This window comes from Pteronotus mesoamericanus, unplaced genomic scaffold (genome assembly GCF_021234165.1).
Source record: "Pteronotus mesoamericanus isolate MK-2021 breed Mesoamerican mustached bat unplaced genomic scaffold, CSHL_Meso_final scaffold_125, whole genome shotgun sequence".
In the NCBI taxonomy this organism is placed as follows: Eukaryota; Metazoa; Chordata; class Mammalia; order Chiroptera; family Mormoopidae; genus Pteronotus; species Pteronotus mesoamericanus.
In genome coordinates, this window is record NW_026555304.1 from 12,743,989 (window position 1) to 12,888,167 (window position 144,179).

Here is a 144,179-nt window from a genome sequence, read left to right on the forward strand (position 1 = left end):
TGCCTTTCTGCTAGAATCCAATGGGTAACATTGCGTGCTGTAATGAGATCTGGGTGAGTTTTGGCAGTGAAAATGGTTTTGAGGAGCAGGGAGGAGGGTGGTGATGTTGCATCCAGTTAGGCTGCTTCAGTACAATTGAAAATTAAGGACAGAAGCAAAGAAAGAGTAGAGTTAGATGTCTGTGTGTTTGAATTGCTTTCCACCTCAGCTTAAGCACCGTTTCATATTTTGATTATCTTTGGCATATTTTGATTTTGGGCAGGGATTCAGCCTGTCCATCATACCAGAAGCTATGTATGTAATAGAGGCATCACATGCAATGACAGGCTTGTAGAAAAGGCAGTCTGCACTGAAACAGATCAAACAGGAGCATTTCTATTAAAAAGTACAGCAGGGGCTATTTTTTTGCATCCTCCTGCCCAGGGTCATGTTCAGCAGCTGTCCAGGTGTGTACAACAGTTGGACCCCACCTCCCATGGTAGTCTGGTTCTTAGGTGAATAGGCAGCCTGTATTGGGAAGCTTCCTGAGCAAGGGGACCAAGACTGTGGATACAGAATCGTGAATACTGGCACCTCAATTGTTTAAGCCTTGGGCATGACTCTGATCTTTTGTCAGAAACTGACAGTGCATGGCAACTGAGAGCTGAGGAGAGGGATTATTCACTCCCTTTATTCCTCATTCTTCTTCTGGCTATTGCCAGCTTGTTATCAAGGCTCCTGGGAGGCAGAAGGAGGAGGGAAAGTCTGGGCATGGTTTCCTTCCTTCTTCATTAGTGGTTCTGTTAAAAGGTATTATGGCGATAGGGAAACCAATGGTAGGTATAAACAGATGTTGGATAATTTTGGTATTAACTTATCTCTCTGCCTTCATTTCCTCTATGACTCATTGCAAGTACCAATGAACACCTTTCCATACATGAAGGTAACAGCCTATAGACTTGAATTATACATTTAATGTCAAATATTTACATTTGTGTGTCCATTGAGATTGATGAGCAGTGTGGCCACTCAGTGTATTTTCACTTTGATTTTTTCTGAGGCTCTCTAAGTGTACTCTGTGTTGTTTGATAGATAAATCTATATAAAACATTCACTGCATGCCTACTATTCACCAAACCCTAGGCCTGGCCAAGTGCAATTCTGTCTTCATGGAATTTAATTTCTCTCTTTGATGAAAGAATTGATGTGCCTCTATGATACTGCAATATAATGAGAAATATATGTTTGGTCTTTGCTCCCAGCTCCTAGCATAGAGTTGCTACAACTTGTAATTTTCTGAGTTATAGGGTTGATAAGAGCATCTTTTGGTATGTTAACCTGAAGTTAAAAAGCTAATAGGGGAAAAATGGGGACAATTGTAATTGAACAACAATACAATTTTTTTTAAGCTAAAATGAGAAGGAACAATATTTATTTGGGATCAAAAAACTGCAATTAGGGGAACACAGATTCAGGAAGAAACCTAAATAGTGTCCTGATTACAGGGTGAAAGCCAGGGTTTTTTATGAGAGAGAGAATAGAAATAATTATGTAAAAATTCCTAGTGGTGTTTATAAGTTGACTGCACCCTGCAACCAACTTATGCTTAATCAGTCAAAGTAGAATGCATTCATTTGTTCAACAAATAATAGTGCCACCTCTCTGATTCAGAACAGGGTGATAATAAGACAAGTGTGAACACCGCAAAAAGCACCCTTTTTACTGATACTCAGTTACTTTTCTTGAATAAATACTTCTTGGGTCATTGTACCTTTAGTTAATTTATAAAGCTCTGAAAAACTTCATATTGACTTTACTTATTTATTTATTTTTTGCCAATGTTCTCATTGCTTTTATGGAAGAATAGATTTTTCGAGGTTCTTATTCCACCATCCTCCAAGTGCTTCACTCCAGTCTCTTCATTTATACTTTGTGCAGTTATTAGTATTAAAAGTCAATAAAATTAAATGGGCTTCTATGGTCCCACACAACTCTGCATAAATGGGACAATGACACTGTTAGTTGACTAGCATGAATGACCTACAGCAGTGAGTGTCTGAGCACTGGCTGTTTTAGCTGGGATTTTTCTTAACCTGGAGAGGAGTGAACAGTTAACACCTGGAAGGAGATCCAAGGGAACACCATTAGCCAATGGCAATGGTTATATGCATACGATTTCGGGGTAAGTGTTGAATGCAAATCACTGCATAGCTATAGTTCACTTTTGTTTCATTTCACAGTATAAAAATATATCAGATCATTAAAGTCCTTGTCGAGACTTTTTAAAAAAATGTAAACTTGGATGTTTATGCTTAGTGATACACCATCCATTTATGTTTCCTCAAGTTTTCTCTCAAGACCCATTTTCTTCTTTGCCTTTCTCTTCTGTGACAGTGTCTGAAACTCCACCAGTGACCTCGTCTCCATCTCGCTCCTTCAAGGCCCAGAGTCCAGAGTACGGAAGTCAGACAGTATTATGTGAACTGGGAAATACTTGTATAGATGACTAGTTTTACATTTATTAACTTCAAAGGATCAAATGAGAGAGCCTAGAGCAAAGGATAATAAGTAGTTGTGTAAGAAGGCCAATTTGAGTTCAAAATAAGGACTGACTTCTCACAACAAAAGCTTTAAATCTAATTCACTTGTCATCTCCTGTTTTCCTCATTTTCCCTGGTAGAGTGACTTTTTCTTTCTGTAGCACATAATATGTTTCTGCCTTCCACCACCTTCTCATTTCATTATAGATATCTATTTACATTTACATTGCAGGCATTTATTTATATTATTTAACCCAGTGGTTCTCAACGAGAGGTAATTTTGTCCCCCAAGGGACATTTGGTAATGTTTGGAAGTATTTTTTTAAAAAATTTCCTTTATTTATTTTTTGAGAGGGAAAGGGAGGGAGAAATAGAGGGAGAGAAACATCAATATGTGGTCCCATCCCACGCGCCCACCGGGGGACCTGACCTACAACCCAGGCATGTACCCTGCACTGTGAACCGATCCAGCGACCCCGTGGTTTTCAGGCCAGCACTCAGTCCACTGAGCCACACCAGCCAGGGTGTGGAAATGTTTTTAATTGGACTGCAGTGGGGTGTGCTACTGGCATTCTGGGAGTAGAGGCTATGGGTATTACCAGAATTGTACAATGGACAGGACAGTTCCTATAACAAAAAATTATCTCTCCCCAAATGACAGTACTGCTGATGTTGAGAAAACCTAGTCTAGTCCATGATATTTGAGGCAGAGAGCTTGCAGTTAGGCATATAAGACATAATAAATGGTAAACATGTTTGTTGGTTAAAGAATATAACCTGTTCATTTCTTCTCTTTCTTAGTTGCAGCCAATAGTTTGAGAGCTTGAAATTAGGTACTTAATTTTTTCCTTTCCCTGGTTAGCCACTGAAAGGGAAATCCAGAAATATCAAACAATTTATTTATTCCTATGAATAAACGTCAGAAACACATGAAAAGACCAACTGGAGAGGTACTGGGGGCAAGCCGGGAAATGAAATCCATATACCGTTTCTTTCTAAAGGCATCAATCAGTCTTACTGTAGCTGATGGGGCTGGCAGTCATAGGTACAGTTTCTTGTCTGAGTTTCTTTTACTTTTCCATGTGGCTTTGGAGGTGGACTTGATTAGCTGCTCTCTGTTCTGGACAGAGTCTCAAGATAGCACAATATGGAGAGACACAGAGAGCCGGGCAGCCAATGCATGATGGCAGAGGGATGGGAGAAAAGCTGTGAATGGAAGAGAAACTTTCTGCATCCCATTAATTCCCATGTGTAAAGAATCCATGCTTTTGCTGTTTGGAGAAAAAAGATAAGAGCATGAAGAAAGAGATAGCTGACTCCCCAGATCCCTAAACAGTGGATGCTTCTGTTGGGTGCTGCAGTTCCCAAACTTCCAGACACTGCTTTTGAAAAGAAAGTGAACACAGTCCTGATAACATGTACATACCTCCTGCATCTGTCCGTGTTCTGCTGAATATGAGTGTACATAAAACAAGAGCACAGACCTCAGAATTGTTTGATGAAGCAACTTGTGTAAAAGGAATTAATGAATACATGATTTATGAAGAGATGTGGGCTTTTGTAACAATCCAAGTAGTAAACTGTGTTATATAGCTAGCATTTTCAGTTAAACCTTTTAATATATTTTTTGGGGGTTCCCTTTTCTGTGGTGTTGGTCATAAAATATCTTTGGTTCTCAAATATTTTAAGCACAAGTTGAAAATGTAAATTCCTGATCTTTACTACCAGAGACTGATTCAGGAGATCTGGCAAAGGCAAAAATAATTTTTACCAAGATTTCAGGTACCTTGGAGATAGGTGGTCCACAAAGTGCTGGAGCAACCTCTTATATTTGAGGGATTAATTAATTTTTAAAGGTTATCAAAATGTACATGACAGATAATGTATATTGTTTCTGTGTTGCTCTTCAGATGAGTTTTGGGAGGTTTTTTTTTTTTGTAGATTGAGAACTGGCACTGCTGAGATAGAGTGAATTACTCCTCACTCTGTGGAACCCTTGTGGGTTCCACAAACTCTTATTAGATGCTTCATTGCATGATATAGCTACACTCTTCCTTTATCTTGAGCTACAGAGTAATCCAAGTTTGAGATGATTTCTGTCCACCTCTGCTATCAATGGGGAGCACATGAGATTGAATGAAACCTGAACTCTTATGCCCATGGGGAAAATCAAACTCAAAAGACAGATTTCATGGAAGCAATATTTAATTCTATCTCTGCATCAAACAAAATCAGTTAGGGCTCCTATTTGCAAATAAGCGAAGCCACTCTATTCAGTCAATGCACAAAAGTAATTTATTAAAGAATGTAAAAGTGTTCACAGAACCTCCAGGGGGGGCAGGACTTCCTGAGGTCAGGAATGATGTTCCTACTGGCACTCCTATGGGAACGTATACGGTGCTGCTGGTGCTAGGACTGAACACTACAACCATCATGTCTTTCACCCTCCAAACAGGACACTTCCTCTGCCACTTTGCAATAAAGGGTGCATGCGGAGCTTGCTTCCTCATATTTCTCTTTTCTCTCTTCAGAGCTTGTTTCATGCAGGTGCATCTGATTATGGAATGTAAGTCACATGCCTGCCCAGTTATATGTTGAAGCTGGCTCAAATCAGGTTCTGAAAGCTGACTGTCCAATTTCAATGATTTTATAGTCCAGTTTTAAAACTGTTGGTAACTTGCAATAATAAGAGCATTTATACCATAGAAATTGGCAGATGCTACAAATCAGGGCTTTTTACCCTCTTGGAAAGCTGATTGTGAAACATTTACCATCACATCATTACAAAGGATGCAGCATAGTTTGGTCTCACATCTCCTTTGTGATGTATAAAATTCTGTAGACACACAGGAATGCTCTTTTAAATATACTGTACAGAGACTAAAATAGCAAAACATTGGTGTCAAGTTTTCCTTCAAATGCCTCTCATCAAACTATCTTTTGATGTCTGATAATATAGAGTGAGAAGAACAGCAACTATTCTTCAGGTTATAGCCAGAATTTACAGTCTTGTCTCTTCCATTGGGCATTCTGCCAAGCAACTCTGTTTTCCCTGAAATAGCTCTGACTGTTCATAGTAAAGGACAAAAGAGAGCCATGTGGCCTTTCAAAACGTTAATGTGAAGCACTGGGCCATGATCATTCTGAGTATAGTACTCTTCTAATTTTGGGTCTCCAGGAATTATTCCCCAAAGAAAAGTAGGGAGAATAGACTCCAAAGATAAAGTGATGATGGAAATGGCCACACAGCAATTATGAGAGAGATGTAGCAGGGGCACCGTTAGCCCTAAAAGAACCACAATGAAGGGAGGGACTTACTGGCAGACCCAGAAGTGGGAAATTCTGCTGATGTAAGAATCTCTTCATTGAGAGTGAAGAAAATTGGGCAGGATAGAGTGTGAAAATAGAGCTACTAATGGAGGTATTAGTAAATGTTGAAATGATGTAGATCCCATGCCCATTTCCTCCCCCACATTCTCATCTTCTCTAGGTACCAGGAAGACACTGGGGCATTCAGGGAACGCAGGAGTTCTAGCCTCACCCAGCACAGAATGCTCATCTTTACAGGCTAGACCTGCACCGGGGGTGCCCCCAGCTAAGTCCTTGAACACAAACATTCCAGAGATGTTAGCCTTGCTGTGGACACAGAGAGCAGTGGCCTGGCTTTCTTGATGCCCAGCTTGGCATGGCAGAGACATCGCTGGAGGCTAGGAGCAGAGATATAGTTCTAGGTTCCAAGCACAGTGTTTTGGAAGAGACTTTGTGAGGACACACAGCCTTCTTTTAGCCATAAATGACACTTCCTCAGTGACAACAGTGACAGCAGCTGCTGTGATGGGTACAGGATGGGACAGACTACCCAGCTTGGTGCTGGAGGATGATCTGGGGCATCAGTGCAAAGCCCCTGGTGGGTAACTGTCACTTCACTTACTGCTTATTAAACTAACATAATAATGTCCTGATCATAAAATAAATATGTGTTGTTGTAAAAAAATATTGATAAGTATAAAGAAAAAGTTTTAATTTAGCATTATCTTGCCACTCTAACATTTTTGCTTTATCCTATCAGTCTTTTTTTTCTATGTATTTATATTTGGTTTGCTGTTAAGCTTATACTGTATGTTCTATAAGCTATATTTTTTCTTAACCTCATATTATAAATATTTCTATATTTTTTATAGTCATCACTTTAAATAATTGCATGATTTTCCATTATATATACATAGACATATATTTATAAATATTTATATATCTATCTATCTAATCTATCTACTTTATCCATTATAAATAAGACTGGGATAAATATCAGTCTGTGCACATTTCTGATTATTTCCTTAAGTTAGATTTCTAGGATAAAAATAGCATTAATGGTATCTTAAAGTCTGTTGATATGGCTTTCTCAACTGACTTTATGAGTTACCATCTAGTTTAATGTGTTGGGTACAGCCTAATATTGTGGTTAAGATTGGGCTGTGAAGCCAGAAAGAAGTTGACTTGAGTTCTGTCTCTGCCACTTTCTAGTTGTCTCACTTTGGGCCTCTAACCCTCATTTTCTCATCCATAAGTGGGGATAGTAATACCTGCCTTAGAGGATTGTTGTATGGAGTAAATAAAAGAATACATGCAAAACCCTCAGCTCAAGACCTGGCCCATTGAAAGTGTACTGGACATTTCGCATACCAGCACATATGCTTCGGCCTCACCTCTGATGCTGACACATGGTCCAGGTGCAACCTAAAAGCTCCTTACCATTCTCATGATCTTCCCAGGGCTTCTCTGATAGCTGCAGAGGACATACCTGCGCATGCAACTCAGAAGTGCAAGAGATTAACATCCAATGGGTCAGCTCTTGATCACTAGGAGAAAGTGGTCCACAGTTGAACTCTGCCCTCTTCCTTCCCTGGGGGGATAGTTCTGAGAAGTGTTTCACAAACTACCAGTTGATCCTATGGGGTAGAGTGAGCAGTGGTCAGTTTTGTCCAGCATCCTGGGATTGGCTTTTACCACTCTCAAGCCATTCCCCACTTGTGCACTCCTGCTTTCTTGGGTCCCATTTCTGAACCAAGCAGTATGTGAGCTTTTGTCTCAGGTTCTGCTTCTGATCTAACCCAGACCAAGACAGTAACCATCAATAAGTATTAACTTTTATTAAAGTCACTGCTAATATTTTATATTTCCCTCATCTACCATATTCTACAGAAAATTCAATCGCCTACTGAATATTTCTCAGGCTTCCTAGAAATCCTCATTCCATTCCTTGAAGTTGCACCAACTTTTGGTATTTCCACCACTCTTTCCTTCTCTGCATCACTAGTCTCTGCTACCCCAGCCTTCCCTGGTCTGCTTTAGCCCAAACTATGATCACACAGATTCCTCCCAGCCCTACCACTTTCATTTCCCAGGCACCCTTAACCCCAGCCTCTGTACATGACAGAGATGTGTGTGGAAGACCCATGGGGCACTCTTGAGTGCTTCCCTTTCTCTTGGAAAAAAAGAATGAACAAACTATAGCTCTTCAGTAAATGATACTAAAATCTTTGTGTCCTTTCCCAGAAGATACATCATGTATATTTAATAAGAGATGAGAACAAATAAAAATTTCTAAAAGCAAAGGGGAAAACTGATTCATTTTCTCCCTTTGAGAAGATAGCTCAAGAGACCAGGCTTTTGGTCTCGTTTTCACATGAGAAACCTCAGATCAATCCTCAACATTCCCATCATTCCCCAGGGCTTTTGTTCTAATTTCACCATTTCCTGAGTGGCTGACTAGAACCATGTTACAATGACACTTTCCCTCTACACTTCCACCAGAGCTGCCTTCTCAAAACATAAATATGATTATTGCACCGTGTGGCTTAAAACCTGTCTATGGGTCATTACTGTCCAGATAGTGAGTCCCTTAGGATCCAGGGCCTGCCTATTTCCTAGCATATCTTATCCCACCCTGCACCTGAGCTCTCAGTTCTCAGCATCAGAAGCACTTGTGAACTTTTTAGAAATCAAAATTCATGGGCCCACTTCAGACTGTTCAGCCAGAAATTCTGGAGTGAGGCCCAGCAGTCTGTGCTTTAATGAGCTCTCCATGACTTTATGCATGCCCCTCACCTTAGCAGGGCCGGAATGACCTTAATCCCCTAAACTATATGGAAATTCCTACCCATCCTTCAGGAGTCAATTTGCTATCATCTCTTCCATGAAGCTTTCTCTGCCTTCACCTGACAGCATTTCCCACACCCTCCTCAGTGCCCACAAAACACTGTTGCTATGAAGTATAATATACTGTTTTGCAATTACTGCAATTTACTCATTCATCTCCCTGGAGATGCTTGAGGAACAGAGACTCTTTAAAAGCTTGTATTAGTTTCTCTCCTCTGTCTGTTTATATACACACAGAACTCACATACAACTCACACACACTATAGCTTCTATGAAGGAGACCAAAAGATAAAATAGGAAGCCACTCTTCTAAGTCCATTGGCCATTTCCACCAACTAGGAATCTCCTGTCTCTTCCTGTGCCCCACCATGAGGTGATGTATCCAGTTTTGCCCCAGATATCAAAAGAAGAGATTCATCCTTGGCTTTTGAGAAAAGGAGGGCAGTTGCCAGAAAATGATCAGTTCCTGGCACTATAGACAAGGAATTCCCTGTTTTCTTTACGACCCAGACTCTTTTTAAAATAGATTAGTTGAAACTGTAGTTGATTGTGTTTTCCTTTCAGTCTTAACAGCTATGAAGACTCTACTCAGTAAAACCTAAGCCACTTAAAGAAACTTTGAAGTTGCCTGTTCAGGGACACTAGTCTGTGAATATTCTAGGAACAGATCTGTGACTCTCTTCTCTCTGCCTGTTCTCTAAGAGTCAGTCTTGGACCAGAGAGGACTTTACTGTGGACTCAGAGAAGGGAGGTCCAAGGAGAACCAGGGCAGATGAAGGAGCTAAGACCCTACCTTGATTTCACTCTCCCCTCAATGTCCTCACAGCTGTAAAGAAATTGCTGGGTAGTGGCCTCTAGTGTTGGCAACCTGGAGGGAGGTTTGCTGTTTCTGTGTGGTGAGAGAAATTGTAAAGACTTTCCAAGTCTCACTGTATTTCCTTTATCTGGTATCCTCAGAGGCTAAGACAGTGCCCAATATTCAAGCATACCTTGGAGATGCTGGGTTCCAGACCACCACAATAAAGTGACTATCGCAAAATGAAAGTGAGTCATATATTTTTGGTTTCCCAGTGCATATAAAAGTTATGTTTATGCTATACTGTAATGTATTAAGTTTATAATAGCATTATGTCTAAAAGAACAAGGTACATACCTTAATTAAAAATACTTTATTTCTAAAATATGTTAACCATCATCTGAGCCATCAGTGAGTCGTAATATTTTTCCTAGTCAAGGGTGGTATAAGAACACAACATGTGTGAAGCAAAACAAAGCAAGCATCATCAAACGAGGTATGCCTGTACAGCAAATTCAAAGTAAATCACAGTCGAACATTTACACTTGTGGATTCCAAGGTTTGTGGGCACTGTACTACATAAAGTCATTTACCTTTTTCCTGAATTTTGGATTGGATCCTAGACTTTTTCGAAGTCTCAATTTAAAAACTGAGAAGCAAGCAGCCTGCAGTTGCATTACCATTTTTTCTCCAGGCTGGAAGCTGTCCTATCAACCATTTGATGAAGTAGCAGATGGCAAAGTTACAACCTTTGTAGCTCTAAGACTCAACAGAAACCATCATCAACTACAGTAATGGACTATCTTGTAACACAAATTGATGCTTTCATTATGCTCTGATGGGCTAGGCACTTGTTCTGTCTCTTCATTAATTATGACAAAAATCACTATAATTGTATGTATTGAACAATAAATTTTTGGCCAATATCCTTTTGATATAATTTGTATAACTGAATATCCTCTTTTGAATATCACTTCAAGAACTAAAAGGGAAAAAGAAGTGACTCTGTCCAACCCAGGGCATTCAAATAAGCATGAATTGGATTACAATAGGCTGCAGTGAAAGAGCTAGAATATGGTGTAATACTTTATATTCAGCAGAGCTCATCTGAGTCCTGGCAGTCAGGAATTCTGCAACAGATTCTTTCTGGTAAAATTCTTAATTTATACCTGTAATAGGCTGATTGAGGATGTGGCAGTGGAGTGGTATGATTATCAGCTCAGCTTCTTCAGGCTGAAGTTATAGATCCCAAGAGCCACATACTCTGTTTCTGTGTGATACTGCCTGGATGTGGGCTGTGCACATGTACGATAGGTCAGTGAGTGAATGAATTCTTCCCTCCCCTCCCCACTCCTCAGGGAAGGTACCTGAGATTAATAGAAAAGCCTGCCTTTTGTCAGGTATTACAATCAGGAAGATGAAATTTTGGTCTGTAATACAGTTTTCATTTTCACTTCCAGGATGCTTCAATTAAATGCCTGGACAGAGGATGGGGCCATGAATAATGGTGGCTCCCAGAATTAGCACAACACTCCATTCATCACTGCTGAAGGCCAAGTGCATGGCCCTCAAAGCCATCCTGGGAAGAGGAAAGGGGAGAGGAAGTGCAGCCCTGTGGAATCATGACTTACTGCTCAGCAAAGAATCTGAGAGTCTCCACGTTAGAAGGGACCACATTTAAAAAATTTTTAACATATGTAATGATATTTATAATGTGACCTTTATGTGGAGCTGATTAATCACAGAATTGACATGCTGCTATTTCCTAGGCAAGCATTTGATTTAATGTGTATGTGCTGCCTATTCACCGAGGGCTGTCTATTCCACCAATACTGAATAAAAACCAGCTCAGACTTTTCATTCACAGTAAACTGATTTCTTGTTACATGTACCATTTAATGATTACATCACATCATTGATTTGAGGCTTGTAGAGAATCTGATTTTTATTGTTTCCCATTCAGTGCAGAATATTCTGAAGAAGAATAGAGGGTTGGCGACCTCTGGTTCAGGTCAGAATAAATGTAAAAGGCTTGACTTTAGGGAGGGCAAAACCAATGCTATTTAAGTGAGGTCTCCAGCCAAGGGGAGGGGTTTGAAATAGTACCCAGTCTCCCAGAAGAGACTGTCATGACCTTTGTGCCTTAGACAGGCTTCCTTGGGCTCAGGTGGTCCTAGGGAACAGAGGACTCATGCCATGTCTCTATAAGGCAAGACATGATGGAGGAAGTCATGTCCCAGAGTCTTGATCAACACTGCAGGACAGGAAATGAGTAGGGACAGAAAAGGAAGCTGTGAATAGAGGTGTCCCTAAGCTCCCATAGTGTCTCTGGCCATCTTTTGTAACCAACTCAGTCAGGATATTGTAGATGGGAGTTACCAAACAGGCAATTTTGGGATTTACTTGTCTGACTGTCTTAATGATTTCCAGTTTCTTCTTATTTTGGTTTCCTTGAGCTAAGAAGATTAAAATGGTTAGAAAGCTCAGAATGGCAACATTCTGAAGGTAAACTGGGGATAGAAAGAACCTTGTTTTTTTGTTTCTGAGAGGTACTCTTTTCTCTTTGTTGCCCACACTGACCTGAAAGCTACTTGTCCCAGTGAGAATGAAACCCTTTGCTTCTGTTGGTTCTGTGTTGTGCAATTCAGCCCTGGTTGGAGCGGAAACTTGCTATAAACCCACAATGAGCTGAATTGTACATGCTGTTTCTTAGGCCACCTCTGATAGTACCTTGTTTGGAGAGAATTATAACTGAAAAGGAAACATATTCCCTCTGGCCAGAGACTTGGCTTAGAAATGATCATTTGGGGAACCTATTTTTTTGTTTGCTGTTTAAATAAATCTACTGATAGAAATCAATATTTGTGAGTATTAGGGCACTCCAAGTAAACAAAAAAGCCCTACTTTTATGAAAATCAAAACACCCTTGAGAATCTTTATGGGAATGGAGGAGTGGTAGAGGGGTCGTTATCTCCTGCACAAAAAAAATTAACTTTCATTAGTTTAGATACAAGCATATTTTTCTTTAAAAACAGTTGTCACTGAAATCTTGCCACATTTGTGCCTCTTATTGTGCATCGAGAATATTAGGTACAAATAATAGCATTAGCATTAATTCTCACCCTACCATCTGGATAAAACTACTAAGAAGGAGGAAAGCAGCTCCTGAGAAAGTGTTCTGTTGGACATAAATGATCTCACAGAACCTGGACATCAGAGCAGGGCATTCTGTGACTGTGGTGAAATGAGAGAAAAAAGAGAAAACTTGTTATTTTTTTTAGCACAGACTAAAACAAAACCCAAGAATACCCAACATTCTCCCATCTTGGCTAAAATGAATGGCTATCACAACTCCAGCCTTGATTCATACCTTTGGACTTATAGATAAGACTTATTAAGATATCCAGTCTGGAATTGTTTCTTGACAGCATACAATCTATAACAAAGTCCTGCTTTCTTTAACCTACTCCCAACCCCTTAACCCATGCCCAACTTTACAATGAATCCTTTCTCACTTTATGTTCCTGAGATGCCCCAGTTCCCCCATGCTGTGTGTTCTGTACTGCAGTGAGTGCTAAACCCAAATCCATCAACTATAGCAGTCTTTGGCTGGAGGACATTGACACTATTTGCCAGTTTCCTTCTATCCTTTCTTTCCTGAAGATAGAATCCTAGTGTTGTGGGTAATCATTCTTCAAGAGAATCAGCTTCACTCCCAACCCAGGATGACTCATAATTGTTCTTTGTGAATGTTAGTTTTAGGGTTGGGTGTGGCAACCAACACAGGTCCATGTGACTTGAGGTGAAATAGATTTATTGTGCCACCTTTAACCAGAAAAACACATTTTTAATGATTATATAACAGTTGTATGAAAGTCTTCAATTTTTGGAAACTTAAAACATTTTACTTATGACAGAGAGTAAAAGCTGAGAAACTTCATGTGCTTTCATGTTCTTACTCTCATAACATTAATTACAACCTAACATATTAAAACATAATTTTAGATGTTTATTTTTATTATGATTATGTAATTCTTAAATTTCATATAGTCTTTTTCAGGGATTATTGATGACACATATCCTTTTTCATTAAATATATTCAAAGTAATATGTCTCTTTCTTCCCTTCCTGTCTCCCATGCATAGCCTCCTCTTTCTTCCTTCGTTCCTTGCTCTCCTTTTTCCATGTCTTTTCTCCTTCTCCTCCTCCCGCCACGTCCTTTTCCCCCTCCTCTTCCTTCTTTTTTATGTGTCTCACCAGCATTTCTTTAATGCTTTATTTCCTTTAACATGAACAGTAATTCTGGGTCACAGTATTCTTTCCTTGAAACTCTGTTCATGTTGCTTCCTTTTCTTCTGATACTGTTTTGGGAAAGAAGTCTCAAGCTATTCCAATATTTTTTGCCTTTGAATATCAGCCATAAAATAATTTAAATCTTAAAAGACATATAGAAGTTTTCTTGGAAAATCCATCAGTTTGCTTCTTCAATAAATTGTCAAGTTAGTTGAACTGTTGATGAAACTTCTAAGATAACAAATATGTTATTTCAATGCTCCATAATTAAAAGTCTAATTCTTGTCTACACTTGGTATTATCAGTATTTCAAATTTTAACCATTCTAATGGGTACATAGTGGTATGTCATTGTGACTTTTAACTTTTGTGTTCTTCTGACTGCTAATGATGTTGAGTATCTTTTCATATGCTCATTGGCCATTCCTAGAACTTCTTTTGTGAAATGTTCATTTAACTCTTGCCTGTTTTTGTTGGCTTGCCTTTCTTCTTCTTGAGTTATAAGGGTTGCTTTTACATCTGAATACAGTATTTTAGCAGACATCTGCTTCCGTTTAAAAAATTGAACTGGAAATGGTAGCCTAATATATGGGTGCAATTTAATTAAAAGGACTTTATATACCTCCATTCTGTGATATACATTCAAATTAAAAGGTTTTGGGATCACATGAAAAGACTGGCAGGTGAATAAGGAATGACGTTTTAATTTGAAATGTTTTTATATGTACACATATATATATTTCCTATTGCTGCTGTGACAAAGTACACAGCATAGTTACTTAAAACGGCACAGATTTATTGTCTTACAAAGTCTGTAGATCACAAGAACCCATTTCCTTTCCTTTTCCATCTTTCAGAGCACTCCTATACCCCTTGACTTGTGGCTCCATTCATACTTCTTCAAAAACAGCCAAAATCAGGCTGAATTCTTCTCATGCTTTCATCTCTCTGTTTGTTCCCCTTTTGTTTCTCTTATGATTACATTGGGCTTCTAGTATAATTAAGGATAATATTCCTATGTTAGGATCATCTGATTTATAACCTTAATTACATCTGTAATCTTAATTCCCCTTTGTCATATAACATAACATATTCACAAGTTCTGGGAATTAGGATATGGATATCTTTGGGAGACCATTGCTTTGCTTATCATAGTATGTACTATTAATTCAGAACGTTTCTCCATATTTCTGGTTTTCCTGAGTAATCCATGAATTTTCAGTCCTAATTATATCAGATTAGAGGACTTCTATACTGTCTGAGGGAATTTGACAATGTAACAGACAAAACTGACAACAAGCTTTGATGGAGATAATTACTTCAATAGGTAAGCACCTTGGGATGGAGAGAAATTATTGCCCAATATCATTCACCTGGAAAGTGGCAGGGCCAGGCATGAACCCAGCTTCTGTGATTTCACTGCCCAAACTTTTTGAACGCCTTTACTCAAAGGAATTAGAATACTAACATATGAAAGGCAGGCGGGACACTAAATCTAAAAAGATACAAACCTAGAATGAAAAGTATCATGTCAGGAAGATGTATTAGAGGGTGGTTTTAAAGTAGATGAAGCAGAACACAGTGAACCATGGTAGGGACAAGGTACAGAGAACATTGGTCACTTTAACTCAACTTCGGTGGAAAAGACGTGCCATGACTGTCATCAATACTCCCTGAGCACCAAAGGCAGGCGAGGATTCAGGGAGGTGGTCAGGAGGAGCACTGTTCTTGAACACGTGGGAGACAACTATAACTTCACTCATTAAGAAGGGACAAATGGTATCGGCCAGGCAGTGTTTCTGCTGGGGTGGCTGAGCCTGAGAATATCTTGCCAGGTCTCATTGTCCTCATTGAATGTTCAGATTGATGAGGCCTGGGAGTGCTGGTTATAATAGTGTTTGGGATTATATTGATATGTTATATACGAGTGATATAAATGACAAAACAGAATTAGAGCAGCAAGTCCATGGCCACAAACTTCTGATTGCTCACTAAGGCAGCCAAGATACACTACAAGTGCCATCAATGGGCATAAGTGCAGTGTACATGCATTCTATAGAGAGCTCTGATGGAGAACCAAGCAGAGTCTGCCTTCATGATGTCCAATTGTCTTCTCTCTTGCTTCACTTTGTTCTTAAAAGTCTTTGATGCCTTTATTCCAAACTTACCTCCTATGAAAGGAAGGAATCATATCCAGGAACTCCTGGTTCCTGCATCAGAAGGGTTGAGCCACCTGATCAGACTGTAGGTTGCAGTAAAGTGTCCACATTCTCTGAGGGCCCAGGAGGCTGAACGTCATGACCTTGTGCTCCACTTTTGATCAGTTTATCTACTGAGTATCTAAAGGATATGGGTGTTAGGTCAGTGCCAGAGGCCTGAAAAGGCCCAGAAAAGGAAGTGAGTGCATTCATCTGAGGAGTAGTGTTCCACACTAAAAGCAGCATGTGCACTATTATAGTTATGAAGAAGTTAATTGTATAAAAAATCATGTAGCATAGTATTAATATTAAAAAAAATGAAGGTAAATGGAAGAAACAAAAAAATAAGGATCTTTTCATGAAGACTAACTGCAAAAAAAGTACTTCAAAAATTTAATTTTTTAGCTATTACTGTGTCTTTCTCTCACTTTCCCTCTCTCTCCTTTCTTCTTTCATTTTCTCCACTCTGGTGATTGGCTATTATTATGAGGAAATGCAGACTTCAAAGAATCTCCTCAAATGTTGAAGAAGTTATTGTAGTGTTCAGTTAGTAATGCTGAGCTGTTTACTTGTTTTTCACATTGAAGTCTATTGTCTAGGATCACTGAACCAGAGCAAATAGACCAGCCACATATTTAAAGTATTAGTGTAGCAGCAACAAAAACTATTGAACACAATTTCTAATTGCAAGGGAGACTGTATATTTCAAGGTTTCATTCTGTCTCTTGGAATGAAAGCCAGTCTTTCTGCTCTGATATTTCCCAGAACCTCACAGGCAGCTCTGCTTGTGCTCCTGAGTCCAGCGGCAAAGGGGAGGTGCCTGCACTATCTTCCCTAGTCCGTTTCTTGGATTTTTTAAGGTGCCATGCAAAAAACCCCTCCTTTCTCCTCTCAAAACCAAAACCAACCAACCAAAAACTCACTTGCAAGCTGATTCATGCAAATTACTTTCCTTTCGGCTTTCCATTGTTTTATCAGACATTTGCAGATAGATGGATGTGTTTGGATCTGTTTGGACCATTTGTCATTAATCAAACATTTGTCAGGGCCACATGCATATGGATTTCTGATCATTTTGGCTTAATATTGAGACAAAGGCTGCCCTTGAATTAGAGGTTTCTTCTGAAATATTAAAGCTGTGCTAATGACTTTTCACTTAATCACTGTTCACTTGGGCCAGGTTTGGTTTATGGTTGGGTAAATATCAAGGGAACTAGTTACAGTGATTTTGAATGGTCATGCATGGTTCTCTGAATTTGGGCTGGACCCATCTGGCCATTCGAAGATTTCCAGCATATGGGTCATTTCATTGCATATCCAGTAATCACTTGATAGATTCAAACTGTATCTAGCATTTGCACCACTCAAAGGCCCTAGTGTTCCATTAGTTCTTTGTAGTTGGCATTAATCTCAGAGCAGATGTTTTTTCTTTGGCCTTGATGCATGTGAGGTAGGAGGGTCTGGGTAAATCTGGCTTTCTGTGTGAATTTATGCCAGAGGAAAAAGGTGAAGTGCTTATAGAAAGAATTGCAGAATCCTCATAGAGTTAAGTTCATTTAAGTAAATGAATGAACTTAATGAAAAATGAATATGTAGGCTATTACATCAAAACTACAATAAAAAAGGATGAAGTTATTTCAGCAGAGGAAAGTTGATGTTTGGGAAACTTTTGGTTTTGTTTCAATATATGAGTAATCGATGCATGCATAGGAAGGAGTGCAGTACTCACAGGACTTTATTCTTGGTGTTTGGTATCTCTTGAGAATAAAACCACAGGGAATGCTTTTAAGATAGAACTTAAAAAAAGACCTTTAATTATCAAAGGAGTACTGTATTTTGAGAGTCTCTCAATGCTATTGGACAAGGTTCCCCTTATGGTCTGCAGTCACTTGTGTTATACTAGTCTCTCCTCTTACATAAAAGTGGGTAAGCTGTTTCAATAGTTCTGTGAGGGAGGTAGGGCAGGTGGTACTATTCTTCTATAGTAAATGAGAATATCCTGAAGGCTCTGAGATTTTACCCCATGTACAAGCTGACAAGCTGGCCTGTTAATTGTTCTCCGGATATGCACACAAGACAAAGCTCCTAGGTTAGAGACACAGGCAGCGCAGCATGCCGCATGAGCATGATGTTGGCTCCATGTCCCCAGGGCCTTCAGCTCCTGAGAGGTGACATAAGGTAGACTTAGATGTGGCACATGCAGTGGGTTGTATTAAAGAAGAATTTAGTGTTTTTATAGTCAGCATTAAGCAAATCTGTTGTTTGTCTGGCTGGAGATGTTACCATATCCTTCAAGGGTGCTTGCAGCAAAAACAACCCTGAGAAATGGCTCCCATAATGAGCCGTCAGGACCCTACATTTTTGGCATAGCCTGCAAGTGCATGCAGGGTGTTTGGAGCCCATGGGATTGCCTCTCCCAAGAGAGTCAGGGGAGGTCAAGTGATATTTTCAGGCTTACAAGTTCAGTAAGTGGCATAGCTAAAGTTCAAATCCAGGTTTTCTGATGCTAGCTTCAGTACTTTTTCATTAATGTTAATGTTAATGTCACTAACGTTAATGTTTATGCTAACAACAAAATGAAAGCTAAATACCCATACCAATAATTTCTGGAGTATTAACCCTACACCAGAGGCTTTGGGTGCTAATTTATGTACATTTTCATTTTTTCTTGCCACAGCCCTGGAAACCAGGCACTGTATTCTCTTTTAAAACTTAAAAAAGAGGCCCAATTAATTACATTTTCTATGTTCACACAGCTAGAAAATGGTAGACACCAAAGCTTATGGCATTTTCAGAAGCCCAATGTCTTTTGTGGATATAATTTTAGTGGTACCAGAAATTCTGTATATTCAAACTATCTCCTCCTTTACATCCCTGTCAATCCTTGACATTAAGCAAATTTGCAAAAACAACCCTGAGAAACCCTCACTGCTAGAGATTTTATCTTTTGATTTAAGAATCTGTTTCTTGTTAAAACTCAAATTCTTAGGAGAGGGTAAGAATGTCACATCAGCCATTTTATACTTGAGAATGAACAAGTTAGCAAGGTCCTTTTTATGTCTGTAAGTGCTATTGGAGTGGAGGCGAGAGAGCACATGAGGATATCTGTGTTGTTTTGGGAAGGGAAGGCTACAACCACAAGAGAGGTTAAGGACTGAAAGAAGATAGGACAGAAATGGCAACATTGGTCATCTCAGAGTTTGGTCAGCGTGGCTCATGCTTCAATTTGTTGAACCTAGTGGTTGAATGTTGAACCTGAAGAAGTCAGATTGTGCTTAAAAAATCAGAACATAGCTGATTCTGATGGTCTCGAATCTCTACTGCTGTAGAGGCAGTTTTGTACACTGAGAGTGTGGGCTTTGGAGTCAGATGGTCTGAGTTTAATCCTAATTCATCCATCTATTAGGTGTGTGATGGTGTATATTTTAGTAAACACTCTACTTCAATTTATTCATCTGTGAAACTGGAATAATAATAAATTTGCTATGAAGATTAAATAACAAAATGCTTAAAGCATTTAGAAGAAAATCTGGCATTTAGCTAGTATTTGATAAATATTAAACTACTATTATTGCATCTTATTTAGACCACCTAAAGTTCTTTTGGGAGCAAGAGCTAATATACAAAATAAGAATACATAAAAAACCTCTCTTTTAATTTAGTATAATGTAATGTTATTAGTATCACCCTCTTTTATGATTTTCAACTTATATGAAATTCCAGAAAAAACTGAAAAATGCTAAATTAGGTTAAATCAATTATAACTTCATTTGCATAAAATAATTATTCCCTGAATAAATTATAACTAAATTAAGAATAAAATTCATTTCATTTTTTTTTGGTTACGAAAACAATTCCTTTATTTTGGGAGTTCCTATTTTGTATTGGTACTGTGGTGGTTTCTGAGGGAAGGTACCACTATGAAGATAATACAGCCTCTCCACAAGGGGCTCACAGTTTAGTAGAAACTATCGAGGAGTGACAGGTTAACATTTTTTTAAAATGTAAAAACTGTAAGAGATATAAAAACATAAAGAAGGAAGGGAAATCTTATCTCTCAGAAGTAACTTACTCTTCCCAATTTTGAAATTTTCTTCCAGTCTTTCCTTAAGTATGTATTTTTAATATATTTTCTAAATGATTTATATCCAGCATTTTAAAACATTATATTGTTTTCATTTACTCATATTATTAAATAATTTTAGAAAACATTATTTTAATGACTGTTATTGTGTCATATGCACACATCATAATTCATTTCACCATCTCTCTCCTTTTTGTAAATGTAGGTTTCTAGTTTTTCATTAGACAATAGCTAAAACAAGGTAAATATCTTTGATGTAAATTTTTGTGTGAATTTCTGCTGCTTTTTGCAGTATAATAACTCTTTCAAGTAAGTAAGAATAATATATAAATATCAAAAAGGGGGATTACTTCAGTAAGTTTTGTGTGTTGCCAAATTTCTTGTAGAACATTTGTATTGATTTATACTATCAATAGTATAAGCAAATATAAATTATGCTGCATGCTTAATATTAGTTTCATTTTAAGTTTACCAATTTTATAAGTAAAATGGCATAATAGTTTTAATTTTCATTTATTTGGTCACTAGGGTGAAATTTTTTAAATCCATTTATATTTTTATTTTAGTTATTTAAATAAAATTGAGATTCTTATACCTTTCTGGTCCTTTGGCTGTGCTCTTCTGTGAATTGCCTGTTAATGTCCTTTGTCAATATTTTTATTGTGATATTCATTGTTTTCTAATTGAAATTTATGTAAGAATATTAAAAATGCCATATATGTAGAAAAGTTTCATGTCATTTTTTTTTGGTCTGGAGAAGAAAGAAAAGAACAAATGTAGAGAGAAACAGATGTGAGAGACTGTGCAGTCCCTGAGAATGATAAAAAGAATGCCTATAATGTAGCTGCTATTCTTATCCCTATTATACAGACGAGGGAAAGAAGGCTTAGAGAATCTGAGAACTGTAAATCTCAGAGGTAACTGGTAAATATCAGGAGTGGGACTTCAGTCCAGGTAGATAGGATGCTGAGGTCTCTACTCTTGATCAATATGCTATACTGACTCCCTTATTCTCTCTTTACTCCTATAGAGGCTGCCAAGACTATTCATTTTTTCCCCCCATGGTTTGCCAATCTTCATAACCACAATAACAATGTGGGTTGGAACTGTAGAGGAGTGGGTCTGACATGACTAGATTTATCTTTATGTATCATTTTATTGTTTTATTTCACTGGTTACAATTAATAAGTATTTACTACTCTGAAAAATGTCAAATAAAGTGTAGTATATACAGTAGACGCTTTAGAGTATATATGTATCCTCATTTACATGAAAAAATATGTATTCTGCTATTGGTGTGCAAAGTGTTTTATAAATGTCAATTAGACTCTGCTGGTTGATAGTGCTAAGTTCTATGTCCTTGCTGATTGTTTAGTAGTCCTATCAATTGTCGAGAGGAGTCTTGAAGTCTCCAACTATAACTGTGGATTTCTTTATTTCTTCCTTTAGTTTTACTTGTTCTTGTTTCACTTATTTTGCAGCTCTGATTTTTTGGTGCATACATATTTAGAATTGTTGTCTCTCTTTGGTGGATTGACCCGTTCATCATTATGTAATGTACTCTCTTTCTCTGGTAATTTTCTTTGCTCTGAAGTCTACTTTATCTGAGGTTAATATAGGCACTCTTTTTTTTTTTTTTAATGAATGCTTGGTGTATCTTCATTATTTTATGTTCAATCAGTTATAATTAAAGTGAGTTTTTTTTTAAGATAGCATAGAGTAGGGTCATTTTGTTTTTATCATTACTGTTAATCTTTGTCTTTTAATTATACATTTAGACTATTTACATTTAATGCAATTTTTGATATGTTGATGTTTCAGCCTGCCATTTAATTGCTTTCTGTTTTTCCCTGTTTTTTTTAATATCTCTGTTATTTTCCTGCCTTTTAGTGAGTTACCTGAACATATTTTATACTTTTTAATTTTGATTCAGGCATAGTCTTTTTAGTGTATCTGTCTGTATAGATTTTTTAGTGATTGCAGCTATGCATACATGAATTATCAGTGTCTAAATGTGTCAAACATTTTAGTAGTTCAGTTTGAAGTGTAGGCACCTTTACGTATGTCTCATCTTCCCTTTCTATAAAATGCAATATGATATATAACATTTTATATTACAATATACTATAGTTCTCTTAAAAATAAGAAAAAAGACACTGAAAGGTGGAGGGAGAAAGGCAGGCTGATTAGTGGTGCACTCCCTGAGAATCCTTTTTGCCTCCCATATAGTTCAGGTTAGGTGCTGGAGAAGACTGTACCCATGAAAGATCAATGCAGAGAGATTGAAAGCCCAAAGAAAAACCTGCTCTCTCTAGCTAAAGAACTGGGAAAAAAGCAATTTAGCAAGACAGAAAACTTTTCAACAATAACCACCTCACTTTAACCAAACATGGAAAAACATAGGTCCCATGCTCTCCCTAGTTAGCAAGACTGATTGGGGAGTGAAATTTCCACTCTCATTTGGTAATAATAAATAATTTCTATTCTCCTAAATTTGAAGTTTGGTTATGGCTCAGAATATGATCTGTCTTGGTGTATGTTACATGTGTACCTGAAAAGAATGTATATTTTGCTGTTGTTGGGTGGAGTGTTCTATATATTAAGTTTAGTTGATTGATAATGTTATTCAGTTCTTTCATTCCTTCATGATTTTGTGTCTTGATCTGTCAATCTTTAGGGAGATATTGAAGTTTTCAGCTGTAATTGTGGATTGAATTTCCTCTTTTAGTTTCATCAGCATGGGACTCATATTTAAAGTTCTGTTGTTTGGTGCATACATAAATTGTTATCTGTTCTTAGAGGAGTGACCTTATCATATAGTGTCCTTTTGTAACCTCAGTATTTTTTTTTGAAGTTTGCTTGGTATGATATGAATATACTTACTCCAGCTTTCATTTGTATAATGTTTGCATGGTATATTTTTCTCCATTTTATTCTTTTTTATCTATGTACATCTTTATTTTATTTTTTATATATTAATGATTATGCTATTACAGTTTCCCATTTTTTTTCTCTCCTTTATTCCCCTCCACCCTGCGCACCCTCTCCCACTAGTGTATCCCACCCCTCTTAGATCATGTCCATGGATCGTACATATAAATTCTTTGGCTTCTTCATTTCCTATACTATTCTTAACCACCCCCTGTCTATTTTGTACCTACTATTTATGCTTCATATTCCCTGTACATTTTCCCCCATTGGTCCTACTTTCCCTCCCCTCTGATCTCCATTTCTGTGATTCTGTTCCTGTTCTAGTTGTTTGCTTAGGGTTTGTTTTATTTTTTTAGGTTCAGTTGTTGATAGTTGTGAGTTTATTGTCATTTTATTGTTCATAGTTTTTGATCCTCTTTTCCTTAGATAAGTCCCTTTAACATTTCATATAATAAGGTCTTGGTGATGATGAACTCCTTTAACTTTACCTTATCTGGAAAGCACTTTATCTTCCCTTCCATTCTACATGATAGCTTTGCTGAATAGAAAAATCTTGCATATAGGTTCTTGCCTTTCATGACTTTGAATACTTCTTTCCAGCCCCTTCTTGCCTGTGAGGTTTCTTTTGAGAAATCAGCTGATAGTCTTATGAGAACTCCTTTGTAAGTAAATGTCTCCTTCTCTCTTGCTGCTTTTAATATTCTTTCCTTATCTTTAATCTTGGGTAATGTAATTATAATGTGCCTTGGTGTGTGCCTCCTTGGGTCCAGCTTCTTTGGGACTCTCTGAACTTCCTGAATCTCCTGGAAGTCTATTTCCTTCACCAGATTGGGGAAGTTCTCCATTATTTTTTCAAATAAGTTTTCAATCTCTTCCTCTTCCTCTTCTCCTTCTAGCACTCCTATGCTTCAGATGTTGGAAAGTTTAGAGTTGTCCCAGAGGTTCCTAAGCCTCTCCTCATTTTTTAAAATTCTTGTTTCTTCATTCTGTTCCAGTGGAATGTTTCTCTCTTCCTTCTGCTCTCAAATGTTGATTTGAGTCCTGGTTTCCTTTCCTTTACTGTTGATTCCCTGTATATTTTTCTTTATTTCACTTAGTGTAGCCTTTACTTTTTCCTCCATCTTGTGACCATACTCAACCAATTCAGTGAGCATCCAGATTACCAGTGTTTTGAACTCTCTATCTGATGAGTTGCTTATCTGTTCATCACTTAGTTCTATTTTTGGAGCTTTGATCTGTTCTTTCATTTGGGCCATATTTCTTTGTCTCAGGGCACCTGTTACATTGGAAGGGGTGGAGCCTTAGGTATTCATCAGTGCTGGGCAACCCTGGTTGCTGTGTTGTAATGCTGTGTGGGGGAGGGGTCCAAGAGGGAACAAAGCCACTTGCTCAGCTCTTGGCAAACTTTCAGTTACTTTCCCTGCTACACACAAGCAGATTGGGCCCTTCTAGTGCTGATTCTGGGGTGGGTGGGTTTGTGTACATTCTAGGACCCCATGGGTCTCTCCTGTAAGGGTGTGAGTTTTTACTGCCCTATGCAATCCCCACAGGTTTTTACCTCCAGAGGTTTTGAGGCTTTCTTTTCCCTCACAGGAACCCTGGGTTGGGAAGTCTATCTTACTCCCCAGCTGTTCCTCATGGTTTATCCACACACAAATATGGGTCCTCCAGCTGCCACCTTGCTGCATGTCCTCTCCACCCTGGCTGCCTGTCTCCACCCTTCCTACTGGTCTGGATGAATGTTTCTTCTTTAGCTCCTTGGTTGTCAGGCTTCCATACAGTTCAATTTTCTGGCAGTTCTGCTTATTTTTTGTTTTTAAATTTGTTGTCCTTCTTTTTTTTGTTCGACGAGGCAAAGTGTATCTACCTATGCCTCCCTCTTGGCTGGAAGTCTAAAACAATCTGTATGCACTTCTTTAAATTTGGAGTAGATTTCTTATACATAGATTATGTTTGGGTCTTGACTTTTCATTTCATCTGAAAATTATTGTATTTTAAAAATATTCCTTATATCAGTTCCATTAATGTGATTGTTGATATAATTGAATCAGAATTTAAATATTTCTATTTTTCATTTTTTCCATCTGTTCTTTGCTTCCCCTTTTTCTTTTTGCTTAGAACACTTTTATGATTCTACTTTATCTCCTCTATTGAGTTACTATTTATACCTCTTAAAAATTTTTTTAATAGGATCAATCATTTGGTTCTTTGGTTATAACAGGATAACATTTGAGAATTGAAATTTCAGGATGGCAGAGGAGTGAATGGAAGTCACACTGACCTCCTACCAGGCCCAACCTGGAATTACAACTAAACTATGGAGAAATCACCTGGAACAAACAACTGAACAATAGAGAGAGAGGAGCCTTAAAACCTCAGACAGACAGAGGAATCAGCTTTAGCACAATCCAACTGGTAAGGAGCGCAGTAGAGATTTGAGAAGGCAGGCTGGGCACCCATGGTGGCAGCACTAGAGGGATATTTAAATGGCCAATTGGATCCCCCTGAGAAGAGTGGGGTCTGAACCATATGCAGAGATCTCCAGCCTACAGCACCAGAACCCAAAAAATACACAAATAACAGCCAGCTGCGAAAAGTGGCAGGGTTGCTCTCTGCCAGAGACAGGCAGCAAGAGATGCAAAGGGCCTTTTAAAGGGCCAATGCATACATTTTTATTTGCAGTCACTTACCCTGGTTTTTGGCAAAGGTGGGAGCAGAGTGGGCTAGAGGTGCCTGAGAAGAGACTGGGGAAGGAGGCTTTGGGGAGAAAACTGAGAGAGTAGCTTGTGGATCCTGGTGCTGACCCCTCCCCCATATGGCAACAGCCATCTCGCTGAGGCAAACCACTACCCTGAGTAGAAACAGTGTGAAGAGATGCAATAGCCCCGCCACCGGGAGGCTCAGGCCTGGCCTGGTGTAGTGAAATCCCAACTGCTGGGTACAGAGCAGAAGTCACGGATCCCTGGCTAAAAGGGACATAGAGTGGTTTAGAGATGTTTGAGGAGAGTCTGGAGATGGAGGCTTTGGGGAAAGAACTAAGAGAGTAGCCTGCAGGATTGCAGTGCTGACTCTTCCCCCTTACAGCAGCAGCCATCTACCTCAGGCAGACCAATCCCCTGATCAGCAGCAGTGTGAGAGGATGCAATAGCCCCACTCCAAGGAGGCTTTCCTCTGCCCTGTACTGCCTAAGCCTGACTGCTGAGTGCAGAGTGACTAGATTAACAGCTGAAAGAGACAGCCACAGACAGTAGATTCCTGGAAGTCTTTAAAGACTGCCAAAGGTCCTATGGGGTCAACAGCTGACATTTCAGAGGCAGATCCAGGAAGGAAAAAAGAAGAGCAGTCTCCTACCATAGAAGCTCACACCACATATCAGGAAGTAAAGAGAGATCAATTTAAGAAGCAGAATCAAAAAAAGAAGAGTCTCACAAATAATGGGAAGACAAAGAAATACCCCCTAGTCAAAGGGAAAGGAGGAATCCCCACAAAGAGAACTAAATGAAATAGAGGCAAGTAAACTATCAGATATTGAGTTCCAAACAATGGTTCTAAGGAAGCTCAATGAGCTCAGTGAGCTCAGAAAGAATTACTAAAAACTACAGGGAGCCTATGGGGAACTTACTGAAAACTATATCAGCATGAAAAAAGATATAGAAACTATCAATAAAAGATAAGAGGAAATGAAGAATACAATTTCTGAATTTAAGAACACAAAAGAAGGAATCAATAGCAGGCTAGATGAAGCATAGGGTCAAATCAGTGATCTGAAGGACAAGGTAGAAAAAACTCCCAGAAAGAGCAAGAAAATGAAAAAAAGACTCAAAGGAATAGAGAGTCATTTGGGTAAATACAACCTGAAAAGTAATAATATCTGTATAATAGGGATACAAGAAGGAGAAGAAGAGGGGCAAGGGATAGAGAATCTGTTTGAAAAAGTAATAATGTAAAACTTCCCTATTTGGAGGAGAGAAAAAGCCACACAATTCCAGGAAGCACAGAGAGTCCCATTCAAGAGGAACCCAATGAGGTCCACTCCAAGACACATCATCATTAAAATGGCAAATATCAAAGAAATACAGAGAATCCTAAAGGCAGCAAGAGAGAAACAGGTAGTAACATATAAAGGAGCCCGGATATGGCTAGCAGATGACTTCTCAACAGAATCACTATAAGCCAGAGGGAAATGACAAGAAATATTCCAAATAATGAAAAGCAATGGCCAGCAACCAAGACTGCTCTACCCAGCAAGGTTCTCAATTAAAATGGAAGGTGAAATAAGGAGTTTCCCAGGCAAAAGAAGGCTAAAAGGATACACCTCCAGCAAACCAACACTACAAGATATGCTAAAGGGACTGCTTTAAGAAGATGAAGAATAAGAATGAGAAAGAAAGGACCATAGGTACAAAGGGAAAAAAAATGAATAAGTACCTATCAATAATAAATTTACATGTAAATGGATTAAGTGCCCCAATCCAAAGACAGGATAGCTGAATGGATAAGAAAACATGACCTGCACATATGTTGCCTACCAGCCTCACAAAAACCACCTCATAAAAAAAGACCTACACAAATAACCAAGATCAGCCTCATAAAAAAGGCTGAAAGTAAGTGTATAGAAAAAATATTCCAAGAAAATGGAAAGGATAAAAAAGCCATGGCAACAATACATATATCAAACAAAATAGATTTCATAAAAAAGCCATATAAAGAGATCCAGAAGGACACTTCAGAATACTCAAAGGAAGAATCCATCAAGAACACAAACATTGTAAACCTATATGCACCCAACATAGGAACTCCCAAACATATAGGGAAAAGCTTGGAGGACTTCCAGAAAGACATAGACAGTAACACACTGATAGTAGGGGATTTTAACACCCTACTCTCAAAAATGGATAGATCTTTCAAACAAAACATCAACAAGAATATTGTGGAACTGAATGACGTATTAGATTAAATGGACTTTATTGACATATACAGAACCATTTATCCCAAAGAAGCAAAATACACAGTCTTTTCAAATGCACATGGAACATTTTCAAAGATAGACCATATGAACAGACACAAAATAAGCCTCAAAAAATTCAGGAAAATCAAAATCATAACAAGTATTTTCTTGGATCACAGGGCTTGAAACTAGAAACCAAACTCAAGGAAAAAACTCAAAAACATTCAAGTTTATTGAGACTGAATAGCATGCTATTAAACAATGAATAAGTCAATAACAAGATCAAAGAAGATATCAAAAAGTTTCTGGAAAGAAATGAAAATGAACACACAACAGCCCAAAACCAATGGGACACAATGAAGGCAGTGCTGAGAGGGAAGTTCATGGCAATACAGGCCTACCTAAAAAAGGTAGAAACCTTTCAAATAAATGACCTAACCCTACAGCTTCAAGAACTGAAGAAACAACAACAAACAAAGCCCAGAGTGAGTAGAAGGAATGAAATAATCAAGATCAGAGCAGGATTGAATGACATAGACCAAAAAAAAAAAAAAAAAAAAAAGAAAGAAAGAAAAGAAAAGTTCAAAGGACAAATAAATCCAGGAGCTGGTTCTGTGAAATGATAAACAAAATAAACTATTCTTTAAGTAAACTCATTAAAAAAAAAAAGGGAGAGGACCCAAATAAATAATATGAAAAATGGAAGAGAAGAAATTACAATTGATACCACAGAAAAAACAAAGGATTCTAAGAAACTACTATGAACAAATTATATGCCTATGAGTATGAAAACCTGGATGAAATGGACAAATTTCTAGAAAAGTATAATCTTCTAACACTGAAAGAAGAAGAAGCAGAAAACCTGAACAGATATATAACAGCTGGTGAAATTGAAGCAGTTATCAAAAAACTCCTGGCACACAAAAACCATGGACCAGATGGTTTCACAGGAGAATTTTACAAAACATTTAAGAAAGACCTAACCTCTGTCCTTCTCAAGCTATTCCAAAATATCCAAGAAGAGGGAAGACTCCCAAACTCTTCTTTATGAGGCCAGCATCATCCTAATCCCAAAATCAGTTAAAGACACAAGAATGAAAGAAAACTACAGGCCAATATCGCTGATGAACATAGATGCTAAAATCTTCAACAAAATATTAGCAAACTGCATGCAGCAATACATTAAAAATTTCATCCACCATGATCAAGTGGGTTTTGTCCCACATATGCAGGGATGGTTCAATATTCGCAAACAATAAATGTAATACATCACATAAACAAAAGGAAAGACAAAAACCACATGATCATCTCGATAGATGCAGAAAAAGCATTTGATAAGGTACAGCACCCATTTATGATAAAAACTCTCAGAAAGGTGTGAGTAAAGGAGGCATACCTCAATGCAATAAAGGCCATATATGAAAAAACCACAGGTAACATCATACTAAAAGGGCAAAAACTAAAAGCTCTCCCACTGAGATTGGGAACAACACAAGGATGTCAGCTTTCACCACTTCTATTCAACATAGTATTGGAAGTCCTAGCCACAGCATTCAGACAAGAAAAAGAAATAAAAGGCATCCAAATTGGAAAGGAGGAAGTAAAACTGTCATTGTTTGCAGATGACTGATAGCATACATAGAAAACCCCATAGACGCCACAAAAAACTACTTGACTTAATAAGTGAATTTGGCAAAGCAGCATGATACAAAGTCAATATTCAGAAATTGAAGGCATTTTTGTACAACAACAATGAAATATCAGAATCAGAAATCAGGAAAAAAATCCCTTCTAGAGCAACAAGAAAAATAAAATACCTAGGAATAAACTTAACCAAGGAGGTAAAAGACCTGTACTCAGAAAACAACACTGATGAGAGAAATTAAGGAAGACACAAAGAAATGGAATCATATATCATGTTCATGGATTGGAAGAAGTAACATCATCAAAATGTCCATATTACCCAAAACAATTTATAGATTTAACACAATCCCTATTAAAATACCAGTGATGTATTTCACAGACATAGAACAAACACTTCAAAAATGTATATGGAACCATAAACTTCCCTGAATAGCCACAGCCATTTTGAGAAAGAACAAAGTAGGAGGGATCACAATACTTGACATAAAACTATATTATAAGGCCACTGTAATCAAAACAGTCTGGTATTGGAATAAGAACAGACATATATCAATGGAACAGAATAGAGGCCCAGAAATAAACCCATTTATATATGGTCAATTAATATTTAATCAAGGGTACAGAATCATAAAATGGAGTAAACGTAACATATTCAACAAATGGTGTTAGAGAGCTGGACTACATGCAAAAAAGTGAAATTTGACCACCAACTTACACTATACACTCAAAATAAATAAATCGTGAGTTAAAAATAAACTCAAGATGAATAAAAGATTTAAATATTAGTCACTACACCATAGAAGTCCTGGGGGGGGGGAACAGAGGCAGGAAATTCTCAGATATCCCATGCAGTAATATTTTCACCGATATGTCCTGTAGAACAAGGGACATAAAGGAAAGAATAAACAAATTGGACTTCATCCAAATAAGAAGCTTCTGAACAGCTAAGGAAAACATCAGCAAAATGAAAAGGGAACCAACCATATGGAAAAATGTATTTGCCATGATACCTTGGACAGGGGATTGATTTCCAAAATATATGAAGAACTCATATGATTCCACTCCAGGAAGGCAAACAATTCAATTTAAAAATGGGCGAAGGACCTGATCCAATGAACTTCTCCAGGGAGCGCATACACAGGACCCAGAGACATATGAAAGGATTTTCATCATTACTAGCCATCAGAGAAATGCAAATTAAGACCACAATGAGATATTACTTCACACCAGTCAGAATGGCCATGATAAACAAATCAACAAACAATGGGTGATGGTAAAGTTGTGGAGAAAAGGGAACCCTAGTACACTGTTGGTGGGAATGCAGACTGGTACAGCCACTGTGGAAAACAGTTTGGAATTTCCTCAAAAAGCTAAAACTGGAACTACCTTTTGACCCAGCAATTCCACTTGTGGGGTTATACCCTGGGAATCCCAAAACACCAATTCAAAAGAACCTATGCACCCCACTTGTGGGCAGGGCAGGGGACAGTGGTGGCGGGAAAATGGAGACAAATGTATTTGAAGAATTAAAAAAAAAAGAAAAGAATTGTTTTAATAGCTAACCTAAGGCTTATACTATAAATGTTTATTAATAATATCTTCAAATGATAGTGTTCTATTTCATGTGTAGTATAAAGGGCTTGCAGCTGAGTCTCACAAGACCTCCTTCCCTTCCTTTGTGCTGTTGTCCTACTTTTCATTTTTTCATATGCTATCAAAATATGATGCATCGCTATTATTATCTGGTTTAGGTAATTAAAATAAGAAAAGATTGTTTACTTTCATTTATTCTATTTCCTTTACTCTTGTTTCTTTTTTTTGGATATTGAATTTTCAGTCTGATATATTATTTTTACTTGAAGAATTCTGATATATTTTTGTAAAGTTGGTATGCTGACAATAAATTTGTGCAATTCTTGTCTGTATTTATTTTTCCTCTCTTTTGAATGATATTTTTGCTAACATAGAATCCTAGGTTGACAGTCTTTTTTTCACCACTTTAATATCATTGTCTTATAGCTTGGATGTTTTTGATAAGTTTACTGCAATTTTTGTGTTTCTCTGTATATAATATTTCTTTTATATCTGGAATTTCTGTTTCTGTTCTTAGCAATTTGAATATAATAGGACTTGATATTTTTAAATTTTAATTAATTTATTTTTTCAAATACATTTATCTCCGCATTCCCCCCAGCACTTTCCCCTGCCCTCTCCCCGCTCTCCTTCCCTCAATCCTTCCCCACTTTGGTTTTGTCCATGAGTCCTTGCTACATGTTTCTTGACTTGCCCCTTCTCTTCCTTTCCCCCTGCCCACCCCTCCCTCCTTTCCTCTTGTCTCTGTTGGTTTCTTTTTTCTTTCAGTGTTGCTGGTCTCATTTTCCTTACATCTTTGTATTGTTGGTTAGCTTCTGCTTACAGGTGAGATCATATGGTATTTGTCTTTCACCCTCTGGCTTATTTTGCTTAGCATAATGCTCTCTAGTTCCATCCATGCTGTTGCGAAGTGTAGTAGTTCTTTTTTTCTTTTGGCTGCGTAGTATTCCATTGTGTAAATGTACCATAATTTTTTGACCCAGTCATCTACTGATGGGCATTTAGGTTGCTTCCAACACTTGGCTATTGTAAATTGTGCTGCTATAAACATTGGGGTGCATAAGTTCTTTTGAATTGGTGTTTTGGGATTCTTAGGGTATAGTCCAAGCAGGGGAAACACTGGATGATTTTTTTTTTGTATTTATTCTGCTTGCTGTTATTTGGGATTCTTGGATCTGTTGTTTCATGACTATTATTAATTTTGAAAACTGTTGGCCCTTAAATAAATCTTCCACTTTATTCTTCTGCCTCTCTTTTTTAAACCTTTCTTGTCCGCTGGATATTGTTTCATAATTCTTGGATGTTCTATTTTTTAAAATTTTCTATTTTTTTTTGTTGGGTTTCACTTTGTATAATTACTCTTCATATTTCTTCAAGTCTACTTATTTTTCCTTGGCTGTGTTGATCTACTAATGAGCAATTGAAACCATTCATTTTCTCTGTTACTGTCTTACTTCTTTCTGTCATCTCCCTGATGCAATTACTCCTCTGATCTTGGATGTTTTCTACCTTATAAATGAAAACTTTTAACATATTAATCAGAGTTAGTTTGAATTCTCTGTTAAATAGTTCATATCTGGGCCACAAGCTGTGATTTGCATCGTTTTTAAGTTGTGCTCAGAATTGCTTACACTATGTGAGTTTATAGAGAAACATGACAGACCAGCAAGCTCACTTGCCCAACTTGCTAGGAGTAAATTGAAATAATAAAACAGAAGAAACACTATGGCATTCTGTTAGAATATTATTCTCACTAGGATACTCAAATGTGCTAAACCTAATTCCACAAGTCTAAATTCATAATCTCCTCATCGCAAGCACTTTATCTCTCCTCTGCTCTTATATAAATGTACTGAGCAATAATTTGTATCATTTTGAGTGTCATTTTTAAGTAGGATATTATAGATTATTTTTGACTACATTTGTTTAAAATGTTTCTTTTTTTCTTTTGTTATAATCTTCCGTCATTAATTTCTACTGCTAATATTTCTTTAGAAAATGCTCTTAAGGCCTCAGAACATGCTTTGACAACTAACATCAAGATTTTAAAAATACAGTGGTGTTTTTAATTTCTAAAACAGTCAGCTACACAAATTATGTGGGTGGCTTTGCAAGATAAACACACCCCCCCCGCCCCAAATATTGTGATAGTTCTTTAAAAAAAGATTTAGACTATTCTGCTTATCTCGGTATTAGGGGGCATGTTCTTATCAGGTATTATTTTTTTGACATGTGAATAATATAAGCTTTATTTCACAATGATTCACCCTCCACCTATCTACTACCCGTTTATCCAATCATATGAATAAATGGATGCATTTATTCAACAAACATCTTCTGAATGCTTATCTGTCAAATATTTCATAAATACTAAAGAGATGCTTCTTGGAGGAAGTTTATGGTTTACTGAAGAAGATAAGATGTAATAATAAATGACAATAATATGCAATAAAATATGACATTCTTACTTCTCCCTAGAAGTAGAGTTTGGGTGGAACACCTTTCAATTGCTAGCTAATTTTCTGCAAGCATTCTCTCCTGTGCTCATTTGCACAACTCAAACTCACTGAGAATAATATTGCTGGTGTTTCTTTCATGTTCTTTGGGATTAAAATTCTCTCCCTGAAATACATGCACAATTCCAGTAATATTTATGAGAGTTATGAGCTCCGAAGTGAGGCTCTGCTCCAGAAGCTGTTAGAAGGCATTTGAACAGCTTTTCAGTGAAGATTAATGGTTACAGACAAGAAAAAAAATCTAGGTCTGTCTGCTGGAAGTTAACTGGAAGGGATATAACAGAAGAAAGCCAGCAAGGATACTTCAAAAGTGAGGTGTGTTCAAAGAATTTATGTTGGAATTGGCTTTGATGAATTACATGTATAATGTTACTGGCAGGAAGGTGTCAAAGTTTGTGGATAACAACAGAAAATATACTGAGGGTTACTATTCTAGAGAATAGTAAGCAAATGCATTTGTTTGAATTAAATTCATTTGCCAAGACAGACTTAGAAAGAAAGCTGCCCCAAGTGGAGCTGTGTTACTATAAGGAGACACAGGCTGTACTTCCAATAAGGACTCAGTCTTTCAGATTTCCAGTGAGCATTTGATCCTGGAATTAAACAGTTACACGCTGTCTTTCTGGTCTTCCCTTGTCTTTCTGGCTCAAGAATCAAGGTGGAAAAACAGAGTGAAAATGAAGTAAGTAGAGGTTTGCTCCAGGAATTTTAGTTATTCAAATATGTATTGCATTTTGATCATTCTTAAAACACAATTGAGACAGATTTCACTATTTGATTTCTTTTGGAATCTTGCCTCTTTCTCATTGTGGATGAGAAGCTTATGACTTCTTAGATATAAGTTCCTACAAGTTCTTCTGTAAACTTTGATTCACCATTTGGTGCTTTATCCAAGAGTCCCTCATTCCCTCACTCATTTTAGGGGTCTAGGGTCTCAGACATTCTGCTACATTCCACGATATTAAAAGAGGCAGGGAAGAACCAACAGGGTGTCATTTCTTTATGATTAAAACAGAGTTCTCTGTAGAGGGGATAAATGGTGATGGAAGGAGATTTAACTTGGGGTGGTGAATACACAATACAATATACAGATGATGTATTACAAAATTGTACACCTGAAACCTATATCATTTTATTAGCCAGTATCACCCCAATAAATTCAATGAAAAAAAATTAGATGAAAAAATAATTGGAAAAAACCCCAGAGTTTTCTGTCACTTGCCCACCTGTCAATATAGTCTGCCTAGAAAAGCCATCACTGAGTCAGTATCTGCAGCCAAGGGTCCTCATCCTTCCAGAACAAGCTGTCCTACTCTACTGTCTTGAGGCAAGGCAGTGTCATTTGGGTCTGAGGAGATGGTTACCCTAACCCTCAGAGGTTCTCTAGTCTGTGCTATATTTGGCACATCTCTAAAAATTTCATCAGAACAAAAAAAATTCTTTCTGAGTAATAATTTTGAATGTATGTATTTCTGAAATCTATAGATCCATATGTTCTTCACTTGCATTTCATGAACCTCAGTGAGGTTAATATACTTAAGAAGAGGAATAAAATATATTAGGCAGGCTTAGAACATTATGTGCTATTAGAAACTAATTGCAGGCAAGGTGAAAATTTTATTTTTCAAGCTTTGGATCTGGGCAAGGCAAACTCTGAATGATTACATAATTTCTTGAATGTTTAAATGAGTTGCTGTGAAATATAAGTGCATTAGGAATTGTTTTTTAAGCATAATACTTAAATAATCATAATGATAATGATGATTATATTATACTGCTAATATTCTGCTATATGCTATGATATTTTATATGCATTATCTCATTTAATTTTCACAAATCTTGAGATTAAGCTTTGTTTTGGTAATACATGTTTTGTAAGTTTAAGAAAGTTTAAGTAATTTACTAAAATCACACAATGTTGAAACTTAAAGACATATCATCTTATAGTCTCATCCTTTAATATATTGATTTTGCTACTTGTTCTTGAAAAATACCCCAAGGCAGGATTATTCACACACAAGTACTTTGAGATATTGAGAGTGATTGCAGAGAGTGCCAGGCATGCATTGTTTTAAGTTTAGTGACTTTTTAAAATGTATATCTTTTGTTGAATTTATTTGGGATATATTGGTTAATAAAATTATATAGGTTTCAAGTGCACAGTTCTATAATATATCATCTGTAAACTGTATTTTGTGTTCATCACCCAAAGTGTATCCTTCAATCACCATTTATCCCCCCTTTACCTTTTTCTACCTCCCCCACCCTACTTTCCCTCTGGTAATCCCCACACTGTTGCCTGTGTCTATGAGTTTTTTTCTTAATCCCTTTACCTCTTTCACCTAGTCCTTCAACCTCCACTCTCTCTGACAGCTGTCAGTCTATTCCCTGTATATATGAGTCTGTTACTGTTGGGAAATGCCCTGCCTGGTTTCTGGGACTGTAGCCTCTCCAACAGGCAAGAGGGCCCTAAGGCTGGAAATAATCAAGGAGGCCTTAGGAAAACAGGCCACTGAGGAGACGAAACATGTCCCCTTGGCAGCGGCTGCCTCCTTCACATCACCCTGCTTGATCCTGTGATGGTCAGTGATCCATGATGGATAAGTTCTCTCGCGAGGAGAGGTGACCTAAGACAGACATCAGCTGGTATTGGCAGCAGACAAGGACTTGGGGGACATGGAGAAAGGGCAAAAATGCCCACACCCCTCATCTTGGTTTGGACATGGTTGGAGTCCTCATTCTGTCTGTTGGCACCTCTGCCCTGCCCGCCTGGCTCAGGCTTGAAACAATACTAAGGGTAGGTACGGCCCTAAACTGGATTGGGTGGTTCCCAGGGGGAAATCAGGCCTAGAAGTAAGTTCCTAGAAGTAAGTTCTCTCAAAAGCTATGATATCCGGCTCATACTGGGAAGGAGATTTACATTATTCATAGACCTTGACCTGAGGCAGATCTCTTGTGTTTCTCTAATTGTTATCTATGATCTCTATTTGTTTTCTGTAAACATAGCCTTTTGACATTGATTGACGAGCTTTGCATCCATACCCCTGTGCATTTGGTTCTCAATAAAAGCCTTTGGACACAGGGACTTGGGGCCTTCTCTGCTAGAGGGAAGAGCCATGTCCCCTCCCCTGGCAAACAGAGAACTGTTTGTGATGACTCGTGTTTATTCCCCCATCTGTGATAACCCCGGGACGGGCTCTGTGAGATTCAGAGCCCTGCTCCCTCCTCAGCTGGCTCTGGACAGTAACCCTCAGATCCAGGAGTGCCCTGCACTCCCCACAATGTGTCGCTCCCTGCGACATTTTATTATTTTGTTTGTTTGTTTATTTTGTTCATTAGATTCCACATATATGTGAAATCATATAATATTTGTCTTTCCCTGACTGGCTTATTTCAGTTAGCATACTCCCCTCAATGTACATCCATGCTGTTACAAAAAGTAAAATTTTCTTCTTTTTTATGGCTAATTAGTATTTCATTAAATAAATGTACTACAGCTTTTTTATTCATTCATCTAGTGATGAGTACTTGGGCTGCTTCCAAACTTGGCTATTATAAATAATGCTGCAATGAAAGTAAGGGTGCATATATATGTGTCTTGGGTATCTGTGGATATATACCAAGAAGTGGAATCACTGGGTCATAAGGCAGTTCCATTTTTAATTTTTTGAGGGAACTCCATGCTATTTTCCACAGTGGCTGCACCAGTCTGCATTCCTACCAATGGTTCATGAAGGTTCACTTTTATCCATATCCTTACCAATACTTGTTGTTTGTTTATTTATTGATGAGAGTGGATTTTTTTTTAATACTCTGGAGGTCACTTAAGAAGGTCATATCTGTATCTATATCTATGTCTATCTAAATCTACATATATAGGAGAGTATGTTAAAAAACAAGTATAATTCTGATAGTAAAATTGATGAAAAATAATAAGTCAAAGGAGTAATGGGATAAATTAACTGCAAAATAAGAAAAAAAAGCTTAATTTTGCATTTTGGGAGTTTTAAAAAGCTTTTTATTCAGTTTAGTTTTACTTGTGTTTTCCTTGAACATTTTTGGCCACATGTACTGCTCTATACTTGATAGGCCTGCTCATTTCAACTTCATGCCTTTCCTCAACTTACACCAAAGTTTTGTAGTAAAATGCCTAAGGTACATTAAAATTTTAGATATTCATATACCTGTATTATTTCCAAGTTAAATAAGTTTTTCCTGATTTTAGAAGTCTTACAAAAATCTTAGTATTTTTAATTTAAAAAATGCTCAGCAAGTCCTCTTACACTGCTGAAAGGCTACCTCTGAAAAGCAGACAGTGCTCCACTGGGTCATATTTGAATTTGCTATCCCCAAACTCATCACAATGTTTGGAACTTGCCCAATGTGTTAAGATTCTTTTCCTTAGTTGGTGCAAAGTGTTGATTGAAGTTGTTTGGCTTCCACTTAGGGGCTGACCAACTTTTGGAAGCTGTTTTCCTGTGTTTATCATTCATCTGTATATGAGATTTAAAATATTGTGTACCAGAAATACATTTTAATATCTTAAAACTCTTTTAAAGAAAGAAGGTCTTCCCAGCTGATCTATACAACCACTTGCTACAACATAGGGTTTTTTCCTTCTCAGCCAGTTGACTCACTTTTCCTTAGCAAGAGCTCATTCTATATACCTTAATACATTATATGTTACTATAATACATTATACTTATTCACTGTTTATCAATTCTTTCTCTCATTTGTGGTTTCGTTTATTCCATTAAGCTGCATTTCTTGAGGGATCTTGGCCCATTGTAGCTGTACAATAAATATCAACTGAATGATAAAAATATTTTCCTCAACTTTATTGAAGAATAATTGAGAAATATAATTCCATATGTTTAAAGTGTTCAACATGATTATTTAATATACATGTATATTTTGGAATGATTGCTAAAATCAAGATGATTAACACATCCATCACCTCACATAGTTAACTCTTTTCTTTGTGTGTGTACTAAGAACATTTAAGATCTACTTTCATCAACTTTCAAGTAAACTATACCACATTATCAACTGTAGTCACCAAAGTTTGAACCTTTTGACTTACATCTCCCCATTTCCTCCTCACTCCAGCCACTGGCAACGACTATTTTGTTCTATTTCTATGAAATTAGCTTTTTTTTTTTTTTTTTTTTTTTAAAGATTCCACACATAAGTGGTACCTGTCTTTCTCTGTCTGGTTTATTTCACATAGCATAATACCCTCCTGGTTCATCCATGTTTTTGCAGATGTCAGGACTTCCTTTTCACAAATGGCTGAAAATATCACATTGTATACCACATTTCTTTATTCATTCATCCCTTAAAGGACATGGTGTTGTTTCCATATCTTGGCTATTGTGAATAATGCCACAGTGAACATGAGGGTTTAATAACCTCTTTGAATATAGAATTTGATAGAAATATTTTTAAATATCCATTGTTGGCAAAAATATGATAGAATGAGTGCTTTTAGCTTTTCTGGTGAGAATGCATTTTGGCATGAACTTTATGGAGGAAAACTGACAATGCGTGACAAAATTCTTAACATATTTCTAGTCCTATAAAAATCAGGAGATATTTGATCAAAGATTTATGTAAAAGACATCATTACACAATTTATAATAGTTAAAAGCAACCAAACATCTGATAATATGTTAATATGCAATCATTAAAAGTGTTATTTTGGCCTTGGCTGGTGTGGCTCAGTGGACAGAGCACTGGGCTTCAGACCAAAGCGTCGCTGGTTTGGTTCCCAATCAAGGCACATGCCTGGGTTGCAGGCCAGGTGTCCATTTGGGGGTGCATGAGATGCAACCGCACACTGATATTTCTGTCTCTTTCTCCCTTCCTTATTTCTCTAAAAATAAATAAATAAAAATCTATAAAAATGGTAAAAAAAGTATTCTTTTGAAGGTATTTTTAGGAACATTATTGATATTGTTAAAATTAAAATTATGTATATAACTGGAAAATTTTAAATTTGTAGAAAAAATTATATATACACGAGTATACCATTTGACAAAAAGTTGGAAACAAATACAGCAAAATGTATAAAGAGGTTATCTCTGGGTGGTAATAGTATATGTGATTGTGTGATTTTAATAGTCTTTTTTTATTTGCTTACTTTTCCTTCCAGAATTGTTAGCAATTTCTATTTTATATATTATGGTTAGTTAAATGTTCTATATTTAAAATACTATGTAAGAAAAGTGATTTAATATTACTTTGCAGAAAATATTTCTTTTAGGTCCATTGAACTTTGAATGATATATGTAATTTAGAAAGCAAATGTGGGACTTTAAAATTGCTTTGGACTATTTTCATTTGTCATTCAACAATAAAACAGCTAACAGAACAAATGTTTTTTTCAGACCATAATAAAGTCCATGCATCATTCTCATTGTCTCTTTTAACAGTGAAAATAATTATGATTACAAACAATTGTTTCATTAAAATATCAGGCAATCATACATTCTTAATTAAATCAAACTCTTCAACGTGAAGAGGTTGGTTTAACCAAGCCACATATCATACAGACATTGATCCTGCAGGGACTGAAACTCTATCTATATATTCCAGGTTCAGGTAGTTTTCACGAAGAACAGGTTCATTTCCAGCAATATGTGATTCATTGAATAAAATGTGGCATTTTTAGAAATGTCCTTGTAGTCTATATGCATGATGTTTCTAAGGCTGCCAGTGCATAACCAGTGTATAACCACACACAGCAGCCCTGAATGCTCTGGAAGTTTATTGTCAAGCCTGAAATGGCCAACAAAATTAAGTTCATGTGCATAGGTTTTGGAAAAGAAAAATGCTTAACAGAATATGGCTGCAAATCAATTAGAAACTCTTTAGATTCTCAATTAAAGATGGCTTCACTTAAATTTTTGTTATGATACCAAAAAATAGAGTGATGTATAATTGTATAAACAAGTGTATACTCTTAAAGGTCAGTGATTTTTTTATTCACATTAAATTCACTGTTACTACATTAAAATATAATTGCATTTTAAGATAAAGAATATGGTAATATCTGGCATTTAATCATTGGAAAACTATTTCCTCATTTTGTAAGTGAGAAAACTGAGCTTCAGAAATGTTGACTAACTTGCTGGAGGTCACACAGCTCTGAAGTAAAAAGAGTCCAGATTCTAATTTCAGCTTGGTCTGAAAGCCACAAAGTCTACCCTATACACCACTTCAACCTTTTGAGGTAATGTGACTCTTTCAAGGACTCAGAATTGGCTCTTCAACCTACCCAAGGAGGCCTGCCTCTCCAAGGAGGAGTTCAAGTTTAAGGTCACACAGCCTGGAGAAAGGAGACCCTGGGTAACATAAGAAGTCCAGGGATGTGTAGTTCAAGAGGAAAGCCAGCGAGAGATCTTCCATGCAGCAGGGCCAAATTCCCTGACCAGAGCCCGAGGCCTGCGTTGATCTCACTTAAGAGTAAAAATTACACTGAAAAGAGGTGTTGGTGGTTCTTCCTCTACCTCCTTACCAATTAGATTCATTAGCAGGGCATGAAAGGTGCTAGTTGAAAATTACCATTTTGGGTGACACCAGGAGTATTTTCTCTTAATTTATAAAACTCAAATTTCCAGAAACAAAGCATGTTTCAGAGTCAGTGATACTTGGAAAGAGCTGGATGAATCAGAACCTTATTGTTTCTTCCATTTTATAAAGCTTACCTTGGCAATGACCAGTGTGATTATGACCACAGTGGTGCAGAGGAAAATCAACAACTATTTTACCTTGAAGGAGCCCTGACATATAGGTTCTGCCATATTATTTGGTTCTCATTGCTAAGAGAGATAAAAAATTCATGAGTTATTTGTGGATTATTTCTTGGCTGATAAAAAACTATCTTGGAGGCATTTTTAAAAATAATAGATTCAGGGGAAAAATCTGGCTCTTGTATACTATCTACTAATAAAAAAAGAATGATGGATTAAACAAAAGTTACTTTCCCAGGGAAACCATTAAATATTTATGTAGGACGCAGCAAATAAGCAGAATAAAAATGAGTTTTGGCAAGTTACAACACAATTTATCTTTAAAGTATTTTACAAAAATAAGCTGATTAATCCTCCCACCCTCTCCATGATAAAGTGAAAAAATTGTTAGCCTCCTTTTCTTAATTTGGTTTATCTGGTTAGTTTTATTTAACTAACTTTTAGTTTGAATGTGTTTTTGTTCTTACTTGATGTCTTCCCCAGTGACAGATTCATTGGTGTTCCCTTGGAGACCCATCTGATGTAGTGATACTCCCAAAGAAGAGATAAAGTCAAATAGAGCAGGCCAATCACAGTTTGGGAACTCATTTATGAACCTTCTGAAGTTGTAAATGATTTGGAAATACCCAGAGGTCCATGACAAGTAAGTACTTGCTACCAAGCATTTTTCACTGCGAGGAAAGTTAAAATTTAAATTCAGTAAAAGTAACTTTCATGATTTCACTAAATCATCCTGTGTCTCCCTGCAGACTGCCTGGATTGCCTGCCTTATATTTACATAAATTGACTTCATGGTTAGTTTATCCATTTACCAGCTTTATCAACATTTTTTCTCACAGTTTTATTGAAATATAACTGACATAGAACCATATAAGAGTTTATTAGTTTAAAATGTATAACATAATAATTTGATATTGGTATATATTACAAGATAATTACCACAATAAGTTTAGTTAAATCTGTCACTTCACATAATTACATTTTTTTTCTTGTGATGAGAACTTTAAGGGTTTTCTTCTTTAATAACTTTGAAATATGCAATAATACATTACTGTTAACTATAGTCACCATGCTTCACACTACATCCCTGGAACTTATTTATCTTACTACTGAAAGTTTGTACCTTTTAACCACCTTTATCCATTTTCCCCTCTGCCTTTGGCAGCCATCAATCTCTTCTGTTTCTACGATTCTATTTTTTTAGATTCTACATATAAATGAGACCATATAGTATTTGTTTTTATCTGTTTTATTTTACCTAACATAATGACCTCAAGGTTCATCCATATTATTGCAAATGGCAAGATTTCCTTTTTCAAAGCTGCATAATGATCCACTGTGTGCGTGGGTGCATGCGTGCATGTGTGTGTGTGTCTATGGGTGTGCATGTGCATGTGCATTTGTGAATTTCACATTATCTTCATTCATTAATGGGCACTTTTGTTGTTCTTATATTTTGGCTATTGTAAATAATGCTGCAATGAACATGAAAGTACAAATACCTCTTCAAAATAGTGATTTCATTTCCTTTGGATGTATGTCCAGAAGTGGAATTGTTGAATGCCATGGTAGTTCTGTTTTTAAATATCATCATTTTTTGAGTAACTTTGATTTTGATATAGCTTTAACTATATTCTCAAAAGTTGCAAGAATAATACAGATAGCTCCTGACTTACAATGGTTCACCTTATGATTTTTTGACTTTATGATGGTGGGTTGTATAGAAACTGTACCCTGAATTTTTATCTTTTCCTGGACTAACCATATGCAGTGTGATACTGTCTCCTTATGCTGGGTAGTGGAAGCAAGCTGCAGCTCCAGCCAGGCATGTGATAATGAAGTCAAACCCTAATACTCTGGAGTTCAGTGTTGAATCATTTTCAACTTACAATATATTCAACTTATGATGGGTTCATTAATGATTTATCAGGACATAACACCATCATAAACTGAGAATTATGTGTATAAAGAACTCTCCTAGGCTCCTGTATCTGATTTTGCCAATTGTTTACATTTTGCTCCATTTGCTTTATCATATTCTCTTTCCTTCTCCTCTCTCTCATGCTCTTTCTTTTTTTTTTTTTCTGGATCCGAACAATGGATAATATATAATCTGATTTTCTCAGAATAATTCTGAGTATTTAAATGCTCACTATTTAAAAGATTGGCATAGTCTTAGAAGAATTTTATTGGTTTGTTTTAAATACAAGACTTTAAATATCACTAATATTTAATAGAGCCAAATAACTCAGCAATAAAAAAAATACATTTTGCATTTCAAGTAAATCTCTTAAAATTAGAGCCAGCTCTGCCACATAGTAGACATTCAAGTATTCAGTGAATAAATGATTATAAATTATTTAAATATTTTATTTTGATTGTAGAGAAAGGGAAAGGGAGGGAGAAAAAGAGGGTGAAAAACATTAATGTGAAAAATAAACATTGATTTGTTGCCTTCCTTACATGCCCCAACCAGGAATCAAACCAATGACCTTTCAGTTAGTAAGACGATGCCCGATCAACCGAGCCACACCAGCCAGGGTGGATTATACATTATTTAAAAGTATAAGTATTCTGAAATTGTTTATATTTGTTCTTCTTAATATATTTCCTTTCTGCAACAAGGAGATTAAGGAGGGGAACCTTTATTCTATAAATTGGAACATGAGTGTTTAACCTTTCAAACTTGCTTAATAATGCAAACAGCAAACTAATAGGTTATCTTCACATTAGTGAATTAAAAAATTGTGTTTTTAATTCTGTTTAAATTTAGTACTGCAAAAAGTCATCACATTCACAACTGTGCTAAGTCTTAATTTCTATCAGTTTGGATTTGGAATCAGGACACACATATATCTTTAAGTAAGAAGACTATGATGTCAAAAAAGTCTAAAATCTTCAAATAAACCTGAAAATATCTGAATCTAAGGAATTCCCTTGTCATCACTTCATCATCCTTGGTAAGGAAATGGACAGTTACTTAGGCTGATGTCTTTTTTGAGAGGAATCTGTGATCCTTTGGACTCTAGAAATACTGTTAGGTAAAAGCATCTGTTTGTCATCCCACTTTCTTTCCAAGTAGATAGCAATTAGTGTTATATTAACAGAAGTTTATCATTGACATTATTTATATTGTTGTAAGAAATTAAAATATAGAATGAATATTCTAATTATACAGATAAGGTCAGATTCCATAATAGACTGTGTTGTTTGAGGTGGAGAACACCTGTGAAGATTAATTTAATGTGCCAACTGACTGGACCATGGGGTTCCCAGACATTTGGCCAAGCACTATTCTGAGTGTGTCTCTGAGCACTGTTTCTGGATGAGATTAACATTTGAATTGGTAGACTGAGTAAAGCAGATTGCATTCCCTAATGTGGATGGGGCCCCTCGAATCAGTTGAAGTCCTGAATAGAACAAAAAGCTGAATAAGAGGAAACTTTACCTGTTTGACTGTTGAGCTGGGACATTAGTCTTTTCTTGCCCTTGGACAGGAACTTATACCATCCAGACTTGGACTGTAACTAAATCATTGATTCTTCTGGGTCTCCAGTTTGCTGACTACAGAACTTGGGACTTCTCAGCTTTAGTAATTTTGTGAGCCAATTCTTTGTTATCTACCTATTATCTATGTATTTACCTACCTATGTATCTTTCTATCTATCTATCTATCTATCTATCTATCTATCTATCTATCTATCTATCATCTATCTATCTATCTATCTGGAGACAATAGCCTAATGCTTCTGTTTCTCTGCAGAACTCAGACTCACAAAATATCCTTTAAGGCACCTGCCCATTAACACAATTACTCCCTGTTTTTTGGCATCTGATTTCCAACCTGCACTCATGGGTCCTATAATCATTTTTTTCGTATTTGACCTCATTTCCCAGTCACAGTTGAATAGTCCACAGGTGGACATCTGATTCCAATTGGCCCTTCCCATGATTATTTTTGAGTATTTGAAACTGGCCCTGAGAAAGGGGGAGAAAGCATAGTTTTCTCTTTGAGGAACTATGAGTGACCATTTTCTGTCACGTGGGTGAGAAGCAGAAAGCTGGTCTGCGGGGTAGAAAGTATCACAGATGAAAATGAAGAAGGGGGTCCTGGACCCACATCTTATTCCTGTTCCCCTGATTTCCTCAAGCCTGGATGTTCCCTGCCTTTGGTTTCTTGTAATGTCCTATATCATACTACTTACACTTCACCATGTATTTTATTTTTTACTTTTGTTGACTGAAGTTGGTTTCTCTACTTGCATCAATAGTTCAGCTAATGCATTAGCCTAGCACATATTTTTTTTATTTCTTCTACTTGTTTTATTTCTTCTACAAGGAGAAAGTCAAAGAAAAAGGCAGGATAGGATCCTGTTCAGGTGTAGCTTGCTGAGAAACAGCCACATAGTATTATTTTTTGAAGCTTCTTTTAGTCAGTTCTAGTTTAAAGCCAATATTTGCATGAAGTAGCCTCAAGTGAAGCATCAGTTCTTACATTAAGAAAATAATGCCCAAGCCAGTATGTATTTCTTCACTTATTTTTTAAATGTTTACTTGATACTGTCAGAAGAGACCACAACTGTGCTGCAAAAATTAGTAAAGTTGCTCACTAATTGTGAACATGTGTAGAAATCCTCCTAAGGCAATATAAACCAATGAAAACTTCATTGGGAGAGTAGCTGTAGTATTTACCTTGGGATTAAATTAGATATGTGCCCAGTAACTGGCACACAATAAGGTCTCCTTAAATGTTAGTTATTATTTTCACATTTAGAAGTAAATAGCTTGAGATATTTTTTGAAATCTCTTGTGATTCTCTCCACACAATTTAAGCATTATTATTTTTATTTTTCTCTGCACCCATCTGCATGGAAAAGTATTGTAATAGACATGGAGAAATAAAGCACTAGGTCTTTTTGTCAACATCTAAACAAAGGCATCCCTGATGCAGAATCTTCAGAGCAAGGCTTTTGAAGACAAGGACATAGAATAATTCCTTTTAATAGCAAAATGAGTATAGAATTTTGGTGGTCCATCTCCAACTATCACCTAGAACAACAGAGTCCTCACCTGCTGCACATAACCAGTCCTTGCCAATTGCTCCTGCTGCCCATTTGTTATAGATGGTTGTGAATGAAACTGTTAAGAGAGGAGGGAAGGGAAAAATCAGGCAGAATTCTTTTTAAGGTATTTCTATTTCCGGCAAATCACATCCTAGTAATATAGAGGAACACATTTATCTGGAGGCCTTTTTTAAAAAAAGTGAACATTGCCTTATAATGAATACTAAATAAAACTGATAGAGTCCAGATTAATTTTTAATGAGTAGCAGTTGTGCGCTGCATGTAATAATATTGAAATTAATACATAATTAAAGTAAATTTGTATGGAACAGTTCACTTGAGTAGTGGAGATCAAAATTGAACATCTCCAAATGTGGCCCACAGCTCTGTATCCAGATTTTTCAGATACAGAGAGAGATCAGTGTTTCCTTGAGGCAAAGTCACTCTCCCCGGAGGCATTAGAGATCGATGGAAACTTTGACCAAAGCTAAAATCTATCATGTGAGTTCATAGATGGTAGGATTGGATACTGATTGGGACAAAATGCACTAATGCTATAGCTTTGCCCAGGCCTCAGTCACCGCTGCAATGACTTTTCTTCTATACTTTCAGTGGCTAATGATTTTCACCTTTCTTAAATCATTAGGTAGTTGGATCAAACCTTCTCACTCTGAAAAAGTAAACAAGCAGTGCTACCAACTGACATAGTTTTAAATGTATTTTGAATTTATTATATTGTAGATATTATAATGGAACAGTGAACACCCTCAAAATGACAAGAAAAATACACTTTGCCTTGAAGATTTACCATGATTACTTTAATGAATGGCCATGCTGTTGGCTTCTGGGGAGAGAGCAGTTGTAGCTTCCAGGTGAAATGTGCCTTATTAAACAGTTGCTGTTTTCCCTTTTTTCAAAAACTCAGAATCGACCTTCCCTTCCTCTGCCATCAGCTGCGCAATTTTCCTTGGGAGTAGAACCTCACCCATACTTTCAGTCCATGTACTTCAGATGGACTTGACCTTGTCCTTGGTTCTAAGAGGAGGCTGTGACTAAGATAGTCACATCCACTGGTCCACTGCGATTGGTTCAGGAATGAGCATGTGACCCAAACTGGAAAAAACAGTCAAGGAAATTCAATTCTAGAACTTTGGGAAACTGCTGAGAGAGAAGGCTTTTCTTGTTCTGTGGACTTAGAGCTGAGAAGAGGTAGACCTAGAACTGGGAGCTGTGCTAAGGCCCAAGTCTTTCAGAGAACGAAGCCAACAGAGAAGAAAACAGATATTGAAAAGGAGAGTGCAGCTTTCTATAACATTGCTTAAATATATGGACCCAGCTGTGCCTAGGTTTGATCTACACAGGACTTTTTAGTTCCATGATCTGATAAGTTCCCTTATTTGAATGATTTAGTTTGAGTTGGATTTTTTGCTACTACAACTCAGGTTCTTGACTAATAGGAAACTCTAAGAAGTCTGTGCCTTTTCTCTAATATTAGCTTAATAGAATTCAGGACTTCTCCTACCTCTGCCAAGTTTGTGTGTTTGCAGCTAGAATTTGGGCTCACAGCACTTAATTTGGTCTTTGGAATCGCCCCAGCCCCTACCTTGATGGGCAATCCCGATAGCCCAGGAAAGTCAGGAGGAGAAGCAACTAGGAGGATGCAAAGCTGGAGAGATTAATGATCCCACTGTCCCACTTTCCTATAACACCCAGTTAGAGAAGATCCCTCCAGGGTAGACCTCTCAAACACTGAGGATATTGTTAAAAGTCAGATTATGACTCATAAAGTCTAGGGTGGTTATGTGATGCTGCATTTCTAACAAGCTTTAAGAAGTCACGGGTCCAAGGAACTGCACACTGAGTTGCAGAACGCTTGGTTTTGCTTCAGCATGGTCTCTGTCAGGGCCTTTCATCTTGGCTTCAATCTAGAGTCAAGACTGAGACCCCAGACTCATAAAGTTCTTCAAGAAATTCTAAATGACAGATTTTCCTTGAATCTTTTACTCACCTCTTGGCAAAGCTATTGAACTATAGAAGGTTTTCCTTTGATTTCGTGGGTTATAGTTATGGATAAAATGCCCAGAAATACCTCCAGTTTCTTAGTACAAATCATTTTTATTCTTAAGTAATTCTTATAACTTATCTTTCTCTAAAATAAAAAGTCCTACATTGTTGCTGTTAATCTTTAAGTTCTCCCAGAAGACAGAGAACTTATTACTGATGATTAAAACCAGTTTTGTGCTGACTGAACTGAGACATACTATGTCTTTCCCTCTTTCGGCAAGACAACTTTGAACATCAATATAGTTTCCAGACAAACTGCTAAGTGCTCCTGGAGGAACCCAAAACCTACATTACAGTCTTAGAATAGTGAGCCAGATGTCAGCCCTTAATTTAATAAACATATCAACTCTTATTTATTATTATTAATTTATTGACAATAAACATTTATTAGTTCTTGTAGGTTTTTTCCTGAACTCACATTTTTGTTTTTAATTTTTCTTTGTACATGACAGGAGGAGCATAACAATAGGGAAAATGTCATGTCAGTACTGAAAGAGAGGGAAGAGTGACATGGAAGATTCAAAGAATTTCTGGAACACATAAAGCAGATGGAAGAGGGCTGAAGAAACACAAAGATCCTCTGCTACAGCACAAAGGAGGGGCCACTGCAGAAGCGACTGGCTGATTCTATTTCAGGCTCAGGAGTGACTAGGGGAGTTAAGCCAGTTTGTTGTGGGCATTGGACTGCAAGCTAGAATGTAGGCTGTTTTTGTCCATCTACAGAGATATTTTAGAAAACTGGGAGCAAATATGTTAAAATGGAAGTCTAGTGCAAGTTAAGACTAAAAAATATGGTAGATGTTTGTATATATTTTAATGGAACCAGAATTGGGAAAGTGACTGAAGAACCATTGGAGAGGAAGGGAAGGACAGTGAGGTAGACAACTGGGTAAACATGGAGCGGTGAAATGGGATGTGTCGGGGAGGTGTGGTGTGTGCATATGTATATGATTTTAAGTAGTGAGTATTTAAAATCAGTAACAATTTCTTAGAAGGAAGGTTAAAAGGAAGCAATGCCATAATAATTAGACATCAGGAATCTGTCTCTTAGAGTTATTAGAATAAGATACAAGCTTGATTAATATTCCTGCTGGGTCTTTGCTTAACTTCCAGCTAAGGGTTTTATGTCCTTGAAATATGATTCCAATATGATGATCATAAGCTTGGTTAATTTTAAGGCATTTCTCTTCACTTATGAAAAAAGGCTCATCAGCAGTCCCTGCCCAAAACTCATTAAAATACCTTTTAAGTTTTATTTTAAGGTCATTTTTAGTATTTGTTGCACTGTTAATTAGAAAACTGCCGTTTCCTTTATTCTTACTGGAAACCTTCTGCAGTAGCATCTTTGACTCTGGCATTTTGCTGACTGTCCTGTTTGCCTGAATTTAACTCTAATAGAATAAATGGCTCAATTTTTGCTTTGCTATATTTTCTTTAGCTATTAGTTTTGCAGCTTTGGTTGCTGATAAACCTAAAGCTGCCATTTATTAATTTATTGAGATGCTCTTCACATACTCCAGAGTCAGAGAAGATGCCAATTAAATTTGTTCCTACAAAAGCAAGATCACAGAAAATGAATTTATCTGTTGAGTACTAACTTACATCAAGTTAAATCTCTGTTCCCTAAAAGTACAAAGTGTCTTATATGTAAATTCAGTATATACTCATTACTGCATTTTTGCAGACATTCAGCAAATATCATTCAAGAAAATGTGTAGAGGAAAAATGTAAACTTTGTGTTGCATGTGTGAGAGAGACCTGAGGAAGACACAGGAAGTGTAACTTCTGGTTCCAGCCATGGGCCTTGTTTCCACAGCAAGTCAGGGACAAACACTAAGCCAGAGTTTATAAAACCTGACCATGCCTCAGAATTGTCTGGGAGTTCTTTAAAAATACAGTTTCCTGGACCCCACCTCACCTACTGACTTAGCTTCTCTAGTGCTGGGGCTCAGGGATCTGTATGTCCGTCCCAATGGATTCATTATCTGTCTGAACACTGTGACAATTCGTATCATTTGCTTGGAGTATACAGGGATAGTAAAGTGGGAAATTTTGGTCTATATTGTTTAATGCTGGCAAAGGTGCAGGTCTATCCAGGACCAATCCACTGAGCCTGAGGTGGATGGAAAAGGAGTTCTTCGTCAGTGGAGGACGGATGTGAAGTCAGTAGACAGAGAATGGGGGTACTATTTGGGAAAGTGGTTAACTGGAATAAGAAGTCCAAAGATAGTAATAGAAAGGCAGTGAAGGTGGGAACAGCGCTACCATGCTGCATAACTCCAGGAAGCATTCACATTATAGTTGCATTAGTTATCTATTGCTGTGTAACAAATCTACCCAAACTTAGCTGCTTAAGGCAATAAATATTTAGCACTAAATACATATTTAGTACGTCACAGTTCCTGTGGGTCAGACCTATGAGTCTCTCAAGTGATTTCATTCCAGCTGTTGATCAGCGCTGAAGTCATCTCAAGGCTTGACGGGGGGGAGGATCGGCTTCCATGCTCACCCACATGGTTGCTGGTGGCCTTGGTGCTGTGCCCTGTGGGCGTGTCCACATGGTGCTGTGTCCTCATAATGTGGCATCTGTCTTGCCCAGAGTCAGTGATAAAAAAGGCGGGGGGGAGAGGGAGAGAGAGCCCCTCCAACAGAAGCTGCAGCCTTTTTATAACCTAATATCACAAGTGACATCCTATCAATTCTGCACATTCTATTACCACAGTGCAAACACCAGTCTGTACTCAGAAGCAGGGGAATTAAGCCCTTTGAGGAGAGGAGCATCAGTTAATTTGTAACCCTGTCTTTAAGCCTCCCGTGTCCCTTACCTCCCCTAGTTTTGCAGTGCACAACTTAAGCACCTGCATGTGGCAGTCCTGGTAGAAAAATAAAAGGTCAGGGACCAGCAGTAGAAGATGAGACAAACCTGAGGCCACCTGGAGAAATTCTGAATAAGGAGTAGTAATGTGTGTAAAACACTGATATGGTTAAGGGCTTCAAACTGAGCAAACCTGTTGTAATTCTCAGTGCTTCTACTCTCTTGTTCTTGCCAGTAGTTTCCCCTTTGGTTTTATTGAGATATGATTGACAATAATTTAACATCTTAAGTTCCAGGATTTTAAAATCTGTGTAAAGGTGTAATAAATGGTCAATAAACTTGCCAACCAACCCCATTAGATCAATTCCCACATTACATTCTTCTGTGAGCTCTGTTGGTTCCACCACCACAGATACCTCAGATTTATCCCCTTTTCTCCATACCCAGTGCCACCTCCCTGGCCAAGCCTCCACCCTCTCTGATCTAGATGGCAGTGATGTCCTCCTCACTAGTCTCCCCACTTCCACTTTTACTCATCTCAGGCTCATTTCCCACACAGCAACCAGAATCATCTTTAAAAAGGACATATCAGATCATACCATACCTCTGCTTAAAACATTCTGTGTTTTCATATGGCTTTAAAATAGAATGAAAATTCCTTGCCATGAACCATAAGGCCCTGTATCATCTAACTCCCATCTACATTTCTCACTTTGGACCATCTTACTTCTGATGCCTTTTCTGCTCTATCAAGTCAGACCATTTTCCACCTATTCCTCTAGGTCTTTCCATGACTGTTTCCTTCATGTTCTTCAGGTATTAGTTTGGACGTCACCACCCCAGGGTGCCTTCCCTGATCACGCTTTCTAACATGGGTTGTAGACATCCTCCTTTCAAAGCATTTTATCTTCTTATTTAATTGTTTTCTTTCGGAGTACTATCATAATCTGTCATTACCTTGTAACTTTTTGTTTCCTTGTTTGTTGTGGCCTCCACCCACCTGGAAAGCAAGCACCATGGGGACAGTGCCTTGCCTATTTGGTTTGCTTGCTCTTACATACTCACAGGTTAACATAGTCCCTGGACTATAATAAGCTCTCAATACATAGTTATTGAATGACTGAGTAAATGAGAAAAGCTATCTTACATGTTAGCACAGTGCCTGGCATATAATGGGTGCCAAATATATGTTAGGTAATTACATATTGGATATATGAACATCTATTTCACAGGGCTGGTGAAGCAATTAGAGACACAATATGCAGAAGGCACCAACTGCAGCACCTGGTTCATTAAACTGTCAACCGCCATTTGTTAAATGCATAGTGTTGCCTCCATGTAATGGGGGTGGTGTAGGTTGACATGTGGCTACTTAACATCTGTATATTTGGGAGCCTCTGGATATTTAAATGAAATATCAAACTTTCATGCTGGTATTATTCAGATTTTAAAATTTCAGGCTACCAAGTGTTGTGCTCCATGTAGGGAAGTATGAGGCAAACCAGCATATTTTCTGGAGCACAATTTGTACCATGAAGTAAGATACTAAATAGGCTGTACTGTTGAAATCATCATTTATTCAAGTATTCCATTAGCTTTCCCTTCCTACACTTGACAAGATCAATTTTGTTTGTGCTAGAATATTTCTTCTCTTACAACAGGGATATGAATGGAAAACTTTTTAGATAACAACAGAAAAACTATCAGTTGAAAAAAAAACTCTCAAATATAAGGCTTGCTTCTGGCAGGAAATTCATTCTGGGTGCTGGATCCTCCACTGCAGCACCCCGGAGCCCCATCTCCTGGTGTCTTTCTTGGCAAGGAGCCTCTTGGCACATGGGCAATGCTCATAAATGCCCATTAAAAGAAAGGAAAAGTGAATTAAAGTCTAAGTCAACACCTTATGCACAGTCTAAGAGGAAAGAATATGGGATGGAAGCCTGTGAGTACTGTCTTTAAGTCACTATCCTAGCATTTACTAGCTGTTGAACCAAAGACAAATTAGTTAATTCCCTGAAGCTTGGATTCTGAAACCAGAACACGGGAAATGCTTTTAAATTTGCAGCATAGGATTGCTGTGGTAACAACTGGGAGATAAGCTAGCTACATGAATGAAGTTGATTATTTTTACTTTCCTCCCTTGCAGCTGGCCTCAGAAAATTAGCTCTCTTTTCCATCTTTTCTAATTTTTCCTGCCTCTCTACAGCTACAGGAGACCCATAAGCAAGAGTGGCCCTTAGTCTCTACACATTCTGCTTCTTAGAAGACAAATCCAGGGGCTTTTGACTTCATGCATTTTAATATTATTTGAAACAGAAGATAGTGTATACAATAAACACAGTCACTGATATTTTATAATTCCCTTCTGAAATAGCTACAATCCCTGTAGATTACCAGCTAATGCTCTTCTTCTTGGGGAAGGACTTGTCAAGCCTGGTTTTCCCCCCAGTTCCTGAACTTCTTCCTTCTAGAAAGGATATCCTTCAAGCAGTCATGAAGAGACATGCTTCTTCCGTGTCCCAAGTGGGTAATTTGTATCTCTGCGAGTGTTTAGACTGAGCAATTTCCATTCTGTAAAAAAAGATTTTAGTTATTTATTTTTAAAGAGAGGGGAAGGGAGGGAGAACAAAAGGAAGAGAAGCATTGATATGCAAGAGAAACATCAATCGGTTGCCTCTCACATGCCCCCAACCAGGGACCTGGCCTGCAACCCAGGCATGTGCCCTGACTGGAAATTGAACCCATGACCTTTTGGTTTGCAGGGCGACACCCAACCCACTGAACCACACCAGTCAGGGAGAGATTTCCATTTCAACTGACTCTCTGCTTTACCCAGAAAAAATAACCTCAAATATCTCTCACATTGGATAATGATGTGGCAAGCAAGGGTTGTCTTTGAATAAAAAAGAAACCTCTAATGGGGTTTTTTGCTACCCTGTTAATTTCCAGTACAATCCCATATACTTGAAAGAAAACAAATTTGATTTGGAAATTTTGTTTTAAATTTCAGTTCCGAAACTAGATTGTTATTTAATTCATTCAATTTCTCTGTTCAAAAACATTTACTGAGTCCTTCCATGTGCCAAGCTTTGTGCCAGGATTTTAGGATTAAAAAGATGGAAAGACACATTCTCAATCTCAAACAGCTTCAAGCAGAGCAGGAAAGATGAAGCTGCTGACAATACATGCATGAAAATAATGTGACAGAGGCAGAGGAGGGCACGGTAGTTTAGAAAGGAGAGAAGAGTTAATTCTCTGTAGACCAATACTAGGAACTGAGTGTTAAGAGATGCTGTATTAATTATTTACAGCTTCAAACAACATTTACCAGAGTTTCTGTGCTTTAGGAGTCTGGGCGTAGTGTAAGTGGATGGTCCCTGCACAGTTTTTCACAAAGCTGAAATTGGCATGTCAGCAGGGGCTGCAGTCATCTTTCATCTTGACTGCTTGCCTGGGAAGGATCTGCTCCCAAGCTGTTGGACTGAGGACTTCAGCAAGGCAAACTTGAGCTGATGGAAGATGAGAGGCTTGCTGATGGAAGAGGACCACAAAGGAGCAAAGTCATAAAAGCATGAGCAAGGCGAGGCCTGAGAATTTAAAATATTTGCTTAGAGTTCAGGGTAGGGTGGACGGGGGTGATGGTGATGGTAGTGGTGATGGAAAATCAGTCTATAAAGATAGGAAGGGATAGGTTATGAATGGGATTGTAAAGAGAAATAGAGAAAATTGAACTTTATCCCAAGATGCTGGGAAGCAATTAATAATCTTTAAGGAGAGTCTTGATTACACAGTTACTGCTGAAAGATCGCTCTTATGGCATTGTTAGTAAAGAGGTCATTTATACCACTTCACAATTGACCTCTTGGATTCTTATAACCAACAAGCATGTCAGTTTTTCTGGTCTACGTAATAAGGAGTTTAAAGGCTATTTGACCAGCCATCAACCTGCCACTAGATTCTGAGGCCCGTGTGTGGTGCTGGTTGTGAAATGGTAGGAGGATGGACAGCTGGTCTCTTTTTCTTGCTCAGGAAAACTAGAAAAACCTAGATCAGGAGCAGTTGCTGGGTCATCCCTTAGTGGGATAAAATGTAATCCACTTTTACAGATTGCTCACTTTAGTTCCACTGATTAAGAAACACCCCTGTCTCTGTCTTGAAGCCTTATTGTTCCACAGTGGGAAAGTTTTGAAAAGCCATTAGCAAAGTACTAAAATACACAATAAATATAGGTGCACTCTAGTGACCTTTTAGAGATGGAGAACATTTTTGAAATGGAACACGGGAGAGTAATTGTGCCTCAGTTCCTTGTTTGTAAAGTGCACGTCTTGAACACAGTGGAATCTGAGGCCCTGGAGTTTCACATTTCTGTAAGAGGCCTAATTACTTAGAAATCTGCCTATTTATTTTACTTACAGGAATTAATCTGAGGGCAGGGTATATTTTTTCCAAGTCAGCCTTTTATTGCAAAATGTGTAGAAGATAAATTACTAAGATAACTCTGGAACTTGTAAATGCATTTACTTTCCTCTGTACTGCTCACAGGCTGAACTTTTTTTCCAGGACAGAATTTGCCAGTTCTGAAGGGGAGTATATAATGCATGAAAGGGACAGCCTAGAGTAATTAAGTGGGAGAGCCTGTCCCACTGTTACTATTCAGCTGGGAAGTAGAAAGGGGCTGCACATGCACCTGAGCGCTCAGTCACCTCTCCCTGACTCACTGCTTACAGAGAAGAGCGATGCTGAGCCTGTGCAGCTAATCTAAACACATTCTTGTTGAGTGGAGGGGAGGCCTGTGTGGTTAGACAAAGGGACTCTCTATTTACCACTAACCACAGGGGTTATTGAATTTGACATGACATGAAGATGGCAAAAGAATTTGTGGGAAATGACTTAAACGCTTATTCTGCAATAAAAATATACATATAATTTGTGGCACATATTTATTCATCAAAGGAAAATGTGGAATTTTGAGATACCAGTAGGTCTTCCTCAATAAAAAAAATGATGAGATCCTCTAACTAAGGCAAAAGTTGTGTTTAGGGGGCTGGAGCTATTTTTTTTTTTTAAATTTCTTATGAAGCTTTTTAGATTGGGCACACAAATGAAAAATTTACTGTTAATTGTTTTTATTTTTATTGGGTTGGCCAAAAAGTTCGTTGTTTTTTTTTTCTGTAAGATGGTTCTAGTAGCATTGAGTAGTCTTTAACTTCATTTGAAACAATTTTGTTAGATTGTCTTGTACAGCTGTCAAATCAAATAAAATAAACTTTTCCAAATTGGTGAATTTTTGTGTAGCTATTTTAATATTGAAGATGGAAAAAATGCACAACATTTTCAGCATACTATGCTTTTATTTCAGGAGAAGTAAAAATGCAACTGAAACTATACAGTAAAATATTTGTGTAGTGTATGGAGAAGGTGCTGTGAGTGACTGAATGTGTCAAAAGTGGTTCGCGAAGTTTTGTGCTGGAGATTTCTTGCTGGACAATGCTCCATGGTTGGGTAGACCAGTTGAAGTTGATAGTGATCAAATTGAGACATAATTGATAACAATCAACATTATACCACGTAGTAGCCAACATACTCAAAAATCAATGAAGTTTTTGGTCAAAACGAAAAATGTCTTTTATTTTACAGAAAAACAACCACACAGGCTTTTTGGCCAACCCAACATTTAAGTGGGTCATATGTTCTAGCTTTATTCAAATAACTTTTTACTTAATATCAACAGGAGAGAAAGTATCCCCTTGGATCTGTTTCCCTATTCTCTGTGCAAGAATCTGGATGGTTATTAAATGTGTGTACTAAAATACGTGAATTCAGAGTATTCAACATAGAACAGATACATGGTGCTCTGCTTAAAAAAAATTATGCAAACTTTAGAAATCTATAAATAAGAATTGAATTTGGAGCCTAGAGGTAGAAAATGTGATTAAAGTAAACATGAGAGTTTTTAATTTTTTTTCCTGGGCAGGAGTAAAAAATAATAGACAAATCTTACTTGCTTTTTTCTCTATCACATAAAAAGACAATACAAAGACTTAGAAGTACAAAGTTGCTCTTGCTATTTATATAGATTTTTGGCATATAATACAGTAACCTTTATTTAAATCAACAAAGTAGTATGGAGGCATGAAGTTAATAAGTTCTTTATACATATGATTTGACTGTTATATTTGATAAAATAGAAAGAAAACATTAAATATGAACATATTTTTATATCCACCAATATTATCTTTTTTTACTGGATTGAATTAACCTCTTAAAAATGTAGTCTAATTTAAACCTCTTTGGTCATTTGAAAACATATCAACTCATTTCATTCAAAAATTTCAAATATATAGATACTCTTTTTTGGAGGAAATTATTTAAAGGGATTGATAAAAGGCCCATGAAGCCATAGCAGGATAAGGCTATAGTGTTTATATTTATTCTTCATTTTACTGCAAGAGGTTTTTGTTTCCTTTCATTTGCTCACATGAAATATAGCTGGTTTATGCCCCATAAATAGCATTAACCTTCTGCAACTGAGAAAAGAGTGGCAGCATGCTTGACTAATGGCAGTTTAAAGTCTCTGATGCACAGTGATCAAATTAAATAAGGCTTCTGTGTTGTCAAGATTTAGAATCCACTGATGCACCAACATTTATTCATCTGCTTTTTATTTTGCTTTGAAGGCTTTCAGGTCAGCTGCTCTGACTGCTCTGGCTGCCTTCCAGGGCATGCTGAGGCCAAAGGTACAGGCACAGTTACAATTCCACTAGGTGGCAGTCTGTGTCGGATAAACCCCCTCTCTCATTAGCAACCTTTGGTTGCTATTTCTCTCCTCTTCCCTCTCTCCCTCCCTCTCTCACTTTCTCTCCCACCCTCCTTTTTTTTTCTCTTTCATGTTAATTCTTTGCCTTTTATTCCCAAGAAATATTTTATTTATGTATTTATGAACATATTTATTATTTACTTTCTCACTGTCAGAACCTTCATTCGCATCTCTGGGTTAATGAGTTTCTGAATGCTTTATAGCAACAAAAGGGAGCATTCCCTTACACTTAAATGTGCATAAAATACATAAAAAGTGACCATATTTTAAAAATCAAACATAAAGCTCTCACTAAAAAGAAAACTACATAAAATAACCAAAGACCAAATGTGAGTAGTGTAATCATTCTGCTCTCAGAGAAAAGCCACTGGCAAAACCAACTGCATTTGCTTCACTCATTGGTCAAGAAGGTTTGTTCCTGGTTGTTGGCGCAGACAGCTCAGACTGAGATCTGAAAACTTCCTCATGTCTATTTTGCTTTTAACCTTGGAAGGAGTCTGCCATTTTCAGTCTTGTTGACAGTGTCATTGATGAGGAGTGAGAATGAAGGAGGCCTGATCTGCTTTTCCTGGACTGGATGACCAACAGCAGGAGGGAGAGTTGCATTAATCAGGAAAAACAGTTTTACTAAACCTTGAGGCTGGTGCAGGGGGGATGGAGTCTAAACAGCCATATGTATTTTTTTGTTCAATCCTTACAACTGTACTTTAAGTTGTAGATGAAGAAACTAAGAATAATAAAAGGCAGTAACTTTTCAAGGCTGTGTAAGGTGTGACATCAGAGAAAAGATTCAGACGTAGGCCTATTTCAGGCCGTTTAGGGGGTCCACAGTTCAGTTAGGCCAGACTTTCTCCCTGATTCCTTTTCTTTCCCTGTTGATCCTAGTCTCCACATTTTCCATCTTATTTTCTTATTCTTGAATCCAGTTTCTCATCTCCCAGATCTTTACCAGATTCACATTTCACCATTAACATGACCCTGAATGCTACCAATATCAATATTGCTTTAATATCTATGACTTTGGTTATTAGTGAGGTAAGCATTTAAAAAAGAACCACACCTTACTTCTTTAGTGGGTAGCTGGTTTATGTGTTCTTCCTGTATTCTTTCCCATTGGGAAGTGTTTTAATTTATATAAGTTTAAATATATTAAGTACATTATCTTTTTGTCACATTTATTCAAATATTTTTAAAATATTTTTTCTTTTTCAGTTGATTTATGGAAACTATTTTTCCATGTAGAAGGTTTAAATCTTAATAAATTTAAATCTGTTAGTTATTTCTGCCATGATTCCTAGTTTTGTTGTCCTGCTTACACAAACTTCTCAAGATTGTAAAATACAACATATTTTCTTTATCCTTTTTAAAAGCACTTTTTTGAGATATAGTTGATATAGAAAAAGCCATACATACTTAATGTGTAAGACTTATTGAGTTTAGAGATAAGTACATATACACACATGAAGCTGTCACAATTTGTGCCATAAACATATCCTTCCTCTCCAAAAGTTTCCTCTCGTCTTCTTTATTTTTTTATCTTTATCACTTTTTTTATGTGATAAAAACACAATAAAGTCTACCCTTTTAGCAGATTTTATGTATATAAAACAGCATTGTTTACCATACTGTGCTGTGCAGTAAATCTCTAGGACTTATTCTTGTGTGACAGAAACTTTGTACCCTTTGATAGCAATTTTTTATTGTTAACTTTCACATCTTTAATCCAACTATTATTTTTTGATATGGTATAAGGTAGAAATCTGCTTTCAGATTTTGAGAATAGTATCTTTTGAAATAACAACAAAAATGCATTAAGTACCAGGCACATAGTAAACTTACTCTAGGAGGTAGATACTATTTTTATTCCCATCTTCACCAGAAGAAATTGAAGCACAAAAAGTTTCCATTATCTACCCAAGTCTAAAGAAGAATATTTGACTTCAGGGATCATGAAAGGCAGTATCTTTCAGCAGGTAGTCTGACTTCTGAGAGTGGCCAAAGACTTAAAAGTTTATTTTAAGAAATTTAAGTAGGATAACATTTTCCTCATAATCATATTTTTATCTTTAGTTTTCCATTTTAAACATTTTAACCATCTAAAGGACAAAACTTAATGCACTTTCAGACTGAATTATGAACAAATTAAGGGCATTAATGGCAAATATAGTGTCTAATAAAGAGACTGTAATATAAATATAAATATGTGTCTTCCAAATCCACTTAATACATCAGAAAATGCTTCATCCCTTTCCATGAAGTATATATCTGTGCTATCTTTTAAACACTCTACCAATTCATTTTTAGTTGCCTTTCCTGCAAAGATAATGGCAGTTACTGACTACTGACTCTCTTGCTCCTGCTCCTTCTTGTGACAAATGGCCTAGATTTGCTGGTGTTTGGGATGCAGTCTGTTGCTTTGGAGCCTGCCCAAACTCACTTCCCTAAACTAATCTCACATGTTTCAGGCTCATTAACTCTCTGCTCTAACAAGTTAAGTTCATTTGAGTTACATTTGTTAATTTACTCTGCTAGGGAATTACTCACACTGTGTGTGTGGCTATGCCCTGGTGGCCTGAGAGAATGATCATTGTTAATTACGGGAGAGTCATTTCAGTGAGGGAAAAGATTTGACTTCATCAACTTTACCCATAACACCAGAGTTCATCTTTTTATACTTGACTTCCTGCATCCAGAAACAACTTGTGAATAAAATAAAACCATCAAAGCAGAAGAGAAAACCAGTGTGCTGGAGACCTGGTGTTAAGATATGGATATTACAATGTATAAATTATGAAGCAATTGTTTTGAACAAAAATAATAGTGAAGTCAGCATCGCTTCTGATTCAAGCAGAATTGGATTTCAACTTTTGTAGTCATGTTTTAAGAATCAGATATTTAATTAAAAAAAAACTGAAACGCATATAAAGTGAAAGAATATTTCACAAGCAATTTAAGAGTACACATCTTACTGGAGCGAGTTCTGACAGTGGTCTGGCTTTTGTCTGAAGACCAAAATCTAAATTCCATTTTAAAATCTTGCCTTGAATTTGGGTTCTGATCCAGTGGGTAATATTGAGCATGGCCTGAGGTTAACCAGACTCTAATTTGAGCTGTAGAATTTAGTAGTTATCTCTTAGTAGCTTTTTCTGTGCTTGGGTCTCTCTCTTTCCCCTTCTTTCTCATCTTGCACACACATGCACACCCACAGACCACAGAAAGAGCCACAGAGTGGAATGAGAGAAGCCATTTCTGAATAACCATCTTGGTTATCTGCTTTTGCAGAAGAAACCTGCACTGGAGGAAATTAAACCTCCTTTAGTTTCAGTCTTGCCTGAATCTGAATCGTAGTTTTGAGGAAGAGTAAGAAATGTAGTAGATAGAAGATATTTAAAGTCTGATCTTTTGGCAGTTGTAGTCAAGTACTGAAGACTTTATAAACCTGCATATATGAAAGAGCCATCTCTATGTATAAGCTGGGAAATGGAACAATATAAACTCAGGGATTCATCAAATCAGGGAGAGTTGCAGAATCAGTAAGGGGAAGGCAAAAAAGAGGATCTGGAGCAGATCAGGACAGTGCTATTCTTTTAATTTGTTTTTAACTAAGGATTTTCCCATTTTTTTAAAGTGAGGAAGTGTAAGCTTCCTTGAAGGGACACACCAAAACCACATTGCATATTACATGTAGTTCATTGTATACATAATTAGGCTTAAGTTAATTCTGGTAAATTGTCCAGTTTAATCTCTTGTGCAGTCACGTAACACCTGTACTTTCTTTTGTTACTGTACATTTTAGTATAATAATTTCTTTATGTATCATTGAAGAGAAATGGCAGAACTTGCTGGAATCACTGATAATTTTATTTAAGATTCTAGAGCACAGAGCAGGTCAGTAGCATCTTCTAGAGGATGGTGTCTACTTAAGGCCTACTGCTTGGGTTAATTTAGAAGAAAGAATTGTATGACATCATAGGTAATGAAGAGACTTTATATCTCATATGTAGCCAAACAATCTTAAGGAATCTGAGGTCAGGTCAGTAAATGACGTGTTCAGGGCTACCAAAAGCATAGCAGGACCTGGACTGGAAGGTAGGTTTCTAGTTACTACTTGGTTCTTCACCTTCTGCTTCCTGACTTCATTGAATTTGCTTGTCCTGGCAAGGGAGAAAGTCTGTTTTTATTCTGCTTTGGACTAGAATTTCCACTACCATTTACAACACTCCAGAGAAGAGAAACATAACAACATCATTGTTTTGCATTAATACTTCCATTTCCAGCCATCTCAGCAATCAATCAGAACTTTTATCTTCTTGCCTGAAGAGACAAGGACATTTAATTCACAACAGTATCCTTTTTCCTTTCTCTCAGTGACTATATTAAATACAACATGATGGATCACACTCCACATTTGCATGCCAACAAAAACAAGGCCAAGGCTCTGGTAGATTGGAGAAGATTCTGCCCTGTCCTAAACAACAAATGTCAAATGGAGGTTAGCTCTAGGAAATACTCAAATTCTGCACAAGTGAGCATTTTTAACTTAAGGAAAGGTTCCCAATTAAGAGCAGGAATGAAAACTGGAAGCTATGCTAAAAATTAATAAATTAACTCCAATCAATAAAAATTGCAGTCCTGCCTAATTAAAGTTAGTGTTTAATAACACTTGATTCTTAAAGGGCTCTGCTGTGGTATATAATCTGGCCAAATATTCATGTTTCTTTACTGGTCCTTTCAGTTTATTCCCTCCTTCCCATAACAATTAGAGAAGAGATTTTTTGAATCTCTGCATTTATTGAGACTGTTCATATTTCCTTTTCAGAGTTCCCCGGGGTGCTTGTCTTTTATGTATTTTAGAGCATCCCAATGTACCTTGCAATTTTTTGCATATGGAGCGATTGATTGCAGTGTTTTGACAGGACCATCAGGGCATTGTGCAGGCCAACCACCTGGTTTTGTGCAGACTGAAGATTACATTTCTACTTCTACATTCTCTTCTACAGGGAGTTCATAGTTGCTTGAAAAATCAAGGTTAAATAGTGAAGGTGGACTTGAAGGCAGGTTTCCTGCCTCTTGGTGACAATACTGTTTCCATACATTTATTTAGTCACTCAAGAGATCCTATTGCTGGGAATGTAAAGATAAATAAGATACAGTATCTTTCCACAAGAAATTTACAGACTGGTGAGGGGTTATGGATAAATTAGCAGTAATAATACCTCATGATATGTACCATGGAATGACAATGATATTCTGTGGAAGCACATTGGAGAGGTTTAAATGCAATATGAGGGTTAAGGAAAGTGTCCAGAGAAAGTAAACTCTAAGTGCAACCTGAAGGATGGAGAGGAGTTAGCTTAGTGAAGGGCTAGGGGAACTAGGCAGAGGGAATAATCAGAGATGAGGAAATCTGGCTCATTCAAAGAAAAATGTGCCATTTATGTACAGGATGGCTTTATATTGATAATGATGAGAGAAGAAACTGGAAACAGAAACTGTTTAGGCTTCATAAGCCATGTTAAAGATTCTGAATTTGCTATTAATTACAATAAGAAATCACTGAGTGTCAGAACAAGAATGACAAAAATACATTTATGCTACAGAACAATTATGCAGATTAGGGTATGGGTGATAGATTAGATGAAATAAAGAGAACAGACACAACTCCTATCACAGCTGAAATCTTTATTTACAAAATCTTTAGCTACAGTTGATTAGAAGGAGGAAACTTATTTAGGAAATGAGTAAATGTTCAAATTTCTACTGACTTGGTTACCAAATTTCAGTCTTTCTCAGTTCCAAAAGTGGGGTTCTCCCGTCACATTACCTAGTGAGGCAAAGGTGTGTCAATTGGCATGGTCTATTTATTATAGCTAGACTTGCAGAGGTCTCACTTCTTATGACAAGGACTCTGAAGCTTTTCCTAAGTTTTAAGTTCCTCCTGTGTGCTGGCTGGTGATTATAGTTCTGGTAGCAATGCTCACACCTTTAGCAATACACTTCCTCATCCAAGGTCCCTAAGAGGACTCTATCTCTACTGGTCTTAGTTTTTAAGGTCTTGAATATTCAGAGATCCATCTAATAGAACAGTCCTTTTTCTCCTTTTTTGACATTCCCCATTATTTGACCATTGACTCATAGTTTATGACTTTAATTCTGTCTTCTTAGAGGAGAAGGCTATACATGATTCTAAACCTGTGGACCCTTTAATGAATTGTCAAAGAAGGTTGGTCATCATTGTCCAAAGGTGCATGACCATGGACCATGGGGTCTGCCAATTCATTTTAGGGATCAGTACACTGACTCAATCGTATACATATGAGAATTAAATAGTTTCCATTCATTTCTATGCATACCTAAGGAAAAATAGACTACATCCTGCCTAGGCCATTTGCTCATCACTGCTCATGACAGGCCCACCATTTTGCTAAATCTAGTTCAGTCATCCCATTAATAGTGAACAATATTGAACTCAGAGGAGAATCAAGATGGAGGAGTGACTGAAAGTCACACTGACCTCCTCCCAAGACCAACCTGGAATTACAACTAAATTGTGGAGAAATCACCTGGAACAAACAACTGAACAATAGTGAGAGAGGAGCCTTGTAACCTCAGATAGACAGGAAAATCAGCTTTAGCACAACCTAACTGGTGAAGAGTGCAGTACAGACCTGAGAATGTGGACGGGGCACCCACGGGCAGCAGCACCAGAAGGATATTGAAACGGCCAGTTGGATCCCCCTGAGAAGAGTGGGGTCTAAACCATAAGTGGGGATCTGCAGCCTACAGCACCAGAGCCCAGAAAGTACACAGATAACAAGCTGCGAAAAGCAGCAGGGTTGCTCTGTGATAGAGACGGGCAGCTGGAGATGCAAAGAGCCATTTAATGGGCCAAGACATAAATTTTTGTTTGCAGCCACTTACCCTGGGCTCCAGCAAAGGCGGGGACATAGTGGGCTGGAGATGCCTGAGGAGAGACTGGGGAAGGAGGCTATGGGGAGAGAACCAAGAGAGTAGCCAGCGGGATCCCAGTACTGACTCATCCTCCATGTAGCAACAGTGATATTGCTCAGGCAGGCCACTCTCTGAGCCGCAACAGTGTGAGAGGACCAAATAACCCTGCCCCGAGGAAAGATGCTACCTGCCCTGTGGTGTCTCTAAGCTGGCTTTCTGAGTGCAGAGTGACTAGATTAAGAGCTGAAGGAGACAGCCACAGACAGTAGATTCCTGGAAGTCTCGAATAGACTGCCTAAGGTCAGACAGGGACAACATCTGACATCATGAGAGGCAGATCCAGAAAGTAAAAACAGCAGTCTCTTACCATAGAAGTTCACACCCCAAAGTCAGGAAATCAAGAAAGATCAATTTAAGAAGCAGAAGCAAAAAAAGAGTAGTCTCACAAATAATGGGAAGACAGAGAAACACCCCTTAATCAAAGGGAAAAGAGGAATCCCCAAAAAGAGAAGTAAATGAAATAGAGGTAAGTAAACTATCAGATACTGAGTTCAAAAAAATAGTTCTAAGGAAGTTCAATGAGCTCAGTGAGATCAGAGAGAATTACAAAAAACTACAGGGAAACTGAGAGGAACTTACTGCAAACTATGTCAGCATGAAAGGGGACATATAAATTATCAATAAGAGACAAGAGAAATGAAGAATACAATTTCTGAATTGAAGAACACCGTAGAAGGAACCAAAAGCAGGATAGATGAAGCAGAGGATTAAGTCAGCGAGCTTACTTAAGGACAAGATCAAAAACAAAAACTCCCAGAAAGATCAAGAAAATGAAAAAAGACTCAGAAAGAATGAAGAGGTGCTTAGGGAAATGTAGGACAGCCTGAAAAATAATAATATCTGTATAATAAGGATACCAGAAGGAGAACAAAAAGAGCAAGAGGTAGAGAACCTGTTTGAAAAAGTAATGATGGAAAAATTCCCTAATCGGAGAGAAAAAGTCACAAAAGTACAGGAAGCACACGAGGAAGCACAGTTGAGAGGAATCAATTAAGCCCACCCCAAGGCACAACATAATTAAAATGGCAAATATCAAAGACAAACAGAGAATCCTAAAGGAAGCAGGGGAGAAAGAGGTAGTAATATATAAGGGAGCCCCGATACAGCCAGCAGCTGACTTCTCAATAGAAACACTACAAGTTAGAAGGGAATGACAAGAAATATTCCAATAATGAAAAGCAAAGGCCTACAACCAAGACTGCTCTACCCAGCAAGGCTCTCAATTAAAATGGAAGGCGAAATAAGGAGCTTCTCAGACAAAAGAAGGCTAAAAGAATACATGTCCACCAAACTAGCATTGCAAAACATGTTAAAGGGACTGCTTTAAGAAGATGAAGAAAAAGAGTCTATGAATACCTAGTTCCTTTCATGGTCACCAATACTTGATATTACTAATATTTTTAATACTTATTAATCTGATTGTGACAATGTGTTATTTTGTTACTTTATTATTTGTTGAAACTAAACCTGTTTTTGTATATTTCTTGCCTATTTCTATTTTTGTAAAAAGCTTTAAATGACTTTTTGGTATTCTTTATGCATGTTTTGATTAAGTGTTTGTAGAATTTTTTCCCCTAAAAATCCCTCCCCAAAACTACTGACTCTTTTATAGATGTGTTGCAAATACTTTCCTATTCTATTACCTGTCCTTTAACTTTTTTTACATGAATACTACTGTATAGTCTTCAATATTTAATATAGTCATATTGTCAATATTTTACTTTATAGTTTCTGGGTTTCAATATGTTACTTCAGGGTAAGGAAAATATTATTTTGCGTATTCTCCTAAAATGTAGATTTTCCATATTGGTTTTTAACTCACCTGAATATTTGTTGTATAATGTGTGAAATAGGGCTCTATATTTGTTTTATATCTAGTAATAGTGATCCATGCACCTTATATGTTGAATGAGCTCTATTTTCCTAATTGATTTGAAATATCAATTTAGAGAACATGCAATGAACACAAAACCATGAACAGGCAAAGAAAGAACTATAGCCACTGGATACAAAAGCCAAGTGGGACACCTGACCCAGGGGACTCTTCAAAGCAAAGCTCTTGCAGCAAACAAGGGAAAAGGACAAGTGAGTGTCAAGAATGAAGTTCGTGGCGCACACTTATGCCGAGTGATCGGCGAAGGTTGGCGAGTGTGTGTGTGACCTGCGCAGGCTGGCGAACGCTTGCACCGGCCGGCAAGGCCTCCCACAGATTGGCACCTATAGGGCCTGTGAGGGAGTACGCAGAGCGACAAGGACAGGCATAAATTGACCCTCCCACCCACGATTGTGGAGCGGCCCACAAAATTAGTAGATCCCTGAAGGGAATGCCAGGCCGAAGGAGTCACAGAGCTGCCCAGAGTGCCTGGAGGAGAGACCGGAGACAGGATTAACCAGAGAGTCCTGGAGCTGACTTCCTCCCATTTCCGTAGTCTCCATTTGGTGAGGTCAAGCAACGCACCCAAAGAGCCAAAAGCGGGGAAAACACACAATAGAAGACCCTAAACTGACCAGTGCCACGGAGCTCGCCGGCCAGGGGGGCCAGATGAGTATGTGAGGTCTCAAATAAGCCCCCTGGTCTGGGGCAAGCACATGCGAGCCCAGGCAGGCGGGGGATCCTGCCCTGCGGGGAGCGCGCTCAAGGAGCTGGCGTGAGAGCGCAGAGCGATCCCAAAAAATAGCCCAGCCCTGACCGAAGGGGTCACAGAGCTCCCCAAGCAGGAGTCAGACACAGACAGTAGACTCCTGGGAGGCTCAAACAAACAACCCAAGGTCATATAGGGTCAACAACTAACATCGTCAGAGGCAGGCACAGAAAGAAAAGTAAAGGACAAAAATACGTAACAGACTCTCACAAAAATGGGAAGAAAAAGAAGTTCCCCCCGAATGAGTGGAAAAGGGGACTCCCCACAGAGAGGGCTAAATGAAATAGAGGCAAGGGAACTATCAGATACTGAATTCAAAACAATGGTTCTAAGGAAGCTCAATGAGCTCAGCCAGCTCAAAGAGAACTATGAGAAACTGCAGAGAAACTATCAGGATCTTACAGCAAACTATATCAGCCTGGAAAAGGACATAGAAACTATCAAGAAGACACAAGAGGATATGAAGAATACCATTTCTGAATTGAAGAACACAAGAAAGAATCGAAAGCAGGCTGGATGAAGCCGAGGATCGAATCAGTGAGATGGAGGATAAAGTAGAAAGAAGCTCCCAGAAAGAACAAGAAATGGAAAAAATACTCCAAAAGAATGAAGAGGCATTTAGGGAAATGCAGGACAACCTGAAATGCAATAATATCCGTATAACAGGGATACCAGAAGGAGAAGAAGAGAAGCAAGGGATAGAGAACCTCCTTGAAAGAATAATGATGGAAAATTTCCCTAATTTGAGAAGAGAAAGGCTCTCATGGATCGAGGAGGCACAGAGGGGACTCAAGAGGGACTCAAGGAGGTCCACTCCAAGACACATCATCATTAAAATGGCAACTATCAAAGACAAAGAGAGAATCCTCAAGGCAACAAGGGAGAAGGAGAAAGTAACATACATGGGGGCCCCGAAACGCCTAGGAGCTGACTTCTCAACAGAAACACTACAAGCCAGAAGGGAATGGCAACCAATATTCCAAGTCATGAAAAGCAAGGGCCTACAGCCAAGGCTGCTCTACCCAGCTAGGCTCTCAGTTAAAATACAAGGGGAAATACGGAGTTTCCCAGACAAAAGAAGGCTAAAAGAATACATCTCAACCAAACCAGCACTCCAAGATATGCTAAGGGGACTGGTTTAAGCAGATGAAGGAAAAGAATGAGAGAGAGAGGAACACAAGTACAAAGAGAAAAGATAAGTAAGTTTCTATCAGTAATATCTCTCAGTGTGAATGGACTAAATGCCCCAATCAAAAGACACAGGGTAGCTGAATGGATAAGAAAACATGATCCACACATATGCTGCCTACAAGAGACCCACCTTAGAGCAAGAGACCTACACAGATTGAAAGTAAAGGGATGGAAAAAATATTCTAAGCAAATGGGCATGAGAAAAAGGCCGGCGTTGCCATACTTGTATCAGACAAAGTAGATTTCAAAACAAAGGCCATAAAAAGAGACCCAGAGCAGCACTTTATAATGCTTAAAGGAAGACTCTATCAAGAAGACATCAACATTGTAAACTTATATGCTCCCAATATAGGAGCCCCCAAGTTTATAAGGAAATTGTTGGATGACTTCAAAAAAGATATAGACAGCAACACACTGATAGTAGGGGATTTCAACACCTCACTGTCAAAAATGGACAGATCTTCCAAACAAAACATTAATAAACATATTGTAGCACTGAATGACGCACTGAATCAAAGAGACTTAACTGACATATATAGAACCTTACATCCCAAAGAAGAAAAATACACATTCTTTTCAAATGCTCATGGCAGTTTTTCAAAGATAGACCACATGATAGGACACAAAGCAAACATCAGCAAATTCAGGAAAATTGAAATAATACCAAACTTTTTCTCGGACCACAAGGGCTTGAAACTGGAAACCAACCTCAAAGAGAAACTTCAAAAACTTGCAAACTCATGGAGACTGAACAGCACACTGTTAAACAATGAATGGGTCAATAATGAGATAAGAGAAGAAATCAAAAACTTTCTGCAAACAAATGAAAATGAACAGACAACAGTCCAAATCCTATGGGACACAGCAAGGGCAGTTCTGAGAGGGAAGTTCATAGCAATACAGGCTTACCTAAAAAAGATAGAAACATTTCAAATCAAAGACCTAACACTACAACTTCAAGAACTGGAGAAACAACAACAAGTAAATCCTAGAGCAAGTAGAAGGAAGGAAATAGTCAAGATTAGAGCAGAACTGAATGACATAGAGACAAAAAGAACAATTCAGAGGATCAACCAATCCAGAAGCTGGTTCTTTGAAAAGATAAATAAAATCGACAAGCCTTTGAGCTGACTCATCAAGAAAAAAAGGGAGAGGACCCAAATTAATAATATCAGAAATGAAAGAGGAGAAATAACAACTGATACCACAGAAATACAAAGGATCGTCAGAAACTACTATGAAAAATTATATGCCAAGAAATTTTAAAATCTGGACGAAATGGACAAATTTTTAGAAAAGTATAATCTTCCAACACTGAAGGAGGAAGAAACAGAAAGCTTGAACAGACTGATAACAGCTGGGGAAATTGAAGCAGTCATCAAGAAACTCCCAGCACACAAAAGCCCAGGGCCAGACGGTTTCCCAGGAGAATTTTACAAAACATTTAAGGAAGAGCTAACCCCTGTCCTTCTTAGACTATTCCAAAAAATCCAAGGGAAGGGAAGATTCCCACTCTTTTTATGAGGCCAGCATCACCCTGATCCCAAAACCAGATAAAGACCGTACAAAGAAAGAAAGCTACAGGCTAATTTCGCTGATGAACATAGATGCTAAAATCCTCAATAAAATATTGGCAAACCGCATCCAGCAATACATTCAAAAGATTATCCACCATGATCAAGTGGGATTTATCCCTGGCATGCAGGGATGGTTGAATATATGCAAATCAGTAAACGTGATACATCACATAAATAAAAGAAAAGACAAAAACCACATGATCATCTCGATAGATGCAGAAAAAGCATTTGACAAGGTACAGCACCCATTTATGATCAAAACACTCAGCAAAATGGGAATAAATGGGGCATTCCTCAACGTAATAAAGGCCATATATGAAAAACCTACAGCCAATATCATACTCAACGGGTAAAAACTGAAAGCTTTCCCACTAAGATCGGGAACACGACAAGGATGTCCGCTCTCACCGCTTCTTTTCAACATCGTATTGGAAGTCCTAGCCACAGCGGTCAGACAAGAGAAAGAGATAAAATGCATCCAAATAGGAAAGGAGGAAGTAAAGCTATCATTGTTTGCAGATGACATGATAGTGTACATAGAGAACCCTGTAGACTCTACCAAAAAACTCCTCAACCTAATAAGTGAATTTGGCAAAACAGCAGGATACAAAGTCAACATTCAGAAATCAAAGGCATTTTTGTACACCAGCAATGCAATACAAGAAAAAGAAATCAGAAAAAAAATACCATTCGATATAGCAAGAAGAAAAATAAAGTACCTGGGAATAAATTTAACCAAAGACACAAAAGACCAGTACGCAGAAAACTATACAACATTGAAAAAAGAAATTAAGGAAGACACAAATAAATGGAAGCATATACCGTGCTCATGGATTGGAAGAATTAATATCCTCAAAATGTCCATACTACCCAAAGCAATTTATAGATTCAACGCGATCCCTATTAAGATACCAGTGACGTATTTCACAGAAATAGACCAGATGTTCAAAAATTTATATGGAACCATAAATGACCCCGTATAGCCGCAGCAATTTTGAGGAAGAAAAACAAAAGTAGGAGGGATCACAATACTGGACATCAAACTTTACTACAAAGCCACTATACTCAAAACAATCTGGTCCTGGCACAAGAACAGACCCATAGACCAGTGGAACAGAATAGAAAGCCCAGAAATAAGCCCAGGTCTCTATAGGCATCTAATATTTGACAAAGGGGGCAGAAGCATAAAATGGAGCAATAACAGCCTCTTCAACAAATGGTGTTGGGAGAGCTGGACGGCTACATGCAAAACATTGAAATTGGATCATCAGCTGACACCATACACAAAAATTAACTCAAGATGGATTAAAGACTTAAATATAAGTAGCAACACCATCAAAGTCCTAGAGGAGAACATTGGCAGGAAACTCTCAGATATCCCACGCAGAAATTTTTTCACTGATATGTCTCTGAAGCAAGGGACATAAAGGAAAGAATAAACAACTGGGACCTCATCAAAATAAGAAGCTTTTGCACGGCTAAAGAAAACATCAGCAAAATGAAAGGGAGCCAACCGTATGGGAAAATATATTTGCTAATGATACATCAGATAGAGGTTTGATCTCCAAGATATATAAAGAACTCACTCGACTCCACTCAAAGAAGACAAATGATCCAAATCAAAAATGGGCAAAGGACCTGGGCAGATGCTTTTCCAAGGAGGAGATACAGATGGCCCAGAGGCATTTGAAAGGATGCTCAGCATCACTAGCCATCAGAGAAATGCAGATCAAAACCACCATGAGGTACCACCTCACACTGGTCAGAATGGGCACCATAAACAGATCCACAAACAACAGGTGCTGGCGAGGCTGTGGAGAAAAGGGAACCCTAGTCCACTGTTGGTGGGAATGCAGACTGGTGCAGCCACTGTGGAAAGTAGTGTGGAATTTCCTCAAAAAGCTGAAAATGGAACTGCCTTTTGATCCAGGGATTCCCCTGGTGGGACTATACCCTAAGAATACCAAAATGCCAATACAAAAGAACCTATGCACCCCAATGTTCATAGCAGCACAATTGACAATAGCCAAGTGTTGGAAGCAACCTAAATGCCCATCAGTAGATGACTGGATCAAAAAGTCATGGTACATATACGCAATGGAATACTACGCAGCAAAAAGAAAAAAAGAACTACTAATCTTCACGACAGCATGGATGGAACTGAAGAGCATTATACTAAGCAAATAAGCCAGGGGGCGAAAGACAAATACCATATGATCTCACCTATAAGTGGAACCTAACCAACAATACAAAGATGCAAGGTAAATAAGACTAGCAACACTGAAAGGAAAAGAAATCAACAAAGACAAGAGGGAAGGAGGGACAGGGTGGGGCAGGGAAAAGGAAGGGAAGGGGAAAGTTAAGGAACATATAGCAAGGACTCATGGACAAAATATAAGGGGAAGAGCTGAGGGAGGGAAGGAGGGAGAGGGCAAAGGAAAGTGGTGGCGGGTAGGCAGAGACAAATGTATTTGAAAAAATAAATTAAAATAAAATAAAAAAAATATCAATTTAATCATATATTACATTGTTAGGCAGGTATATACATTTGTTTCTACAATGCTTATTTTATTTCATTGATCTATTTTAGTATTTCTGTGCTAGTGTCATGTTATTTTAATTGCTGAGACTTTATAATGGATTTAAATTTTTTTAATAGTTTATAATGGATCTTGACATTTAAAAAAATAAATAAATAAAATCTCCTTTAAAAAAAAAAGAAAGAAGGAAAGAAAGAACTCCCACCTTTTGCGACAACATGGATGGAACTGGAGAACATTATGCTAAGTGAAATAAGTGAGTCAATGAAAGACAAATACCATATGATCTCACCTAGAAGTGGATTCTATTCAACAAAATGAACGAATGAACAAAATAAACCACAGGCATGGAAACATGGAACAGACTGAAAGTGACCAGGGGGGATGGGATAGGAGGACAATGGTGGAAAGAAGAAGGAAATAAACAAAGAACATGTATGAATGACCCATGGACATGGACAACAGAGTGGGAACTGACTGTGGGAGAAGGGGACGGTGTGGGGTGGGTGGAGGAGGGCAAAGGGGGAAAACTTGAGACAACTGTAATAGAATACACATGATTTAAAAGTAAAAATAAACAAAAACAAACAAAAAAATAATGCTCACCCAAATCATATCAGGGGGTGGTTTGTAGGCCCTATTCACTTTTTAAAAAATTAATTAATTATTTTTTACCTATTCATTTTTGAATCCCAGTGTGAGTTTCAATTTAGAAGTCTGGGTAGATTACTTCTAGAGTCAAGAAAGAGCAGTTCACACACATTCCAGGAGAAGCATAAAGAAAACCTTGCAAGGAAGGAGATGATAGAAGGGGCGACCCTGTGACTTCTCTCTCCCACTACTGGCCCCTCTACTTTTGTTTCAGGCAGTTTTCTATATTGAACAAAATGTGTGAACTCCCTCCTTCCTACGAAATTGTTCAGGCTGAACCTAGCGTTTATCAGTTCTCAAGAACTCTTATGGTTCCCTACTCCTGCATCACTTGCTGTGGTTTATTACCTCACAGAAACCTTGATCTGACATTGTATCATCCTAGATATCGGAAACTACCCCAGAACATGCCCAGTTGTCTCCAAGGAAACCTTATAGGCAAAGTCATCTTAGGATCCTATGCCTGTTTTCCCAGAATCTATATTTGTTTAATTAACATTTCCTGAATTGAATTGAGCTTTTAAAAAAGAAAATGGCTCAAAATCTCCACATGCATTTTGCCCTTTTCAAGCAGTATCCCAGTGCAGATGGTGCAGTGTTGCAGGGTGAGTAGGTGGAAGGGAGGCCTATCATTTGGGATCCAGAGATGTCACCGGACACGAGGCTGACTGGCCATCAGTGTGAAGGTAATAGATGGATTTGGATGGAAGAGGCAGTTTTTTCAATCAGGATTATCTGAGTTAGCTCAGAATAACCAGCTGCCTGTCTCCACAGGGAGCACCATTTGACATAAGTGAAGACAAGGACAATGATCAAGTCTGAAACAGAGTTAATTGAAAAGGAGTAGCTGCTCTGATCTGCAGATTGAGCTTCTTAGGAGGATTGGGGAAGTCAGAGCAAGTCAAATGATTTTACATGCCCAGGTTTTCCCTGAGAGACACAACGCTATAACTTTATTGACCTTAAATCAGGAAGAGGCCAACGTCACAGCAGTTCAAAGGATGTTAGTTTCCAAGGGATGCATGTCTTAATTGTAATGTTCATTAAAATGCCCTTTTTCCCCCTTTTAGATCTAGGCAAGCTTTTAAAAAATATCAAAGGAAAGGAAAATGAGTCAAGCACTTAGTATTTGACACACCCCCCTGCTTTTTTTTTTTTAAATAACCAAATTCCTCAGCCTTTGGATTGAAAGACATAGAAATTTTCTTGAGCACTTATTTTTTTTATTAAATATTCTGGGCATCAATAATTAATAAGTGTCTGTCTTAGAAGAGTCAGTATTTGTTTTGTCTCAATAATTATTAACTCTATACTCTTAATTCTCTATCAGGTACTTCAAATCTTTGCTCAACTGTCATCTTTTCAGACAACCTGTCTAAGACCACTACCCAACTACATGTGTCCCCATTATTTTTTATCAAAATTACCCAGATGTATTTTCTTTATGGTATTTAGTAGTATTTACATGATATTATATTACATACTAATTTGTCTGTTTATCTTTTCAGTCTGGTTGACTATGACCTCCAAGAAGCAGGAATGTTGTTTAATTTGCTCTTGTATTTTCAGTACCTATAATAGGGCCTCTCACTGTTAAAATAAATAATGAAATACTCTGGGCAAGAATTTTCGTGTTTATTTCTAGTAGGTTATTTTACTGTTTTCTCTCTTTGGAAAGCTATATTCTTACATATTTAAAATTGTTATGATAAAACAATAACAAAGAGATAAAAGTACAACTAGGAGTAAAGAACAAATATGTTAATCATACTGGTGGGAGAAACACCACAAATTAAGAGCTAAAGAAATGAAGAAAAGGTTACATAAATAAACAGCCTAAATATAAATACAGTTGACCCTTGAACAATTCAGGTTTGAACTGCTTAGATCCACTCATACATGGATTTTTAAAAATTGACCCGCACAGTTCAGCTGATCTCAAAGTTACTCCACTTGTGCAGTTGCAACCCGAGCTGTTTAAGGGTCAACTAATGATTGGGAATCTGTGTATGTGGGGGACTGGATTAAGTTACATGCAGATTTTGACTACACAGGATGTTGGTCCCCAACCCCCAGTTGTTAAAGAGTTAACTGCATACTACAAAAATAAGTTAAATGGAGTGAACTGTGTAAGATCTGTAGCATAAATTTCATCTACAACTGATATATATGATACTCTTAGTGTGACCAACTTTGATGAAAGAACTCTGTGACTAGCCATGCACTTTTAATTGAAGTTTTTGTTGTGATAAATATCAATTCACTTGAAGTTGTAAGAATTAATAATGAAACATCATGGAAGCCCTATGCCAGCACAGTTGGTCAAGTACCACCTCTCTTTAAGATCAGAGATTTACCCTATTGATTTTAAGAAATGAAAAGAGAAGACTCCCAGTCCAACATGGCAAAATAGGAGACCCCTGGACTTCTCTCCTTCCTAGGGCACACGAAATCTACACCTACATATGGAACAATTCTTTCTAAAAGGAAGCTAGAAACTAGTGAGCAACTCCTACACATTGAGTATACGAGAAAAACACCCACATCAAAATGGGTAAGGAAGACTGAGATCTACTCTCATCATAAACGCCACCTGGCACAGGATTCAGAATTGGGAAAGAAATTCACAAATGCCAGCTTTTCCCTTAGTGCGGAAGGGTTTTGGACCCAACAGCTAGTGTTCCAAATTTTAAGACTTACACCTGAAAAATGGGTTCCCCAAACAGCTGACTCAAGAGACACACAAGACTATAACAAACAAAGACCTTGTTCTATTGTTTAAAAAATTAAATTGATCAGAGTAACACTGGTTAATAGTATGATTTTCAGGTGTACAACTTTATAATTCAACATCTTTATATGCCATTGTGTGCTCACTACCCAAAGTCTGGTCTCCTTCTGTCACCATGTGTTCCACCACCCTTTACCCTCTTCTTCCTCCACCAAAACCTCCTCCCATGTGGTGAAAGCCCTTTTGTTTCCTATGTCTGTGAGTTTGAAGAAACAGTTCTTAATGGGTTCATGAAGACTCTTGGACACTATCTCCCAGGGCTTAGCATAGAGGGAGTAGACCAATATGCCCATCTCTCAATCTTTCCCTGAAAGAGGCCTATGCATTCTTCAAAAGCTGCCATCTGAGGGTCAGTCTTCCAACTGAGCACACATCTAGGGGCTGACTCCATCCTCCCCGAGACTGGGGAGGTTGATGAATGCAGAGTTCTCCTTCTGGTTTTCTTTAGGTTGTAGAGGTCTCCCTGGAAGAGATTATTATTTCCATAGAGATGTCAAATTGCTCTTCAGAAAAGTTTAGAAAATTATTTTATTCTCTCTTCAGGTGTGCATGAGAATGGAGGCTTCTCCTCATTCTTGCCAATATTGGTGCTATTTTAAAAAAATCTGTGCATATTGGTCATTTTTTTAAAAGTTAAGGAACATATAGCAAAGACTCTTGGACAAAACCAAAGGGGAAGAGTTGAGTGAGGGATGGAGGGAGGGAGGGAGGAAGGGGGCAAGGAAAAGTGGTGAGGGGTAGGCAGAGAAAAATGTATATGAAAAAAATAATAAATTTAAAAAAAGAAAAAAAATGTGATGGTTTGTCTGTTTTGGACAGTGATTCTTCTCAACTCTGGCTGCTTGTGGATCTCCTGGTGAGCTTCTAAATAGTGCTTGAGTCACAGCCGGAATCCTAGTCCCTCCCTGCTCAGGGTCAAGAGTTTAATGAGCATCTGATTTACTAGGGATAGAGACATGGCTTTTTGGCAAACTGTGCATATTGTGTCTGTGTGTTAATTAAACCTTTCATTCTGAGATAATTTGTAGATTTCCATGTAGTTGTAAGATACAGTGCAAAGAGATCCTGTATAACCTTTACCGCAAATTATAGGACAATAGCATAACCAAGATATGGACAGTGATACAGTCAAGATACAGAACATTTCCATCACTACAAGGAATCTCGTATGTTGCCTTTTTTAGCCACACTCCCTTCCTTCCTCAGCAATTGCTTCCTTAACTCTTGACAACAGCTAGAGTTGTTCACCATTTCTATAATTTTTTTTCAATTCAACAATGTTATTATATAAATGGAATCATATAGCATGCAACCTTTTTCCACTCAGCATAATTCTCTGGTTATTCGTCTATAATATGTATCAATAGTTTTTTTTTTCTTTTTTATTGCTGGATAGTATTCCAGGATACAGATGTATTGTATTACAGTTTATTTAATCATTTACCCAATGACGGACATCTGAGTTGTTTCCAGTTTTTGGTGTTATGAACAAAGCTGCAATGTATTCATGAACATGGTGTGTATGTGTGTGTGTCTGTGTGCGCATGTGTGCATAAATCTTCATTTATCTGAGATTGGAAGAGTCTTGTTGCTGAATTAGTTGAAAGTTACATATTTAGCTTTTGATAAAATTTCCAAAGTGTTTTCCAAAGAGGTTTTATCATTTTATATTCATACCAGCAATGAATGAGTCATCCAGTTTCTCTACATCCTCACTTGCATTTGATGTTGTCACTATTTATTTTAGCTATTCTGATAGACATGTAATGATAACTCATCATGGTTTTAATTTCATTTCCCTAATGGCTAGTGATGTTGAACATCTCATGTGCTGATCTGCCATCTGTATATCTTCTTTGGTGAAATGTCTGTTTATGTCATTTTTCCATTTTCTAATTGGGCTGTTGTGTGTTTGTTTATTTTTTTTTTTGGTGATTTTTGAGAGTTTATTATCCTTATGTGTTTGTCACATACGCGGTTTGCAAACATTTTCTTCTGGGCAGTCTTTTCATTCTCTTAACAGTGTCTTTTGTAGAGAAATTTTTTAAATTAAACCCAACTCATCAAGTTCTTCTTTTATAAATCATGCTTTGCCTAGACCTACATTTCAAAGATTTTCTGTTATAAACTTTTTTCCTAAAAGTTTTACAGTTTACATTTAAGTCTGTGACCCCTTTTGAGTTAATATTTGTATGTTCCTTTTCTTACTTTTTCCTACAGATGTTGAATTGTTTGAGCACCATTTATTGCAAAGGCAATCTTTTCTCCAATGAACTGTTTTGTACCTTTGTCAAAAATCAGTTGGACATATTTGTATGAAGCTGTTTTGGGTTCTCTGTTTTGTTCAATTGTCTATGAGTTTATTCCTCTGCTAATACTACCATCTTGATTACTATAGCTAAAACATAAATCTTGAAAAACATAGACTAGTTCTATCTATTTTATTTTTTTCACAATTGTTTTGGTTTTCCAGTTGCTTTGCCTTTCCATATAAATTTTTTGAATGTTTTTGTCTATATCTACAAAAATATTGCTAGAATTTTGATAGGAATTGTGTTAAAACTATACATCAGTTTGGGGAGAATTGACATCTTTATTTAAGCTTCCAATTCATGAATACAATATTTCTCTCCATTTATTGATTTTCTTTCTTTGTTTCATCAGCGTTTTACTTTTTCAGCATACATATCCTGCACATATTTTGTTAGATTTATATAAGTATTTAATTTTTTTAGCAACTAGAAATAGTATTGAATTTTTTTAGTGTCTGTATACTCATTGCTAGTATACAGAAGTATAATTGATTTTTGTTTTCCTTGTACTTTGTGACCTTGCTGAACTCATTTATTTATTATGTGATTTTGTTTTGCATAGATTCCTTGGCATTTTCCATTAGACAATTATGTCATCTGCAAACAATTTTTAATTTTAATTTTTCTTATTGTTTTTTATGCATGAATTTTATTTCTTTTTCTTTCCTTGTTGCACTGGCTAGAACATTCAGCACTACGTTGAATAACAGTGGTAAGAGTAGACATCTTTGCATTGCTCTTGATCTTAGGGGGAAAACATTCAGTCTTTTATCATTAAATATAATGTTAGCTGCAGTTTTTTTTATTGGTACACTTTATCAAGTTTCGAAAGTTCTCTATTTGTATTTTTCTGAAAGTTTTTTAAAAATCACGAATGGTTGTTGAATTTTCTCGATTGTTTTTTCTGGATCATTGTTAAGATCATGTGATTTTTTTCTGGTAATATGGTGGATTACATTGATGGAGTTTCAAATATTAAAGCTCATAGCTGGGGGTGAGAATGAGGATCTTGTTCTCCTTACCAGACAGAGGGGATAAAAATCCTAGTTTCCCTCTTGGCCTCTTCTAACATCACCCTGATGGGGTGCTGGGACCCCTTATTGGTTCCTCCAAAGGGTGGAAGTGTCACCTCTCTACTCAGTCTTTGCTGGTATGACTGGGAGTGGGACCACTGTTTTTCTCTGGTGTTTGGCTACAATAGAACAATTATTATCTAAAAGTCATCTTAAGCTTTGCCTGATTTAGTGATTTAGTCCTTTGGCTAAGAGAACAGGCTTATTTTTGGAAGGTTTTTTTTTTCTATTCTACCTTTTGATGTTGCATTGCCAGTTATTCATCTGGGGATATTTGAGACAAAGAGAAAACCCAGGGAAGTCACCATCATGTTTTTTCTCCAGTTCTGTTGTCCCTAATTGTTTTTTTCTCTCCATCATTCAGAAACTTTTTGTGTTTTCCATTATTCAGACACTTCTTGTGTTTGTTGTAGAAACTGTCTATAAGCCAATGTTCAGGGGTTTTAGTAGTACTTAGCAGGAGGAATAGGGAAAAGTGTCTACTCCATCTTCTCAGAAGTGAATGTTCCCTATACATGTATTTTTAGATGTAGCTACATTGGATGCATTATATTGAACAAGTCAGGAGAAATCATGTATTTACTTACATCAATTCCCCTTCTTTATTGTTCTGAATGATTGCAGTATTATTTGCCTGCTTTAGCAAACAAAATTTTGATTAAATGTTTTTCATCACTAAATAAGTTGATATTTTTGTTTGATATTATGTTTCAAATAAAACAAATATCTGTCTCTATATAATTTTCTCTTGTTTCTTGTTATTTTGTTACTTCTCAATGGGACTCTCAATTTGTCCTCTTGGGTAGAAAGAGTGCAGATTTTAGGAGAGGCATAGCTGCCATCGTGGGTGTTACTCTTGGGGACAGTCTCTTAAGGAAATACTAGGGAAGAAACAGAAAGGGAAAAGGAGACAGACATTGTACAGAGTTTACATGTTATATGCTTCATATAGGCTATTTTATTTAATCTGACAGCAGTGCTGTTACCATCCTTATTTTTCAGCTGGGATTGTGGTTTAGAGGGGTTAAGGTTATTTAAACTGATGTGTCAATATTGATATTTAAGACTATGTCTGTATACTGATAATAACTTTAGTTATTCTTTCAGCCTGCCTTCACCAGGTCATGGGATCACATATATTTAGACTGAAGTTTTTCTCTGAGCTTATATACTGTCTATTCTGAAGGATACATTGTAGATATGACAGTATAGTAGAAATAAAATAGAGATCTCCTGCTAACTTCAGGAGATCACCTTATAAAATTACATCCAGCCAAAGAAACATGACATTTCTCTTTTGTAATATTTCAGTCTAGGTAATTAGATTCATGAAAACAAACAAACAATAAACCTTTTGAAAAGAAGTGTGGGTGAAAGATTTTGGAGAGAAAGAAAAAATTATCATGGAATCACAATGAAAGAATTCTGGATAGAAAAATTTATATCCCAAGAAAGCATTACTAGCAATGTAGCACAAGAAACATTTTAAGCATTAAAAATGAGAGTATTTTGACACAGCCAAATTTCATCTAAAGATAAATGTGGAAAATTATGTGAATGGATAATTTAGGTAATATAATTTTGGTTCAAAATAGATGTATCAATATAACATATAAAATTATATGATGTGACATTCAGAAACTAGTATATGTCAGCTAAAATACTGTAGTTTTATGACTTAATGTTAATTTTTTGAGGTATAACAATGATATGGATACATGGTAGGCCGTCCTTATTTGGGAGAAGTCTGCTGAAGTATTTTGATGTGAAATGTCATGATGTTTGCAGCTTGTCTTCAAGTGGTTAAAAAAAGAAAAACCACTTTGAATTTTGTTCTCATGTTCACTTTACTTTTTCATTATCTTCTCCCTTAGGTGCCATAGTAGGGTCTAAAATACTCTTAAGGATCCACAAACATATTTTAATTTATTTTAATATCAAAAGACAAGAAAATGAATTTCCAGGTCAAAGAAATGTTTTAATATATAATATTAATAATTCATATTTATGACAATATAGCATAAAGTGTCATTTTTAATCTATTCTATGGCGGAAAAGGCACAAAGATTGCCTAGGGCCCATGAAAGCCATAAAGCAAACTTATTTGATGCCATTAGAATTTTTTAAAAAATCCTCACCTGAGGACATTTTTATGGGGTGGAGGTGGAGAGAGAGAGAGAGAAAGAAATGTTGATGTGAGAGACATTGATTGGTTGTTCCCATAGGTGCTCTCACCACAAGGTCTCTGACTGGGAATTGATCTTGTGACCATTCAGTTTATGGGATGATCCTCCAGCCAACTGAGACATGCTGGCCAGGGCTAGAATTTAAGCTCCATGAGGGCATGGATCAATGGTATTGTTTCCTTCTGTATCACAGACTGTCAACATGGTGCCTGGTAAGGGACCTAGTATCAATTAGCATTTGTTTATTGAGTGAAAGAATCACTTTGACTTGAGTTTTATGAACATTGGATGTATTCTATTAAAGATGTATGAACCACTTTTCCAGAAGCCAAGTATACATTATTTTGGATTATCAAACATTTTTTATTGCTAATTTCTATTTCCTTCTTTATTAACTTGAAAAATTGAAAACTGACTGCATTGGAATGAAGGAATGGATCAATGATTGAGCAGTCGTTTGTTGATCACTCACTATATGATAGGCAGTGACCTACATTCCAGACACTTTTGCATGCTTTAAGTCTAATGTGTTTGCCTCTAGGAGGAAAAGACATGACAATTTAATGAATATTTTTCTGTAGATAGTTTGCATACAGAAACAGCAGCAACAATAATATAATAATAAACATTTGTTAACACTTACCATGTACCAGAAAATGTGTTTAAAAATATTTGACCTGAATGATCTAATTTATTACTTATAAAAGATCTCACATATAAAAACTAACAATATCTCACTTTAGATGAGAAAAGTGGGGGCTGAGAAGTTCAGTAACTCTCCCAATATCACACAGTGAGAAAGTGGGAGGGCCAGAACTTGAATCCAGGTCACTTGACTCAGAAGTACATCTGCTTTGCTCTGTTCTGTATCCCATGTGTCTCAGTTGTTACTGTCTTCAGTAAGCTGCCTGTGAAAGCTTGGGGGATTATTTTTGTTTTTGGAAATAGCTTGTAGTTGTGTGCATACACGTTTTTGCATTAAGTGCTACACCAATAACTGTCACTGGTAGTAATGTCTGGAAGTGAGGAATCTAAAGTCACTTTGTGATTCTAAGAGAATTGGGTGTTGAAAAGAAACTTGTAAAGATCCATTTGCTACAACCTGATGCCCTGCTGTCAATGCCCTAATGGAGAGACCAGAATGCAGTGCAGGTTATGTTACGGTATCCTGTGGAGAGTGAGCATTACCGTAAAGCCTCTCAGGTGTTGATTGTCCTGGCAGTAGTAGGCAGTTAGAGAGCCTGACTCAGGTTCTATTAAGCTTAACCTGAGTTCCAGCTTCTCTGTTTCTAAGACAGGGCAGAGCACTAAATTTAAGTCTGCTAACCTGGGGTCTGTCTGTAGGATGTCAGCTAGAGCTGCCTTAAACACCAAAGTATCTAAGGCTAAATATGGCTGTGGCTAGCCTGGCCTGAGTACTTCTTTGACTGTGAAAAAAAATGAGGAGGTTTCCAAAATCTGCAGGTTGCCCATAAGCCCTAATCTAAGAGAATGAACAGGAATAGTTATATTTTAGCCAAGGTTGACAGATAAGAGGCTGCATGGTGTCCCCATTATAAGCCCTGTGGGGAATAATCTGTTTTTGGTTTAAGAGATTGGTAAACACACAGGGCCTATATTTCGGCAATGAGCAGACACATGAATGAATGAGTGAATGAATGAACCCTTCCTGTGGAGATTGCTCTTCTTCCTTAGGTGAAACAGTGTGTGTGTGTTGGGGGGGAAACCAGTGGAAATTAACAGTAGAAAATTGTAATGGTGGGAAATTGTAACCCACCCCACCATTCTTTTGACATTGTGTCTGTAAGTGCTGACTCTGACTAATATGTAGCTGGTAGATGAATAGCATGTTTGTACAAGAATGCTAGGAACTAACCTCAAGAGATATAAACTCCAATATTTAAACCTCCCAACTCCAGGAGATTTGCTGACCTTCATCTATGAAGCTAGGATGATGTTAAGTCAGGATGACATGAATCCAGGATGACACACACACAGTGAACCATTGCTTGCCTTATTGGAATGGACTGTGCTCATCTGCATGTAAAGAACTTTTCAACTCCCTCCCTTGATCTCTTTGTTCTGTTACCCTCCACCTCCTTATAAAAACCCCTGCCTCCACTGAGATATGGAGTTGGGTTTGTGACATGAGTCCCCCATCTTCCAGGTGGCCAGCATCTGAATAAACCACTTTCCTTTAAATCAGCACCTGCCTCTTGGGTACTGGCTTTTATAGTGGCAGGTAGCCAGACCTGCATTTGGTTACATAGGGACTCTGTAACATTTAATCTTTATTTTTTCTTATGGTACCTTCTGCAATCTATTGTATTTGCTGGCTTTAATATATATATTGGAGATCCCAAGAGGGCTCACAATTCAATCAGGAAGGCAAAACAAATACACAGCTTATTAAAGTAGAATACTAGACAGAGGAAAATAGAGGCATGAAGTGAGCATTATGGGAGCAGGACTGGGATAGTAACTGATTTATCCCAGGGTGGAAGCTTAGGGTCAGTATCTTGAGAAAGATTGTTTTGAGCTGGTCTTAGAATGAGGAGGTCACCTGCCAAATGCAAGGCAGAGAGTGTCAGGAAGAAGATGCACACATGGAAAATTACTTAGTAGGGAGAAAGTGTGTCCCACTTTGAAAACTGCAAGAAAGGATGCATAGAAAGGATGGGGTCGGGGGAGTGAAAGCCGGCCAGATGAGGAAGGGTTTTATCTGATATGTAAAGGGATATGCACTAAATACCATAGGGCTGAAGAGCCGCTGAAGAATTTTTAGCAGAGTAATATTTGACTTTTGGAAAGATCTCAGGGACAGATTGGTGGGGTAAGATAGCAGGAAGGAAAATGCTGGAGACTGCTGCAACACTCCAGGATTTTAGGGCCTGAAAAACTATTGGATTGGCCAAAAGGTCCCTTTAGTTTTTTCCATAAAATAAAAGACACATTTTTCATCTTTATTAATAACTTGATTGATTTGGATATTTTGAGTATGTCGGCTATCTTCCATATGGCATAATGTTGATTGTTCTTAATTAATATATTGATTTGATTGTTATCAACTTCAGCTGGTTTACCCAGCCATGGAACATCATAGAGCAAGAGATCTCAAGCACAGAACTTTGCAAACCACTTTTGACACATTCGATCAGTCACAGCACCTTCTTTACACATTGGGAAATCTTTTTTTTTTTTTTTTTCATTTTCTTGTGTTTTTTACCTTTCTTGAAATAAAGCATAATATGCCAAAAATGTTGCATATTTTCTTCCATCTTAAATATTAAAATGCCTACACAAAAATTCACCAATTTTGATATATATTTTTAGATACACACTGATATGACAATGGCCACAATACAATCTAACAGAATTGTTTCAAATGAAGTTAAAGACAACTAAGAGCTAATAGAGCTATCTTACAGAAAAAAAAAAAAAAACAAATGAACTTTTGGCCATCCCAATACTACAGGGTGACTATTATTGTTCTGGGTTCAGATAGGGGAATAAAGACTGTCCCTAGCTGCAGAGACAGCATGATCACAGGGCCTAATCCATTCTCGGCAAAAAACCAAGGAAGATTAAACTGTCCAATTTGCAAGAGGCTCTGGGTACACCAAGCAATTAAAGGAAAAGGAGACTGGAGATGCAGGTTGGAAGGAAACCAGTGAGGTATTGAAGGCTTTCAATGCTAGGAGAATTAATGCAAGACAGTTACAGGACGGGGCAGCTTCCCAGTTAACTGTCAGCATTTCTAATGAAGGAACCATCAGAAATCTGTTTTAGAGACGATGGTGATCCAAAACATGGGGAGACTTGACAGAGGAGGGGAAGAAGGAGAGGAAGGGAAAGTGGAGTGGGGCTGGAGGAAAACTGCCGTAGTTCAGACAGGAGACGATGAGGGCCTGCGCCAATGCATGGCTGGCTGAAAGAATAATTTTCATCTCTTAGGTCAAAAACACTTATTTCTTAGAGGGCTCATACTGGGGACACCTTGTAGTAGCTTTTCTGTCAATCATGTCTAAAATATGACTGTTCCTGTACATCCTCTTAGCAGATTTGGGTTTATAGGTAACTTGCAGATCTTAGATATCTCCTAGTATTTTCCATGATCAATGGTGTTTGCTCAAGCCAGTTAGACACTTTAAGTGGCAGTATAGTACCTCATCGAAGCTTCGCAGAAGCTTTCTTCCCAGAGCCAGAGTTAATACAGAACACAGGGGTATGGATTACAGAATTAAGAGGAAATGTGCTCACCATGTATCTTTATAGTTCTGGCATCCAATGCGGAAAAATGATCTTTAGCATCAATATTCTAAAGTAAACAAGATATAAAGATCTCACACTTCATTATTTAGAAATAAGAAGCCAGTTTGTAAGTTTTAGATTTTTGTTGTAGTTATTTGTGTATTTTCTTTAAGCAGGAGGTTAGAGTGGTCCAAATTGTTGCACACTTTTAACTGAGAGGAGGTGCTGTTGAAGAAAACAAACTCTCCTTTGTTTTACTCTGTTTTGTTTGAATTTCCTTGCATGTGTACTAGTATATCAGTTGAATGGCTGGGTTGGAGTAGGCAATGTGGCGATTTATTCTGAGAAGCAAATGAGTTGATAAATGTGAATATAGAACACCCATGCTGCGTGTGCCAGAAATTCACTCTTGTTCAAAATGTATAATTTTTCTTAAAATTCCAGAAGAGATTTTAGTACAAAGTAAGTCTAATTTATGAAATGGCACAAGAGTAGTACCTATGATACCCACCTACTAGTTAGTTCTGCAAGTTTAATAATTGATTCTCATTATTCCTGAATAGAAGTAACAGCAGGAGTTAAGGTAGTCCCCAAGAGCGCACTTCTTTTTTTGTCCCTGATATGCACTATATTTATCAATACTACCTTACTTTACAAAACAAAATGTAAAATAGTGTGGTAGACTGGGTTAATGTTTCCATTTCTTTACTCCCTCCCTGTATCACCATTATACATCCACAGCCTTCATCAAGTGACTGCAGAAAATTTCACCAGAGGGTGTGGGTATCCTTCTTTATCCCATTGGTTTGTGACAATGTCCAGCTCTGAGAAGAGGCCTTAAAAGATATTGTGCTTCTGCTTCTGTCACCTATACTTCTTTCATTTTTTTGAGAGGAACATATCCCAGGTAGGTGTAGCTATAAGGAAAATGAAAAATATGTGGAGTTGACCTTAATCTGACCTGTGTCCTGAAGCAGAACTTTCCCAGGCTAGTCTCAGATCTATGAGAAAAACAAATAAATGTTGTTGTAAGCCACTACAATTTTGGTATTTTTTGTTACACAACAAACACTGACTAATATCAATAGGAATTACCGAACTTCCTCAACTGGCCTCACTGTGGATATGCACAGGCAGAACTATGCCAGGTGTTATCTCTAATCTGTGTGCCTGCACTTCAGAGTCTTACTTGTCAGTTACTCACCATGATTCTCAAATCAAATCTATCAAAGTCAATCTCAAAACAAATCAAAAACCTAATTTGGAAGTATCTAAGCCTTGAACTTTAAAAGCTATATTCAAGTCTAAAACATATAACATTTTTTGTATTTTTGAGAATCTAGTCCAATCTACTTGCTGGCACAACATGGCACTTAACTCTTTGAGTTACAACTTATCCATTAAACAGGAAAAATTGTAACTGTTCAGCAATGAAAGAGATTTTTGTTACAGTGGTCACATCTCACACCTGATGGAACTCTTTGAAAACTCTAAAGTGTAACACAAATGTCAGATACGCTGATTCTCAACATCAAACATTCTTAGAGAGGGTTTCACTGTTTTTATTTTTTTCTAATGCCTTGTCTTATTATAAGTTTTATGGCCATTATTCATCGCAAAGTACATTTCAGAGGTCTGGATCAGGAGCTAGAATGTATTAGTTCTAGCTCCCAAATATTTTCCAAGTGTTTTTTTCTCCCTTTGTTCCACTTGACAGGTTGCTTGGCTGATATTGTGGAGCTTTTATTTTCACTTTTTTTTTTAAAAATCTATTTGAGAGTGAGGATAACCAAGCTTGACTTTTCCTGCTATGGACAAAAAAGGTTTCAACCTGTCAATTGTTATTTGGTATTTAGAATGGATAGAAACATTTCTAAAGTGAAGAGTGTAGAACATTAAAATATCTTTGATTATTGGAAAGAATCTCTATATTAGAGAGTCCCATCTCAGCCTTCCTAATTTTCCAACCTGGTCATAATTTATGGGTACATGTTAATTTTCGTACTTGTCTATATATCTATGTGCTGCCTGATTATAGGGTTAGCCTTGTCCAATTTCCTCTACAGGACATACTATTCTGTATACTCTGATATCAACTTATAAGTTTGTTCTAGAAATCTCTGTCTTCCATTAATAATGGTGACAACAAAAAATGTAGTGATTAAAACTACAAGCTGTGCAATCAGATTGCTTTTGTCTAATTACAGCTTTGCTTCTTAGTAGTTGTGTGACCTTAATGTCTTGGTACTTCCATTTTACCATCTGTAAAAATTTTACTTCATAAGATTGTTTTTGGAAGTAAATGAGGTAATATATAGAACATGTGCAGAATCATTTGTTTTTTCATTAGCCATCAGTGTAGAATAATATTTTTATCATAGAATGAAAGCTGTATTGAGTAGAATTCTCAGAAAGGTATTTGCTCAGTAGTATGGCAAAATTTAGACTATAGGATCCATTGCAAGAAAATTAAAATGAACCTCAAAAGAATGAAACTGATTTCAAGTAATATAACACCACTACTGACCAAAGTCCCCAAATATTTAAAGTTATAGAAAGAACAGAGAAACAAAGAATCCAAAAAATTACAGTTCCTAATGTCGGGAGTTCAATAAAGAATTATCTGGTGTGCAAAGAAACTGAAAAAAATCATTCATAACCAGAAGAAAAATCACTTAATTGAAACATACCTATAAATAAAAAGAATGACAGAATCAGTAGATAAGGATGTTAAAACATTTATTGTAAATATATATGCTCAAAAAGAAAGATAAAAACATGAGAATGTTGAAGGGAGATACAGAAGACATGAGACAGACTCAAATTGAACTTTAAAAGATTAAATATACATTATCTAGGATGCAAACTACACTAGATGGGTTAATCACAGTTGAGACATTGCAGAAAAAAATATTGGTGAATTTGAAGATAAGGTCATAAATTATGACATAAAAAAGACATAAATTATCCAAAATGCTAAATTCCCACAGGAATTTACTACATTGATTTTCATGTTAAGAATATTGAATAATTAAGAAAATTTCTCAGTATGTGTGCTTTCAAATATTCAGAAGTAAAGGTGAAGGTGTAATAGTGACTGTAACCCAGTGAACACCTTCTTGGGGAGTTAAGGTAATATCCACGGTCTGGCAGAAATAATGCCTGCCTGGGTGTGGTTGGTAGGGTACGTGAACGTCTCACACAAGATGGACAGCAATTTGAATATTTCACCTAAAATGTCATACAGTGTACATGAGTGTGATATTATTTTGTAATAAAAGATTTTATAATAAAAAGGGTCATTATTTGCGCCAGACCCCTGTGTATTATTTTCTGGAACTCTAAACTGATAAAGTTACAGAACTTAGAACTTCTCCACGGTGAGGAGTTAGTATGTCCTGTAGGTAGACTCTTAGTTGGTCCTGGGTGTTCCCTGTAAAGTAACACTTCCTGAATAGTCTTTTAAAGTGTTGTTGGGTGACAGTTTGGCTACTCAAGATTTGTTTTATCGAGGACAAGGAAGAGGTAGTGACAGGCAAAAAGTATGTAGATCTGGCATTATTACCCAGATCAGATTATACTGTCCCACAGCTGCCCACAAAATGGATCTATTTAATAAAATAAAGAAAGCACCATTCAGACCATCAGTAGCAAGTACATTTGGCAGAACAACTGAATGTTTCATTTAAAATATTCTTTGATATGAAGAAATAATACTTTATATTATACTTAATATTTTTCTAAGAATGCTTTAGTTACTCCACTGCTGTTTTTCCAAAATTTTTTTCCTGACTGTTTTAGCAACTTTCTAAAGAAAGTTTTTGTTTTCTTAATTCAAAAAGGGCATCTTAATTCATAACCCTTTTATCACTAATAAGATCTTCCCTACAGGTAGTTTTCTTTGCAGGTATTTCTTTTTAACAATGTTGCTTCTCTCTCCTCTTTCATGTTCCTCTTTGGTCTGGAAGTCCATTTGCTTTTGATTATTCTATGTGGACCTCTTCCCTTCACTACCATTTCCTCTTATATCTTCTTCATTAGAATTTAAGTAATTTTCCCCAATTACAAAGAGAATAATCTTCATCCTCTAATCAAACTTATTAAATCCAAATGATCAATTCAGGCCAATTTCAACAAAAGATAGGAAAATATTTCTAATCCAAATGTTTATTTTGATGCATATCTTACATATCACATGTATAAGAAATAGAATTAAATTGCATGTTATTTACTGACTATCGTTATGGCTTCATGAACAAAGCGTAATCACTCAGCTGCTTTTAACCACATTTAATTTATAAACTATCATGCCAAAAAATGTACTTCCACACTTCAATTTGTGTAAAGTGGTTAAAGCCTAGAGGAAGGAAAACATAAAGCCTGTACATATGACTACAGGATTATTTACATTGTGAATCTGAGTTTCTGGTACCTTCAACTTCAAAGTTGCATAGGTTATATAACAGCATTACTCTTAATCACTCTAAGATCACTGCAGAATTGCCTTTTAGCTCAGTGCTTGTGCTAATTATCATAAATCTCTTGTGAAAAATAGAAATGATCATTATTATAATTTCTCAGGAATGTGGTGAATAGCATATAAAATTAGAAGAAAGGCATAAAAATAGCATACTTTTTATGGCTGTGGCCTGACAGAAGTGGGAAGGACCTGAGAGAGTATTAGACTGCTGCTTTTAGTCCAATTTGTTCTTTTTGTAGATAGGTAGACTGTAAAATTTCAGTCTGTGTGACTTACTAATGCTGATGCTTTCTAGTCAAAGGCCCCCAGAGACACTTTAACTCACAAGAAGTTGGGTTTATTGCCTGGTGCAACAAAAGAGACTAACCTCATAGGCAAAAGTGGGCATCAAAGCAAAAGGATATAGCAAGATTTATTATAGAGCTTGCCTTTATGTGAGGTAACTTGAGGGAAAGTTCAAGGGCACAGGAATTTGCTTTGGATGGGTACAATCAGGAAATAGGGATTTTTCTATACTGGGGATCATCGTTTGTATCCCTCATACAGGAGACACAGAGTGGGATTAAGAATGTAGTTGATAAAAAAAGTATTGGGTATTCACAATAGCTGGGAGACGGTGCTGTTTGGATATTTCTGTGGGTTGCATATAGTTATTTTTGTCTAGGATCAGATATGATTACAAAGTGGTCTTGTGTTTTTCTCACTCATCACAATTGCAGAGTGATCTTGGCTGATGTTCATGCTCTATGACATGTTTATGTTCAACAGGAGAACACTATTGTCTGTCTGTGTCAGGCCAGCTTCCCACTGACAGCTATCAAGGCTTCTTTGTTATTTCTCACTAAAATACCTAAAATGGGAAGAATGGGACTGATAGTATCTAGGCCTGAATGTAAATTTCTTGACTTCTGGGACAGAGGCCTTTTTATCAATGTGTGCCAGATCACAAAAATCCGTAATGTGAGAAAAACAGTAAAGTGGAAAGTATACAGAGTTTGGAATTTGTTAAAACTGAGTTTAAATCTTGGCTCTACTACTTGATATATCTGAAAATCTGCTTCCTTAGTGAGGCCAAGGGAAAATTTATGTGTTTCCCAATTCTGTGTTGTTAATTTTTCAGGAGTGCTCAAAATCTAGAATTTTTCTGAAGCTTCAGAAGAAAACCTGTAATAGATACCCACTTATTTTGGAAGCTTAATTTTTATTTTAATTTAAAATAGATTTAAATTTTTTAAACCTATTGTTTTTGAAATCTTAAGTCAAAACTGGTGAATAACTGATATTACCAATCCTTTGAAAGTAATGAGTTAATTTCCTGAATGTTATTTAATGTTGGGGCAAATGAGGGGGAAGCAATAGTGTATTTCAGTGTATTTTTCATCTTGCCTGATTTTAAGACAGTTATCAAAAAGTACCTTCCTGGGTTAGTAAGGTTATAATCTTTCCTGGTAGCTCAAATTGTGAGTATGTATCTGTCTCTTATAATTTTCAAGTAAAGAGTCGCAGGATAATCTACCTGTTACATGTTTAACTTCAACTCTTTCTTTGGAAATTGATCACAAGATTTATATTTCTACCAGGTTTTTATTTGACAAGGATTTTACAAATACTGCTTTGAGTTTCATGCAAAAACACAATTGTAGGAGAAGAACAACAACAAAAATAGAGAGATGAAATAAATTCTTAGAAAGCAATAATTCTAAATAAAGTGTTCATGTAAGTTAAACTTATGAACAAAACCATATACCTCACCTAGAAGCCTTGTTTTACCTTTCAATGAGAATGAAGAGTGGAAAAGGATTTTGGATTACAGAGGAAAAATAAATTATATAAATAAGGAAAATGATATTTAAACAGAGATAAAATGGACAAAAGAAATCTCTAAAAATCACACTGTTACAATAGAAAATCTTCCTTTTACTTTATGAGCAAAAGGATGGTCTTTGTGCCCAGGGTTCGGTTGTAGGGCTCAGAGAGCTCAGAGGAAGGATTTGCAAGTATTCACGGAGAAAAGGACAGCACACTCCCCAAACTCTTCCAAACACAGAAATATTGAATGGAATACACAGCAAGAGGAAACATTAATATAGAATCAACCAAAAAGGTAAGGAAGAAAAATCCCAACTTTTCAGATATTGAGAGAAACTCTAGACAGAACAGTGAGTGAAAACTAAAGGTGAATACACTATGGAACTGTAGGTAAAGGCCGAACACCCAAGGAGGATAAATATGAAACTTCCCTATGAAGTTATCTCTTATGTAGAGAAAAATGCCCAATACGATGGCAAGAAGTATCAAATTATTGAGGGAACAAGTCACATTGAGAAAGTCAGTGCAGATAATAAATGGATGTATAAACAGATCACCATTTTCCCATAATGAGCAGTCTAAACAAGACTTTAAAATTTTAAATGAATGATCAGAGATGAAAGAAGGAAAGAAACCATAAAGTAAGGACAGGACATTATATATAAAAAAGATAAGTTTATGTAAAGGAACCAAACAGGAAATACAGCAATAAAAATAAATGAATATGACTTTAAATTTAAAACAACAACAACAATGATTTATTTGGCAGTTTAAAAGCAAGATAGGATTAAAAATATAGATGCTACTAATAAGGATAATGTAGGGAAGAGCCTGAAATAAGTTCTAATATATCATAATCACAATTAAGCATAAATGCAATTAGAAACAAATTTAATAACTATCATTTAAGTGAAAGGACATATGGTGGTGTATTTATACAATGGCATACTTAAATGGTGTATTTAAAAATAAATGAGATCACTATGTAGTAATATGCATACAATTTAAAAGCATCATTAAGAATGAAAGTAAGTTGCAATGCAATGCATATTGCATGATACCATTCACATCAATTTAACAAACTCATATTATAATACAATATGCTCATGGATATATAATAAGTAGTTAAAATATTAAAAAAGAAGTTTAAACAGTGTTAACAGCTGCTTCTGAGAAGATATAGAAGAATGGAACTTGGGTCACTTTCAATTGGAATTCCAGCTGCATCTGCAATATTTTATTTAGTTTAAAAACTGAAGCAAAATAATATAGTCTTTTTATTCCTAGAAGATAAGTAAAGCTGTTTTCTATAGTACTTTCTATACTTTTTGATGCATTTAATTATTTTTACAATTAAAAATATAAAAAGTGGAACAACGTTCAGGTGAATATGGCTTTAATCAAATCTAATACTCTCTATTCCCAAACCAGACAGTGACTCTGTAACTGGAGCTACATTTTTGAAGTAGAGTAGGGTTGCCAAATAGAAATAAAAATTATTCAAGCTAATTTATGCAAGTTAAGTATGTGGAAAGAAGAGATTACATTTCAAAAGCAATGTTTTTCTGTCTCTATTTGTCCTATACCCCTTCATCTTTGTTAGTCTTACCGACAAACTTTTCCCAATATAAATAGAAGTACAAGTGAAAGAAAAAATAAAAAGCGAAATAATGCAATTTAATTCTGCAGCTGCTCTTTCCTATTTACTTTAACGAATCTTTCATGGGTCTCCAGCATTAGATTTTTCTTTAAAAAATATTTTTGATTGTGCCAAATATGTGTATATTCCTTTAAAAATATCTCATTTGTAAAACAATTAAAAGTTAGAATAGGCCCCATTAAAATTTGGGAATAAAACATTAAATGGAGTAGTCTGTGTGCCAAATACCAAAGGACTTGGCAGTTCTATCTTGATGACTCTGAGGATAAAACAAAGTAACAAAGATTTAGTGACTGAAACATGAGTTAAGCTGCAATTCTAAAAAGTCACAGGGAAATTTATTTGTATATATGAGAAATAGAGTAAGACTGTTTTTTAAAACATCTTGGGAAATTCAGGTTGATTCAATGAATATGGAAAAAGAAAAAGTGCTTGGGCCTTAGAATGAAGAATAATAGAATATATAAGTTCTGGCAGAAGTAACACCTGCTTGAGTGTGGTTGGTAGGGTAATAATATGGGTGTAAAAATTTATAGTTTTAATTTTAACATTTTACCTAAAATATCATATGATGTGCTTGAGTGTGACATTGTTCTGTTATGGAATTATATGCTTATGATTTTGTATTAAAAGATTTAATAATAAAAAGGGGTATTATTTGTGCCAGGCCCTATATGTAACAGAGAGATAACCTGGGCATTTATCACATGGTATGTTTCTATTTTATTCTGGAATGGGCATCATGTAGTGAAGGTATCTCAAGAAGGGTAAAATATAAGAGAAATTGTTGAAAGTATTCCAAGTGGGATAAAATGTAAGAGAGAATGGTAACTTCTCTGGAATTAGGCTTGGGGTAGCCTGAATTCACATACTAATGCTCTTTAATACTCTTATATAATGCCTGGAAAAATTACTTACAACTGTATCCTCAATAGGCAGAATTTAACTACACACTGGATTTTAAGGAATGTACACATTAAAAAAATCCCCTTTACTTTCTTTCATTTCTCTCACAGCTCCCATCCTTTTAAAAATGAGGCTAAGGAAGGCTCTTAGATACTATCCATGGATTTTTAGTTTCATAGTGTTATGACTCCTGTTAAAACAACTTTAAGTCATCTACATTTTAGAAAGAGAATCTGTAGTGACATCAGAGGAATGGCTGCATGAGAGATTTCCTTGGCCTCTTCCTTTGAAATTCCAACAATTTAAAAAGCTACAACTCATCAAAGGATTTCCTGCTTCACATACAGTACACCTGAGAGATCCATGCATTGAAACATCTAAAGGTGGGCTGTGGGAACAAACAGGGGAGGTGAGAAAGGAGGAGTACTCAGATGAATCAAAGACACAGCCCAGTAGCTGGGAGCTCACAACAGGGCTTAGCCTGGAGAGGGACAGAATCAGATTGTGGCTGCTGCTCCTTGCAGCCAGGAGGAGCAGAGATTTTTTTTGAGCATTTACACAGGATTGAGCAGTGTGAAATTTGGGTGATCCCAGGAACCTTGGCAGGGACACAACATGGGGGCACTGATGTGGTTGTCTAGCAGTTTTCGTTCCAGACAGAGAAAAAAAACCACAGAGCCCTGCCACTCTGAAGACTCCCAGAACTCACCTCCCTTTGCCCTTAATATTGGGTTGCAGAACACATCTGTAAACCTGAGAACTGGTACTACAGAGTCATATTTTTCCCTGAGCAAAGGGTGTATTCTGTGACCAAACCTGGGGTTGGGTCACAGGGTATACCTCGAGGAGGTCAGAGGTTGCCATTTCTGGGAGGACAAAACTAAGAAGCTTGCAAGTTCCCCCAGCCCACCCCAACCCCTATGCATTCCAGCTACACTGACAGCAGCCAGAGATGCTGAGGAGGTCAGCATTGGGATTTCACAGAGCTAAACAATTTGTGATTCAGTGCCACCTACTGGTAAATAAAGGAAAACCTCTTTGTACTAATCTGCTAGAGAAGTGCCACTCATACATAGATGCCTAGACAGAGAAGGAACTCCTTAAATATCATGAGTAACCAAGATAGCAAGACAGCTCAGAAAGAAAATAAAAAATCCGCAGAAAGCAAAGTTAAAAACATGAAAATATGTGCTATAAATGACGGATAATTCAAGATTTTATTTTAAAAATACTCAATAAAGTATGAGTAAATACAGACAGGCAATTTACTGCACTTAGAACTCCAATTGTTGAATGAAACAGGTACTTTACCGAAAAGAGCAACACTTTAAAAATAAGCCAAACAGAAATTCTGGAGATGAAGAACTCAATAAAAGAGACTGAGAATGAATCATCAAGTGTAGGAAATAGGGTGGACCAGATGAAGGAAAGAATTAGTGATATTGAAGATAAAAATCTAGAAATAACCCAGAGGGAAGGAGAGAGAGAGAGAGACATGGGAATAATAAAAACTGAGCCCTGTTCATGCGGTTCAGTTGGTTGGAGCCTTGTCTCTTACACCAGAAAGGTTGTAGATTTGATTCCCAGTCAGGACACATACCAAGGTTGCAGGTTTGGTCCCTGGTTGGGGCAGGTACCACTATATAGAAACAAAAGACAGAAACACAAAAGAAAAAACCAATGGAGTCATAGAACTACCAGAAAACAAAAGATAAAATGATTATAAGACATCATCATACACCAGTAATCACCCTAATTGTAAAGGGACTGAATTTACCAATACAGAAGTACAGAATAGCAGATTGGATGAAAAAATAAAACCCAACCATATGATGCTTTCAAGAGACACATCTAAGTTGCAAAGACAAAGTTAGACTCAAAGGGAAAGGGTGAAAAATGATTCTCCAAGCAAATAACGTCCACAGAAAAGCAGATGTAGCCATTCCCTTATCTGACAAAATAGATTTTAAGATAACAAAGGTAACAAGAGACAAAGATGGGCATTTCATAATGATAAAGGAGATACTACATCAAAAAGACATAATGCTTTTTAATTTATATGCACGCAAACTTGCAGCAAGTACTAACAGAACTAAAGGGAGAAACTGAAAAAAAAAAAAAGAGCCATAGTTGGGGACCTTAGTACTTCATTGATGGCATTATATTGATCATCCAACTAGAAGCTCAATGAAGAAATATTGGCTTTAAATTAAACCTTAGATCAAATGGACATAATTGCATTTACAGAGCCTTTCATTCCAGAACATCAGATTATACATTTTTATCCAGTGCACATGGAACAGACTCAAGGATAGACCATTTGTTGGATCACAAAACTAGCCTCAACAAATTCAAGAAGACTAAAATTATACCAAGCATATTCTCTGATCACAATGCTTTAAATTTAGAAATCAATTGCAAAAGGAAGTAAAGAAATCCACAAATGTGGAGATTAAACAGTGTACTACTAAACAATGACTGGGTCAAAGAAGAAATAAAAAGTGAGATAAAAAATATAAAGAGACAAATGAGAATGACAATATGACATATCAAAACCTCTGGGATGCAGCGAAAGCAATAATAAGAAGGACGTTTATATCATTAGAGGCCTATGTCAAGAAACAAGAGAAATCTGAAATAAACACTCCAACATTTCATTTTTAAAAAGAAGACCAAAGGCAACCTGAAGTCCACTGAAGAAAGGAAATAAAAATTAAAACAGAACTGAATGAAATAGAAAACAGACTTTACTAATATTAATCTAACAAAGAGCTGGTTCTTTGAAAAAAGTAATAAAATTGGCAAGAAGATGGCAGTGGTGTAGGTGGGAGCTGAACCCACTTTCTCGTACACCCAAGTGGGACACCTAGCCGATCTTCTGAAGAACAGAGTGAAGAGCCAACAGAATGCCAGCTGATATGAAGTTTGGAAGCCAAAGATTACATAGGACTTTTGGAAATGGATGGTAATGAGATTATGTAGGCCAATGGGAAGGTCCCCGGGCCCTGTGCTGGAGACCATTGCTCCTGTGGGAGCCTTGGAGGAGAGCTGGATCAGTGACTGTAGCCTGGTGGCTCCCTCCTCTTTTAGAGTGGAGAAGTCACAGACCTGTATCAGGGGAAACCTGGACGCTTAAAGTCACTGGGGTGATGAACCACAGTAGGAGTCACACAGCCAGTAGTTTCCCATGGCTGTGACTGTGGTCACTGGTTAGGACAGTAACAGAGAAATTAGGGAGCCAGGTGACACTTGGAGATGGGAGAAGAGATGGGCCATGTCTGGCTGTGACCCAGATAGTCTCTGGACTGGTCAGAGAGTAGGCCTGTGTGAAAAGCTGCGTGTTTTTTAGGAATGGCCTGCCACAACCAAGGGGAATTCACTCACAAAAAGGCTCTCAGCCACTATGCAAAGACCTCTCGCACACAGCGGCCAGCCTACCAAAGAGCGGGGTTGGTTGCAATTTGCTCCCATTCAGTGCACCTCACGGATCGATCAAAGGGGGGCAGCAGGGACTCAGAGAAGTGGAAACAACCAGAGAGACCTAATTTAAACTGCTGTGAAGGAACTTTGTGGGTGCGCAGTGTTAAGGCCAACCAAGAGGGAGGAGGAGGGGTACGATTTGCTCCCACTCAGTGCCCCTCATGGACTAATCAAAGAGTTGCACAAGTAGGTGGACTACAGGCATCACCTGGCACATATGCACAGTGGATAGTTTACACAGCGCTCTCAGAGCGTGGGCTGGAAACTGGCACCTGTGAATATTGTGGCCCACGCCACGCACCCATCCTCCTGGAACCATAGGAAAGGAAAAAAAAAAAAAACCCCAACAAACAAAGCCCAACCCCCCTCTGCTTGCAGTATCCAAGAAGAGCAGCAAAGCATGCTTGGCAGGTTTAAAGAGAACAGGAGCTTTTTTTTGTTTTTTCTTTTTCCCCCTGCAAGTGTAAGAAAATAAGACCTGGAGCTGTGAGAAGACCAAAGACAGATCCAGAAAGAATCACAAAGCTAACATCAACAGCTGAGATAAATTTCACTTTACTATCCTTCAGAACTTGCATTTTTTTGTTATTTTAATTTATTTGTTTCTCTTCTTTCTGTTTAGTTATTTTTTGGTATGTTTATTTGTTTGGTTTCATTCTTTGATTGGTTTTCTTTATGCTCCCTTTCATCTTGAATTTTAATTTTTCTTCTTTCATTTCACTCATATTCCAATAACACACTACTCTTGGTCTTTTACTTTTTATTCAGATTATATATTTTTTATCATATTATTGTTGTTCCAAATCCCACACAGCACCCTGCCCTGTCTTAACACATTTAGCCATCTTCTTGAGCTTTATTACTGTTGTGGTACACTTCATTCTCTCACCCAGTATGCCAAATTTCTATCCCTTACTCTCACTACACCATCTAACCTCACAAACACTCTGCTTTCTAAAGTCAGCTAACGTTCTTTTTCACTTCTAATAAGAGTCGTATCTCTTTTTTACCTTTTATGAAAAGTGGCTAGTTGGGTGAAATACCACAGTTATTGCTATACTTCTCCAAAGGATCTCCTATTTGTTTTCTCTTGTTGGTACTTCAAATCCCATAGAATACTCTCTTGTTGTCTTACTCCATTTTGCCTTCACTGTGCCCCTGATTACATAGAAGACAAGGTGGGAGTTGTGAATACCAGTAAAACTGCTGGGGCAGAGAACCCATCAACAAAGGAGCCACCAACAGGTAAAGCCCAAGTACAATAAGAGAGCCCACACAAACAGAAGAAAGGGCAACTCTAGAGCATCCAATTCAGAGCATCCAATATGGATGCATTTTATTTCTTTCTTTTGCCTGCCTGCTCTGGCTAGGTCTTATAAAACTATGCTGAATAGGAGTGGTGAGAGTGGGCATCCTTGTCTAGTTCCTTATTTTAGAGGAAAAGCTTTCAGTTTTTCACCATTGAGTATGATATTAGCTGAGGGTTTTTCATATATGACTTTTATTATGTTGAGCTATTTTTCTTCTTTACCTATTTTATTAAGTGTTTTAATAATAATTGGATGTTGTATCTTATCAAATGCTTTTTCTCCCTCTATTAGTAAGATCATATATTTTATCCTTTGTTTTGTTAATGTGGTACATTACATTGACCAATGTGCATATGTTGAAACATCCTTGTGCTCCTGGAATGAACCCCACTTCATCATGGTGTGTTTTTTTTTTAAATGTATTGTTGTATTTATTTGTTAGTATTTTGTTCAGGTATCTTGCGTCTATATTCATCAGAGATATTGGTGTGTAGTTTTCTTTTTTGTGTTATTCTTGACAGGTTTGGGTATGAGGGTTATGCTGGCCTCATAAAATGTGTTAAACAGTATTACCTCTTCGATTTTTTAGAAGAGCTTGAGGATAAGTATCAAATCTTCTTTAAAAGTTTAGTAGAATTCACTAGTGAAGCCATCTGGTGTTGGACTTTTAGTTTGGGGAGGTTTCTAAGGATTGTTTCAATTTCCTCACTGTTGATCAGTCTATTTAGATTTTCTAATTCTTCATGATTCAGTATGATTCAGTATAGGAAGATTATATATTTCTATGAACTTATCTATTTATTCTAGGTTATTGAATTCAGTGGCATATAGTCTTTCATAACATTCCAGTGTGACCCTTTATATATCTGTGATGTCTGTGGTAACTTCTCTTTCATTTCTGATTTTGTTTATATAGGTCTTTTCTTTTTTTTCCTTGGTGAGTCTGACCAGGGGTTTCTTGGTTTTATTACTCTTCTCTTTTCTTCTTTTTTAATTGTTGTTCAAGTACAGTTGTCTCTCCATTTACCCCCCACCACTTCCCCCCACCCCACTCATTCCCCCGCAACCTTCAATCCTATGCCCTTTGACTTTGTCCATGGGTCCTTTATACATAGTCCTTGACAACCCTTCCCCTCCCTTCCCCCGTTACCACCCTTCACCCTCCCTTCTGGTCACTCTCAGTTTGTTCTTTATTTCAATGTCTTTTGTTATATTTTGCTCTCCTTATTTATTCACTTAGCATTATGCTAAGTGAAATAATCCAGGTGGTGAAAGACAAATCCCATATGATCTCACCTATAAGTGAAACCTAATCAACAAAACTGAGACTCACCAAAAACACACCAATTCAAAAGAACGCATGCACCCTAATGTTCATAGCAGCACAACTGACAGTAGCCAAGTGGTGGAAGCAACCTAAGTGTTCATAAATAAATGAGTGGGTCAAAAAACTATGATACATTTACACAATGGAATACTAAGCAGCAGAAAGAAAGAAAGAACTCCTACCCTTCGCAACAGCATAGATAGAAGTGGAGAACATTACGCTAAATGCTCTCCAGATCCATCCATCCTGTCACAAAAGGTAGGAGCTCCTTCTGCCTTTCTGCTGCATAATATTCCACTGTGTAAATGTTTTTGTTGTTGTTGTTTTTTCTATAAGTTGCTGGCACAGTTATTATATATAATATTTCATGTTTTTGTCTCAGGGAATCATTGTCAGAGAAACTTCAATTCATTGTTAATATTTTGGCCTGGAAGTGGCACAAATATTTTTTAATGTGAAAATCCTGGATCAGAACTAGTCTCACATATTTATCCTTTCACTGATACCAGACTGTAGTCCTAAAGAAAATCCTACAGTTACACTGTATGAGTCATTCAACACTGTTCTTATTATTTATTTATTGTTTAAATACAATTGTCTCCAACTGCCACCACTTTCCCCTGCCCAACCCACCACCACCTCCCACCCACAATCCTTCCCCACTTTGGCTTTGCCCATGGGTCTTTTATATATGTTCCTTGATTTGATTGTTCCACTTCTTTTCCGTTAACTCCCTCCCATCTTCTCTCTCATTACTGTCAGTTTCTTTTTCCTTTCAGTATTGCTGGTTATATTTTCCTTGCTTGTTTATTTTGTTGATTAGGTTCCACTTATAGGTGAGATCATATGGTATTAATATTTTGCCTCCTGGCTTATTTCATTTAGCATAATGTTCTCCACTTCTATCTATGCTGTCGCGAAGGGTAGGAGTTCTTTCTTTCTTTCTGCTGCTTAATATTCCATTGTGTAAATGTACCATAGTTTTTTGATCCATTCATTTACTGATGGGCATTTAGGTTGCTTCCAGCACTTGGCTACTGTCAATTGTGCTGCTATGAACATTAGGGTGCATGCATTCTTTTGAATTGGTGTTTTGGATTCTTAGGGTATAATCCCAGCAGTGGAATCAATGGGTCAAAGGGCAGTTCCATTTTTAGCTTTTTGAGGAAATTCCAAACTGTTTTCCACAGTGGCTGTGCCAGTCTTCATTCCCACCAACAGTGTACTAGGGTTCCCTTTTCGCCACAATGTCTCTAGCACCTGTTGTTTGTTGATTTGTTTATAATGGCCATTCTGACTGGTGTGAAGTGGTATCTTAGTGTGGTTCTAACTTGCATTTCTCCGATGGCTGGTGATGCTGAGCATCCTTTCATATGTCTCTGGGCCCTGTGTATGTGCTCCTTGGAGAAGTTCATTGGTTCAGGTCCTTTGCCCAATTTTTAATTGGATTGTCTGTCTTCTGGAGTGGAGTCGTGTGAGTTCTTTATATAATTTGGAGATCAAACCCTTGTCTGAGGTGTCATTGGCCAATATATTTTCCTATACGTTTGGTTCCCTTTTCATTTTGCTGATGTTTTCTTAAGCAGTGCAGAAGCTTCTTATTTTGAGGAAGTCCCATTTGTTTATTCTTTCCTTTATGTCCCTTGCTCTAAGGGACATATCGGTGAAAATATTGCTGTGTGGAATATCTGAGAGTTTCCTGCCTACGTTCTCCTCTAGGACTTTTATGGTGTCGTGGCTTATGTTTAAGTCTTTATCCATCTTGAGTTTATTTTTGCGTATGGTTTATGTTGCTGTTTGAGTTTCATTTCTTGCATGTAGCTGTTCAGCTCTCCCAACACCATTTGTTGAAGAGGTTATTTCTACTTCATTTTAAGCCTCTGCCCCATTTGTTGAATATCAATTGACCATAGAGACATGGGGATATTTCTGGGCTCTCTATTCTGTTCCATTGATCTTTGTGTCTGTTCTTATGCCAGTGCCAGACTGTCTTAATTACAGTGGCCTTGTAATACAGTTTAATGTCAGGCATTGTGATCCCTCCTACTTTGTTCTTCTTTCTCCAAATTGCTGTAGTTATTCGGGTTCATTTACGGTTTGATATAAATTTCTGAAATGTTTGTTCTAAATCTGTGAAATATGTCATTGGTATTTTAATAGAGATTGACTTGAATCTATAAATTGCTTTGGGTAGTATGGACATTTTAATGATGTTAATTCTAATCCATGAACATGGTATATACTTCCATTTATTTGTGTCTTCCTTAATTAGTTTCTTCAGTGTTGTGAAGTTTTCTGAGTACAGGTCTTTTACCTCCTTGGTTAAGTTTATTCCTAGGTACTTTATTTTCTTGTTCTAGCAAAGGGGATTTTTTTCCTGATTTCTAATTCTGATATTTCATTGTTGGTGTACAAAAATGCCTTGTATTTCTGAATATTCACTTCATATCCCACTGCTTTGCCAAATTCATTTATTAGGTCGAGTAGTTATTTGGTGGAGTCTATAGGGTTTTCTACGTACATTATCATGTCGTCTGCAAACATGATAGTTTTGCAGTTTTACTTCCTCTTTTCCAATTTGGATGCCTTTTATTTCTTTTCTTGTCTGACTGCTGTGGCTAGGACTTCCAACAGCTAGGATCACTCTTGAATAGAAGTGGTGAAAGCTGACGCCCTTATTTTGTTCCTGATCTTAGTAGGAAAGCTTTTAAATTTTGCCCATTGAGTGTGATGCTGGCTATAGGTTTCTCATACATGGCCTCTATTATGTTGCAGTGTGCCCCCTTTACTCCTACTTTGCTGAGTGTTTTTACTACAAATGGGTGCTGAGCCTTATCAAATGCTTTTTCCACATCTATTTATATGATCATGTGATTTTTGTCTTTTCTGTTGTTTATGTGATGTATTACATTTATTGATTTGTGAATATTGTACCATCCTTGCCTACCTGGGATGAATCCTACTTTATCATGGTGGAGGATCTTTTTAATGTACTGCTGTATCCAGTTTGCCAATATTTTGTTGAAGATTTTAGCATCTATGTTCATCAGCAATATTGGCCTGTCAATTTTTTTCTTTGTTGTGTCTTTATCTGGTTTTGGGATTAGGATGATGCTGGCCTCATAAAAACAGTTTAGGAGTCTTCCTTCTTTTTGGAGTTTCTGAAATTGTCTGATAAAGAGAGGGGTTACCTCTTCCTTCAATGTTTTGTAAATTCTCCTGTGAAACTGTCGTGTATAGGGCTTTTGAGGGTTTTTTTTTAAATTATTGCTTCAATTTCACCAGCCTTTATTCATCTGTTCAGGCTTTCTGCTTCTTGTTCATTCAGTGTTGGAAGTTTATATGTTTCTAGAGATTTGTCCATTTCACCCAGATTTTCAAATTTCTTGGCATATGATTGTTCATATTAATTTCTTACACTCCTTTGTATTTCTGCACCAGCAGTTGTAATTTCTCCTCTTTCATTTCTGATATTTATTTGGGTCCTCTCCCTTTCTCTTTTTTTGATGAGTCTACTTAAAAGCTTGTCGATTTTGTTTATCTTTTCAAAGAACTAGCTCCTGGATTTATTGATCCTTTGAATTGTTCCTTTAGTCTCTTTGTCATTCAGTTCTGCTGTGATCTTGATCATTTCCTTCCTTCTACTCACCTTGAGCTTTGCTTGTTGCTGTTTCTCCAGTTTTTGAAGATGTAGGGTTAGATTGTTTATTTGAAAAGTCTCTATGATTTTTTAGATATACCTGTATTGCTATGACTTCCCTCTCAGTACTGCCTTCGCTGTATCCCATAGGCTTTGGACTGTTGTGTATTCATTTTCATTTGTTTCCAGAAACTTTTATTTCTTCTTTGATCTCATTATTGACCCACTCATTGTTTAACAGCATGCTATTCAGTCTCCATGAGTTTAAATGTTTTTGAGTTTTTTCCTTGAGATTGGTTTATAGTTTCAAGACCTTGTGGTCTGAGAAAATGTTTGTTATGATTTCAGTTTTCTTGAATTTGTTTAGGCTTGTTTTTTGTGTCCTATTATCTGGTCTATCTTTGAAAATGTTCCATGTACATTTGAAAAGAATGAGTATTTTGCTTGTTTGGGATGATAGGTTCTATATATATATATATCAGTTAAGTCCATTTGATCTAATGTGTTGTTCAGTTCCACCATATCCTTGTGCACATTTTGTTTGGAAGATCTATTCATTGATGACAATGGGGTGTTAACATCCCCTACTATCAGTGTGATGCTGTCTATATCTTTCTTGAAGTCCTCCAAGATTTTTCTTGCATATTTGGGCTCTCCTATGTAGGGTGCATATAGGTTTATAATGCTTATGTCTCCTTGATGGATTCTTCCATTGAGTATTTGGACGAGTCTTTCTGGGTCTCTTCTTATGGCCTTTATTGTGAAATCTATTTTTTCTGATATAAGTTTTGCTACCCTGGCTTTTTTCCCTGTCAATTTGCTTGGAATATTTTTTTCCAACTCTTCACTTTCAGTCTGTGTAAGCCCTTTGTTCTGAGGTGGGTGTCTTGAAGGCAACATATGTGTGGGTTATGTTTTCTTACCCATTCAGCTACCCCATGTCTTTAATTGGAGCATTTAATACATTTACATTTAAAGTTATTATTGATAAGTACTTATTAATTTTTTCCCTTTGTACCTATGATCCTCTCTTTCTCACTCTTTTTCTTCACCTTCTTAAAGCAGTCCATTTAGCATATCTTGCAGTGCTGGTATGGTTGAGGTATGTTCTTTTAACTTGCTTTTCTGGGAAACTCCTTATTTTGCCTTCCATTTTAATTGAGAGCCTTGCTGGGTAGAATAGTGTTGGTTGCATGCCTTTTTTTTTCATTATTGGAATATTTCTTGCCATTCCCTTCTGGTTTGTAGTGTGTCTATTAAGAAGTCAGATGCTGACCTTATTGGAGTTCCCTTGTACATTACTACCTGTCTTCCTTGTTGCCTTTAGAATTCTCTGTTTGTCTTTGATATTTGCTCTTTTAATAATGATGCATTTCAGAGTGGACCTCTTTAGGTTCTTCTTGAATGGGACACTCTGTTCTTTATGCACTTGAGTTACTTTTTCTCTGCTCATATTAGGGAAGTCTTCCATCATTATTTTTTCAAACAGGTTTTCTGTCTCTTGCTCCTCTTCTTCTCCTTCTGGTATCCCTATTTTATGGATATTATTACATTTCAGGTTGCCTTGTATTTCCCTAAACACCTCTTCATTCTTTTTCAGTCTTTTTTCTTTTTCTTGTTCTTTCTGGGAGCTTTTTTCTACCTTGTCCTCCAGCTCACTGATTTGATACCCTGCTTCATCTGACCTGCTTTTTATTCCTTCTACTGTGTTCTTCAATTCAGAAATTGTATTCTTCATTTCCTCTTGCCTCTTGTTGATAGTTTCTATGTCCTCTTTCACACTGATATAGTTTGCAGTAAGTTCCTTGTAGTTCCCCTGTAGTTTTTGAAATTCTCTCTGAGTTCACTGAGCTCGTAGAGCTTCCTTATAACCATTGTTTTGAACTCAATATCTGATTGTTTACTTGCCTTTATTTCATTTAGTTTTCTCTCTGGGGATTCATCCTTTCCTTTCAATTGTGTGCATGCTTCTTTCTCTGTTCATTATCTATGAGACTACTTTTTTTTTTTTTTTTTTTGCCTCTGCTTCTAAATTGATCTATCTTGACTTTCTGACTTTGTGATGTAAACTTCTATGATACGAGACCTGTGAGATTCAGTAGTACAGTCTCCTTGATCTCCTGAACTTGATGCTGTTTGGGTGCATTTTATGCTATTTATGTTGGCTCTCTGGAAGTAATTGGGTATTGATTGTTCTTTGGTCATTCTTTGGTGGGTCCTTCCACCCAGCTGGTTGACTGAGGATCACTCTGCCCACCACGTCTTGTGTGTTTTTGTGCAGGCAGAGCTAGAACAAAACCCCAAAGCCCAGAAAACAAACCCACATCTGCAAAAATAACTCCCCCTGCAATCTCACTCTCAATAGCAAGTGAATCAGTATTAATAAGGCTGTAAAGAGATTAAGACTATTATAAGAAAGGAGATAAAGAAACTGTTACTATAAAATCTAATGACTTAATATGTACAAATTGATGGACCAGAAATGAGTGTTAAAGAGCTATGTAGTAAAGAAAATATCGCAAATCATGGAGGCGGCCACAGAGGAGTTCATCTTGGTTGCCTCTAGTATTTACTGCTGTTTTTTTCTTTCTGGATCCACCTCTGATGATGTCAGATGATGACCCTGTCTGACCTTAGGCAGTCTATTTGAGACTTCCAGGGATCTCCTCTCTGTGGCTGTCTCCTTCAGTTGTTAATCTAGTCACTCTGCACTCAGCAGTCAGGCTTAGGCACCACAGGGTGGGGCAGAGTCCCTCCTGAGGGTGGTGCTATTGTTTCCTCTCAGGCTCTGTTGCTCACAGGTGTGGTCTGCCTGAGCAAGATTCCTGCTGCCATGTGGGTGATGAATCAGCACAGGCTACTCTCTCAGATCTCTCCCCAAAGTCTCTGTCCCCAGTCTCCCCTCAGGTGTCTCTATCCCACTCTGTCCCCACCTTTGCCAGAGTCCACGTAAGAGGCTGCTAATAAAAATTTATGCATTGTCCCTTTAAATGGCTCTTTGTGTTTCCAGCTGCCCATCTCTGGCAGAGAACAGTCTTGCTGCTTTTGGCAGCTGGCTCTTATCTGTGTACTTTTTGGGCTCTGGTGTTGTAGGCCAGGGATTCCCGCTTATGGTTTAGATCCCACTCTTCTCAGGGAGTTCCAACTGGCTGCTTAACTATCCCTCTGGCACTGCTGCCTGTGGGAGACCAGCTAGCCTTCTTGAGTTTCCACCACACTCCTTAGCAGTCAGGTTGTACTAATGCTGATTCTTCTGTCTGTCCGAGGTTATAAGGCTTCTCTGTCACTATTGTTTTGTTGTTTGTTCTGGGTGGTTTGTCCACAATTCAGTTGTAATTCCAGATTGGTCCTGGGAGAAGGGCAGTGTGACTTCCATTCACTACTCCACCATCTTGTCCCTTCCATATTTTCTTTATAACAAAGATTCCATGTTTTCTTATTTGGTAGTAAACACAATCTGTTACTCTTCTTTGAGTGAAGCCTGATTTGGGTCTAATAGCTAACACCAGTTTCAAACCAAATGGTGGGGTATATCTTGGACCTATGTGGAATTTTCAGCAATTTAAGGTTAGTTACTCTATTGCCTTCTTCTTAATCCTGAATGACGAATGGTGTTTTGGACTGGACAATCCCTTACTATCTACCCAGACATAGTATTATAAGTAGACCCTAACTCATGCTCTGTAGAATACCATAATATAATATATATGTCTGTGAAACAATAAAATGAAATAATTTTTCCCATCTATTGATGCTTTAGGAAGGTTCACCTCACCACTACATTGAACTCAACATGAGTCCAAGCCACACTTGTAGAATTAAAAGTCAGACTGCAGCAGCTTCCATCTGAGGCCCACATGGAAGATCTCTGGATACATTGCTTTGGCTTGATGCTTGCAGCTCACTTTATAAAACAGCCACTGGCTTGTGGTTGAAACTGTTATCAACCTTGATGACATTACAAGTTTCAAGTACTACAAGGTAATCACTTGCTAAAGCTCAAATCTTAAAATCATTCATTCAAAGTATATGAGCTAAAAACAAAAAACAAGTAAAACAAAGCCAAAGGAAAAAAACTCCTCCAAGTTACGTGACATAGCACAAGCTGCTAAAACCAAATGTCTAGAGACAATCTTCTCTTGGGCCACAGCAGATACTTCAATCTTGAGGTGTTATTTCACTGCTCAAGAATCATTTTTTGTTCATTTCTTATGGCCCTTGAACTAGGGCAGCTTACGGACAGTATCTAGCAGTTTCTTTCTTCATTCAATTAGAGACAAAGGAATTAGGGAGAATGAGAAGAATGAAATAAAAATTCCAACTTGTAATTAAAAGAGTTTTTGGAGAATATGACTTAGCTGTATAAAAACAGTGGTCTTTTTTATGTCATATCCCAGAATTAGATAGTTTTACCCAACCATAGACAAGCTAAAAAAGCACAGAGTCTTGGCACTGGCTGAGCACTGGCAAGTTTGTGTAAAACAGAGTTCTGCAAGAGCAGACTATAACACATGCTCCCTGGAAATGGGCAGGCCCAGCCAGATTTTATCCCAAATTCTCATTGATCAAGTCACTCTTCCAAGAGTCCTTTAGTAACGGAGGTCACTCATCATCAGAGCTGGAAACCAAGGGAGAGGAGGCTCCCTCCAACAAAGAAGATAAGACATGAACATAAATACCCATTACACCAGAAATATGTAAATGATACCATAAACCAATTGTGCAGCTTTAGATCTGAGCAATAAAAGAATTCACTTATGATTATTGTTATGAAAGAGATGGCCTTTGCATCAGATCTTAAAGGGAAGGAAACACAGCACAAAACGGGAATTGTAGAAGCTTCTTCAGCAGAAACATTGTAAGAGAATAACAGACCAGTCTAAGATGAAGTGAGCCATACCAATTCTACAATCACAACTTAAATTGCATTGTTCCTACCTAGATTAGCCCATCCTGTCTTATTTATCAAGTTAATCCTATTTAATATTTTACTTAAAATTTCTCATAAAACATTCTTTATGACTCTAATGGTGTGCCAATGATGTAGACCTGAATCTCAGCACCTCTATTCAATATACTTTCTGGTTCATCCTCTAATAAGAATCATATCATGGGGAGTTGTGGTCTCAAGAGGATTGTTCAAGATAACAAGCCTGGCAGTGACTTGTTTGACTACCTAGTTTTCTTGTAGGATCATGTGGTAGGTAATGATAGCATAAGGAACAACTTGGAAAAGGTATTTTCTTTGAGTGAGACTGCATATTTATCCTGAATCACATAAATATCTATCCTTCTGTCTATGAATAGAGAAAACTCTGTCTGATAGTTTTGCATTCAAGGAAAAACATCCATCTCTGTCTTTACCACACTTCCATGGAAAGAAGCTCAAATTATCTTTAATGCACCAATATTATATAAATGCACAAATGTTGTAACTTGTAAACATAATTAGGAAGAATATCATGTAACTTTTTAATGATGTGGAAACATTATAGATAAAACACAATGAAACGTAGAATTTTATCCCCTCCTTACAATCTTTAGTTAGATACTATTAGTAAATACAGAAAACTAGAATTATGAATAATATAAATTTAATAAATTAGAAATTCATCTCAAGTAAAAGTAGGAAGATGATTATAGTAGAATGCTAATAATATTTAAAGATAATATCTTTAAATAATGACTCTCATTGTCAGGTCTTGCCTGGATCTTGGTCTCTATAGCTCTGCAGTTCCCACAATTGGAAACATCTGGCTGCAGACTTTAGGATATAACTTAAACCAAATCTTTGTGAATTAAAATGGGGGTGCTTATATAGGTGGATAAATAGGTCTTGACTGTTCTAGTTTTGATAACTCCCTCCCTGGCTGGTGTGGCTCAGTGGATTGAGTGCTGGCCTGCAAACCAAAGGGTCGCTGGTTCAGTTCCCAGTTAGGGCACATACCAGGGTTGCTGGCTGGGTCCTCAGTTGGGGGAGCGTGAGGGGCAACCACATGCTGATGTTTCTTTCCCTCTCTTGAAAAAGATATAAATAAAATATTGAAAAAAATAACTGAACTGCTTGGTTTTTCCCTTAAACTTCTCATTCTCAGAATCTAGCCTCCTTATAGAACCCAGACTTTGAAGAGAAGGGCCTGTTTTATACTTGCTTATCTTCCTCCCAAGAGCAATTCACCTCTTTATGACTTATTATTGGTTCTATTTTCAACTTGAGGAAACCTTTAATTTTCTGGGACTGTTGTGAGGATTAAATGAGATGCAATGCATGACATCATTTAGACCACAGGTACTCAATGAATATGAGCCCCTATCACCTTCCTTTTCTTTCTAGGCTTTTATTGGGGAAGGCTAAATGTTGTACTTATCATCCCAAAGATCTAAGTCATTTGGTAACAGATCTGTTCAGCCATATGCCATAGTGTTTATAAAGAAGCTCCAAATATGAAACCAGTGCCAGGAATGTCCCAGCCAAATGCACTATATCCCTCATGAATGCTAGTGTGATGTTAGATGTCCCATTGAATGATAAGATTCTTCTGTAGAATTTAAGGTATACAAAATTTCTGTGGCAATGGTAACAAAAACATGTATTCTCTAAACCTCAGTTTTCTACTTGATCAACTATCTTTTGATCAACTATCAGATCCCTGGTATCCTGTTCTTTTTTCCTGCTTTGCAATACCTGGCTGTTTTGTGTTATTTTAGTCTGCTGTACACATACACAATGACTAATTATATAAAATCTGGAACCTAATAACTGGATGAGTGACCTTCAGCAAGTTATCTTCTCCTATTCTCCAGCAGCTCATTTGAAAATACAATAATAATCTATATTTCAAAGAATGAAGGTAAAATAAGAAGATATATCTAAGTTAGTAGTTCTCAAGCATTCTTGACTTAAAACTCTTTTAGCTCTTATAAACTATTGAGGAGTTCAAAAACCTTTTTATTTATATGAGTTATATTTATTGATACTTATTGTATTAGAAATTAAAACCAGGAAATAATTTATAATACTCATGTATTTATTCAAAATAGTAGTAATAAATCCATTGCATGTTAACACAAATAACATATTTTTAAGTAAAATAACTATATTTTTCAAAATAACTTTAGAGAGTAGCATTATTTTATATTTTGCCAACCTCTTTAATATCTTTACAAGTTGAATTCTCACATATACCTCCACATTTGATCTATTGCAATATGTTGCTTTGTTTGAAGTACATGAAGAAAATGTGGTCTGACACACATGTGTAGTTGGAAAAGAGAATACTTTTCAGATAATTGTGGATATTCTCCTTTGATATTCTACCCTTATAAAAGGTTATTTGAAAACTAGACTCCTAAACCATACCAAAGAACATTTTGTATTTTGTAATAATAAAATTCATTATTTGTCATTCTTTGAATGGATCTTTCACCCATGTATGATTTTATTCATTGTGTATGGGTTAATTGGAATACATTGGTTTATTGAGCTATGTGGATCTTCCAAATAATGATACATTTTATCATAGGATGTCAAAACAAATCCCATTTGTTAACTCATTTATTGCATCAGAAAAGTTTTTAAGTATTAGAAAGCTGTCAAGTTCATGTGGTAAATACAAGTCTTTGAAATTCTAATTTTCACTTGAAAGTTCAAATTTTATCAGCGGCTGCAACTAGTTAGTTTTTTTTCTTGAAGTGACATGTTGACTTTGTTCATTTGCAAGAAAATATCCAAGTCTGAAAATCATCATTTGTCAGCTGTTCTTTTAAGTAAAAGTGGCATTTCATGAAAAAAGTGGCAAGTGCAACTTGCAATACAAATAATCACACAGTGCTTTTCCTGCAGATAACCTTAACACTTCAGTATGCAGTTTTATGCATATTTTTCATTTAATCATATAGAAATTAAAAAGATAAGCACTCATGGAGTAGAATTTAATAACATTAATAATTTTTACTGCTTCATTAAAAACAATTGGTGAGGCCGGTACATATCTATGTATGTATTTATTTATTTATTTTACAAGTGCATGGCTGTGAAGAATACAATTGTTACTAGCACATTTTTACCTCTCTGCCACTGCCCAGATTTGCGCCAAGGTGCCAGCAATATTTTTCATGGTTAATCTTATATCATTAATATAAATGCCAACACAATGAAGAAAGACATAGTTTCTTAGCATTATTAAATTAGTTTTGTCTTGCAGAGTTCCTGAAAGGGTCTTGAGGATCCTAGTGATTTTTTACCGTACTTTGCGCTGTTAATATATGCTTTAGATATTACATGGCCTAATACAGAATAGGCTCACAGTAAGGACCATTAATTCCATTATTATTATAGTGTGAGTATTTTATAATGTTAGTATGTGTGTGTGCCAGTGTTTTAACCTATGGTGTGGAGGATTAGGTTCATGGCACAGGTCTATGCTAAAGGCCCTCTCCAGATTTCTAGGTTTTAATAATTTTAATCTTTTCCCTTTGTTCCCCCAGCCCTGTGACTGGTAGGTAGCTTTTTCCTGCAGTCATATCATCTGTGATAACTTATGTATTCCCTTTGTGCTTTTCAGATAACTGATACTTGGTGTACAAATAAACAAAGACCACTCAGATGAGAACAAATGGAAGCTATTTACTCAGTCATCCACCATCACTTGCATATGTCAGGGTCTTCAAGGCAGACTGGAATGTAAGCATGAGAATGGGAAAACTTTATAGGGGAAAAAAAAAGGAGGGATTCAAGTGTGCCCTGCTTGAAGGTTGCTGGTGTTGAAGAATCTGCAAGTGGAGTAACTAGAAGTGGGGGATCTTACATGATTGGTTTTAAGGTCATCTTGGCCTTCTCTGACTGGTGTAGAGTTGGAAGTGAGGCAAGAAAATAGGGAAACTGGTTGTCATTGATCAAATCCTGACCATGCTTGACTGATTGCTGCAGAGCTTTGTGGGTCAGATGTCCATTATCATATATGGTCTGGCTATTGTCTGTTTGCATATTCAGTCTTTCACTGATTAACAATTCTTTACATTAAGTCCTCTCTAAAACAACAACAGCAAAAAACAAACCAACCAAAAACTGGTATTGTTAATGTTGCCTAGGTGGACACAGCTAACATCACTAAGTTATGTGCCCATAGTTAACAGGCCCACATAGAGTTCACCTTAAAATGTTGCTTATAATATATCAAAATAATTGGGTAAACTATTAGATAAACATTAACATTATAGTTCACCATAAAGATGAAAAAATGAGAAAGGACAAAAAGAGAAGGTGCAATGCTAGATTGATGAACTCATGTTTTCTTGGGACTGAAGAACTTAGAGGATGTGGGATTTAAAAGCTAAGAGAGGGACAATTTAGGCAAACTGGGATAGTTCACTGTCCTATGACAATATGAAGTTGTACTTCATTAAGATAATTTGCTTTTTTTTTCTGTACCCAAACAACAATACAGACTCTAATGATTAAGAGAAGTGTTATGTTTCTGATTCTCTGTGGAGGAAATTGAACACCACACTTGGTGGGGTCAGTGACCATGAGTAGCATCATGGCCCACCTTCGACTGGGAGCACCCCTTTTCCCCCAGGTAAACAATTATCTGAGTTTCAAGAAAAAAAACTATTCCTTAATTCAGTCAGTCATCACAGGTGTTATTTAAACAGTCTGTGCCTCTTCCATATTTAATATGATTAAATTTACCAAAATTTAAAAATAATGTTTTCATAAACACAGTATTATTTTTAAAAATAGAAAACACTCTCCCCATTCTTTTTTATATAATGCAGCCTGGGGATGTTTATAAACATTCCTAGGTAATATTTAAATTAGGCAAATTGTGTATTTGTTCCAAAACAACTGAACAAAGGAAATTGAGATAAACACAACAGTATTTCATCATCTAACAACATTTTCTCTGGTTTCCTAACAGAGGCCAATTTAATTCTGAAAGATTGCATGTATTGATTGAAGTACTGGCCTCTAGATACTTAACAGATGAATGAAACCCATGATAAGGGCACTTATTGCTCACATTTCCCAGTACGAGAGAACAAGTATTAATAAATGGAGAGCATTAATTTTGGAATATAATACTTTCCCCAAAAGATTGCAGTTATTGAAAATGTTTTATGAAACAGGGTTGTAGGTTATTAATCTAAAATAATACATGGCTGAAAAGAGAATGAGGTCAGAGAAAACAGCTTCCAGGGAGAATGCCCCCAGATGCTGCTCTGGTTACAGATTACAACCTTGGTCAGCTGCCTGGAGTGGAACTAGGCCTTCGGGAGATTCCAATCTGGGGAAAGGCTCTGGTAGGATCATGGAACTGTGTAAATCCCTGCTTCAGTTTTAGCTCTTCTGCTACGTTTGCTCACGTTCCACATTTCTATTCTTTTCTGCTGCTCTCCCTACTGACTGCCAAATGCTGGCTTCAAGTGAGGCTCCTTTGAACAGTGAGAGGCATGATCTCTTCAAGGACTTTATGTCTGAAATTCATTCATTAAAAGAAAAGAAAAAAAAAAGATTATCTACAGATCATGTTAATCTCTTAAAAGAAGTATCTGATATCTATGACATGTAACATATCAAACAAGTACATCACCTTGCAATGTATTAAGTGTTTGGCTAAGAAGATGAGTTAGAAAGAAGAGACATTAGCAGTTTTTTAGATTGTCAGGGTCTTTGAACAGTGTGTTAGGTTTTACAAACATTAGTGATTTTAATCTTTACAAAAGTTCCATGATAATATTTATGATTAAAATAACAAGGATTAGGTTGTGGCTCAAAGAGGGTATCTTGTCCAAGGTTGTTCAGGTGGCTAAGAATTGGCTTAATCCATTTCATCTATTTCAACTATTGGGTTCTTCTTGATAGATCATGGTAGCCACTGTCAAAGCAAAGATTGGAAAGCACGATGTCAAACAAGCAAAGAAAACTTTATTTGAGGCTATTACAATAGTCGTGGGAGACCACAATTATGTCTGACCTCTACTTCACCAAACAAAGAGTTGGGGTTGGAGGATCATAGTTCATCTGTGTTTGGTAATTGTTTTTATCCAAAGAAAAACTTTTGTGTATCTTCATGACAGGAAATAATTTTACACTTGGAGTAAGATGTCTTCCAAATTTAGGCTCATACCCTCCCACAGAGACTGGGAGACAGAGAATGGTTACCTCTCAAAAGGATGGTTCCCAGGCTTTTGAAAAATACATTCCTGGGTTGCAAACTTGGCAAGAGCCTTTAAAAAATTTTATAGCTCAAAAGAAAAGAAAGAAAATATAGTTACAGGTTTGTTGAAGTAAATGCTCTAAGGAAGGGTGTCAGAGCCAGGAAGAAGCCTGACTCAGATTTAGTCAGGCAGAGGGAAACTTTAAGGCAGTGGTCTTGGCCAGTCCTCCCTTCTATTCCAGGAAAATAGGCATTCCATTGATCAATATAAGAAAGCTGGTCTTGGTAGTTTGAAGATTTCTGTGACTGAAGGACTGGTTGAACTGTTAAATAGGATAAGCAGTAAACTAAGGTAGGGAGGAGAGAGACATGTCTCACACACTACTCAGCAGTTCTGAGCCCAGTCCATTTAGATTGCCAGGCATTCCAAACATCATAAGCAAAGATAACACTGAGGAGGAAGGGAGTCCTTGAAACTCTGTGTACTGGGAAAGGGAGCTCCTGTAGCAATTTCATTAACTGAGACAAAAAAGCCTTTAGTAGCTGAGAAAGAAAGCCTTTGTAGTTGTACATTTTTCATAAGGTAAGAAGGGAGGAAAAGGAGAGAGAATCTAGAAACTGACCAAAGTATTAAAACCTTGAATCTCAATAGCACACTCAGATTAGCTGAGTGCCCACCTGTAGCCTTGGCTCAAGTGTATAGAATAAACTTACTAAAAATCTTACTATCTTATTTCCTCTATATTTCAAAAATAAATGTATCTCATTTCCTCTGTACATGTTGTCTCTCTATTGAATTAATATGCTGCAAGCAAGACAAGAAACAAGGAGAGGAGGGGAATCCCCTGACTTGTCTCTCTCTGGTAACAGAACCATCCCCTGAGACTTGGTAGTAGAAGATATTTTCTAGGTGATGTGAGAAATAAGGCATTTAATAAGGAGGGTTTCTACAAAAATAAAAAAGAGAACAAAGACTAATGGTTGGAGCTGACAGTAAACCCAGTTTCTGAGTCTGGATGGCAGCCAGTCTAGGAGAGTTCTAGACATCAGACTCAAAGTGTCTTTAGATTTGAGGATTGCAGTGGCAATTTGGAAGATTTCCCAATTTTCAGTTGGAATGTTTTTGGTGATGGCATAGACATCAGAAACATTTTGGTAAGACTTTCCACATCCCTGGTTATTTTCCAGAACAGGACATGAAATATGTGGGGATTCCAGTGAAACTCCTGAGTGGCCTACACAGCTCCAGCTGCAGGCATCTGAGTAGTGATGAGTCCTTCGAAGTTTATATTAGATTATCTAGCCTTAGCTTACAGGATTTCTTCAGATTCTGGGGAGAATTGCTGGCTATAAGTCAGGCTAGGGTCCCAGTGAGAATCTGGGCAGTCAGATTTTACTTCCCATGACTCCAGGTCACCAGAGAGAACTTAGAAATGTTTATTTGGAGACTTGTAACAGATGTTGAAGAACATTGGAAAAACTTTAAATTTGGTAGAGGCTGACAATTTGTGTAAGATGACAGGATTTAGAGTAATTTACAGATAGGTAATACACCAAGAATTTTACAAAGAGGTGAAGCTAGATCAAAGACAATAGAGGGCCAGACTCTGATAACCCACAAGGTTGTGCTAGAGCATTCTCTTGAAGCATAAAATTTCTCTCTACTGCCTCACTTTTGATCAATCCCAATCAAAGTAAGATTATTTTCAATCACAATATAAATTTGGTCTCATTAGATTTGGACTGATTATTTACCTAGGTACAGTAGGAATAGTCATTAACCACACAGGCCTTTAAAAATTTGCTTTGTTGCAAGTTTCTATAAGGAATTTCAGATTGGGCCTTTAAAATCTTCATGAGGCTAGGAAGCTGAGCCAAGAATTTGTTACCAGATTTTACCTGCAGTACTTATAGAATTGGATGAATTCTGCTCTTTTTGAGATTTCAAAAATATCTCATTTTCTGTGCCTTTCAGGTGGGACTTTCCTTATGCATCTGTAAGGCTGGGAACCTGTAAGCCAGATACCAGGCTGATTTTTTTTCCAGAAGGCTTTGTAAACATTAGCTTCATAAAGCTGACCTTAGTTCCTTAAAACCATTTTGTCCCATCTGATTCTATACACATCATTCTCAAGTACGACATTTCAGTCTAAGCCTTGGATATGTAATCAATATTTCCAATTATGTTTTGCTATTAGGAGGACAGACTTTTGTTGAACCTATGCAAATAATTATATTGCCATGAAAGTAATACTCAAAAATTTCTGAATTCTAGAGGTTTCAAGAGGAGAAAAACCATAAATCTCATTTCTACTTACAAAAGCATAACCTACTAAATTTTATGAGTTATGGATAGCTTTAAAAAAGAGAACAAAGGATTCCTTAAATCCAGGAAAAAAACATAAAGCATCAGTAATATTCCAACTGAACACATAATCATTCTTTATTACTTCTGTGGACAAAAAAAAAAAAGGCCATACACTAAACCTGGCAAGTTCAGGGGAGGCCAGCATAATGACCTTACCTACTCAGACTAAAATAACCACATAGGATGGTCTGAAATTAAAACTTCCTACTAGGAAGACAGAAGATGGCAGAGGAGTGAATGGGAGTCACACAGACCTCCTCCCAAGACCAAACTGGAACTGTGACTAAATAGTGGAGAAATCACTTGGAAAAAAATGGAATGATAGAGTAAGAGGAGCCTTGGAGCTGCGGACAGACACTGGAATCAACTTTCACACATCCGAACAGGTGAGAACTGCGGTGGAGGCTTGAGAGGGTGGGCTGGGCACTCACGGGCACCAGCACCAGAGGGACATTGAAATGGCCAGTTGGATCCCCCTGAGAAGACCACGGTCTGAATCATAAACAGGGACCCCTAGACTACAGCATCTGAAACCAGAAAAACACACAAACAAAATGCAACCACAAAAAGCTTAGGGGTGCTCTCTGCCCAGACAGGCGGCTGAAGATGCAAAGAGACATTTAAAGGGCCAACGCAGAAATTTGCAGTGACAGTCGCCTCCCTTGATCTCTGGGTAGAGGCGGCAGCAGAGTGGGCTGGTGCCTGAGGAAAGATTGGTGAGGAAAACTTTGTGAAGAGAACTGAGACGGTGGCCAGCAGAGCACCGATAATAACTCACCTTCCATTTGGCAGCTTCCAACTCGCTCAGGCATAAGTGAATCAATAAATCTGCATCCTGCACGCTCTGCCCAGAGCATGCGCACACATGGGCTGGGGTGCTGAGTGCAGACTGGCTGGAAGAAATAGAGGATCCCTGGCCAAAGGGGACACATAGCTTCATAGAGACCTTTGAGGAGAGACTGGAGACGGAGGCGTTGGGGAAAGAACTCGAGGAGCGGCTGGGGATTCCGGAGCTAACTCCATCCCCACTCCAGAGTCTCCATTATGCGCAGGCAGGCCATGCCCCTACAGAGGCAGAGTGGGGAAAGCACACAATAGATTGTCCTAAACTGCCCAGTGCTGGCCTGCGCAGGTGTACAGGCTGGTGAGCGAGTACAACACTGTCCACAGAAGTAGTGGATCCCTGACCAAAGGGGTCACAGAGCTGCCCAGAGACCCCCGAGGAGAGACTGGAGACAGAGGCATTGGAGAAAGAACTGGACGAGTAACCGGGGAGTTCTGTAGCTGACTCCTTTCCTTTTCTGTAGTCTCCATTTTGCGCAGGCAGACCACACCCCAAAGAGGCAGCAGTGGAAAAGGAAATAATAGCCCTGCCCTCAGGACAGTCCAGCAGACCGGAGTTGTGTGCTGGCCTTGGTGTTAAGTGCAGAGCTGCCTGCAGAGATAGTAGACCCCCAGCTAAAGAAGACACAGAGATGCCTAGAGGCTCTTGAGGAGAGACTGGAGGTGTAGGTGTTGGGGAGAGAACTAAGGGAGCAATAGGGGTGGATCTCAGTGCTGACTCCTCCCCCAGTCCACTTTCTCCATCTTGCTCACGCGGACCACTCCCTTGAGTGACAGCAGCCTATAAGGACAAAATAGTACCACCATCAGGAGACACTACTCTGCCCTGCGGTGACTAAGCCTTACAGATGAGGACAGAGTGACCAGATTGACATTGCAGGAGACAGACACAGACAGTAGATTCCTGGAAGGCTCAAACAAACAGCCCCAGATCAGACAGGGTCAAAAATTGACATCATCAGAGGCAGACCCAGAAAGAAAAGAAAAGAGAAAATAAATAAATAAAAAGACCTGCCTACCACCATAGAAGTTTAATCCACAAAGTTAGGAAATCTAGATGGATCGATTGAAGCAAAAGCAAAAAAAGAGAGAGAAAGAAAAGAAAAAGAAAAAGAAAAAAAACTCACAAAAAATGGGAAGAAAAAGAAATTCCCCTCAAATGAGGGGAAAGGAGGAATCCCCACAGAGAGAGCTAAATGAAATAGAGACAAATAAACTATCAGATAATGAATTAAAAACAATGGCTCTAAGGAAGCTGAATGAGCTCAGCCAACTCAAAGAGAACTATGAGAAACTGCAGGGAAACTCTCAGGATCTTACGGCAAACTATATCAACCTGGAAAAGGACATAGAAACTATCAAGAAGATATAAGAGGAAATGAAGAATACCATTTATGAATTGAAGAACACAGTAGAAGAAATCAAAAGCAGACTAGATGAAGCAGAGGATCGAATCAGCGACTGGAGGACAAGGTAAAAAATAGCTCCCAGAAAGAACAAGAAATGGAAAAAAGACAAAAAAGAATGAAGAGGCATTTAGGGAAATGTAGGACAACCTGAAACACAATATTATCCCCATAATAAGGATACCAGAAGGAGAAGAAGAGGAGCAAGGGATAGAGAACCTCTTTGAAAAAGTAATGATGGAAAATTTCCCTAATTGGAGGAGAGAAAAGGTCTCACGGGTCCAGGAAGAACAGAGGGCCTCATTCAAGAGTAACCCAAGGAGGTCCACTAGAAGACAAATCATCATTAAAATGGCAAATATCAAAGACAAAGAAAGAATCCTAAAGGCAGCAAGGGAGAAACAGGGAGTAACATACAAGGGAGCCCCGATACAGCTAGCAGCTGACTTCTCAACAGAAACCTTGCAAGCCAGAAGGGAATAGCAAGAAATATTCCAAGTCATGAAAAGGAAGGGCCTACAACCAAGGCTGCTCTGCTCAGCGAGGCTCTCAATTAAAATAGAAGGGGAAATAAGGCTTTTCCCAGACAAAAGAAGTCTAAAAGAACACATCTCCACCAAACCAGCACTACATGATATGGTAAAGGGACTGCTTTAAGAAGATGAAGAAAAATAGTGAGAAGAAGAAAACAGATACAAAGAGAAAAAATGAATAAGCTTCTATTAATAATAACTCTCAATGTAAATAGACTAAATGCCTCAATCAAAAGACACAGGATAGCTGAATGGATAAGAAAACATGACCCACATATATGCTGCCTATAAGAGACCCACCTCAGAACAAAGGACCGATACAGACTGAAAGTAAAGGGATGGAAAAATATTCCAAGCAAATGGGCAAGAAAAGAGTAGAGGTAGCAATACTTATATCAGACAAAATAGATTTCAAAACAAAGGCCATAAAAAGAGACCCAGAGGGACACTTTATAATACTTAAAGGAAGACTCTATCAGGAAGACATAAACATTGTAAACTTACATGCACCCAACCTAGGAGCACCCAAATATATAAGGAAAATCTTGGAGGACTTCAAAAAAGATATAGACAACAACACACTGACAGTAGGGAATTTTAACACCCCACTTTCAAAAATGGACAGATCTTCCAAACAAAACATCAACAAGGATATTGTGGAGCTGAATGACACATTAAATCAAATGAACTTAACTGACATATATAGAACCTTATTTCCCAAAGAAGCAAAATACACATTCTTTTCAAATGCACATGGAACTTTTTCAAAGATAGACCACATGATAGAACACAAAGCAAGCCTCAACAAATTCAGGAAAATTGAAATAATAACAACCATTTTCTCAGACCGCAAGGGTTTGAAATTGGAAATCAACCTCAAAGAGAAACCTCAAAAACTTTCAAACTTATGGAGACTGAACAGTATATTGTTGAACAACGAATGGGTCAATAATGAGATGAAAGAAGACATCAAAAAGTTTCTGGAAACAAATGAAAATGAACAGACAACAGTCCAAAACCTATGGGACACAGTAAAGGCAGTCCTGAGAGGGAAGTTCAGAGCATTACAGGCCTACCTAAAAGAGATAGAAACATTTCAAATAAATGGCCTAACACTACATCTTCAAGAACTGGAGAAACAACAAATAAATCCCAGAGCAAGTAGAAGGATAAATAATCAAGATCAGAGAAGAACTGAATGACATAGAGACAAAAAGAACAATTCAAAAGATCAACCAATCCAGAAGCTGGTTCTTTGAAAAGATAAATAAAATCGACAAGCCTTTAAGCAGACTCATCAAGAGAAAAAGGGAGAGGACTCAAATTAATAATATCAGAAATGAAAGAGGAGAAATAACAACTGATACCACAGAAATACAAAGGATCGTCAGAAACTACTATGAACAATTATATGCCAAGAAATTTGAAAATCTGGACGAAATGGACAAATTTCTAGAAAAGTATAATCTTCCAACACTGAAGGAGGAAGAAACAGAAAGCTTCAACAGACCGATAACAGCTAGGGAAATTGAAGCAGTAATGAAGATACTCCTGGCACACAGAAGCCCAGGGCTGGATGGTTTCACAGGAGAATTTTACAAAACATTTAAAGAAGAGCTAACCCCTGTCCTTCTCAGACTATTCCACAAAATTCAAGAGGAGGGAAGATTCCCACTCTTTTTATGAGGCCAGCATCACCCTAATCCTAAAACCAGATAAACACCCTACAAGGAAAAAAAACTACAGGCCAATTTCGCTGATGAACATAGATGACAAAATTCTCAACAAAATATTGGCAAACCGCATCCAGCAATACATTAAAAATATTATCCACCACAATAAGTGGGATTTATCCCAGGCATGCAGGGATGGTTGAATATATGCAAATCAGTAAATGTGGTACATCACATAAATAAAAGAAAAGACAAAAACCACATGATCATCTCGATAGATGCAGAAAAAGCATTCGATAAGGTACAGCACCCATTTATGATCAAAACACTCAGCAAAATGGGAATAAATGGGACATTCCTCAACACAATAAAGGCCGTATATGGAAAACCTACAGCCGACATCATACTCAATGGGCAAACACTGAAAGCTTTCCCACTAAGATCGGCAACACGACAAGGATGTCCGCTCTCACCACTTCTTTTCAACATCGTATTGGAAGTCCTAGCCACAGCAGTCAGACAAGAAAAAGAAATAAAAGGCATCCAAATAGGAAAGGAGGAAGTTGAACTATCATTGTTTGCAGATGACATGATAGTGTACATAAAGAACCCTGTAGACTCTACCAAAAAACTCCTCAACCTAATAAGTGAATTTGGCAAAACAGCAGGATACAAAGTCAACATTCAGAAATCAAAGGCGTTTTTGTATACCAGCAATGCAATAGAAGAAGAAGAAATCCAAAAAACAAATACCATTCGATATAGCAAGAAGAAAAATAAAGTACCTAGGAATAAATTTAACCAAAGACATAAAAGACCTGTATGCAGAAAACTCTACAACAGTGAAGAAAGAAATTAAGGAAGACACAAATAAATGGAAGCACATTCCATGTTCATGGATTGGAACAATTAATATCATCATAATGTCCATACTACCCAAAGCAATTTATAGATTCAACGCAATCCTTATTAAGATACCAGTGACGTATTTCACAGAAATAGGACAGTTCAAAAATTTATATGGAACCATAAATGACCCCGAATAGCCGCAGCAATTTTGAAAAAGAAAAACAAAAGTAGAAGGGATCACAATACTGGACATCAAACTATGCTACAAAGCCACTATCCTCAAAACAATCTGGTCCTGGCACAAGAACAGACCCATAGACCAGTGGAACAGAATAGAAAGCCCAGAAATAAGCCCAGGTCTCTCTGGGCATCTAATATTTGACAAAGGGGGCAGAAGCATAAAATGGAGCAATAACAGCCTCTTCAACAAATGGTGTTGGGAGAGCTGGACGGCTACATGCAAAACATTGAAATTGGATCATCAGCTGACACCATACACAAAAATAAACTCAATATGGATAAAAGACTTAAATATAAGTCGCAACACCATCAAAGTCCTAGAGGAGAACATTGGCAGGAAACTCTCAGATATCTCACGCAGCAATTTTTCCACTGATATGTCTCCTAAAGCAAGGGACATAAAGGAAAGAATAAACAAGTGGAATCTCATCAAAATAAGAAGCTTCTACACAGCTAAAGAAAACATCAGCAGAATGAAAGGGAGCCAACTCTATGGGAAAATATATTTGCTAATGATACATCAGATAAAGGTTTGATCTTCAAGATATATAAAGTACTCACAGGACTCCACTCCAAGAAGACAAACGATCCAGTCAGAACATGGGCAAAGGACCTGGGCAGACGCTTTTCCAAGGAAGAGATACAGAGGGCCCAGAGGCATTTGAAAGGATGCTCAGCATCACTTGCCATCGGAGAAATGCAGATCAAAACCACCATGAGGTACCACCTCACACCGGTCAGAATGGCCATCATAAACAGATCAACAAACAACAGGTGCTAGCGAGGCTGTGGAGTAAAGGGAACACTAGTCCACTGTTGGTGGGAATGCAGACTGGTGCAGCCACTATGGAAAGGAGTGTGGAATTTCCTCAAAAAGCTGAAAATGGAACTGCTTTTTGATCCAGTGATTCCCCTTCTGGGACTATACCTTAAGAATCCCAAAACGCCAATTCCAAAGAACCTATGTACCCCAATGTCCATAACAGCACAATTTACAATAGTCAAGTGTTGGAAACAACCTAAATACCCATCAGTAGATGATTGGATCAAAAAATGATGGTACATTTACACAGTGGAATACTACGTAGCAGAAAGAAAAAAAGAACTACTATACTTCATGACAGCATGGATGAAACTAGAGAGCATATGCTAAGCGAAATAAGGCAGGGGGCATATGGTCTCATGTATAAATGAAACCTAACCAACAAAACAAAGATGCAAGGAAAATAAGACCAGCAACACTGAAAGAAAAAAGAAACCAACAGAGACAAGAGGGAGGCACAGTGGGGTAGGAGGGGAAAAGGAAGGGAAGGGGAAAGTTAAGGAACATATAGCAAGGACTCATGGACAAAGCCAAAGTGGGGAATGATTGAGGGAGGACAAGAGGGAAGGGGGGCAGGGGAAAGTGGTAGGGGGTAGGCATAGACAAATGTATTTGAAAAAAATTAATTAATTAAAAAAACCCCAAAACTTTGTAACTAAAGCAAGTCAAGGAAGGTAGTCACGTCTTAAACTGGCATCTTCCTTGAAAATGGTTAGTCTCTACTTTAACTGGGCCCATCTATTTTCTTTTTGCATCTAAGATAACGTAGGAATGTCAGGATAATTTCTTTTTTCCAGACCCTCCAGGTACAATCTTTCACCAGAGCAGAGACCAGAGCAGTTAATTGTTAACTATCCTATACTCACCAATGTAAAAGAAGTATGTATCTATTTATTTACTTTTTATCCAATCCCAGAACTTTACCTGCTTTGCTTTCTCTGGCCTCCCTAATCCATCACCAATGGACTTCATGTTACCCCTTTAAGCCCTCTCCTTTGATTGTAATGTATAAAATAAATCATAAAACTACCATTCTTTGGAGCATTTTCTTAATCCATTGAGATTTTCCTCCCAGCAATTGTTTTCAGTTTGGCTCAGATAAACTTACAAAAATTCTTACAGGTTTGAATGTTTCTCATGTCAACAGTTCATACAATTATATGAAGTTAATTCTTTTCTATCTTGATCTTTGGTTAGAAATCTTATAAACTCTTCGACTTCTCCACCAGTTTTGGAAATCTTGACTCAGTTTGAGTAGTATGGTTTGCTGAAAGTTATTCGAGCAATGCCATCAGAAGTGAAAGAGAACAGAATTTGTTATACCAATATATTTCTCTTTGGCATAAGGAATATTTTAGGCTGATTATTTTTTGTTGGTAAAACATAGGAGACGTAGTAAACAGAGTAAAAGTTACCCTTTTGTAAGAGAGATTTGCATTTATAAGGGAAATCTCTATTTGTAAGGATAGCTCCATCTGTCGCAGGAAGAAAGGATGACCAAATCACTAGAAACTCTTAACAATGGAGAAGCCATGCCTCCCTTCACATCTTCTTTTGTTTTTAGCTTGACATGGTATTTAATTTTGTGACTTTGGCCATTTCAGGGAGTTAGGTTTTTTGGGCATCTCCCACAAAGACAGGTAGTATACATGTTATTAAACTTTTTTTTCTCCTGTTAATCTGTCTTTTATGATATGGAGTCTCAGCCAAGAACCTAGAGGAATAGAGGTAAAATTATTTTTCCTCTTCTACAGAAGTCTACATGGCCTTTTTTTTTTTCCTCTCTGTGTCAGCCCTTTTTGTTGAAGATGAAACACTTTGGCCTGTAGCTGATTGTCAAGAGCTTCCAGAGAAGTATGGGAGTGAAATAAAAATTTATCTGTGGATTACAAAGACTTAAAATGGCTGTTTACTGATATAATGAGAGTTAATTGTAAAAATAATATAGCTGAGAAAGATATTTGGCTGTTTCTGTGGCATACAACATTTTTAAAAACCCTTGGAATTACAAATGATAGAATATAGTCATCGCCGCATAACACTTCTGTCAACAACTGCATATACAACTGTGGTCCCATAAGATTAAAATAGAGCTGAAAATTCCTATCACTTAGGGATGTCATAGCCATTGTAAAGTCTTAGTGCAATGCATCACATGTTTGTGGTGATGCTGGTGTAAACAAACCTGTGCTGCCAGTCACATAAAATGTAGTGCATATAATTAGGGACAGTACAAAATAGTTGATGTTACTGTTTACTGTTACTGTGTTACTGTTTTATGCATTTACTATATGATACTTCTTTTTATAGTTATATTAAAGTTTATTCTCTACTTACAAAAAAATTTGCTGTAAAACAGTATGGCATGTTACATTGGCAGCAAGCTCACACATCTCTTGATAGCATCATTTTCTATTGTTCTTGATTTAATATTGTGTTTTTCTATAGAGTAACATGCTGTATAGGCTTGTAGCCTAGGAGAAATAGGCTATATCTTATCATCTATGTTTCTGTAAGTATACTCTTTCATGTCTGCATGACAAAAATCACCTAATGATGCATTTCTCAAAACGTATCCCTGTTGTTAAGCAGTGCGTGACTATATAGTGTTGTTTGATATCAGGCACAACAGTGAAAGGGCATATGGACATCAAGAGCATTAGCAAATATCTAGAAACTTCATATAATTTTTGAAATATTTACATTGTTAAATAAAAAAAATAACTCCCATGGCTGAGTCTTTTTAAAAGAAAAGGTTTATTAGGCCATATTGTCACCAAACAAAAAAATGGGGGTTTGGTTCCTTGTCACCACAAAAGCCATACTCGTGAGGCAAGCACTGATACAAAAAGAAAGTTTTCATTCAGATTCTGTGTCACCTTGGCGAATAGGGGACTGGCAGTCTCAAAGCTCATCTCCTGCACAAAACCTAGACAGAACCCAGACAAAATCCACCTCTCCTCAACAAGACCAGAACAGAAGGCCATACCCACAGTTCCTGCTTTAGTTTAAAGTATCATCTTTTGGAGCCTGAGGTAGCTGCTAAGCATTCGTCCAGGTAGCTTAGCATGTGGCCAGCTGCCGTCCTGCTGCAGGCTCCCTCCTGCAGGCTGTGTGTGGAGCTGGCACAGCTACGGCCGGGTGGCTGCTAGGGCCTCAAGGCCACGTACTCCTGAAGAGGAGAACACATGAACACACTGGCAAATATTTCACCTGGTCAATGAGTGAGAGAGACTCCTTCTTGGAGACCATGGGCCATGTGGCCCATGCAGAGGACAAGCCAGTGCACCCTCAGAATGCAAGTTCTGAGCAGCAAGTGACAAGCAAGAGGAGAGCCTGTGTGGAGTAATGATGAGCAAAAGAGAGAACATTTCTATGTTCCCAAAATGTTTTCATTTTGGGTGTGGGACACGTGTTTATTCAGAAAGACCAATTAACTCCCTAAACTTTCACATGCTTTGGGAGGGTTTATCTCCCAACCAATCCCTTCTTTTCCCTATATCAGTGGTCCCCAAACGTTTTGGCACCAGGGACCTGTTTCAAAGAAGACGATTTTTTCCACAGATGATGTATGTGGGGAAACAGGAAACGAAGCTCAGCGGAGCTTTGCTTGCTTGCTTGCTGCTCACCTCCTGCTGTGTGGCCTCCTTCCTAACAGGCCACCATGCAGACCTGTATGCTGCCAGGGGGTTGGGGACCCCTGCCCCAGGTACACTGACAACATCTTTTGGTCCAGCACCTCCCCCTGCCATCACTCCGACTTCTATGGTGCATGTGCCTGCCTTCCTCTGGTCTCACTCCCAATCTGGTACAGAAGGGTCGGGGCAAGGGCTTTTCCCTTTATCCAATTATCTTTCTAGCTTTCTGCATGCTTGGGCCCTATCCTTTCATCTTTCCAGCTTCTGCATCTTCTCAGCATAAGAACCTCCCCCAGCCACCACCTCAGCCTGGAAGAGACTCCGGTGACTTCCCTGTGTGCCCTCTTCAGAACTTTGGGCCATACTTGGCTACATATTTAGCTGAAGTGACAATAATAGGTTTCAAAAGTAAATATAGGAGGTAACATAACTGTAAAACATATCCTTAGGTCTTCTAAAAGTAAGATGACTTACTTTACATAATCAAGGACATTGTAAAGTCAATATAAACACAGAAAATTATTCTTATAATGCTGTCATGATTCCTAGGTCCATGATTCAATGGTAAAAAAAAAAATCTTTTACAACCACTTAAGAGTAGACCAATAACATAAGAAAATTTTGTCATTTTCCAGAGAGAAAACAAAATTCTAGTTTTTCTTGGGAAGCACCCTAAAATATATCTCCTTGGCATTAAGATCAATTTAGGCTGATTATTTTTAAGAAACAAACTAAGGGGAAGCTCTGAAAATAGAGGTAAAGTTACCCATCTGGAAGAGATATTTACATTTATGACAGTAGTCTCCATTTGTTAAGGTTGTCCCCTCACGGTACCAGAAAGGGGGGATATCTTTAACTCCATATAGAAGTTCTTGTCAATGGAGAAGGCAAGGACTTAAATCTTCATAACAGCCTTACTTTTGTTTACTGAGCTTTTCCAACAACTGACTCTTTACCCCATGACATCTCCTGTTTTTAGCTTTTGCCATTTCAGAGAGCTACTCAATTTTTCTGGGTCTCTCCCATGTATACAGGATGTACATTATTGAATTTTCTTTCTTTCTTTTCTCCTGGTAATCTAGCATATGTCAATTTGATTATTAAGCCAGACAGAAAAACCTAGAGGGGTAGATAAAATTTTTTTCTCTCCAACATTTTTCAGTCAGTATACTATTGATACTAAACCTCATTTTAAAGAACTGATCAAATTTTAGCCAGCTTTGGCCACTAGAAATTAAATTCCTTTTCTGCAAAACTTCTGTAGTTTTCCATATCCGTTATGACTTTATCTTACACTTTACTTATCATTCTGGAACAGTAAGTTGACTTATTTTAAAGTAAAATTACTTCTTTTTTCCTTAATAATAAAACACCCTACATACCCTACACACTCTTCACACAAAATTGTTTCCTTTCATCCTTACTGCTTTTAATAGTTTTATTTACGCACATTAATTAAATGACTTCCATAAAGTCATACTTCTAATAGAAATATATCCATTTAGCAGAAAACAGCCAACCAGTCCTACTTCATAATAAAGACTGAGTTTACCTGTTGCCCAACTTTATGTGCTAGTCGACAGACCTTTTCTTCAGGGGGCTCATTGATGTTCATAATCAGATTTCATGAAATGCAGAAGAATTATGAAATGGGATTACTACTGGAGATCCTCACACATTCAAATTATCCACCTGAAACAGGAGCGAGTCATCTATGTGCATTTTTTTTTACAAGAAATAAAGAGAAAGAATCAAAATACAACACTATAAAACATAGATTTTCAACCTTTTTCATCTCATGGCACACATAAACTAATGACTAAAATTCTGTGGCATGCCAAAAAAATAAATTTTTTGCAGATCTGAAAAAAATAAGTATAATTTTGATTCATTCACACTAGATGGCTATTGTGTTTGCTGTTGTCATCTTTTTAATTTGGCAATTTTAAAGAAAAGAGATCAGTGCCCCTGCTTAAATAGTTAAGCATTGTATGTTTTAAAAACTCTTGTGGCACACCAGTTGAAAATCACTGCTATAGGAAATCATCGACATACAAGAGGAGTCAGCAAGGGAATAATAAAAGAACAGAGAAGAACTACAAAAACAATCAGAAAACAGTTAATAATATAACAATGACTACATACCTATCAATAATTACTTTAAATGTAAATACACTAAATGCTGCAGTCAAAAGACCTAGGGTAGCCAAATGAGTAAAAACCAAGGCTCATCTAAATGTTGTCTACAAGACACCTACTTCAAATCAAAAGACACACACAGACTGAAAGTAAGAGGATAGAAAAAGATATTTAGATAAAAAGATAAAGTAGACTTTAAAACAAGGGCTGTAAAAAGAGACAAAGGGCATTTCACAATGATAAAGCGACCTACCTAAGCGTCATCTTTTATTTCCTCTTCCAACATTTGTTCTTTGATACATGTCCTTGAAGGTGAAGGAATCAGATTACTCATTTCTTTGATGATAGATGTATGCTGTTTTAGGAAATTAAGGTGCAATGGCCTACGCTTGGTTAAAAAGAGCTATAGCCTGCCCTGGCTGAGTGAGTAAGTTGGTTGGGGTATTGTCCTGTATACCAAGAATATTGCAGATTTGGCCCTGACTGGCATGGCTCAGTGTGTTCAGCACCCTTTTGCAAATCTAAAGGTTGCTGGTTTGATCCCTGGGCAGGGCATATGCCCGGGTCGCAGCCAGGTCCCAAGTTGAGGGTGAGCGAGAGGCAACTGATTGATGCTTGTCTGGCACATCTATGTTTCTCTTCTTCTTTCTCCCTCCCTTCCCTTCTTCCTAAATAAATACATAAATGAATAAAATCTTAAATGGTTGCATGTTGATCCCTGCTCAGGGCACATATGTATATTGAGTGTTGGGGCGCATATTAGAAGCAGCCAATCAATGTTTCTCTCTCATATCAATGTTCTTCCTGTCAGTGTTCCTTGCCTTTCTCTTTCTCTCCCTCTCTCCTTCCTCCCTTTTCCCCTTTCTCTCTCTTTCTCTCTAAAGCAATTAAAAAACATATTCTTAAGTGAGCATCAAAAAAAGAGCTATAACCCAATAATCATGATTTTGTTTTTCTGTATAATAACTAACTATAAAGGACTTCAGAGGAAAAGAGTTACATGGAGTTGGAATGCTGAGAATACTAGATTGACTTGAAAGAAAGAAAAGCAGTTTGAATTGCCACTATCTGCTGCTATGAAGAAAAGAAAACTTGGTAAACTAGTTTCATTCTGTAGAATATTTTAGAACAAGAGTGAGCACACAGGAACTCCATCACTATCAGCCACAATCAGCAAGTACAGATGTGAGTGTTTGTTTCTTCAGGTTCTGCCATAACCTCAGATCAGAGAATTGGTTCTAAGGGGCCTGCATTCTCCTGTCTTCTATGACCACTCCCTATTCTGTCCCTGAAACACGGTGAACATTTAAAAAGTGAAGTATGTGGGAAAATTTCATTATACTCCTTATTACATAGTTTCGTCATATTTTAATGTTTTCTGTAATACTTCACCAAATGTCATAAGAGGAGAAAAAAAAAAAAAACCCCAACAAAAATCAAACAAAAACCCTGAACCCAATACAACCATAGGGAGTTTGTGACTACCATTGCTGTAAAAATGATAAAGTATACTATTTCCATCATTTACTCATGGTATTCTTTAGTGTCTTGGACAGAGTTGCACAAAAAGTGACTGCTTAGTAAATAATTGTTGAATGAAAGAATAAATGGGTTAATAAAGGAGGACTTACTAGCAGCACCTCCTAATATTTCAAGCACTGTGCTATGTACTGGAATATTATGGTTAGTAAATATATCTGTGCATTAGGGAAGCCTGGAGTCCAATGTGGGAAACGCCGATCAGTGCTCATACTCACATATAATTATCAATTGCTTTCAATACTGTGAAAGGAAATTATCTGTTTGAGAAAGCTTCAGCATTCTCTGATGGGAAAGATTTAGTTGACTGGAAGAAATAGTGTGACTCCCCTTATACAATTGACTGATTTCCTCTTTCCATTCTGTTTGCCAAGAGACCCAGAATTGATTGAGTCTAATTTCAGAAATTATGTTTTATGATGAACGTGTTTGCGTTCTTGTTTTATTAATCTTAATATTCTAGCCATTCATTTATTCATTATATATGTTTATATAATATATATACAGGGTCTGACACAAATAACACCCCTTTTTATTACAAAATCATAAGCATGTAATTCTGTAACATAACAATATCACACTGAAACACACTATATGACATTTTAGATGAAGTGTTCAAATTGCAGTCCACCTTGTGTGAGACATTCACGTACCCTACCAACCACACTCAAGCAAGCCTTACTTTTGCCAGATTTTTATATATATATAAAACCTATACTTCTTATATTTACTTCTTATTTCTGCCAGATTTATATATATATCCTAGTATATACCAAGCTGCATGCTAGGCATGCAGTATTAAACTAACAGACATAATATTTATCCAGTAGAGGAGAGGTTATAGTCACAGATGTTATAAAGAGGAGAATTAAGGAGTAATTACATAAACCAATAAAATAAAAGCATGTGAAAAGTCTTATTGTAGGGTGCTGGGGTATGACACTATGAAACAAAATAATGGAGAAGGAAAGGAGAAGAAGACATCGTATCTTTAAGGAACTTATATTTTGAATTGAGAACTGGAAGACGAATTGTACAGATGGTGAAGGAAAAAGGCATTTGTTTTAGGCGGGGAGGCGGTGGTGGTGGTGGTGGTGGTGGTGGGCAAGTGGCTGGAGAGTTAGAGAGCAGTGAACCAGTGCAGGCAAAGGAAACAAAATCTCTTAAGGTGGAAATACCTACATTCTAATAACTGAAAGAAGACCTGGTTGGTGGATGCTTCTTGAACTAAAAGGAGAGGAGCACTGGATAACAGAGGAGGTCATGCAAAGCTTGGAAGCTTACTTTAAACACTTGCTTTTTATTTTGAGATCATTAAAAAGCTACTGAAAAGTTTCTGTGGGAGAGGAGGAATTATAGAATGGTATTCTATTATGTTTATTCTCTCACTTGCTAAAATAAAGTGGATTAGAAAAGAATAAACAGGAGTTTTAAAAAAAATTATTAAAAATATTGATGCCAGCCATTCTTGTCTTGTTTAAGATTTTCATTAATGCATGTAATGCTCTAGCCTTTTTATTTAAAATAATATTTTTATTACCATAAGGATTATTCTCTCTCCTAATTTGGTTGTTTTAAATAGACTATTTTAGTAGGTCATTAAATGTTGCCAAGGATTTTTCTGACAGAAAACTTTGAAGATAGATGACCAAAAGAAGAGAATAATGGAAACTAAGAAATGGTGTGGAAAAAAGAAGCTGAATGCACCTAAAGTACTGTTCTACAAGTGTATTAAAGGCTGGCCATACACACCTAAGCTTGACTGGAGATACGATTCTTTTCCTAGTTGTTCAGCTAGGGATACAGAAGCCTCATTAGGGTTAGGACATCATTATATGATTGTAGAATTAACTAATTAATTAAGATATTCTTATCTTTTCTTCCATTACATAAAAGAAATAATATTGGAGATGTCTTTTTTTTGTTCCTTTCCCCTGTCTTATCTCTCTATTAGAACAGAGGTGATTATGAGGTCCATGAAGCTATGGATCCTGGTATTATTTTTAAGAGTGGGGAAGGGAAATAAAGCAATTCATACAGCAATATAGCGTTTTCTTTTTCCCATTAAGGAATTGTTTATGTTTCTGTGGATTCATTTTGGTGTAATTTTATGTACTCTTACAGCCTGCAAAGAAGCCAATTCAGAAGTTTGAAATACTTAAATTCCATGATGGTTTCCTTAAGAAGACTGATAAAGAGTGTGCCTGCATATGAATTCATGTTTGTAGGCAAAGGCAGAAAAGAATGTAGCCTACGCTTCAGTTATGCTGTCACTTAGGTTGTTCATTTGCTCTGATAATAGCTCTAACGGGCTTATTACTCTCTCACACATATTTGTCAGGCAATGAAATTTTTCTTTTCTCATTAGGGACGTACACAATGTTGAACAGGAAGTGCCTCCAGCTATCTTTCAACACTCTATCACAGCCAGAACATCCAACAAAAACCTTTCAAAATGCACTCCATCTACTTCATACACAAAGTGCCCACAGCTAAATTATGATGTTAATGACCGTGCTGATGCTGGAGAGCTACTGAGAAGGAAATTTCTCCACTCCCAAATATATGCTGAGTATTTCAAGCAAATAGACATTTTATCCCTTTGATGTTTCTTGCTCTGTCTGTTTTCAATACAAAAAGATAAATTTTATTTTTTTATCACTAAAGTCTAATAGTTGTGCTGGGTCAGATATGGAAATGGAGAGTTCTAAATGTCATCTTAATATCTTTCTTCCAAGTGCATGAAGAGAGCTGTCTCTGGCCTCCTGACTTCATCGCAACTCCTTTGTGACAGGACTTTCACTTGTCTTGTCTTTATCTTGGCCTTAGTAGTCCTTTATTTCTGCCCTATTTAGTTACTCGGAGCCTTTCTAGTGGCCCATGTTTCAATGAAATTTTGCCTTACTTCAAAAATGCCTTCCTTCAATGGCACAATAAATCATTCAATAGAAAGAATTTTTAGCATAAGTTTATTACAAGCTTCACATCCTCATATATTAACCCTTCTACTCTCACTTTGCATCTGCTCTTTCACCAGTCTTCTCTCTCTCAATCAATGGCACCTCCATCCTCCGTCAAGAATGAATAGGGATATCATCCTCAATATCTCTATGTTTTCCACTCCTCATATCTGATCATCAAATTCTGCTAAAAATAATTTTTAAATATCTCTTAAATACACACTTTTCTTCATTTACATTGCTCTATTTGAAAGATACTCCTTCTTCCAACTGGACTAATATAATGGCTTCCTAATGAGTTAATATCTATATCTAATAATGAAGATTTTAATAAAACAATATATTTTAATAAAACAATATAAATATTTATATTTCACCAATAAGCAGTTGGAAAATATGGATTAAAAAACTCTCAAGAATAAAATTAATGACAGATGTTTATGTTTTGGCATAAATTAAACACCAAATTTTCATTGGAATATTGAGAGTGTATAAGAAATATTGAGTAAATGCAGACCTGTAAAATTCTTTTTACATGATAAATATTTATTCTCTGTGTTTTATACTTTTAGTTCAATCATAACTAAAATGTCATGAAGATGAACCATTAGATTTCATAAGGAATATGTCAAATTGGGCAGAGATAGCTCTATATGCAAATGAATACTTGCTAAAATAAACCAAAAATATTTGGAAGCGTAACTAAGCTCAAAACCAAGAGAGAGAAATAATTTTGAACAAAAATGAAGAAAACATCTGACATTAGAGCTGTGATCATGGGCTTTTGTCAACATCCCCAGAGGGTTATTAAAAACATTGAGATCTTAACAGCTTGGTTCTGTGTTTTAGATATCCACACAAGGAGAAATATTTAGCCATAGATCATAAATGCCTAGGGAACTAGTACTAAGTTTCTTGCCTACAGGCTGAATCATCAAATGCTGCCCCATCCCTGAAATGAACACCAGAAAAGCTCCATCCATAGCCTCTAGGAAGCAGCAAGAAGTCTTACCTTTTGTTTTCTTTTTGATGGGGATAAAATACCTTGGATAAATGAAAACTTCATAATTGTGTTAGATGCATGTGAAGGGCCAAGAGATTAAGAGCCTGTGAAATACCTGGGAATTGCAGTGTTAAGCAAGGAACTGCTGTGTCAGACAATTCCATAGTCAAAAGCAAATTCTGACTTCCCCAAAAAGAGATACTGAATGACAGGCATTCAAAAAGTGAAAGTGTTCACATCACACGGAGTCATCCAATGGGGGAGAGAGTCACAGATCCAGTAAGTGGAACAATTTAGATGGCTAGAACTAGAAATAGTAAAATAGTCTGAAAGAAAGTATATAGTAAGTTTATTTAAACCATTCTAAGAGATAAAGATTAGAAATCATAAGATAGAAACAAAAAGGGTATAAAGAGAATTGGAAAGTTTGAAAAGGTCTATATATTAAAAATATTCTGAATGCAAAGTTTTAGCAGAAAACTAGACAGAGCTGAAAAGAAAATTCATGAAGTGGGCAATAAGTCTGAGGAAATCATTTAAAATTCATCATTGGGAGCAAAAGTTATAGAAAACATTAAAATATTAGTTAAGGGTATAGAAGCCAGAATGAGAGCCTGCGTATGTCTAGTAGGAAAATTTGTGTAATTATCTTGAACATTTTTGAGGATTTTAAATGTAATCTTGGAGAAACTAACAGCTGGATTGATTTAGGCCATGGCTTTATGTGATAGAAGAATAATTGGGAAAAATTCTTAAATATATTGATAATACAGTGTCATACATAATGAAATATAGAATATAAACTGAATTAATACAGAAGTGGACATAGCAATGGGTCCAAAGAAAAGAAAATAAGACATCAAAGGATTAGTGGTTCCTACAGAGAGGAGAAGAAATAGCTTTTCTTTTTATAGATCCTGGCCTCCCCTCACGGAGGTTGACCCAGTACAGAATTGGGCAGTTAGAATTATAGTTCCAGAAGATATATGAATTTATCAGCACAGAACCAGTATTAAATATTGATGCACTACCCTTCACCTTCAGAGATGTCCTGAAGTCTTCAAAGGAGGTAACATTGTTTTTCCTGGGGGTATTCTTATGGCTTACTGGCTGTCCATACCCTCACATACTGAAAATTCAAAATGTTTACAGCTTATTGGAGTATAAACACAAGACAGAAGAGAAAGAGATAAAATAAGAAATGAGCGTACCTTTCACAGGTGTCACTATAAATACTGTCTTCTCAAATATTTAGAGAAAGTTTTGCCACATGATTAACAACATTTTCCATATGTGTGACTGTGCTATATATGAAGACTAAATCTGAAATATTGGAATATTAACAATATCTTAATATAGGAACCTAATACAAAGTTACTTATTACATCAGTAAAAGCTGGATGGTAGTATTTTTCTCCAAATTTCCTTTAAGGAAGTTTATTTGTGACTTCTGAGGGTATTAATATACCTCAATAGTTTATATGCCAAAGTCTCCTGAAATATGCCCATGAAAGTTTATCTCTCAACTTAACCCCTGTCCCATCTTAACACAAAATGCTCTAAGTCTGGCTTTCTGCCATAAAGCATAACAGCAGTGTGCCCTGGGCTTCCGTCTTTAATATCATGGCCTGGTTTGAAGCAGAGAGAAAAAAGAGCTGGAAATATGGTACGTTAATCAGTGATCAAGCACTATCCATGTTCCATTCTTAGTTGCTTAGATCCAAAATGCAAAGGGAAAAAGAAAAAAATCAAAATCTGGATTATTTTATTAAAAAATATAATTAATAGCAGAAGGAAAATAGAAAGTGTGCCCTGGGCTATCTTCAATACTAAAATGAATAAAATAATTGTATTTTTTGTCTGAGTCATCTTCAAGTCATACTTTTTCACCTAATTTTAAGGTATCGTTAATGAGCAAAAATGGGCACCCAGCTTCCTGTGGTCTACACTAAATAAGAAATCTTAAATGTTGTCCTGAGTATACTCAAATCTATATAAGCTACTATCATAAATACATAGTCACCTCCAGCACAGACGAATTTGATGCAACATGTTCAATCTTTGGCTCTGGTTTTACAAGTGCCCTGGTCCAGAGTGGACTCCTTGAATTCAATCAGATCTTTCAGGAGTTAGGTTTTCTTGGGCTTTGCCTTTCCCATATACTACCCATCTGGTGGGAGTAAGTCACTCCTCTTTTTATAAATCCAGCTGGGGATGTCAACCTTGTAATGAAGTCAAGAATCAATAGAGATTCACATTAAGACATCATATTTTGCTAGTATGCATAAAAGACACTTGTTCTCGAGTTTTTGATGTATATCTCTGAAAGAAATAAAGTTAAAGGGAATTTGGATTTACAGTAACCTCTGAGTCATAAGGTTGATGGACACCAGCTTTGTGATTACAGTTTCATCACTTGACAATCACAGAGATGATTTTTAAGAGTTCCCACATGAGCATATTGCGCATGACATTTTTCCCCCTGTAATCTGGAATCAGCTCAGAAAACTTGTTAATTGCTTAAGCTCTTCCAAACTTGTTTGGATAGAAAATCACCCTGAAACTTTTAGTTCACTCCTCTCTCAACATGGCCAGTTATGCAGATCTAGGTATCCGTTTCAGAAAAGTTATTTTTTAGTCTGCCATTCAATATTTCATCAATTCCCATCACACTTGGTGCCTTGAAAGTATCCGCCATAATCTTTATTCCCCCATGAAGCATGTAAAAACAAATCTTGTTAGACTCTAATTGCAAGTGCCACATAAATGTGCCTCTGAAACTTTCTAAAAACATTAACCATATGTGAAGGTCTTCCGCTAACTGCCTGGTTATCCTAATAAGAATTATTTCTTCACCTCCTGCTGAATGCTTCCCACCTATTTTGTAAGCTAAGTATCTACAAAAGATAAAAATGTCTTCATTATGTCTCAAGATTACCACAGTGGTACAGCGGTAATAATTTAATAGGATGTTCTCCAAAAAGCATCATTGGCATAGATTGTGTGGGTCTGGAATACCTTCCTCATCTTTGGTATATTTCTGAATTAACTCATATTACATGGTAGTTGAAAAAACTTTTGGAAAACAAATAGACCCAGGTGATGTTGGTCAATGTTTATGCATATAGAAACACCTCACGAAGACTTTGGGGGTATGTGAGGATACTCAGGCAAAATTTCAACAAAGAACTTTAGAGTAGATGAGAGACAATGTAGGCTGTGAAAAGATTGGTGTGCTTGGCTGAACTCAAATCCTTAAGATTTTTGGAGAATAATGGTTCTGCATAGAGGTAGGAGCTCTTATTTTAAACTGATTCAGTGAAATGGACACTGTAGAATGCTACCAAAACTACTCACTTCAGTAACTTCCCCAGCTACCAAAATATTGGCTGCCAATGACTCAGAGCTGAGTCAGCTTCCTAGGACCTCTACTGGCACCTATATATTAGGGTGAACTTCTCTCTGCAAATTGCCCTCAGCAGAAGGTAGCTGCCTTGGTCAAGGTTATATTCTGATCCCCTTGGAATAGGCTGGGGTCTATGCTGCAATACATTTTAGTTCATTTTCTCCCTCTGTTTAATTCCTCTTCCTTCAGTTCCTTAAAAAAGTGATAAGGGATGAAGAGATCATAGTCCCTAATAGATGTCTTACACCAAATTCTGGGCCAGAAATAGGTACATCATTGTTAATCTGCTGTTGTGCTGATGACATTTTTATAGCTCATATTTAGTCATTTACCTGGGAAAAGGGAATACTCTGAGAGTTCAAGAACTCCTAGATATAGGATCTCAGCTGCCATTGTTACCTGGGCACCCAAATTGTCATCATGATTCCCTGGTCAGCATTAGAGCATAGGTGGGCCAGGTAATAAATGAAATTCGGGCCCTAAGTTTGTCAAAGAGTGTTTCTACTAGGAACCAGTGGCCGTTACCCGGTCCCTGAATGTAAAATTGGAATGGATGCATTTTTTATTTGGCAGAACAAGGACCTTGATTTCTTGGCCTATGGAGTAAGAGTGACCATGGTAGGCAAGGCCAAGTCAGAGCAATTCAACTTTTTCTTCCGTCTAGTCCTAGCTTTTCTCCTTTCTTCCAGAGAATGGTATTCTGGAGTGTAAGAATGGAATCTCCAGAAGAGAAAAAGCTATTATTTGTTGCATTTGCCAATTTCCAAGATGTAGATTCCCAACATGGTTAATTTTAAACTTCCAAACTGACATTATTAAACTCAGAGTTGGGAAGAGATGCACATGATTGCACCTTGCAAGTTGGTGCAAACTGGTTCCAGAAACAACTACAGGTGTTGTACTTAGAATACTTCTCAGTAAATCTCCAATATGAAAATATCTCAAAGTCAGTTTCTGGAAAATCCTATCGAAAACACCCAGCCATTTCTTATTGTATACAATCTGATCTGGTAGAATATATAGAAATTGAAACATCTTAGGGTCCAAGACACCATAATGTAGGATCTAATATTAAGGACTTCATGTAAGGCAGGAACGATCACTTCCTTACCTATTGTTTGTGTAGTGATGAGCAGCAATCCTGAATGAAGCAGCTGTGGCATGGGTACTATGGGTTGTGTGGAGGAACATGCCAGGCATGTCAGGTTTCTTAGTAAAGTGGTAGGTGATGAATCTGTAGTAAGGTTGGCTGGTGACCTGAGCAACTGGGCATTGGAGCTACAAGACTATATAGATTCAGAAGGCTGTGATGTTACAGGCAATGGCATGAGATACTGGCTGCAAAAATTCAGTGTTGATGTCTGGGGATTTTGTATTCTACCATGATGACAGTTAACTATATTCCAGTTTTTGTGTATTTTTATATATATATATAAATATAAATATATATATGCAATTTAATACATGTACTATTATATGTGTGTGTATACATATATAGTATATATATACATATATGCATATATATAGTATATATATATATATACTATAATTCTGAAAACAACACTGAAAGGTAGATGAAATTATTTTATTTTTCAGATGTAAAAAGAGGGAGGTTATATAACTTGATTAAGAACATTTATTAAATATATGCCACTAAGAGCTTGAGCTGGAATTTATTGCAAATATATCTGGTTCCACATGACATCCTCTCTTATTCCTCCCCTGCCACTCATGTTTATAGCTGCACCATAGACAAAATAACTGTGAAAACTAAAACATGCATTGAGAAAAATAATACCATTTCAGTTTACATAAGAATTGATGAACCCTGGTTTGCCTTTTAGAAGTCTGCAGCATCTCCTAAAGAGACTATGTAAGTAAAAATTAAAATTCATGCAACATGAAAGATGAAGAGATATATGATCAAAGTTCATAAATTATGAAAATTACATACAGATTTTCCCAAAATAGGAGGAGTCTCAGGAGTTTTGGGATAGTCTTATGTTTTTTAAAGGAACACATAACTTATGACAGTGAAGTTATATACTTCTCTACTTCAAGAAAAGGTATTGCTCTGGCTGGGTGGCTCATTTGGTTGGAGCATTGTCCTGTGCATCAAAAGGTTACAGGTTTGATCCTTGGTCAGGGCACATCCTACATTTTGGGTTTAATCACAGGTGGGGGGTAGGGAGGTCAGGGTGCGAATGGGAGGCAAATGGTTTCTCTCTCACATCAACCTCTCTCTTCCCCCTCCCTCTTTCTCTCCCTCTTTCTCTAATAATCAATAAACATATCCATTTAACTGGCTGCATGACCTTACACAAATTGGTAAACTTTTTTAAGCAGATCCAGTTTCCTCACGTAGATGATGAAGCTAATACTTTCTTCAGAGAACTAGCAACATTTTCCTGCCAGTTTTTAGCATAAAATAGGTGCTCAAAAGAGTCAGCTTTTCAACTATTTTTTTAAACCAGATAAACATATAATAAATACATTAACCTCTTGGTCAAAGAGAAGAATTCTCTCTTTCTCTCTCTCTCTCTGTCTCTCTCTTAACTGGATAGAACCTCAGAATCTTGATTGATTTATTTTTCTCCTTTTTATACCACCCATCCACTTCCCTTTTGGCAACTACCATCTTGTTCTCTATATCTATGGGTTTCTTTCTATTTTGTTTTGTTTATTCATGAGGGTTCCCCTTTTACTCATTTGCCAGCCAGCACTTGTTGTTTGTTGATTTTTTGATAATAACCATTCAAACAATTGTGAGCTGGTATACCATTGTGGTTTTGATTTGCATTTCCTTAATGATTAATTATGTGGAGCATCTTTTCATATCTGTTGACCATCCTTTTGTCCTCTTTAGTGAAATATATTTTTAATTCTTTTGCCTATATTTTAATTAGGGTTTTTTGTTTTTGTTTTTGATGTTACGCTGTGTAAGTTTTTAAATATATTTTGGATATTAAACCCTTTAATGGATATATTATTTGTTAGTATCTTTTCCCATTTAGTAGATGGTCTTTTCATTTTGGTGATGGTTTCCTTGTGCAAAAAATTTTTACTTTGATGTAGTCTCATTTTTTTTAATTTTGCTTTTGTGGTACTTGCCCAAGAAGACCCAAGAAGTATTCTTAAGATCAGTGTCAAAGAGATTACTGCTTATGCTTTCTTCTAGGAGTTTAATGGTTTCAGGTCTTACATTTAAGTCTTTAATCCATTTTGAGTTTATTCTTGTATATGGTGTAAAGATGTGGTTTAGTTTTGTTTCTTTGAATGTATCCGCAAAATTTGGCTAACACCATCTATTGAAGAGGCTATCTTTTCCCCATTGTTTATTTTTGCCTCCTTTATTATGATTAACTGACCAGATAAGTGAGGATATATTTCTGGGCGCTCTTTTTGGTTCCATTGAACTATGTGTGTATTTTCTTTACCAGTACCATGCTGTTTGATTATTGTAGCTTTGTTTTGTTTGTTTGTTAAAGATTTTATCTATTTATTTCAGAAAAAGGAGAAGGGAGGGAGAAAGAGAGGGAGAGAAACACCAATGTGGGAGAGAAACATCAATTTGTTGCTTCATGTTTGTTCCCTACTGGTGACCTGGTGCATAACTCAGGTATTTGTCCTCATACAGAATCGAACCTGAGAACTTTAGGTTTGCAGGCCAGCACTCAATCCACTGAGCCATACCAGCAGGGCTGATTATTGTGGCTTTGTAGTATGGTCTGAAATTAGGGAGCATGATACTTTCCACTTTGTTCTTTTTCAAGATTGCTTTGACTTTTCTGGATCTTTTGCGATTTCATATAAATTTTAGGATTTGTTCCTCTACTTCTGAGAAGAGTGTCATTGGTATTTTAATAGGGTGTGCATTGAATCCATAGATTGGTTTGGGTAGTATGGTTATTTTAACAGTTAATCCTTTCAATTTATGAGCATGGTGTATCCTTAAATTTATTTATTCCCTCTTAAACTACTTTCTTCAATGGTTTTCAAAACATAAGTCTTTCACCTCCTTGGTTAAATTTATTCCTAGATATTTTATAATTTTTGATGCTGTTGTAAATGGAATTGTTTCCTTTATTTCTTCCTGATTATTCATTGTTAGTGTATAGAAATATAATAGATTTCTGTATATTAATTTGTATCCTGCAACTTTAGTTAAGTCATTTGTTCTAATAATTGTTTTGGTGGATTCTTTAGAGTTTTTTATATATAATACTATGTCATCTGTAAATCGTGACAGGTTTACCTTTTCCTTACTGATTTGGATGTTTTTTATTTATTATTCTTGCCTGATTGTTGTGGGTAGGACTTCCAATACTATGTTGAATAAAAGTGGTGAGAGTAGGCATCCTTGTCTTGTTCCTGAACTTAGTAGAAAGGCTTTCAGATTTTCACCATTGAATATATTAGCTGTGGGTTTGCCATATATAATCTTTATCATGTTGAGGCATGTGCCTTCTGTAATCACGTTGTTAAGAGTTGTTATCATAACTCTCATAGAATCGTAGAATGCTGAATTTTGCCAAATGCTTTTTCTGTATCTATTGAAATGATTGCATGATTT